At 40.8% G+C, this 124,254-nt stretch overlaps 4 protein-coding genes across 5 annotated transcripts; 2 read left to right on the plus strand and 2 right to left on the minus strand.

Moving 5' to 3' along the window:
- Positions 1-24,332: 24,332 nt before the first annotated feature.
- ACTL7B (actin like 7B) lies at positions 24,333-25,733 on the minus strand. Its single transcript, XM_024753674.1, has one exon. The coding sequence runs from the start codon at positions 25,680-25,682 to the stop codon at positions 24,429-24,431; it is 1,254 nt and encodes a 417-aa protein (XP_024609442.1). The 5' UTR covers positions 25,683-25,733; the 3' UTR covers positions 24,333-24,428.
- A 5,914-nt stretch (positions 25,734-31,647) lies between these two features.
- On the plus strand, positions 31,648-32,964 carry ACTL7A (actin like 7A). Its single transcript, XM_024753687.1, is given in 1 exon segment — positions 31,648-32,964. A coding segment is annotated over 1 exon segment (1,308 nt). The 5' UTR covers positions 31,648-31,656.
- A 17,806-nt stretch (positions 32,965-50,770) lies between these two features.
- On the minus strand, positions 50,771-55,063 carry LOC112405297 (protein Simiate-like). Of its 2 annotated transcripts, XM_024753647.1 has the most exons (5): positions 54,881-55,063; positions 53,704-53,755; positions 52,968-53,097; positions 51,261-51,344; positions 50,771-50,834 (listed from the first exon to the last, which is right to left on the minus strand). In XM_024753647.1, exons 1-4 carry the CDS (start codon positions 54,975-54,977, stop codon positions 51,309-51,311), a joined length of 315 nt encoding a protein of 104 aa, XP_024609415.1. In that variant the 5' UTR covers positions 54,978-55,063; the 3' UTR covers positions 50,771-50,834; positions 51,261-51,308. The 2 variants fall into 2 exon arrangements, with proteins under 2 accessions (XP_024609415.1, XP_024609414.1); XM_024753646.1 differs by lacking the exons at positions 50,771-50,834; positions 51,261-51,344 and having other exon boundaries at positions 51,709-53,097.
- Positions 55,064-55,284: 221 nt separating this feature from the next.
- Positions 55,285-116,498, plus strand: ELP1 (elongator acetyltransferase complex subunit 1). Its single transcript, XM_024753685.1, has 38 exons — positions 55,285-55,516; positions 59,555-59,717; positions 60,506-60,658; positions 62,307-62,388; positions 63,056-63,136; positions 66,432-66,517; positions 68,628-68,724; positions 69,144-69,234; positions 70,418-70,541; positions 71,486-71,579; positions 74,779-75,009; positions 76,199-76,369; positions 77,168-77,267; positions 78,990-79,172; positions 81,370-81,476; positions 82,018-82,121; positions 83,303-83,356; positions 83,449-83,554; positions 84,403-84,518; positions 84,885-84,958; positions 85,707-85,785; positions 85,887-85,966; positions 87,529-87,666; positions 87,776-87,861; positions 88,380-88,528; positions 89,104-89,227; positions 90,151-90,259; positions 90,423-90,549; positions 92,582-92,594; positions 93,294-93,355; positions 103,594-103,656; positions 104,037-104,097; positions 105,671-105,784; positions 106,475-106,586; positions 107,663-107,790; positions 108,171-108,325; positions 111,504-111,579; positions 114,329-116,498. The coding sequence occupies exons 2-38, from the start codon at positions 59,568-59,570 to the stop codon at positions 114,394-114,396; spliced, it is 3,948 nt and encodes a 1,315-aa protein (XP_024609453.1). The 5' UTR covers positions 55,285-55,516; positions 59,555-59,567; the 3' UTR covers positions 114,397-116,498.
- Positions 116,499-124,254: the final 7,756 nt, after the last annotated feature.

Here is a 124,254-nt window from a genome sequence, read left to right on the forward strand (position 1 = left end):
AAAAAAAAAAAAAAAAAAAGTGAAAACAAATGACAAACTGGGAAAAATTATAACTCAACTGATAAGGGATTAATGCCTTTTTATGCAACATTCCTACAGATGAATCAGAAAAAGATTAATTCACAGGAGTTCGCACATAACTATACATGAAAAGCTATTCCACTCATTTATGAAACAAAAATTTAAACAACAGTGAAGGTATCTTTTCCCCCGTTAGAATTGCAAAATAATGAGAATTTAAACCAACATATTTTTCTGTATCTATATTAACTAATACTGAGACCTGAATATTTTTCCATCGTTATGCTAAACAACACTGAGAACAAGCAAAAATAATTCAGCTTTTTGTTCCAGGAAATGCTTTACTCCTGGAAGATTAAAGTGCAAAACAACTAAAATTATTTACTCATCAGGATTAATAATTGCTTATCAACACTTTAAGATCTTTGCTTATCAAGGCTTGCTTCAAGATCTTTGCTTTGTTTCATGCACTGATCCAAACCTATTATGCCATAAACTCTAAACCATCCCAATCAATTACCTTCCTTGCAAGACCTCTTTAAAATCATCTGGCCAAGTTTACTCCTTCCTTGATACTTTCTCTCAGCCTTAGAGGTAGTAGCTGCTCCCTACAGTTTCTATTCTGATATTCCTTAGAGTTCTCTTACTCTTTTTATTTGTTCATCACCTTTTACTAGTTGATAATTCTTTATAATAAATTTGTTCAAATTGCTAGTGTGATTTAAGCTCCTGACTGTACCCTGACTGACATACCTACCAACCATGCATGTGAAGGCCTGTATTCAGTTGTTATGTTGCCCCAACCAATTACCCACAATGTAGTAACAAAACAAAACAAATGTATTATCTTACAGGTTCTGTGAACCAATATCCACCCATTGCCCAAGTGCTGAGAACCATTCCCAGCTTCTAGAGGCTACTACGTTCCCTAACTTGTGGCCCCCTTCCTACATCTTCAAAGCCAGCAATGAAAAACTGAGCCCTTCCCTTTGTTATTTTTTTAATGTCTTTATTGGAGTATAATTGCTTTACAATAGTGTGTTAGTTTCTGCTGTATAACAAAGTGAATCAGCTATACATATACATACATCCCGATATCTCCTCCCTCTTGCATCTCCCTCCCACCCTCCCTATCCCACCCCTCTAGGTGGACACAAAGCACCGAGCTGAACTCCCTGTGCTATGTAGCTGCTTCCCACTAGCTATCTGTTTTACATTTCGTAGTGTATATATGTCCATGCCACTCTCTCACTTCATCCCAGCTTACCCTTTCCCCTCCCCGTGTCCTCAAGTCCATTCCCTATGTCTGAGTCTTTATTCCTGTCCTGCCCCTAGATTCTTCAGAACCCTTTTTTTTTTTTAGATTCCATATATATGTGTTAGCATACAGTATTTCTTTTATTCTTTCTGACTTACTTTACTCTGTATGCCAGACTCTAGGTCCATCCACCTAACTACAAATAACTCAATTTCATTTCTTTTTATGGCTGAGTAATCCATTGTATATATGTGCCACATCTTCTTTATCCATTCATCTGTCAGAGGACACTTAGGTTGCTTCCATGTCCTGACTATTGTAAATAGCACTGCAATGAACATTGTGGTACATGACTGTTTTTGAATTATGGTTTTCTCAGGGTATATGCCCAGGAGTGGGATTGCTGGGTTGTATGGTAGTTCTATTTTTAGTTTTTTGAGGAACCTCTATACTGTTCTCCATAGTGGCTGTATCAATTTACATTCCCACCAACAGTGCAAGAGTGTTCCCTTTTCTCCACAACCTCTCCAGCATTTATTGTTCGTAGATTTTTTGATGATGGCCATTCTGACCAGTGTGAAGTGATACCTCATTGCAGTTTTGATTTGCATTTCTCTAATGATTAGTAATGTTGAGCATCATTTCAGGTATTTGTTGGCAATCTGTATATCTTCTTTGGAGAAATGTCTATTTAGGTCTTCTGCCCATTTTTGGATTGGGTTGTTTGTTTTTTTGATACAAGCTGCATGAGTTGCTTATATATTTTGGAGATTAATCCTTTGTCAGTTGCTTCATTTGCAAATATTTTCTCCCATTCTGAGGGTTTTCTTTTTGTTTGGTTTATGGTTTCCTTTGCTGTGCAAAAGCTTTTAAGTTTCATTAGGTCCCATTTGTTTATTTTTCTTTTTATTTCCATTTCTCTATGAGGTGGGTCAAAAAGGATCTTGCTGTGATTTATGTCATGGAGTGTTCTGCCTATGTTTTCCTCTAAGAGTTTTACAGTGTCTGGCCTTACATTTAGATCTTTAATCCATTTTGAGTTTATTTTTGTGTAGGGTGTTAGGGAGTGTTCTAATTTCCTTCTTTTACATGTCGCTGTCCAGTTTTCCCAGCACCACTCATTGAAGAGGCTGTCTTTTCTCCATTGTATATTCTTGCCTCCTTTATCAAAAATAAGGTGACCATATGTGTGTGGGTTTATCTCTGGGCTTTCTATCCTGTTCCTTTGATCTATATTTCTGTTTTTGTGCCAGTACCGTACTGTCTTGATTACTGTAGCTTTGTAGTATAGTCTGAAGTCCAGGAGCCTGATTCCTCCAGCTCCGTTTTTCTTTCTCAAGATTGTTTTGGCTATTCAGGGTCTTTTGTGTTTCCATACAATTGTGCAATTTTTTGTTCTAGTTCTGTGAAAAATGCCATTGGTAGTTTGATAGGGATTGCATTGAATCTGTAGATTGCTTTGGGTAGTATAGTCACAATGTTGGTTCTTCCAATCCAAGAACATGGCATATCTCTCCATCTATTTGTATCATCTTTAATTTCTTTCATCAGTGTCTTACAGTTTTCTGCATACAGGTCTTTTGTCTCCTTAGGTAGGTTTATTCCTAGATATTTTATTCTTTTTGTTGCAGTGATAAATGGGAGTGTTTCCTTAATTTCTCTTTCAGATTTTTCATCATTAGTGTGTAGGAATGCCAGAGATTTCTGTGCATTAATTTTGTATCCTGCTACTTTACCAAGTTCATTGACTATCTCTAGTAGTTCTCTGGTAGCGTCTTCAGGATTCTCTGTGTATAGTATCATGTCATCTGCCAACAATGACAGTTTTACTTCTTCTTTTCCGATTTGTATTCCTTTTATTTCTTTTTCTTCTCTGATTGCTGTGGCTAAAACTTCCAAAACTATGTTGAATAAGAATGGCGAGTGTGGACAACCTTGTCTTGTTCCTGATCTTAGTGGAAATGCTTTCAGTTTTTCACTGTTGAGAATGATGTTGGCTGTGGGTTTGTCATATATGGCCTTTATTATGTTGAGTTAAGTTCCCTCTATGTCTACTTTCTGGAGGGTTTTTAATCATAAATCGGTGTTGAATTTTGTTGAAAGCTTTTTCTCCATCTATTGAGATGATCATATGGTTTTTCTCCTTCAGTTTGTTAATATGGTTTATCACAATGATTGATTTGCATATGTTGAAGAATCCTTGAATTCCTGGGATAAACCCCATTTTATCATGGGGTATGATCCTTTTAATGTGCTGTTGGATTCTGTTTGCTAGTATTTTGTTGAGGATTTTTGCATCTATGTTTATCAGCGATATTGGCCTCTAGTTTTTTTTTTTTGTGGCATCTTTGTCTGGTTTTGCTATCAGGGGGATTGTTGCCTTGTAGAATGAGTTTGGAAGTGTTCCTCCCTCTGCTATATTTTGGAAGAGTTTGAGAAGGATAGGTGTTAGCTCTTCTCTAAATATTTGATAGAATTCACCTGTGAATCCATGTGATCCTGGAGCCCACTCTTTTCTTTCTTCCTCCATCCTATCTCTCTGACCCAACAGGGAAAGGTTCTCCATTTTAATGACTCTGTGATTAGATAGGGCCCACACAGATAGTCCAGGATAATCTCCCCATGTCTAATCACATATGTAAATCCCTTTTTTGCCATGTAAGATAACATTCACAGATTCCTGGAGTCAGGGTGTGTACATCTTTGGTGCAACATTATTCTGTCTCCCAAAACCTTCAAAAAGACTGCTGTTATTAATCTTTTGAATCACTGACTCATCTCCCTAAAAGACCACTAGGAAAACTTGTTGATCAAGTGAAGTTATTAGACATAGTACAATAAGGGATCAACAGATTGAATGTATTATCACACCCAAAATTGAACACAGCTCCCCATCTCAAAACCAACTTTTCTTTTAGTGTTCCTTACCTTAGCACCAATAAACAGCCATTGCCCAGATCAGAAATCTCTATGTATCCCCATATCCTGCACTCTTTTCTCCTCTCCCACTGCTACTACCCTCATGCAGGTAGTCATCTCTTATATGAATTACTTTGACAGCCTCCTGCTTCCAATGATCTCCCTGTCACCAGACTTCTTTTCCTAGAATTCATTCACATTACAACCAGAGGGTTTGTATTACTTAGCTCAGGCTGCTATAACAAAATATCATAGACTGGGCGGCTGAAACAACAGAAATTTCTCAGAGTTGTCGAGATAGGAAGTAGAAGTTTGAGGGGCCAGCGTGGTCAGTTTCTGGTGAGGCATCTCTTCCTGGCTTATAGAAGGCCACCTTCTTGCTGTGTTCCCACATGACAGGGAGAGAGTGTAAGAACAAGCTCTCTGGTGTCTCTTCTTATAAGGGTACTAATCCTATCATGAAGGCCCACTCTCATTACCTCATCTAAACCTATCTACCTCCCAAAGGACCCGTCTCCAAACTGGGAGTTAGGGCTTTAATATATGAATTTGAGGGAGGGACATAATTTAGTCCACAGTACAGCTTTTTCCCAAAGCAAATATCTTGCTTAAAATCTTTCTATGGTTCCCCTGTGCTTTTAAAATAAAGTCCAATTAGCTTGACTTTCAAGATCCTGCATCATCTGTCTCTATCTACCTCTCCTACCCCATCTTACACGACTCCCTCACATACTCCACTCATACTGAACATCTTTGGTTCTTAGCATGTATTGCATTCTCTCTTGCCTCTGAGCCTCTGTTTTTGTTGTTCCCCTCTATTTTGACTAACTACAACTCTTCTGATCCTCCAGGAAGCCTTCTCTCACCCAGCCTGGGCCCTCCAGGTATAGGGCTGATGCTCCTCCAAGGTCCTCCCATTGCATCCTGTACTTCTACTTACCCCACTCTCTGTTACTTCTCTGTCTTTCCTGTTAAGCTGTAAACTCGAAGAGAGGAAGTATTATGTTTTGTTCAACACTACACCCCAAGTGCCTAGCTCATTACCTGGCATATGATAGCATATAATACATGTTTGTGTGTTTAGATGAATGTTTGGATGAATGGATGGATATATGGATGAATGGACAGACAAATGGACAAACAGATGGATGGATGGATAAATGTGTTTCATTTGTGGTGACTGTTGGGCATCCACGTGAAGCCATTCAGTAAATAGATACGTGGGTATGGAGTTCAGGAGAGAGGTCTGGACTGGAGAAGCCAAGTTCAGCCAAGCACATATCAGCATCTTTCTCCTTGGAAAAGTACACTTTGTAAAGCCCTTGAGTTGTTAAGGATAGTGTGCCAGACCCTAGTTTCAAGTGAATTTATCTGGGGTAAAGTGAATTATCCTCTGGGATAATCTTTCCTACTACATCCTAATCCCAGCCCTCTGGTATTCATGGTCCTGAATGTATTGCTAATCATAAGCTGTTTCCCAGCTACTTTATTGTAACGTTACCCTTGGAAGTAGTTATCCTCATTTTACAGGTGCAGAAATAGAGGCCATGAGGGTTATCCTCCACAGTGATTTGCAAGGATTATAATCAGTGTTATGGATACTATGGGTTGGCTCATTCAGCCTCCCTTCCGCCCTCCTTCTGGAGCTACACTAATCAATACCCTAGCTACTAGCCATATGTGGCGATTCAAAATTAAATAATTAATAAAATTCAAATAAAATTTAAAAATTTAGTCCCTCAGTTGTACTAGCCACATTTCAAGTATTCAGTTGCCACATCTGGGTAGAGACTACTGTACTGGGCCACGCAGAGAGAACATTTCCCTCATCACAGAGAGTTCTAGTGTACAGGGTACATCTAGAGGGCCTTGCTGTATGGCAGAGGTTAGAAAGCTAAAAGTACACCTCCCGCACTCCTCTGCAGGTTCTGGATGCAAATTTTATTTGGATGCAATTAGATATGCTTGTCTGAGTTTGGTGAGGTAAAAATAAGATAAGCATGACCATGAGGATGGCAGACTTTTCTGCAGCAGACGCCAGCATCTGCTCAGCTTCCTGTGTGTCAAAGGTAGGTGTGGCACTGGCACTGGCCTTGCTACAGTGGCCGCAGCTTCATGATTCCCACTTCCTTATCCAAGGTCGAAGCTACAGTGATGGGTTCTTGAACTCAATAGTCTCAGGTGGCCTAAGAGGTGGGTGTTTTCCTAGTGGGTCATTTCTGTAGTGTTCTGCATACCCAGAGGCCCAGAACCAGAGCCAGCTGCCCCAACACTCCTCATCATTTTGGTAAACAAAAGTTGGTAAGATTTCATGCATTAAGATCTCTTCCTGCTAAAAAAGTATATCCAGGATGAATTCTGTCTCCTGAAATAAATTCTGACTGATATGGGACAAAGCAGACTTACCACAGAGCGCTTGTGTTCCCAGATAATTCATTTGCTTTCCAAACTCTAGAAATGCCATCCAGTCTTCTGGCAATTGTACCAAGTAGCTATATATCTGATTGCCCTCTGAAATTGATTCCCCACCTCACTCTGCTTTAAGATACTACCTATAACCTTCCATATGAAGCTTAGTCTGTTTGCAAGAATTAAACGTGTTCAATAAAATAACGTAATTCCCCGGCCTGGTCCAGGTATGTTTGTAGACCACAATAACACTGTAATTAAATACACTAAATAGAAAGCAAATTTTTCTAAGTCTACCATACTGAATGACATAGATTTTCCTAGATAACAATCACTTTAGTGTAAATTTAATCAACCACGTTGCTTTCTTATTTATTCCTACATGAAATGAGCCAGACTAAGGAGTTGGGAGGTTCAGTTGAAATGTAGGGGAAGTGGCAGGTGGAGGCAAAGCAGGCCAGAGCATAGGGCACAATGGGCCTGAGGCATCTGGTCATTGGAGAATCATAATCTCTACCATCACTCTCTTTCCTTGCTCCCTAGACCTAGACCTAGGCTATGAGAGATACAGGTATCTGGGAGCTAGCCTGGGTGTGTGTCACCATGAATCACATTGATTCTATGGAAAAACATGGTCTGGTTTCCATACAACAGGAATGTAAATAAACTGTCAGAGCACTAGTAATTTACAATTTGGGTACTTTTCGAAATTACAGCTTCCTGCCAGCCTCTACCTCTATGAAACAACCAAGCCCTTTCTACTTATGATCTTAAGGCTTTAAAACCACCAAGACATAGTGTGCAACTATATTCAGAAACAGATTCTGGCTTATTGGGAGGGGCAGCATCGCACAGAGCAGAGAGCCTGGACTCTGGAATCGCAAAGACCTGAGTTTATATCGTAGTCCTATCATTTATTAACTGTGTGATCTTAGGGAAATTACCTCCCCATTCTGAGTCTCCGTTTTCTCAACTATAAAATGAAAGAAAACCCTGTTCACAGGATTATTGTAAGGGTCATATGAGAAAGCTGATTTGCTCAATTAGGAAACTGTCAGAAAGGAAAAGGGATGGGGAATAGTTCTACAGAGAAACTCTGTGCCCAATCCAGTAATTTTCCAAAAGGAGTTTTGCTCAAAATATCACTCACTTCCTATTGTGCTCTGTCCATTGAAGTCAACGTAAAGGATAAGCTTCTATATACAAAAGACACCCAAAATATTGTAGATGAAAGGAGATGGAGATTTGTTTTTCTGTCACTAATGGCCCTGAGGTCTAGATTAGTGAGTGGTTTTCCTCCATGTAACCATTGAGGAACCCAATGGTTTCTTCCATCCTATTGCTCTGCCATCATCAAGGGCATTATTCTCGTCTGCATGGTCAAAGCTAGGTCACAGCACATTCATGTTCCAGCTCAAGGAAAGAGGAAAGGGAAAGCTATTCCAGAACATCTTCTTTTAAACTGACGATGACCCAGAAGTTGCACACAGCATTTCCATTCACACCTCATTGGCCTGAATTTAGTCCCATGGCCACACCACACTTAGCTGCAAAGGAGGCTGGTAAATGCAACCTATTATTCTCTTCCATGACCTTCTTCCTGCTGTACCCATCTTCACCAAGAAGGCTTGGCTTGTTCTTGATCTAGCTGTGAGCCTTTGCCATTTGTGGGAAGTGTCTTTAGTGCCATCGCACCTCCTGGTGAGATACAATTGGCCATGTGAGCTCCTTAACACTGATGGAAAAGCTGGGGCCAAAGAGGGTGCCTGGGAACTCAGACCAGAGCACCACCCCACTGTCTTCTGAAGATATGGTTTTGATGTGTGGAGTCTTTTCCCCCAGTATTATGAGAGAAACTGGCTTGGCTATTACTGGAGGTGACTCATTCCTCTCCACAGAGGGAGCATAATCACATTGTTCCTGCAAAGAGCGCACTCCTGCCAGGTCACTTGCACTTGCAGACAAGTCTCTTCTTCCTTAAGTGATTCTTAAAGGATTAAAAAGCAGTGCAAAGGCTTTGGATGTGCCAAGCTGCATGTAGCTGCACCAGAATCTCCAACACTGTAGAAAGAGTGCAGGACCAGATCCTGGGGAATCTCACAATGGTCCCAGCTCCTCCATTCGCCACTTATGTGTCCTTGGCCAAGCTGCTTCCCAACCCAGAGCCTGTTTTTTCATCTAAAAAAAATCTGACCAGATCATTTCTGTTTCAGTTCCCCAGTTGTCCATGACCTTTTCTTATCTATTTCTTGTTTGGAACACTTCAGTAGTAACTACAGGAGAAAGACAAATTTTTCTTTCTCATCTGTTCCTCTTATGTCCATTACCAGATGTGGGAAAATCCAAGGTCCCCAAAGTGACTCACCCCTGTGCACCTCCTGGGGACCAGGACCTTGGGCTGGTACTTTGGGCCGGTCTCAAACAGGTGTCAAATGAATTTTAATACAGTGTTCACTATTGGTCCCCACAATCCAAGTCTGCAGAGAGACTGATGTAGACAGCAGGCACTGAAAGAAATGAAGAATGTGTGCAATGGTTAGAGCAATATATTCTCCTTAAGCTAAGACTCTATGGACACATGCAAGGCATGACACATCCTGAGGCATAAATCTTTGTTCCTAAGGGTGAAAGTAACCAAAACCATAGATCTCCACAAAAGCCACTCCAGGATGACTAAAGAAAGAATGAAATGTAAATGAGAGCAATTTTTCAGGCTCTTACACTATGTTACCAAAATTTCTAGTGTTTTCTCCTTTTCTTAAAAATAAATTTCATTCAAATAGCACTTTTACTTGGAGGAAAAATCAAAAGGCATAAAAGGATATAAATTAAAAAGTAAGTTTTCCTCCCACCATTTCCAGGTCTCTCAGTTCTCATCAGAGCCTGCCTTTCACAGATAGCCCATGTCCACACGTCCATAAATGCAAGTCTGTAACTTTGGGGGACCTCCATGGTTGCCTTGGTTTTTATGAAACTGCCTTAGTGAGTGTAAACTACATTAAATACTAAGAATAGCAATGAGTTCCAAGTAGAACATTGGCAAGGTATAACTTTAGCATTCTTATTCACTTCTCATTCAGTTCTTGGGTGATTTCATTCATGCCCTGGCTTTCCTCACCTCCAATCTGAAGTCTCCCAGGCCTCTACCCCGGCCCTGCTTTCTTTCCTGATTCCAGCCACATTTCTCCACCTGGAGTGGGCACCCCAAACTCAGGTGCCAATGGAATTGGTCACTTTCCCCCAAACCAGCTCCTCTTCACCTCTTGCCAGGCTCCAGCTTTTCCCACTCACCCCTGTTAGGAATGTATGTCACTTCTCTTCCCCTCCACCTTCTGCCTCACTGCTCTGCTCCTCCGGTCAGTTGAGTCCAGTAATGTGACCCTCTGGCAAAACCCTTCCTTTATCCTCAACTTTTCCCTGCCTTAGTTAATTTCATTGTCGCCTCTCACTGGAGCAGATACATAAATAGCGCTTACTCTGTGCCAGGCACTGTCCTAAGTGCCTCACACATATAAAGTCATTTTATCCTCACAACAATCCTACAACAGATATGCTATTATTATCCCCATTTTACAGATGAGGAAACTGAGACCAAAATGATAAATAACACCATTCCCTAAGCTCCCTATACTCTATTGTGCCTCCTTTGACTAGATTTTCTATGGCCTCTACTGCCTTCAAGACCCAACTCAACTGTTACTTATTCCAGGAAATCCTCCCAGAGTACCCACTATTGTCACAATAGTTTCAGACTTTTAGTCTACTTTCCTCCATGTAAAATACTGCCAGATAAAATTGCATGGGACATGTTTATACTGAAAATTACTTCTTATTTATTGAAATTTCAATCTAACAGAGTATCCTTATCATTATTTGCTAAATCTGACAACCCTACATTTACTGTATTGAATTAAAGTTGGGTGCTCAGCGAACGGTGATTGTCTGCCATCTTAGTTTTTACTATGCTTTGCGTGCGGAATGATATGTCCCTTATGTCCCCCCGGTGGAGCAGACACAGTGCTATGTGTGCAATAATTAAATTCAATGCATCTTGAAGCCTCACTTTTCTCATCTATAAAATGAGAATACTGTTCAACACCCACTCCCCCCCCCACTTTCTTCTAGGCTGCTTATAAGGATCAAATGCCACAGGGGAGGTACAATGGTGCTTTGAAACTGAGAAAAGCTGCAGTTTGTGAAAGATGACTCCGATGACCAATATTAGCATTTCTAACTTAATAATAGGGAAATATACAGCCTACATCTAATCTGATTTTTCAATAGTTTTAAATATTGAAAGCTACTAATTGCTTGCTAAGAAACAGCATGGCAAAGGAATTGAGACAGTGAGAAAATCCAGGTGTTCCCTGATAGCTAGGAAGAGGGCAAAAAGAAGAGCAGAGGGGAAGTACCCATTGGAGACAGAAGCAGATACTGTCCTGATAGGTGCCCCACCAGAGACCCCAATGCCCAGTGACCCAGGCCAATGCCAAGAAGATCACCCGAGACTACCAAATGGTTTTCCCATACCATGTTTCTTATTACCATTTCACCAGTTTAGGAAAATAAGACCAAGAATGGTAAAATTCCATGTCCAACTGCTTCAAGTCTTAGATGTCCTCAAGTTAGGACTGAATCCGGCCACTTCCCCCAAGACCTGGGTCAGTAGGAAGGTTGCTTCTTGGTTTCAAAAGGAAAAAAGGAAAAGAAACAAGCTGCAAAATGACTCCTCGTGTCTTTACCTTTCTCTTCCCCCATCTTTTAAAATTCATCCCGTGAGTTGCTGCCAATTCACTAAGTTAAAACTTTAAGCATCTAATTTACTTGGGAATCTACACACATAAACAGAGATCATAGTGAATGGAAAAACATCATTCAGAGGTGGAAAGATGGTGGCTAGCTCGTGCAAAGCTCCAAATTCTTGGAAGATCGTTAGAAAAACGTTGCCAGGTGGCCAGCATTGAGGCCGATCCCTTGTTCCAACTCCATCTGGGTGGTAGAAGACATTGAATTACTTGGTCTCTATTTGCACACACATGGCCGGTCAATAAAGTAATTCTCTTAATCCAAAAAGCATACCAGTGACCAAGATATTTTCAGTTACATATGTGGACTTTTAAACATATAATTGTCTCAGTTCTCTGATTTGGAACTGATCCCTCTGAGACTTTATTTTTACAAATGTTCCAGTAATTAATTTAATTTATAACAGAAGCACATGAAAAGGTGAGAGCTTCTTTCTCTCCTCTACATTGGCACTTATTTTGTGGAAGTCTGATGCCAGCCAGAATCACCTTTTCCATACTTAATGCATTTTTAAATACCTTTGTGATCAAACAAGGGCATTAAGAGGGATTTAACACTTGCTAATGGGACACCACTAGCCCTTCATGCCCCAGGTGGCCTCTCTTCTGGCTTCATGCTGGGAATAAATCATTTGGAAACCAGGTGCTTTCTTATTCTCAATTGTTTTTCTGTTTTCCTCTCTTGCACCTAGCTTCATCTATATTGGCAAATGAAGTGAAGAATTCAGACTATTACTCAGATGATTCAACAAAAATTGCCCTTACAGGAATTTTATTTGTTTGTGTGTCTTAGAAGTGAAAGTAGGGGCTTACCTTTAAACGTAAGTGACTTGATATCCACCGCTGTTAGGCAAACCCATGGCCAGTGAGTGGAGTTTTGCTGGAATATAATCTATTTATACTCCTAACACCAGGGGTGTTAACTATTTATCTCTATGAGCCTCTTGCTCCTCCTCTTTGTAAAATCAGGATCACAATTCCTAATTGCCAGGTTGTTGACGAAATTAAATGAGATAAATATGAAGATTTCTGCATGCAGTAGGTATTCTGTACATATTTAAAAACACACTTGCACATAGATACAACACACATTGTACGTTCATCAGAACATTTATATTGCACTTTACAATTTATAAACCACTCACCTACATTCTCTCTTTGATCTTCAGAAAAGCGCTGGGAACTGTAAGGACAGCTCGTCACCGTTTTTACAAACGAAGAGGCTGAGGTTAAATGAAATTAAATGGCTTTCCCAAGACCACACAGCTGGTGTAAGTTGACCTGTACAAGCCCTGAAGCTCTCCACCACCTCTACACTGATGCCACATGCTCCACACAGGTGTCTAAAAAACTGGCTCTTTAATTTGGACTTCTCTTGTTGTGGAGCACAGGCTCTAGTCATGCGGGCTTCAGTAGTTGCAGCTCGCAGGCTCTAGGGCTCAGGTTCAGTAGTTGTGGCACATGGGCTTAGTTGCTCCGCAGTATGTGGGATCTCCCCGGACCAGGGATCAAATCCGTGTCCCCTGCATTGGCAGGTGGATTCTTAACCACTGTGCCACCAGGGAAGTCCCATCTCTATATTTTTCGTCATTTCAAGAATGTTATTAAAATGGAATCATGCAGTCTGTGACCTTTTGGGATTGGCTTTTTTTACTCAGCATAATTCCCTGGAGATTCATCCAAGTTGCTGGGCGTTTCATTAGTTCCTTCCTTTTCATGGCTGGGTAGTATTTCCTGGCATGGATGTACCAGCTGACTTAACCATTGAAGGACATCTGAGTTGTCTCCAGTTTCTGGTTATTATGAATAAAGCTGTTATGAATATTTGTGTACAGGTTTTTGTGTGAAGAGAACTTTTAGTTTCTCTGGGATAAATGTCTGAGTGCATTTGCTGGGTGATACGGTAGTTACATGTTTAGTTTTGTAAGAAACTACCAAATTGATTTCTAGAGTGACTGTATCATTTTCCCATGAACAATGTGTGAGTGATCTACTTTCTCATCCTCACCAGCTATGGTGTTGTCATCATTTTTTCTTAAAAGCCATTCTGATGTGTGATAGTTCTCATTATGGTTTTAATCTGCATTTATTTCTCTAATGGCTAGTGATGTTGAATATTTTTTCATGTGCTTATCTGCCAACTATATATCCTTTTTTAAAAATTTTTATTGGAGTGTAGTTGATTTACAATACTGTGTTAGTTTCAGGTGTACAGCAAAGTGAATCAGTTATATATATACATATATCCACTCTTTTTTAGATTCTTTTCCCATATAGGCCATTACAGAGTATTGAGTTCCCTGTGCTATACAGTAGGTCCTTATTAGTTATCTATTTTATATATAGTAGTGTGTATATGTCAGTCCCAATCTCCCAGTTTATCCCTTACCCCCCTCCTTACCCCTCAGTAACCATAATTTTGTTTTCTACATCTGTGACTCTATTTCTGTTTTGTAGGTAAGTTCATTTGTACCCCTTTTGTAGATTCCACATAAAAGTGATATCATATGATATTTATCTTTGTCTGACTTACTTCACTCAGTATGACAATCTCTATGTCCATTCATGTTGCTGCAAATGGCATTATTTTGTTCTTTTTTATGGCTGAGTAATATTCCGTTGTATGTATGTACCACATCTTCTTTATCCAATCCTCTGTTGATGGACATTTAAGTTGCTTCCATGTCTTGGCTATTGTAAATAGTGCTTCTTTGAACATTGGGGTATGTGTATCTTTTCGAATTATGGTTTTCTCTGGATATATGCCCAGGAGTGGGATTGTTGGATCATATGGTAGCTCTATTTTTAGTTTTTTAAGGAACCTCCGTACTGTTCTCCATAGTGGCTGTACCAACTTACATTCCCATCAACAGTGTAGGAGGGTTCCTTTTCTCCACATCTCTTTTAGCATTAATTGTTTATAGATTTTTTTGATGATGGCCACTCTGACCAGTGTGGGGTGATACCACATTGTAGTTCTGATTTGCATTTCTCTAATAATTAGTGATGCTGAGCATCTTTTTATGTGCTTTTCAGGCATCTGTATGATTCAGTGCCATCCCTATCAAATTACCAATGGCATTTTTTAACAGAATTAAAACAAAAAATTTTACAGTTTGTATGGAAACACAAAAGACAGTAGTTGATTTACAATACTGTGTTAGTTTCAGGTGTACAGCAAAGTGAATCAGTTATATATATACATATATCCACTCTTTTTTAGATTCTTTTCCCATATAGGCCATTACAGAGTATTGAGTTCCCTGTGCTATACAGTAGGTCCTTATTAGTTATCTATTTTATATATAGTAGTGTGTATATGTCAGTCCCAATCTCCCAGTTTATCCCTTACCCCCCTCCTTACCCCTCGGTAACCATAATTTTGTTTTCTACATCTGTGACTCTATTTCTGTTTTGTAGGTAAGTTCATTTGTACCCCTTTTGTAGATTCCACATAAAAGTGATATCATATGATATTTATCTTTGTCTGACTTACTTCACTCAGTATGACAATCTCTATGTCCATTCATGTTGCTGCAAATGGCATTATTTTGTTCTTTTTTATGGCTGAGTAATATTCCGTTGTATGTATGTACCACATCTTCTTTATCCAATCCTCTGTTGATGGACATTTAAGTTGCTTCCATGTCTTGGCTATTGTAAATAGTGCTTCTTTGAACATTGGGGTATGTGTATCTTTTCGAATTATGGTTTTCTCTGGATATATGCCCAGGAGTGGGATTGTTGGATCATATGGTAGCTCTATTTTTAGTTTTTTAAGGAACCTCCGTACTGTTCTCCATAGTGGCTGTACCAACTTACATTCCCATCAACAGTGTAGGAGGGTTCCTTTTCTCCACATCTCTTTTAGCATTAATTGTTTATAGATTTTTTTGATGATGGCCACTCTGACCAGTGTGGGGTGATACCACATTGTAGTTCTGATTTGCATTTCTCTAATAATTAGTGATGCTGAGCATCTTTTTATGTGCTTTTCAGGCATCTGTATGATTCAGTGCCATCCCTATCAAATTACCAATGGCATTTTTTAACAGAATTAAAACAAAAAATTTTACAGTTTGTATGGAAACACAAAAGACCACGAATAGCCAAAGCAATCTTGAGAAGGAAAAACAGAGCTGGAGGACCCAGGCTCCCTGGCTTCAGACTATACTACAAAGCTACAGTAATCAAAACAGTGTGATACTGGCACAAAAACAGAAATATAGATCAAAAGAACAGGATAGAAAACCCAGAGATAAACCCGTGCGACTTGAGAAGGAAAAACAGAGCTGGAGGACCCAGGCTCCCTGGCTTCAGACTATACTACAAAGCTACAGTAATCAAAACAGTGTGATACTGGCACAAAAACAGAAATATAGATCAAAAGAACAGGATAGAAAACCCAGAGATAAACCCGTGCGCCTGTGGTCACCTAATCTATGACAAAGGAGGCAAGAATATACAATGGAGAAAAGACAGTCTCTTCAATATGTGGTGCTGGGAAAACTGGACAACTCCATGTAAATGAAGGAAATTGGAACACTCCCTAACACCCTACACAAAAATAAACTCAAAATGGATTAAAGACCTAGATATAAGGCCGGATACTATAAAACTCTTAGAGGAAAGCATAGGCAGAACACTCTTTGACGTAAATAGCGGCAAAATCTTTTTCAATCCACCTCCTAATGAAAATAAAAACAAAAATAAACAAATGGAACCTAATTAAACTTTAAAACTTTTGCATAACAAAGGAAACCATATACAAAACAAAAAGACAACCCTCAAAATGGGAGAAAATATTTGCAAATGAAGTAACTGACAACGGATTAATCTCCAAAATTTAAAAACAGCTCATGCAACTTAATATCAAAAAGACAAACAACCCAGTCAAAAAATGGGTGGAAGATCTAAATAGACATTTCTCCAAAGAAGACATATATATCCTTTTTAGTGAAATGTCTGTTTACGTCTTACATCCATTTTTTAATTAGATTGTTTTTAACTGTTAAGTTTTGAGAATTCTTTACATATTCTAAATACTAGTCCTTTGCTGGATATATGGTTTGCAAATATTTTCTCCCAAGCTATAGATTGCCTTTTGTTTGCTTGTTTAAAAGATTTTATTTTTAAACAGTTTTAAATTTAGAGAAATATTGAGCAGATAACATAGAAAGTTTCCATGTACCACCCCCACCCACCCATACACATTTTCACTTGCAGTACTGTGGCACATTTGTAATAATTAATGAACCAATACTGACATATTATTAACCAAAGTCCATAGTTTTTATTCCTGAATAATGTTTCATTGTACAGATGTACCACCATTTATCCATTAACCTATTTAAGGATATCTTCGCTGCTTCCAGTTTTTGGCAACTAGAGTAGAGATGCTACAAACATTCATGTGTAGATTTTTATGTGGACATAAGTTTTCAGTTCAATTGAGTAAATATCTAGGAGTGTGATTGTTAGATCATATGGTAAGAATACATTTAGCTTGGCTTTTAAAAAATTGCCTTTTAGAGTGGATGTACGATTTTGCATCTTTCATATAGGATAAGCATATTTTCATATGTGTATTTGCCATATGTATATCTTCTTTGTTGAAGTGTCTGTTCAGATCTTTTGCCCATTTTTTAATTGGATTGTTCATTTTCTTATTGTTGCATTTTAAGAGTTCTTTGGATACATATCATTTATCAGATGATTTGTTTTGCAAATATTTTCTACCATTCTGTGGCTTGTTTTTTCATTCTCTGAACAATGTCTTTCACAGAGCAGAAGTTTTTCCTGTTAATAGAGTCCAACTTATTAGTTCAATTTTTTCATTCATGGATTGTGCTTTTGGTGTTGCATTGAAATTTCATCACCAATCCCAAGGTCATCTAGATTTTCTATGCTGTCTTCTGGAAGTTTTATAGGTTTGTGTTTAGGTCTATGATCCATTTTGAGTTGATTTTTGTGAAGGGTGTAAAATCTGTGTCTAGGTTTATTTTTTTGCAAAAGGATTTCCAATTGTTCTAACTCTATTTAAAAAATTATCTTTTCTCTATTGAATTGTCTTTACTCCATTTTCAGCAATCAATTGATTATATTTGTGTGGGTCTATCTTGGAGCTCTCTATACTGTTCATTGATCTACTTGTCTATTCTTTCACCAATTCCACACTGTCTTAATTATTGTACCGTAAGTAAGTTTTTAAGTCAGATGTGTCAGTCTTCCAACTTTTTTCTTCTTCCTCAGTGTGGTATTGGCTATTCTGGGTCTTTTTCCTTTCCATATAAACTTTATAATCAGTTTCTCGATATCCACAAATTACTTGCCTCCAAGTGGAGGTGTAAAATCAGCTCCCCACTGGGCCCCCTTGTCACCAGAGAATGAAGAGGAGAGAGGTAAGTGCCAACTAGCCCCACCTCTCATCACCTTTTTCCGCCTCATTGCTGCTGCATGAGGATGGAGGTACAGCAATGCTGGACCCACTGACAATACCCCACTGCATGTTACCCTGTTCCATGCCACAGGAGGATGGAGTGGGAGATCAAGTCCCCATTCAGCCCCACTGAAACCCATTCTGTGTTTTCTTTTCTTTTCTTCTATTTTTTGGCCACACTGCTTGGCATGTGGGATCTTAGTTCCCTGACCAGGGATCGAACCCACACCCCCTACAGTGGAAGCACAACGTCTCAGCCACTGGACAGCCAGGGAAGTCCCAGAGAGAGTTGTTGGCTTTTTTGTTTCTGGCTGCACCATGCGGCATACAAGATCTGAGTTCCTTGACCGGGGTAGAACCCTTGCCCCCTGCACTTGGAACGGGGAGTCTTAACCACTGGACCACCAGGGAAGTCCTAACTGTGCTTTCTTAGATTCTGTGTTTGTCTATTTGGTATCCATTCATCACTGGGCCAATTATATTAAATATATTTTCTTATTTTTTTAATTTGTGATGCTCTGGCATTTGGGGGTCTTATGAAAAATAAGAAAATATAGTTAATATAAGTAATTTCTAAAGATAATAACAACTTGCCTACAAGTACTTCTTTCACTTTTTGGAGTCTTCTTATCTTTATTTGGTGTGTTATATTATCAAAGTTAAACAAAGCCAGACATTAGTTTAAGTGGTAAGAACAGATTTTGAACAGTAAAATACTGTTACAGGAGAGAAAAGAGTTCCGCTTTGATTTATACAAAGGTGACTGCATTTTTTTTTTAAAAAAAGATGCTCCTATTGCTCTTTTTTTTAATATATAAATTTATTTATTTATTTATATTTGGCTGTGTTGGGTTTTGTTACTGTGCGCTGGCTTTCTCTGGTTGCGACGAGCGGGGGCTACTCTTCGTTGCGGTGCGCGGGCTTCTCATTGCAGTGGCTTCTCTTGTTGCAGAGCATGTGCTCTAGGCATGCGGGCTTCAGTAGTTGCAGCACGTGGGCTCAGTAGTTGTGGCTCGAGGGCTCTAGAGCCCAGGCTCGGTCACTGTGGTACATGGGCTTAGTTGCTCTGCGGCATGTGGGATCTTCCCAGACCAGGGCTCGAACCCATGTCCCCTGCTTTGGGAGACGGATTCTTAACCACTGTGCCATCAGGGAAGTCACAAGATGACTGCATTTTAAAGGGAGAATGAAGGCCTAGGGAGGGAGTCAAGCAGGGGCTTAGGAGAGTCAGAGAAGTGAAAAAATACAAAAAAGCAGGAAGTAAGGGTTGGTCTCTGTGAAACCCATCTGGGTTAACCAACTAACACTTACTGAAATTAGGCTCCTACCCTCCCGCAGAGGCTGGGAGACAGGGAGCCTATCTCCTTCGGGTGTTGGCTTGAACAAACAGTAAGTTCTTTGGGCATCCTTGAATTTTCTCAGACAGACATTCTAAGGAGGCATAGGGTCATCCTATGGATGCAGCCTTGAGCTGTTAGAAACTATTTAGTGTTTTTTCCAGTCTTTATAGGCCAAGGTTGAGGCTTAGTTAAGAAAGGGCTCAGGGGACCCTGGCTAGAGTTTGGTCAAGGAGAGAATCTCTGTCAGTGTCCAGGGGCCTTTAGTTGTAAGAGGGAGGACCTGAGAGAATAGGTGACTCCATGAGCCGGAAGTCCTCGGCATCAGGAATTTTGAAAGCTCCTCAAGTGACTCTAATAAGCAACAAAATTTGAGAACCACAAGACCAAGACAAGAACTTTACCCTCCATTTTAATGCCCCCCTTCGCAAAGAAATAAATTCCTCTAAGGAGACTGCATGCTCTGTGTACATGCATGTACATGTACGCATACTGGTTTGTGTATATGCAGGTATGCATGCACACACCAGGGTGAGAAGTAGAGAAAAGGCCTGGTCCTCTCAAGCCACAAGAAGATGAAGAAAGTGCTTTGAGCTATGGAAATGTACCAAGCTACCTTTGTTTTAGTGATGGGGGAGAAAGGGATCCTGGCAGAATTCAACCCCATATCCATCTATTCGGCCATAAAAATGAGGGAGGGGTGCTTCTCAAGGTTGTGGTTGAGGGGTTACATTCATGCTAGGTCTTGCTGATCCAGTTCCCATCCTCACGGTTTTCTCTGCTGGACGCTTCCTGCCTGAAACCACAGAAGTGACTCTCTGCAATTGCTCAAGGGTCATCCATAAAGCACTGCTTTCTGGCCTGACTTTCCCAGAACTCACTAAGCATAGTCCTATTGCTTCTTCTATGACTTATTTAGATCCTAATTATTATTCTACATATTTATGCAAATGCAGGAGCCAGGAGGGGTGAAACTCCTTTCAGAAGCCATGCAGTGGTCTCTGGAATGTTAAAGGCTCAGAAAATTGGCAGATTCTCAGGTTCCATCTCAGGAAAAGAACATTTTTCTAGACCTAGTGCTGCCTGAAAGGTTTGGCATTTCTGCCTGTGAAAATGAAAGACTAGGTGGGGCCTGAGGCTTCCCTAGAGCCGTGGTTCCCACATCAGAATCACTGGCGGCCTGTGAGATCACACTGGTGCTTCCACTCCACCCCACACATTCTGATTTAACTGGGACTGAAGTTGGGCATGGGTCTTTCTTAAAAGCTCCCCAGATGATTCCGACAGGCAGCCAGGTTGAAGGCTGAGAACCCTAGAAATTCTGCAGAGTTCTGGGAGGAAACAGCAAAAAGTCCAGGACAAGCAAATACAAATTAAGGAGCCTCTGAGCAATACATAGAGCATACTTTCCCCGGGGCACCTACCCTGAGCCATGACACAGAAATGGAAAAGACACAGTCTGTCCTCTCTGCTGAGTTGGGCAGGTGATAAAGCCAAGGCTGGTGTGCAAGGCCACAGTGGTGGGAAGGGGCATTGTGCTGGGCCTTGAAGGTGAGTGGAGCTTGGACAGGTGGTAAAAGGCATTCTGACCTTATAGAGCTGCGTCTTCATGAGGAAGCAAAATTATTTTTGAGGCAGGGCAAGAAAAATTTAACGTGAAATTTTTATCTGCCGTTTGAGCCACTACCCCCTCCTCTTTAGTGTGCAATATGCATCTGCATTATACATGAACTAAATCCCCTTGAAAGACACAGGAATGCCTACTCGCAAAAAAAAAAAATACCCCACACTCCCTGTCCCCACTGGTTAAGAACCACTACATTACAAGAAAATGTAGGATTAAAAAAAAACAAAAAAACACTTATCAAATAAGTGTTATATTTGTATTATAATGTATTATATACATTATAATATATTATATTATATATATATTAATATATATAATATATTATATTATATTATTGTATTATAATGAAGCGAACTGCTTAAACCCACCTTATGCAGATAATTCTTAGGACAAATTTGGTAATACACTTTGGGGAGAGAGATCAGGCTGCCCAGACAGGCAGTGAGGATAACAGGCCTCTTGCCATGTCTAACTAGTAGGACTTTACCACATGATGTCACTCTAATACTTGCTTACTTATGTCTCTGGAAGTCTCAAGCAAGTTGTCTCTCCTTTGCTAAAAGACTGGCATTCTTAACTTTTATGCCTTGGGATAATTATGAAATTACATCATATTTGTTGTTTATTACTTGAAAGGAATCTTTTACACATATTCTTTTTCTTGTAAAAGAGACTGAAAATTTGCAGAAAGGAGATAAGGGCAGAGAGGCATTTTGGAATCACAAAACTTTGATTTAGCACAAGACTGTGATTTACCAGGTGAGTAAACTTGGACAAGATTCTTAACTTCTACAAGCTTCAGGGTCCTCACCTGTAAAATGTGGAAAGATACTTGTAACTTCTACCTCACTGACTGGGAGTAAGTCATTTCCATTGGCATGTACTAAACACCCACCCCATGCCATTTCTCTGCACTGGGCCCAGAGAAAACCAGGATGAGGAAGTCCAAGTTCCTGCCCTTAAGAAGCTCAAGTTTAACCTCGGAGACAAATACCTAAACAAGAGAATATAGAACAATGTCCAATTGACACGCTTAGGTTTGCACTCTAAAGTGTGAATGTGTTATCTGACATTCTCTAATACTGTGACAAAAATTCTTCACGTGTAGTAGCTTTTCTGTTGGGAAATAAATGAAATGTTGGTCTTAATATTTTAATTATAAGAGTCACCAGAGATTAAGTGATTCGTGTTTTCATACCATCGGCCACACAGGGATGCTTTTAGAGGAGAGGACCGGGAGATGAGGGCGCTGAAGCTGTGACTGTGGAGACAGGAGGAGTTGCTGAGAATGTGGGGAGTGAGGAAGAAAGGATTGTGGAGGCGGGGAGGTAGACATAGGCATGGTTTTCAGAGATGGTCAAGACGAGCGTGTGGAAGAACGTTCACATACAGCACTAATTTACTGCCTGCGTGATTTGGGGCACATCACTTTCCCCTCTATAAGCCTCCATTTCCCTCTCCATAACTCATCAGGTATTTAGGATAAGTATTAAGCAAACGTTCTTGGGTTGCAAGCAACAGAAAAGAATGCTGGCTAATACAACAAAAGTTATGTTGAAGCAGCAGGTATATGTGAAGACATCAAAGTGGTAGAGACTTTGGCAACACAAGAATATAGGCCCCACTGAAAGAATTCACATTCCAGAAAAAAATTTATACACTGTTCTGGCCAAAAAAAATGTGTCTACTGGCACCATCAGCCTCTAGTCCTCCAGTCTGCAACTCTCTCTACAGGAAAGAGCCCAGGTTCCTGTATAGCACCAAGGCCCTGTCAGCTCCAGAGGAACTCAAACTCCAGGCTAGAAACCCAATTCTAGGCAACAGGGAGGGCTAGATGGCAAGACGTTAGGGGATAAAGACCTTGTCTGGTTCTTTCCCAAAGCTGCAGCTCTCGCACAAGGCCAGGGACAGAGGCAACCTCACAGATTGCCCCCAAATCAGGACTCTTTGTCTAAGGTAAGAGTTGGCTCAAAGATATTTGATAGCCCATCAGATTACACAGCTCACCAATGTCTGATTTCACAGACACCTGCTCATGGGCCCCTGGTCATGGACCCCATCAGGAGGTGGGGGAGGAGAAGAGGCAGGAACCACCCTCTTCTAGGCAGTCAGTCATTCACCAGCTGAAATCTCACAAGACTCGATGGCTTCTCCCTCAGCCCTAAAGCTACTAAGTGGTCACCTCGCCTAGCACTTCCTTCTCCATTTGCAGCTTTCCACTACACCACCTCCTCCTTCCCACCCCCAGGAACACTGAGCTCAGCCACCAACGTGGCTGTCCACTGGATCCCCCACTAGCTGTGTGTAATCCCAAGGGAAGGGCCACATTCTGGCCATTTCTGTCTCCAGCTCTGGGCCTCACCCATAGTAGATGCTTGGTAAGTGCTTAATGGTTGCTAACCATTAAGAACCATTGCTAGAGATGGAATGTTTGCTTCCACCCTCCCAATCCCCCACCCCTCCCTCCAAATTCATATGTTGAAAACCAAACCAAAGTAATGGTATTAGTGGAGACCTTTGGAAGGTGACTTTTGGGGGGCCAGAGCCTTCATGAATGGGATTACTGCCTTTATAGAAGAGGCCCCAGAGATGAGGCCTCATCTCATCCACCAAGTGAGAGCACAGCCAGATGTCAGGAGTTTGTAACCCGGAAGAAGGCCTTCACCAGAACCTGCCCATGCTGGCACCCTGATCTTGGCCTCCAGCCTCCGGAACTGTAAGAAATAGATCTGTGGTTTATAAGCCACCCCATCTGCGGTATTTTGCTATAGCATTCCAAACTAAAGTAACCATGTTTGTCCTTCTAGAAATAATCATGACCTGGGTCAGGAGACCTAGGCTCAACCACTGACATGGCCCCCTCCATCCTGGTCCTCAGTTTCCCCAACTCTACAGGAGGGAGAGAACCACATGATTTCTAAATGGTCTCTGGTTTCTCTAACAGCCTCCGGATTCAGTGGCTTTTTGTGACTCTAAAAATAGCTGCAACTTTGGCAGGTGTCTAAAGGGAGAGGGCCACCGATGGGTAGAAATGGTCCCTCCCACTCAGGAGACGCCCATGGGCTGTTCCTTTGAAGGGGGCAGGCAGTGAGGGCTGGCTAGTGAGGCAGTCAAGCAGTGACAAAGCTACGGGCAGGTGACCATCAGGGGCAGAAACAGGAGATGGAAATCAGACACTTAGTTGTGAGTCTCCCACCCACCACTTAACTATGTGACCCAAGCTAGTCCCTTAATCTGAGCTTTTGTTTCCCTCTTGGTCCATGGGTGAGCAAGCAGTATGAGTGTCTGTTGGATTGGATTTTGAACCTTGAAGAGCTAATAGAACAGGAAGCCACATTCTGGGCTCTATGATGATGTTGCCCTCATGGGGAGAGCAGAGGGGGAGGGGCCAGTGAACCTCCCCCACCCCCCTGCTGCTCCCGACCCAGCAGAGCAGAAGGTGCTGATATGTCTAAACCCAACTCCCCACGACCTTCTGCTATCACACTAGAGCAAGAAATCCAGACCACACAAGAGCCACTGCATCCTAAAATTTTATGTGAAATTCTGTAACTGTGTACAGAGCGGTCTGTGGCTGCCTGCCCACGGGCCTGGACTGTAGAGACACCACTGCTCAGCACTTGCTGTAGATGGCTTCACTGCCCCGCTCCTCGAACTCTTCCTTGCTGACCCAAAGCTGCTGGAAGGCCTGCAGGGAGGCCAGGATGGAGCCGCCGGTCCACACGGAGGTCTTCCTCTCGGGAGCAGCAGCCACTGCGGGGCTGTCCCCGGGGCAGAGGAGGCTGAGCTCCCGCTGGAAGCGCTCTGGGAAGCCTTCCAGCATGGTGCAGCCGCCACACAGCAGCACGTTGGCTGCCATCTCCTCCTTGAAGCCCGCCTCCTGGCAGTGGTTCAGGCAGGCGGCCGTGAGCTCAGGGAGACCAGGCTGGTCGCTGCCCACCAAGGTGGGCTTGAAGAGCATCTCGGCGCACTGAAAGCGCTCTTGGCCGATGGTGATGAGCTTGCCGTCGGGGAGCTCATAGTCTACACGCAGATCCTCCAGGCACCGGCCAAGCTCCTCCTCTGGCTTGAGTGCCGAGTAGCAGCACGTCTTCTTGATGTGCTCGATGATGTGCAGGTGGTCGTCCGTGAACTTGTGGCCGGCGTCGTTGAGCAGCTGCAGCAGGTAGCTGGTGAGGTTGCTGCCGGCATAGTCGGCACGACTTGTCAGGCCTGGTAGCACGTTGCCCTCGGAGATGGGCACCACGTGTGAGACGCCGTGCCCACTCTCCACCACCAGCCCGGAGGTCTTGCCATAGGAGTAGATGGACAGCAATGACTGGGATGTCACGTGCATGGCAGGGATGCCAAAGGTCTCGAACATGAGCTCTGCATACTTCTCGCGGTTGCTGGTGGGGCTGAGTGGGGGGTCGGAGACCAGCACGGCATGCTCCTCGGGGAAGATCTTCATGGCTGTGTGGAAGATGTACTCCCAGATGTTCTGGACGCAGTCCCAGTCCACCACGATGCCATATTTTAGCGGGTTAATCAGCTTCAGAGGCGCCTCCATGTTGAGCAGCTCGTGGCCCACGTAGATCTCCTTGCGGGTGTCACCAGCATCAGCCGCCTCCGAGCAGCGCTTGCCCACAGTGGAGGAGATGAAGTAGGTGGGCCTCGGCTCACCCGCATAGCCACACTTACAGTACTGGGAGCCCAGGTCAATGATGAGTGCCTTGATCTTACGCACCTTCTTGGGCTTCATCTTCAGATGAGTGGATGAACTTGTGTCCCGGATGCCAGCCTCAGGACCTGGCAGCGTGCCTGCCTCTCCAGGGTCCCCCTGAGCCGTGCCCGTGGGCTTGGGGCTAGGGCTGTTCCTCGTCGCCATTTGCCTTCCTTGCTCACCTTTCTCACATCCACATCCTAGAGCTCCATGGGGAGAAATAAGAGGGTCCACCTCCAGCAGTTCCTTGGCAACCCCTCAGGATTGTGATGTCACCACAGGCTGGTCCAGTCCAGCAGCCCAGGGAGGGCTTGGCCTTGGCAGGCCCTTGACCTATCAGCCCCACCCCCATCGGCCTAACGCGACTTTGCTCCCAGACGGAGCAGGTGGCCAGCACAGTTTTAGAAATCCAACCACACTTGGGTCTCAGAGGTTTCTGCTCCCTCCCCTTATATCCTCACTCCTAATCCCCCGTTCACTAGCTGAACACCTCTTCCTCCTCAGCTTCTTGGCCAAGAGAGTGATAAATATTTGAGCCCCTACAGTAAGCCAAACACTGTAGCAGGCACCTCACGTGACACTTCACAACATCTTGGGAGGTAGACAGAGCTAAGGAAATCAAGGCTCAGAACGCAAATGACTTGCCCAAGAGCAAACAGCTCTTGGAGTGTTTGTACTTTAACCCAAGTTCCTCCAAATCCAATGTACCAGGTCACCTTGAAGAGTGTGTAGGCCCTGATGATAGAAACCTGGCCACAAGCAGTGCCCAGTCTAGTTGGGAAGAAGATGAATGGATGCAGAGGAGTTTGCAGGTGGATGTCTATTGGGAGAACAGAGGTGCACAAAGGAGGGAGGGAGTCAGAAGCTTCTCCAGAGAGGTGCTGCCTATGTAGAGTACTGAAAGATAAGTGGATACTTGTCAGGTAGCTAAGAGGAGGGAAAGCCATCCCAAGCAGAGAGCACAGCCTGATCAAACACTCAGAGGGAGGCATGGTGGGGAGCTTGCAGTAGTTAAGGTGTTTGGAAAAATACATCAGGATACGGCAGTCATGGGGGCAACTAGGGAGGACCCCAAATTCTAGAGGTAAGGGCTTAGATTAACCTGACCACAGCTGGGGAGCCAATGAAGCCTTTAAGTGGGGAGTGGTCAGATTTGGTTTCCAGGACAAAATCTTAGAAAGATTCATGTTTAGCTGTAATATGGAGGGACAAGACTCTGAGATCTAAAAGGAGGATGTTGAAGAAATTTTTGCAAGACTTGAAGGTGGCCTAAACTAGGGCTGTGATAGTGTGGAAAAAAGGAAGGGACAGGTTCTAAAGAAATTCAGAAAGTAGAATCTAATCTAATTGGTTGGTTCTCAACTGTTCTCAATTCAATCCAAGCTTCTAGTCTAGCATTTGAGACCCTTTCTCATAGGCTTCTGTGACATCTCTAGCCTCAAGCATTGCATTTACATCAGTAGATTAGATGTGGGGAGGGAGGAAGAGGGAAGGATGAATCCCTTTCCTCTGCCCAAGCAAAGATGGCCTGTCATACAGAACAAACAAATTCATTAGGTTCCCCTAGGGTCCTCTGTGCCAAACTGTCCCCCCTCTAAAACAAAAGACAGATTAGGGCTTTGGTAAAGAAACAGGAGGAAAAGGGGAAGAGAAACAACTGGGGCTAAGGAAGTTTTCTGGGAAACTTAATAAGAGCAGAAGTAGTTGAAGGATTAGGTGACATTGATAAGAAAGAAAAGAGGGCTTTTTAAGACATAAGAAATACTGCTGTGGAACATATAAGAATGTTAATAAAGAACTCATGGGAATTTCTGTTTGCTGAATTGTCTCTTGGAACATGGCACTAGGGAACTGGATTATGTGGGAAACAACATTATAAGGATTTCAGTTATGAGCACCACCAAGTTCCACTGGTGGTATCTCAAAATCACAGAACCTGAGGACTAGACACTTGATCTGGCATGGAGAGCCGTGAGGGACAAACTTTTCCTCACATTGGATTGATATCTGTACCTCTCTGAAGAAACCATTAATTGGTCTTGGGTCTACTTTTGACATTGTGCAAGGCAAGCTAATTCTTCCATGTGACAACACTTAGGCTATTTAAAGGCAATGCACGTGGACCCCCTAAGCCTCCTCTTCTTCCACTCCTTGTGGAAAGACAGTACAGAATAGAAAGAGGAGTAAGGAACTGGACTCAGAAGACCTGAGTTCAAATCTAGCTCCATTATTGTAATCTGTATGAGCTTGGGCAAACTACTCAAAATGTTAGTCGAACCTGATTTTGATAGTGCTATATCCCCTCATCAGATTGATCCCTATCCGCTGCCTCCAGGTTTCAGGCTTGAGCATCTAGGTGGATGGTAGGGCTCCTCATGTATAGACAGAGGATACAGGGGCAAGAGCGGTTATACAGGGGAAGGCAATGAGTTCCATTTGGGGCGTGCTGACTTAGAGATGTCCAGAGGCCACTAGGCTGCGGATTATGGAGCTCGGGAAAGAGAAATGATCTAGATTTAGTCCTCAGTAGAGTATCTCCACCTTCTGAAGACAGCTCCTTTCCCTTCCACCTCAGGGAGACTGGTTAGTCTTAGTATTGGGGTTATCACACTGAGGGCTGAGCTTTGGGAATGAGGCTCATGTCTGTTTAACATGGAATTCTTTTCTTTGCTGGGAGCTTGACTCAGAGATTCCCAAAGGTCAACATATTGAAGAGTTGGATTCCTAGGTCTCAACAGTCTTAGGCTCGAAACATGCAGATTCAGTAAAGTGGGGGTGGGATCTAGGAATCTGCGTTCGTGAAAAGAAACGTACTTTGGCCTTTTCCTTTCTAGATTCTCTTTCTTCCCTCCTTAGCTGCTAAAATTACAGGACCTGGTTCACCTTTCCTCCAAAGATCAAGGGTGGGTGGTGTCCCAAAAAACAAAGCTGGGAGCAAGGATACCACCTCAGGGAGAAATGTGTTTCTTGGTCTAACTTTTTCATGTTTTCTTTTTCCACGTTAGGGGAGAGCCTCAGCATTGCTTTCAAGAAAGATCTCATGGTATTTCTGGTCTTGGGCCAGAGGAGCAAAAGTAGGTGTTATCCCATGAGAAAATACTGCCTAAGAAAGCATGAGCAACATAGAGTGTCTCTACCTAGAGGGACCTCAACAGAGACCCCCAGGAGCCCACATATGCCTTAAATGGCTGGTGACAGGTTTGCAGGGTTGTGGGTGCCAGGCAGTGGAGGTTTTGGGTGCAGTGTGCCAACAGTCTCTATATCCTTCCATCACTGATACCACTGTGTGCTGACCCAGAGAGAAGGGTCACAAAGGGTGACGTGAAAGCTAAGGGGAAAAGGGTTTCCATTAGGAGACAGCATCCAAGTATGCAAAATCCTGAGAGGTGAAGTAGAAGGAGTGAAATGTGACCATTGGCTTTAGCCTGAAGGATGTGGGGATGGACCCTGAGAGTCCCTGTGCCCATGGACGTTACAGGCTAGATGGAGCAATTGACCTTAAGCTAGCACAGCACCTCTCCCACCTATGATAGAAAGCGCCAAGGACAGCAAGCATGGGCAGTGGGGGAGGAGCCTGTGAAACAGAGCATGTCAGGCTCTGAGTGTCTTAGTGAAGTGATATGCACAGGTTGAGTGACAGAGGGTGAATAATGGTCCCCCAAAGATATCCACATCTGAATTCCTGGAACCTGTGAATATGTTACCTTTCATGGTAAAAGGGACTTTGCAGGTGTGAGCTAAGAAGCTTGCAATGGGGAGATTAACAACCCTTGATTATCCAGGTGGGCCCAAAGTAATCAGAAGTCTCTTAAGAAGAGGGAGACAGGAGGGTCAAGTTCAGATAAGGAGATATGACAATGGAAGCAGAAGTCTGAGAGGTCTTTGAAGATGAAGGAAGGGGCCACAAGCCAAGGAAGGTAGGCAGCATCTAAGGGCTGAAAAAGGATTATCCCTTAGAGCCTCCAGAAGGAACGAGGCCCTGCTAAGACCTTGATTTTAGCCCACTAAGACTGACTGTGGGCTTCTAACCTCCAGAATTGCAGGATAATAAATTTGTGTTTTAAGCCATTAAATTTGTGGTAATTTGTTACTGTCTCAATAGGAAACTAATATAGGCTCTTACAGGACTCTAGGGCAGTAAAAATGTACTAAGCAGCTGCATATTTCTCAGAAATCAAGAGGTGGGTTGAGGAGAAAGAAAATGGATGATTCTAAACTAAATACACCTTTGCTTGTCATACAAGTTCTCCTGAAATAAAGTCAGACAATCCAAGTTGGCCATGCAAACCCCTGAAAAGCAGAGGTAAATAAGCTATTTCCCAGGCAGCCAGGCTTAGAGAAAAGTACTTTCTTATTCTTCTTTCAAAATTCAATACCATCTCCTCCTCTACCCATTGAACCAAGAAGGTGCCCCTATCACATAGTCACAAGGCTCATGAAACTGGACTTGGTCCTTTTCTTCTCTCATACCCCAAAAGGAGTAAAGAGCATCCCCAGTAACTTCCTTAAAGGAGAAAGCCCACCACTGTAGTGACTGCCTCTTTAATAAGAGCACGGCGCTGCATAACATAAGGATGGATCCTGGGCACTTTGAGAGCAGCGGGTGTCAGCACCAAAGGGCCCACCTTCAGAGATGGCATGTGATACAGCGGCGAAGCAGCCTCAGAGACACATGTTGGGTCGCATCAAGGGACACCTCTGGGAAGAAGTTGCAGTCAGCAGAACTTGGCACTGCTGGCTGGATATCCTTGGGTGGGCTATGTACCCAAGAGCCTCAGTGTTCTCATCAGTGGGACTGTAGGGTCTAATTTCATTGTCAACCCAATGACCTGGACAAAGGAGGAGTATGTGTGCAAATACGTGTCCAAAAATAATTCCTCTGCAGGTTGCCCCAAGAAATAAGTTGGACAGAAGTGCTTGGCATGGTCACCATAGCAGCCATTGGTCCTGCTAAAATCTAAATCAGATGGTGCCAACTATCTGATCAAAATTCTCTAGTGCTTTCTGACCTCACACAGAGTTAGAGCCAAAGTCCTATTAATGGCCTATGAGGCCTAACCTGAGCTGCTCTCCCTCCCCAACCCCTTCTCCCATCTCTACTTTTCCTTGCTCTCTCCACTGCAGCCACACTGGTCTTCTTGGAATCCTCTGACTTGGGAAGCAGCAAACCTTTTCTGTAAAGGGCCAGATAGTCATTTTCAGCTTTTTAGGCCATACAGTACTTATTGCAATGACTCAACTCTGAGCTTGTAGCATAAAAGCAGATATAGACAATACGTAAATGAATAAGCATGGCTGTGATCCAATAAAACTTTATTTAAAAAACAGGCTGCAGGGCTTCCCTGGTGGCGCAGTGGTTGAGAGTCCGCCTGCCAATGCAGGGGACACGGGTTCGTGCCCAGGTCCAGGAAGATCCCACGTGCCGCAGAGCGGCTGGGCCCGTGAGCCATGGCCGCTGAGCCTGCGCACCCGGAGCCTGTGCTCCGCAATGGGAGAGGCCACAACAGTGAGAGCCCCGCGCACCGCAAAAAAAAAAAAAAAAAACCAGGCTGCAGGCCTGAGTTTGCAGACCCTGCTCTAACCCACAATCGTCTGCACCTGCTGCTCCCCGATATACACGTGGCACTCTCCCTCATCTCCTTCAGGTCCTCACTCAAGTGTCACCGTCTCAGGGAGAAAAATACATGGCACATGAACACAGCCACCCTCCCCCAAGCTTTCCTTGCTTTGCTTTTCTCTTTTGCCATTAACATCTTCTAACATATATTTATTTTGGTTATTGTCTGTCTCTCCCCAATCCCCACTGACTAGAATGTAAACTCTACAAGGGCATAGATTTTTGTCTTTCTTTTTCACGGTTGCCTGCCTTGCACATAGCAAGCACTCAAATATTAATTGATTGGATAAACCACGTTTATTACAAAATTTAGAAAAAAGTAAGTCACTTTAAAAACGCTTTCAAATCTACCCTAACACAGGACAAAGGTTCCCAGTAAGCCTGAAAGACCTGGGACACTGGATTATGTCATAATCAGTGATGTCATCACTGGGGAAATTCTCAAATTGCCCTCTAAGCCTTTCAGGCCTTGAGGCCAGTGGGATTGAGGAAATTTCTGAGAGCAAAATAGCTCTTGAGAGCATGTAGGCTCCACGGGCGGCAATCATAGGGGCTGGGCCTTCCGAGAGAATGGGTGAACAGGCCTCCCTGCAGACACAGGCCCTCCAGACTGCCTCCTTAAAGGACGGCCCGGCGAAGCGGGCAGTGTGGGTTCGCCGTAACCATTCAGAGCCGAAAGAACCTACGAAATCACCTGTGGTCAATAATAAGTCCAAGCTAGAGTTGACCAAAGCAGTGGTCGTGGACCTTGGCACGGGCTACTGTAAATGTGGCTTTGCCGGGCTGCCAAAGCCCACCCACGTGATCTCATCCACAGTGGGCAAACCCTACATGGAGACGGCCAAAACCGGGGACAATCGCAAGGAGACATTCGTGGGGCAGGAGCTTGTCAACCCAGAGGTTCGTCTCAAGCTAATTAATCCTCTGCGACATGGCATCATCGTGGACTGGGATACAGTGCAGGATATCTGGGACTATCTCTTCCATCAAGAGATGAAGATTGCCCCAGAGGAGCACGCGGTCTTGGTTTCAGACCCACCCCTGAGCCCACACACCAACAGAGAGAAGTATGCTGAAATGCTGTTTGAGACCTTCAAAACTCCCGCAATGCATATCGCCTACCAGTCCCGCCTGTCCATGTACTCCTATGGAAGGACCTCCGGCCTGGTTGTGGAGGTCGGCCACGGTGTGTCCTACGTAGTTCCCATCTACGAGGGCTATCCTTTGCCCAGCATCACCGGACGGCTGGACTATGCGGGTTCTGACCTGACAACCTACTTGATGGGCCTGATGAACAATTTGGGGAAACACTTCACTGAGGACCAGCTGGGTATTGTGGAGGACATCAAGAAGAAATGCTGCTTTGTGGCCCTGGACCCCACTGAAGAGAAGAAAGTCCCAGCTACTGAGCATACGATCCAGTACACCCTGCCGGATGGGCAGGAGATATACCTGTGCCAGGAAAGGTTCCTCTGCTCAGAAATGTTCTTCAAGCCTTCTCTGATCAAGTCCATGCAGCTGGGCCTCCACACCCAGACGATGTCCTGCCTTAACAAGTGTGACATCGCCCTCAAACGAGACCTCATGGGGAATCTCCTACTCTGTGGGGGGAGCAGCATGCTCAGAGGTTTCCCTAACCGTCTGCAGAAGGAGCTGAACAGCATGTGTCCTAATGACACCCCCCAGGTAAACGTGCTGCCCGAAAGAGACACTGCAGTGTGGACGGGTGGCTCCATCCTAGCATCGCTTCAGGGCTTCCAACCACTGTGGGTCCACCGCTTTGAGTACGAGGAGCACGGGCCTTTCTTCCTCTACAGAAGGTGCTTCTGAACTCCGATGAAGCACGGTCTCTGTGGTGGCCATGCATTAGCTTTGCTGGGTGAGCACCCATCGCATACAGAGAGAGCTGAGCCAGCCGTTTCACTCCTGCGGTATTAAACAATCCTCACGTTTCCCTCCACAGTGTGTTTCTCTATTTCCTCACGCAATGAGAACTTCATGCATGCAGCATCTGCCTTAAAATGTCCATTTGCCAAAACAACAGCGGCGGGGGAGGGGAGAAGGGGGGAATGATTATGGACCAAAAAGATGTGCTTTATAGGTTGATTGCTTAAGTATTTGGGGGAGAAACTACCTCTAAAATTCTTCTGTCCCTTATTTTGTATATTCCCCACTTTAGGTACTACAGTATTGTTAAACTCTGCTTGGAAGGGGGAGTGGGATAAAGATAGATTAGATAGATAGAGTAAATGCTGTTGTGGCATATAAGAAGATCCCTTTCAATAAACACCAACAGGAAGTATGCTGTAATGGTTCAGTCTCCCACAAAGCAGCAGAGTGCATTTCACAGTTGATCAGTGACTCTGAAGGCTTGGAAAGAGCTGACGAAGATGTCTGATGCCTGCTTTAACTGTACTTTCTTTTAGTTCCAATAGTTATTTATGTCTCAATACCAGTTCTTACCAACCCATCATGGTGACTGGCTGATGAAACCTGGTGTATTATGAGCAAGATATGTGTATCTTAAGGGAAAAACTCTTCAGGGAATGGGTGCTATATAGATTTCCCCCTTTAAAAAACTGGGGGCAGATTTATCTTGGGTTACCAGCCCTAAGGTCATGAGGATGAAACCCACAGCCATTCTCCAGACACTTCAAGCAGCAGATGCTCATCTCCAACCAGACTGGATTCTCCATCAACCTGCAGGGTATACAACTGGAGTCTGGAACGGGCGCAGGATAAAGGTTGCCAGTTCTGCAGTGTGGGTTTGGGGGAAGCTGGTCCATGCCGGTCATTCTAACCCAACTAAGGAACTGAAGGAACGTAAAGATCCTCACGGTCCGGGAAGCCCTTCCAGAGCCCAGCATGTTCTGTGATATTCCTGTGGGGCAGTTTATAATTGGACCTTCAGTTTTTTAGAACAGTCCCCAGTACATTCTCTGCCCTGTCTCCAACACTGGCAGGCAGCATAAAATAGTGGAAAGAACATGGGCTTTAGATTCTGCAATTTGAAACTGTTTTGCTTCCAACTAGCTGTGTGACCTGAGTCTGCTCACCTGTAGAATTGAATGCAAATGCCTACCTCACACAGCTGATGTAAATATCAAAGGTAAACGTCTGCATACCAATGTGTGGCCTCCAGGAGGTGATCACAAGGGTTGTTAGCTACTATTATCTTGTAGAATTCTACCTCTTATAAAGGAGCCCAAATGCCCTACGATGATCCTGAGCCACACATACACCCAAAGACACACACATTCAATCACTCGTAGGAGAGTGATGGTATCTCTACCATTCCCAGGGAGAAGCCCTACAGAACCACTCTCATAGCCTCCAGGTTTGCCTAGACAGCCTTGAAAGACCTAAATGCCCCACCCTGGAGACCTGGTAAGTAGGCACAGCTGGCCGGCACTAGCAAGCTAGAGTAGAGAAGCAGAAATAGCCACAGAAGGGCTTAGTCAGCGAGGACTAAGCCTTACCCTGGAGGATCAGGGAATCAGCTAGGAGTTGGGTACATTGACTTGAGAGAGGTATGCCTTGTTCACCTCAGTTTCTGCCCAAACCACTACTGTCAACACTCTATGAACATTCACTGATGGGCAGGTTGAAGTTTGGTTAATTCTTAACCTTTGGACCTCTTTGGCAGGGTGGTAAAGACTGTGGACCCCTCAGAATAATAGAATATTTTTAACTGCATCAAATAAAATACATAGGATAATATGTATTTTATCCTAATACTCTATCTTAGATCCCTTAAGGGTCTATGAACCCCCAGTCGATTACCCCCTTAAAGGTGAGGGTCTTGATGAAGGGGAGGCATGGGACGTGGTTCTGGAGAATGGGAACTCCCAGGCCATCCTAGGACCAAATGCTATACTGCATTTTAAAATGAGAAATACCAATATAAGGCTAAACAACTGTGTAATCTCATTCAAAGCACTTTTATGAATTCTCTCACTTGAACCATATAATTCACACTTGCAGAAAAAAAGAATCCTCCTCACACATAAAAAAAGATGAATAGTTTTTAGTAAGTATTTGGACGTCATCTTAGCCCAATGGTTCTCAACTGAGGACAATTTTGAACCCCAAGGGACATTTGGCAATGTCTAAAGATATTGGTGATTATCGTAACAGGAGTAGAGGGTACATAGCACTGGCATCAAATGTGTAGAGGCCAGAGATACTGCTATACATCCTATAGGCACAGGACAGCAAAGAATGACGTAACCCAAAATATCAACAGTGCCGAGGCTGAGAAACCCAGGTTAGCCTGGGTGGGCACACAAGGTTGTAGAAAAGCAAGATTCAGTGAGATTCCATGACTTTGTTCAAGGACACTAAGATGAGTGGACCCATGATTTTGTCCTTTCTGTATACCAAGAGGACATCTGTTGGTCTTGAAGTTCCATGGGACTTCAAAGCTAGTAAGAGTAATGGTGGAGCAGCCTAGTGTAAGCATGAGGCATAGGCAAGGGTTTAGGGAACACAGAGAAAATAGGAATCAAGAGCAGGCCTTCAGGGTTGCCAAACATCACCATATTAACTTTGGCTTGTCTACAGATCTCAGACATTTATGGTTACCTAGCTTCTAAGATGTTCATCCACAACTCAGTTGTTACTAAATATGACAGACAAGGAAGGACAGCCAAAGACTCCCAAGGACTTGTCCAGGTGGTGCTTCTACTGAAGCAAAGCAGGTTATGGGCTGGCACGGGAGGAGGAAAAAAAGCTAATTCTGCTTCCCAAAATTGTAGTCACCTTAAATTACTAAGAATCGTCAGTTTTATTTATTTTTAAAAACATCCTCTTCAATTGTGGCTATGAAAAATCCCTCAGATGTGTGCACATGTATGTATATACACACATAAATATATGTGTATATATATGTAGGTATATGTGAAAATAAATTTATTTTAAAATATGCAGCAGTGCTAAGAAATAACACCAAGCTATATTCATAAAGGCATAATAAAAACATTAGCTCCTGCCTCAGTTTTTTAAAAAGTCTAAATGTAAAATACACTTTGATTACAGGAGACAATCCTCTGCAAGTTTCCTCTTGATGTCTGGAGCATCTGAGTGAACAAAGCTGATTCCATGGAACAAACTAAGTAACTGAGGCTTTTAGCTTCCTGCAACATGAATTTGGGAAGATCCCAAATTTGGGGGAAGAGTTATATACTCTTCTCTAGAAGCTGACAGAATCTTTCCCCCAAATTAAGCATTCATCACTCCCAGGAGTTTCTCCTTTGCCTTTACACAGCATTTTCCCCCATAAACTCACCCTTGACTTTGCCTTCAATTTGGAAGGTCTGCTCCCACCTGCTACTTCTCCAAATGAATAAAATTCCATCTTGCTCAGAGGATAGAGTCCCTTTACTATTATCCATAGCAAGAGCACTATAATATATTAAAATGTCATATAAGTAACCATGTTCATTAATCCACACCAAAGAGTAGCACAAAGCACTTGCAGCCTTTCAACGTTGGGCACTTAATTATAGACCTTCTTTTTCTATTATTTTGAGAAAATTTTCAGACACACAGAAAAGTTGAATTATACAGTGAACACACCTAGATTCTATAGTTTACATTTTGCTATATTAGGGAAAACCTTCTTTAGTTACACAATTCTGGGTATACCTATACTCTGACATCCTGTTGGTTTACGTAGAGTAATAAAGGTCTGGTTCTGGTATTAAAAGCATGAAAGAGGTTGATAACCTTACCCAAGAGTCAGCCACAAACTACTGTCAAAATGAACTGAGCTTTTTTCTAGACTCACCAAAGAGATAACATTCTCATTTCTTCCAAAGAAAATAACTAAAAGACAGAGGTCAGTTAAGCACCATAAAGAAAAATAAATGAAATGACCTAGTTACTGACAAAAACATTATGTTAAAAGAAGGAACATTTGGAGAAAAAGGAGTAACTTTCTGCTGCTCATGCCTATGATGCACGCTGCTCACCATCCCAAATGTACGCAACACTGTTTCGGAAATTCTAATCTGTTCCAGCTCTAACGCTGCTAACTCTAGCAGAACATTCACAGGCAATGAAAAAAGTCCACATGGACACTTAGTGATAGGAGGCTCAAACCAGTTATAACTGGAAGCACATGACCTGGCAAGATATTACAAAATAACTGCTGTCAGCCTAGGAAAGCTTAGAATATCAAAGGATAGATTTCACTTTTCATTCTGCTTTAGTTCAAGGTGAAGTCATTTAAATGATTAAATCAGACCTATCGTTGGGAGCACTAATAGCCATTAGTTGTTTATACATAAGGCTTTCCTCAAGGAACATAAAACAATTCGAAAACATTATTTAACTTCTCTTCACACTTTTGAGGTAGCAGCCACGAAACATTCCCAATTAACTGAGGCACAAATCAATCTGTGATTTGTCTACTTACGGTCCCGATATGATTCCGACCTGTAGCTGGGAATGAAACCCAACGTCCTGATTACCATAAATACCAGAAATATGCTCAGTCAGCGCTAATTAGAAGAACAGTAATTTTTACAAAATGATGCTATATGGGTTAAAGCTTAAAGCCTTGCTAACGATTAAGATTGTACGCAAAATAAAATAGAACTGGTGTCTGCTGAGGCCTGCTGCACAGAGCAGCTCTCCGTAATGCTAAGGTAGATGGTCTTACTCTCCCCAGTTCCCAGCAGCCAGGCCTCGAGGAGTGAGGAGTGGAAGGAAAACAGCCTTCTCTGCCAGAGCCCTCCTAACTGGGGTCAGAGTCACTCTAGAAGGCTGTTTCCACTGGGTTCTTTTGTTGATATTTGGTGGTATAAAAAGCTCAGCACCTGAAAGGAAAGAGAAAATGTGACAGACACACTCTTTCATGTTGGTGGGAGCTGAGACAGTAACTCTAAGATAACACTAGGCGACGGGGCTTTGTACCCACAACATGACCATCAGAACCAGAGTTAATGTTTCCGTGACCCTAACAACCTCCCAGTCAGAGCAAACACAGCCTGGAGGCCCTGCCCCTAGAAGAGGAATTCCACTTCAACTTTAGGCATCTGGGAGGGTTGAAGAAAAAAAATGCCCACTGAGTGATTCAAAGTGGAAGAATGTTCTGTATTTCAAATGGGAGGGGGTGGTAGTTGTGGTGGTTACGAGGCCGTATGCATGTATTAAATTTCACCAAACTATGCACAAAAGAGCTGTACATTTCACTGTATGTCAAATTTACCTCAATTATAAGAGTAAAAAAAAGTGCTGGCATGTATTCAGTAAGTAAAGTTAATGGACAGAAAATACTTATAATAAAAATTTCTAAAAACACACTGATCAATAAAAATGTCCCTACTTAAAAAATAAATAAATAACTGGAAGAGGTGGGCGATGGTTGGGGGGAATTTGTCACCATTAGATAAAACTCGCAGGCCCTCTTTCAGTTAGATTTATGGAGTCTCTTAAGTAGAAATCATATACAGGAAGTAGAGACATGAGAAAATATGTATATAGAGAGGCATTCTTTCTCAGTATTATTCAGGGTACACTTATATATATGACCCATACAGACATGAAAAATTATTTTACAAGAATATTTTAAAATGTGAGAAAAATGCTCAAGATAAAATGTTTTAAAAACATGGTTTTCATTATACATATACACATGCATGATACACACGTATCTAGAAATTATTAAATCTTAATATTCTTTTTTATACTTTTTGGTACATCCAGATTTTCTCTACTAATCATAACAGTTTTATAATTTCACATACAATTACTACTCTCTACACCCCCAAACAAAATTCTATTGTATATAGACAAAAAGACCACAAGAGGTTTTGCTTATTTAACAATATTGGAAAAGGTTACTTAAATTCAGGGTCAACAAGCCCCATAATTTCATGTTAAATAGTAAGTAACTTTTCAATGACCCCTTATCTGTTTTTAAAAAAGAAACAAGTTCTGAAAATAGTGTATTTTATTTTTTAAAATTAGGCATAACTACAATTATATTTGATTCTTAGACTTAACTAAATATAAATACCAAGTATTGACTTATTGGCAGGAAAGAAATTATTCTGACAAACTGTATGACAGCAGGACATGACATCTTTCACATTTCCATGTTTGAATTTCACAGCACAGAGTCATTTCACAAAAACATTTTGAGGGCTTTATCAGTTTTTCCAAAGACTTCTCTTAATCCTTTGATAGTCAAATCATACTCATTTGAAGAATTTTGTTATCAACTGTAACAAGTCCAGTTTCGCCGTGATTTAAGCACTACTGTGGTAAAACGTTAATCCATTTTATGAAATGGGTTACATTTTTGCAGACTTGCAATCAACCTGCGTGGTACTACGTTGCATCTTAACATGAAACAATCAGAAAATGCCCCATCAAGTCACTGATCCCCTACTACTACTGTTAGCTGGGAAGGGGCAGGTGAGGAATATTTGAGAGGAACTAATTTTGTGAGTAGCTCATCCGCCTCTTTTTGGGTTATGAGAACTTCTCCTTTCCTAAACAATCTATACTAGTGTTCCTACACAGGGACACGGATAATACATACTCTGATAATGAGGAGCCTCAAAATTTTAAAGTCTTTAAGGCTCAGCTGGGAAATGGAAGTGCTCTTTAATAAAGCCAACTAGACCACCCTAGAGAAAGGTGTGACTGAACTTGACCTGAAGGTCAGCATCAAGCCAGCAGTGAGGAAAATGGGACAGAAATCACAACTGGATTCGACACATTACAAACTAAACAATTACCAAACAGCCTCTGGCCTGAGATGAATTGTAGCATCTCAGAAATAAGTGTACGTTTTGGGACTGATACCAAAGGCAGCTTGCCAGCCTCCAGGAAGAAGGGGATCTAGGGATACAGCAGTCAACTGTCTGCATATATGAGCTTAGCTGGAACGGAAGGTGATTAATTTTTTCCTGGTAGCAACATAAGCCATGAAAGTTAAACTTGACATGGCTCCCACAAAGTCTACTTCAAATGCCATCAAAATGCTACCACAGTGTAGCATTTAAATGAAAAAATTTCAGAATGTTGCCTCTCACATGCCAGAAATGCAAATATCAGCTACAAAAACTGCCACCTTTTCAAAGCTAAAAAGAAGTTGCTATGCTTGACTGATCCACATGAAGGATGAATACTCTGGCACCAAACTGATCTTTCAAAAGTTTTTTAGGGAATTCCCTGGCGGTCCAGTGGTTAGGACTCCACTTTCACTGCCAGGGCCCAGGTTCTTGGTCGGGGGAACTAAGATCCCCTGCGGCCAAAATCAAAAAGAGTTTTAAACCAACTTTCAAAAGAAAGCCTTTAGGGCTTTTAACTTTGTTGAGGAATATGTAACCTAATTGATGAGAATCCTCTCCCCCCAACAAATAAACAAAACATTTTTGGTATAATTCAATAGGAAATGCAGATGAAATGCCAATCTTCTTTGGATTTGTTTTCAAATTATAGTCAATCCTAAGGATGACTAAAAAGTTCCAGCTCTTAAGCAAGGAATATGAAAATGTCCCCAAGACACAATGCAAAACTGCCAATAGTCAAAAATGATTCAGATGAATCCTTAAAATGTACATGCAAATTAGACTGTTTAGACTCAAACTTCAACTGTAATGTACCTGTATGCATGAGTGTATATACCACTGCACTGACAAGTGTGCATATCAGAACAATTTTTAAAAATTATACATTGAATGTCATGTCGGATTTCCCAGACCCCCACCCAGGATCCCAACACCAAAGGCATTAAACTGATTTTAATAAAGATACAGTCTTAGAACTGAGGGAAAATTGTAGTGACTCCCCATTCTCTCCTAATACTACTAACCCTCTCAACACTTACAAAAAGATATTCCTTCTGCTTAGTAATGTAATAATTTAGAGTGAAAAAAAAGTACTAACCAAGAACAGGGACTGAAGTCTTCTCTTGTTGATAAGAGGCCATGATACCATTTGCAGTAGAATTGGGACCTAGAACCTAAGTATTGGGTTGGCCAAAAACTGCCTTCGGTTTTTAAGTAAAAATAAAAGACACATTTTTCATTTTCACCAAGAACTTTATTTAACAATGTATTCACTCTTTTGTTCCACTACCTTCTGCCATTTTTCAGGCAACTTCATAATTCCATCTTCCCAAAACTTTTTATCTTTTTGAGCAAAGAACTGTTCCAGGTGCCTTCTGTAGTCTTCCAGGGAATTGAAAATTTTTCTATTAAGAGAATTTTGTAAAGACCTAAATAAATGGAAATCCGAAGGTGCAATGTCTGGTGAATACAGCGGATGAATCAGGACTTCCCAGCCAAGCTTTTTTGCCTGGTCATCAAAGAAACATGCAGTCTAGCGTTATCCTGATGGAAGATTATGCGTTGACTAATTCTGGATGCTTTTCATCAAGTGCTGCTTTCCGTTGGTCTAACTGGGAGCAGTACTTGTTGGAATTAATCATCTGGTTTTCCGGAAGGAGCTCACAATAGAGGACTCCCTTCCGATCCCACCTTATACACAACATCACCTTCTTTGGATGAAGACAGGCCTTTGCTGTGATTGGTGGTGGTTTATTTCACTTGCCCCACGATCTCTTCCGTTCCACATTATTATACAGTATCCACTTTTCATTGCCCATCACAATTTGTTTTAAAAATGGAACATTTTCACTACGTTTAAGTAGAGAATCACATGCAGAAATATGGTCAAGAAGGGTTTTTTTTGCTTAACTTATGTGGAACCCAAACATCAAAGCGATGAACATAACCAAGCTGGTGCAAATGATTTTCAATGCTTGATTTGGATATTTTGAGTGTGTCGGCTATCTCCCGCGTGGTATAATGTTGATTGTTCTCAATTAATGTCTCATTTGATTCCTATCAACTTCAACTGGTCTACCTGACTGTGGAGCATCATCCAGCGAGAAATCTCCAGCACGAAACTTCGCAAACCACTTTTGACGTGTTCCGTCAGTCACAGCACCTTCTCCTACACTGCACAAATCTTTTTTTTTTTTTGCATTTCAGCTGTGTTTTAACCTTTCTTGAAATAATAAAGCATAATATGATGAAAATGTTGCCTTTTTCCTTCCATCTTCAATGTTAAAATGGCTACACAAAAATTCATCAATTTAATGTCTTTTTTTAAATGCACGTGGATATGACAGCTATCACATACAATCTAACAAAATTGTTTCGAGTGAAGTTAAAGACAACTAAATGCTACTAGAGCCATCTTATGGAAAATAATGAACAAACATTTTGACCAACCCGATAGAAAGCAGACTGAATCAGCAATGATTATCTTATACTTCTGATGACTGCAAATACCCAAATCTCTACCAGCAATAAATTGCCTTTCATTTTCATTGTGGTATCAAACACATATGTGATTTTAATTTGCCAGTTTCTCCAGTCTCAATTCAGATCTCTACATCTCTTGTCCACCAGAAGAACAAGGTAATGATGGGGGGAAAACAGAAGAAGAAAATCTCAGTGATATATGCCTGGTCCTTTCCAAATAAGTGAGCCATACCCTGGGGGGAGGGGATATAATAATAAGAGGTTATAGAATACACAGAGCACCAGACTGTACTCAAAGATTTGTGAGAATTTTTACATTAAAACAATTCTGTGCATATCATGGAGGAGAATGCAAACTCCGCACACGTGTTTAAGGTAAAACAAGAGACTTTGCAGGAATTCCACGCCCGCTCGAGCCTCAGCAGGCACACTCCAGGCCCTCCGCCTCGCCTTCACTCAGGTCTGTGTGTTCTCCCCTGGCGCACTCTCAGCAGTGATGTCATGTGCTCAAAACACTGCCATGTGACCCATGGTATCCTGCACAGATGACATTACCATGCTTTACCAACCAAAGCAAAAACACAATTTTCCTGGTCATTTCCCCTAGAAGACTCGTAAGTTGGTATCTTAGATGTTAACATGATCCGAATAGACGAGGATAAGGGAGGGCATGGGGAAACATTATAAATTGTTAGTTTCAAAACCATTAGTTCTGAAGGTGATCACATTTCTTCTAAGAAATACCTATTACAGTAAATTCAAGTATTTATGGGAGGCTAATTCTCAGTTGTTTTTATTTTTATGGCTTGTAAAATGCTTTTATATCTACCCTCTCTTCTAACCTTCAAAACATTCCAGTGAACTATACAGGAGAGTATTATCCCCATTTATAACTGAGGAAATCGAGACCCAGTAAGCTTATGAGCTGATTTCCAGCCTCTCTCTCAGCTCCAAACCCACCCTTGCTATACACTGCTCGTGATGCTGGGACTGGGGGCCTGAGAAAACACCCCTCCTTGGACAGCCGTTATGCTCCAACAATAACAGACACCAGAGGGACAGGGCAAGGCTGGACGGAGGAAGGAGAGGGAATTTGTTCCCTTGTTCGCTTGCTTTCACTCAACAGTAGCTCTGTACCCTGCAGCAGCTGTTTGTCCCAGTTTCTGTTTATTTCTGTACGCTTAGACCCAGCCTCATCCTGCCCCCTCGGCAATACCAGCACCAGCTGGCTGCCACCCCCTTCTCCAAGGTTCAAGAACCAGCTCTGCAGGGGCCTCACCTCCAAGCATCTAAATTCTAAGAATCCCAGCTCTTCCTTTTGTTCCTTCAGCTTCTCTGTGTTCCCTTTCTGCCTTCTCAGTCCTCTAGTACTTGGTTAACCAGTTCCATATATTAAACTCTCTCTGATAAAATAACAGCTGTAGTTTTTGTTTTTCCTTAATGGACTCTGACTGATAAACCAGCCTTTCTGAATCAAAATCAAAACTCTGAACAATACACCTGAGATGTAAGAGACTGAGCAGATATACACAATAAATAGATGACAATATATTAGAATTCTTGATGGGAACAGATAATGGTAATAGATAACATCTTGTGCCAACTTGGCAAGTCTTGGTAATATGATTGTGGTAAAATCTCAAGCTGGCTTTGTTTTCTACCCACCCTGTCGGTATACCTGTTTTTCCCCAAACAATTTTTCTGTTTTCCCTTAAGACGATGGTTTACCAGCCTCATCTAATTGCTTCTTTCTGAGACTCATCTGTTAGTTTTCACAATATCCAGTTTTGTAGTTTTCCTGGGCAATTTTATAGCTTTTCTTCAGGCTATTGTTTAAGGTTGTCTTAACAATTTATATAATTTCTTTATCATTTATATGCACTTACTCATATTTCTTTATAATTTATATATTTTAGATTTTCTAGTGTATTATAGTTTTAAAATATTTCACACTTACCAGTGCCTTATGGTTTTTAAAGTAGTTTCTGCTTCATAATTCATTTGATCCTTACCACAGGTTATCAGAGAATAAGAATATTTTGTTCACGTCTCATAGCTATTAAGGGGCAGAACTTAATTCTTCTTGGTAGTTGTCAATGTGATATTCCCTAATCTTCTGATGACAGTGGTAGCACAAATATTATTATGATTATTTCATAGACTCAGAATTGAAACTTAACTTACATGCCTCATCAAAAACAACTGAATTCCTGCCAGAGTTGAAATTAGAATAAAAAATGAGAATTTCCTGATTTTTGGTTGGATCTTTTCTCCATATGGAACAAAGGCCTTTTAGTTAAGACATATTATCAGGTCTTATATCTTTAACTTATGAAGCAAAATAAAAAAGTTTAAAAAGGAAAAATAAAACTTAAATATAACTTGTCAGTTCTAAGTTTCTTTATATCATAAAATGAACATATATAATGTTTGCCTGGAATTTTTTGAAGTACATTAAGAAGTAATAGTTAAATATTAAAGTTGTTTTGAGAATACTCAAAATATTTTTAGTCTATTCAATATTACTCTTCAAAAATTGGGTATGTTAATGCATGAAATGCTCTAAAACTTTAGTGTAAAATCAATTTAAGGCAATAATTTTTTCCTACCTCGTTAATAATTCATTTTATTTCAGGAGAGAGAGTCCACTAAAAGCTTCGCAGAATTTAATTCATCAACCAGAGGTAGATTTTATTTCCATTTTATGCTAATACTGTAGCATAAATTTGGTGAGAGCTAGTTTTCTAGATGATTTACTGTAATCGTGTGTTTACCTGTGCACACAACACATGCATACTATAGATAGTGGTAGAAAATTAGAAGACTTGCAGTAGCATTTTTTGGAGCTTTTTGATTATCTTCTTGGAAAAACAAAAACCAAATATTATAGGGATAAAGTAGAATGGGATTTAATAGTCACTAGATGCAATATTAAGTTTTAGGTTTTCCCAAGTAGGTGAAAATATCCTATCAGCAAATGGATTTCTCCTATACTGTCCTGAATGTGAGGAAAGATTTTTGGCTTCTTCATTATTGAATTAGATGAATGATATTGATTAAATGAGATAACACATAAGAAAGCATCTGTCACGGGGCTTAGACCATTATAGCTTCTCAGTACATGTTAGTTTCCTTTTCTTCTTCCATATTCCTGATGATTTAGGGCATTCAGGGAGAGACACATATACTGACACTCACCCTTCTGCCCTGTGTGTCTCATGAAACTCCACATAGGCCTAGCTCTAATTCTCCTCGCTTACCTGGAGGCTTAGCTTGATAAGTGGATTACAGAGTCCTTTCTTAATTCCCTGACTCTCATGGTAGTCTGTTTGCCTCTCTAGAACCGAGGGCATTCTTGCATTTGAAATCTGAAATTTCTGTCACTTTATCAACCTTACGTGTTTTCCTTTGGCATTCCCATGTGCTTTCACCTGAGCCTCTTCAGGGAAGGGGTTTCAGCTTGAGAGGATGATTGTCAACAGAGTCAGCAGAATTATAGAAAATACTTCATTCGGAATTTTCTGTAAAGTTGACTATAAGTGAGTTTTTCCCTTTTTAAAAAGTTGGAATAGAGGCTTCCCTGGTGGCGCAGTGGTTAAGAATCCGCTTGCCAATGCAGGTGGGCTCTAGCCCTGGTCTGGGAGGATCCCACATGCTGCGGAGCAACTAAGCCCATGAGCCACAATTACTGAGCCTGTGCTTTAGAACCCCCAAGCCACAACTACTGACCCCGTGCGCCTAGAGCCTGAGCTCCGCAACAAGAGAAGCCACGGCAATGAGAAGCCCACATTGTTTTCCCTTTTAAAGGATAGGGAAGGATGTGAAGGACAATTTGACCTTGAGATCAGGTTATCCAGTGATAGCAAGGCTGTTGGAAAGAGAATTAAAGTTAACCCTGAAATTATTGCCTCCTTCCTCTTCATATGCTTTATCTAATTTATTACCAAGATCTATTATTCTTCTTCACAAATCACTCTCAAATTTGCCCTGTTCTTTTCATTCTTCCTGCTGCCACCTGAAGCTCAGTCTTCACTTCCCTGGTATCTCTCACTCTAAAAGATTCTGTGTACCATTTAAAAATAATCATCCTGAATATTCTAAAGTATTTTTCAGTATTCTTTCCCATCATCCTCTTCTCCTCACTAAATTGTACAATGTATGGTCAATAGGGAAAAAATAATCCCCTCAAATGGCTTGTTGAAGAATGTGTATAGATGACAAATTCTATCTTGCTGAGCTGGAAGCAGGAATGTTCTAACGCTTTTGACCTCATCTAACCCTTTTGACCCCATGTTCCAAGATTCAACACCCTCTTATATTTGGGGATATTATGAGATGAGTTTCGGATCCATCTAAAAGCCCAGGTATAATTTTTATGGCTAAGTATCAAATGTCTGTGTGATCCTGCACCGTAATTGGAGGTGTCCCAGTGTAGGGGAGCCACTGCAGGGACTGATTCTGCATCAGGTCTGGGAAATCTGCTTCTGAATACTGTTAAACTCTTGTGTTTTCCTGGATACAACAAAAAACATAGAAGTTCCATGACAGACCTTTTATGTTTAGGTTTTATTTTTTAAATTCTGTATGAAAATTATCCATGAGTGTATTTCTTACCAACTATCTAGATGACATACGCCTAATGTAGTGATGTTTTTCCTTTCTACCAGGTTTTTGTTGAAGAGGGTTTGAAGCTTGCTTCAAGTGTGCAAGCTTTCTCAAAAACAGGTAATGCATGTATCCTTTCCTGGTGCTGGTGGTGATGTCATAAATACCCACTTTGAGGGTATATTATTAAGCTATAAAGGTATTTAAGGTTTAAAAGATGGAATTTCAGGGGCTTCGCTGGTGGTGCAGTGGTTGAGAATCTGCCTGCTAATGCAGGGGACGCGGGTTCGAGCCCTGGTCTGGGAAGATCCCACATGCCGCGGAGCAACTAGGCCCGTGAGCCACAACTACTGAGCCTGCGCGTCTGGAGCCTGTGCTCCGCAACGGGAGAGGCCGTGACAGTGAGAGGCCCGCGCACTGCGATGAAGAGTGGCCCCCGCTTGCCACAACTAGAGAAAGCCCTCGCACAGAAACGAAGACCCAACACAGCCAAAAAAATTTTTTTTAAATAAATAAATTAATTAAAAGAAGGCTCAACATTAAAAAAATAAAAATAAAAAATAAAAAAAAAAATAAAAGATGGAATTTCATTGGAGTTGTTATAACTTCCTTATTTACATTTTAGCTGAAAGATGATGATAAGCTTATGCTTCTCCTGGAAATAAACAAGCTTGTTCCTCTGTGCCACCAGCTCCAGGCAGTAACTAACACACCTTTGCAGAATCAAGTGTTTCTAAAGGTAAAAGGAAGGGTGGGACATTCAGGAAAGCGCTTGAGAAACTTTCACACTTCTTTTTTTATTAGGTTAGCTTCCAGCCCCTTTTTCTTCAAATAAAGTGTTAATACCCACAGAAGAACAATTTATTTCCATTTTTCCTGCCTTGACTGCAAGAACTATTTATCATCTGCAGTTATAACTGACCCCAGGAAGTAGTAGGTTCACCAAGTAAATTAGCTTTTTGGACATGATTAATACCATAGCACGGAGCAGCTACCCTTAAATCCCAACATCATCACCTGACTAACTAGGGCACAGACCCCTCAGAGTGAAGGGCTTCTGTTGTTTGTTTTAGGGAGTTTGAGTGCAAAAAAGTAGAGTGCAAAGAAGGGGGTTCACTGCCACTATTTGGTGCCTTTGAGAAGCTCCTAAACCATCTGAAATAGAACAGGTTGATTTTCCATCCATTCTTCCTGGGGTTCCATGAAATTGGCATGAGACTTGGGCAACAATCCCTGCTTCTGTGTTCTGGGACCTCAGGTCATCAAGTCAGCTCAGATGCCTTAATCTGTATACCCTTTGAGATCCCTTAGATTTCTATAACGAAGAAATTTTTACCATTTTCAAACTAAATAAATGCTAAAGTCTTTTGAAGACCTCCTTATAAGAATTTGATTTGCTTGCTTTCTGTCACTATAGGTTGATAAGAGTATTACAAAGACAAGATGCATAATGGCTACTTTGGTCCAACTTCTCTCACTTTGCTATAAACTGCTGAAGAAGGTAAGATAATTTGTGTACCTTAAACTCACATTTAAAAAATTAGTCTAAAGGAAAATGCAAAAGAAAATAGATACTATTTAATTTTGCAATTTTTATTATAAAAGTAAAGCAGAAAAGAATTGTCTTAATTGTTTCCAGCTTCAAATGGAAAACAACAGATGGGTCTCAGTTACAAATAAAGATTCTGTGGATGGTAAAACTTGAGAAGCTTTTGAGGTCAGATCTCTGGAACACCATGTGGCAAAGCTGACATTTTTATAAAGCAAACAATCCTTTATATTTCAGAAATACAACAATTTTGTAAAGAAAACAAACTGAAATCTTGCTTTATTTTCTGATCATGAAACCGATTGTGAAGCTTTCTGAGAACTGTAAATGCCACGGTAGTTGCTATATTTCTAATTGCAGTGTGATTTTAAATGGGACATTGCCATGAATAATGTTTCTTAAAAGTCAAACCAGGGGGCTTCCCTGGTGGCGCAGTGGTTGGGAGTCCGCCTGCCGATGCAGGGGACACGGGTTTGTGCCCCGGTCCGGGAGGATCCCACATGCCGCGGAGCGGCTGGGCCCGTGAGCCATGGCCGCTGAGCCTGCGCATCCGGAGCCTGTGCTCCGCAACGGGAGAGGCCACAACAGTGAGAGGCCAGCGTACCGCAAAAAAAAAAAAAGTCAAACCAAATATCCCTACTGTCTTAATGACAATTTAATCCAAAGAAGCTATTTTGAATATATGCTCACCTTTGGCACATTTTACCCTAATTTCCTATTTTTTAAAATTTAAGCTTATCATCTTAAATGATAATTTAAGTTTATCATCTACTATACCAATTTGCAGCAGAAGAGACAAGTAGTCTGGGTGATGCAGGGTTGTCCTTAAACCTGTGGACTCTTCTTCAATCTCTCCGTCCACTGAGTATGACTGGACCTCCACTGTCCCCTGTCACAGATCATCCATGTCGGGAGCACACGTTTGTTCTCTAGTGAGGGTTTCACAGAGCACAGGAAATCTGTTGTGATGCATGTCCCTCTCCCACCCAAAAGCATGGTCATGGAGCTTACTCCACGGAATCCTGGAGGAACTCACTAGCAGATGGTTTTAGTTCTCGTTGTAGCATAGCTGGCCTGTCTGCCCTGAATATTAGCTGGAATCCTAAGCTTATTTTACTGGCTTAAGAAGCAGTTTTTGTACATCTCAGTAGTAACTGATGGAACAGAAGATAGAACACAGAGAACAATTGAACTAAGCTGTTCAAAATAATTTGAGTAAGTATACATATGTGCCTTTGGAATATTCATTAAATAAATGACTTTAGTCTTTTTAATTTTAGGGTTTAAAGCTTTTGTTTTTGTGGGGTGGGTTTTGATTGAAGGATCTGGTTATAAGTTCTGTCTTTATGATGTAGTATAGTTAACTTTGTTTTTTTGTGCTTGTATCCCGATGCTCTGAAATTTATTTTGAAATCTAACGGGACATGTCAGTTGCCAAATGGCAGTAGTTCTGTAGGCTCCTCTGATGATCGGCATCTGGGTCAGCCATCACAGTCAATGTTCACAAGATCCTGAAGAACCACCAGTTAGCTAGTCAATATTTTATTGAAGGAAACTTGAATTTACTGTAGGCCTTGGAGAGAAAATGGGATGCACTCAGCTTGGTTATGACCCTTATAAAATAGTTCTTTATAAAAATCATCAAACATGATTTTTATGCCCTGAAACCAAAATACTCTTTTAAATTACAATGGAAATAATGGGAAAGTGATGTGAGGTAATGTTATATGTGAAATAGACACATAATTCTTTTACTATCTTTAGTATCTTTGTTTTATGACACCTTTGGGAACCGTTTGTGCTTCCTGAAATGGGAATTTGCTGGTTTGTGCTTACACTTTCAGCTCATAGCACTATCAGAGTAGATGTTTGAAGAGTTACTACCTGTATCATGTCCACTGGGTACACTTAGGGGAGAGTTAGGGTTAAAAGAAGTTTCCTTGTGAGTCAAAAATAATTTTAAAAAATTTATTTACAAAAGAGTTTACATACCTGAAATGAGAATTCTCTTATTTAAATGCAAGTGGTGGTAGAAAGGGATAACATCACTTCAACAGCATGATAGAGAACCAAAAGAATTTACATGTCAATGATAATCGTTTTATTTAAAACCATATAGTTATATGTATGTATGTGTTGACTTCTTTGTTTCTCCAAAATTATGGTTAAAAAGTAACTCACCTAGATATGGTGTATTCTTCTCCATCAGAGCAGTAAATCTTACACAGAGGTGCAAGTTCTGTTAGAAACTGTGCCCCCTGATAATAAAAGGGAAGAAAAAATTGATTGATGTACATTTTCACTTTTCTTTGTGAGGCAGCCCTCACAGTTACAATAGGATATATTCCTGGAATTAGTGTTTTAAATAAAAATGACTTAAGTACAGAAAAACCATTCATTTATTCAAATATTTATATATTAAATGCCTCTATGGGCTAGGCACCATCCTAGGCTCTAGGGGAAAAGCAGACTAAGACAAATGTGATAATAGTTTAGTTACATATTAAGAATATATTTTATCTTAACTTATTATACTTTATATTTAACTGTGCATGAGAAAGCTGCACATAGCCAAGTGTAAAGACTTCAAAAGGGTAGGAAAATCTTACCAATAAGCATAATATAAAATTCAACATTATAGAGAATAATCGTAATATTGTATATAGTTTCATTAAGATTCCTACCTTATTTTTATATCAGAACTTAATAGAGAAAGGAACTTCTTTATTAGGTCAATCACTGAGACTTTCTGGAGAAGGGATATTTTTCTAATTTTAAAAAAAGCAATTTGAGGAAAATTTGGAAAACAGAAATGTTTTAAGTAGCATATAGAGTAACTTACCCATTATCCTATAACCTGCTAGCAAATACTACATTTTGACATATGTCTGTTTGAATGTTGTGGCACGGTTATACTTTCATGTACTCCACTGTATGGATATATCTGGGGAGGTTCTGACAAATATCTATCAAGTCGGCCACAAAGTTCGTTCAGGATTTTCCCTAATATGAAAAACCGGAGCAAACTTTTTGGCCAACCCAGTACAAGGAGGCTCATGGGAAATGGATGCAAGCATGTCTCATGTGTTGCTCTTTTTTCCCAGGAATTTTTACTGTAGTGAACATCTGAGGTCAAGATGCTGTTCTTTATGGCCTCTTTCCCACTCACAACTTTATTAGACAGCATTCAGGTGTTACTGCACGCGCTTCAATCCTCTGCCTGTGGGTACTTCCTTTCAAAACACTAGTCAGTGTGACTCCCCACTTTTGGGAGGAGGGGCTGGGGATTTGTCCCAGATGGTTTGTCTATCACTGGCTCTGTGTCAGGAATAAGTGTTTTAACCCCTTTTGGTCACCTCCCTTGGGAGAATAAATGATGGGCAGTGCTGAGAGGCGATCAAAGCTTATCTGCAGTGGGTTCCATGTGCAGGTCCCTCTGCGTTCCTCAGTAGTAACAACAGTGTTACTAGTTTGGACAAAGACTGATCACAGGAACATCACAAGCACTAACTGTTTTCCTTGTAATTTGTAGACTTTTAAGAATGGTCCATGCTTTTTAAAGTCCACTTGCTTCCTGAGTGAGGAAAAATCAATAATTATAAGGAAGGTTATTAGGGGCCATGAGGCCCACAAAGGGGAGTGTAAACAAGGGTCTTCCAGAACAGTGAGGTAATTAGCAGGAACTCTTAGTATGAACTCAGTAAATGAAGGACCTAAATCATCCACAGAAACTTTCCTTTCCAGGGGGTTTGTCAGGATAGTTTAGTATGGTTTTGAGTTGTCCTTGGTGTGATACCCTCCTTTAACAGTAAAATGTCCATCTTGCCTAGAATTGTAGAGGGCACAGGTGATATTTTCTATAACTAGACACTATGTGGAGGTAGAGGGTGTAGCTAGATGTGTGTTAAATTGCAATGAGTTAGGAATGGCAACTGATACGAAGCAAATACTGTATATTTTCCCAGATTGATTTTTTTTCACTACCTCAGGACTTTATTTTTACTTTTAAGTTCACATGTGAAAATTTATGATAAAGAAGTATTGATCATCTAACTTTTACAGATTTCGAAATACTGGCTTAACGAAACAGGAAGGGACAAAATATCTTGTTATATTGGTATTAGCGTTGTTCTTTCCAAGGCCCACCTTCTCCATCCTTCATCCTGGGGATGATAGGGATGGTGGCCCAGAAGCTAGTATGACAGATAATATACCTTCTGAAATACCTCATTTTTTTTGGCCTGAGGATTTCCTTAGAGCTTAAGTATTCTTAAAATCATCTCTAAGTGCCAGGGAAGTATGCTGAGCATGCAGTACTGGGTTCTAGGACTGGCTGGCTTTACCATTATTATGACAATAGAGGATTTAGGTAGAGAAATACAGGAACATACCCGCTTAAATTTCCCAGAGACTTTGTTCTGAAGTCTGCTACAGTTGGTACTGATTTGATAGGAAATGCTTTTAATTACTTTTCCACTTTGAAGAACTGGATGGGATCCTGCCAGTGTGATGACACATATTCTACGAGGAGCAAAAATTGATCCTGTATTATTGCTTGGTATAATTCTTCCTCCTATAACACAGTATTCCTCCTGGCACAAGAAGAGCTGAGCTGACATTTGTTTAGTCAGCCTATCATTTCCCCCCATTTTCCTCTGGCTACTACTGGAGCTTACCTGAAGAGAAGAATGCAGTAATAAAAATGGGGAAAATGGGACTGAATTTCCTTTCCCAAAAGGGAAGCGTACCACAGGTGTTTAGACAGCACGGAGGAGGAAGACAGAAAAGTAAGGCATGCCGGTATGGACAGGATACCATCTGAGCTTCTACCCTAGCCCTCTCCACGGGCTTGGCCACTTCAGTGGTCAGGCACAGGCTGGTTTCTTGAGGTAGTAGCCGACTCAGGGTGTGGTCCTCCATTTGGATGTTTGGGTAAGCAAGTTTATTTGTTTAGCTTAGGCACTGAAAGACTCATTCTTGTCAACCAAACTCCTACTATAAATAATACCATCTCAGTACAGTGGAAGATAATCATTTAATGAATATTTATTCAATGCAAGACCATACCAGGCTACAATGGCAGAAAAAAGATTTCTTTTGATCATTTAAAATTCCCAATTTGCTTACCGGTTAGAGTGTTGGAGTATACAGTGGTCCTCACAGGGTTTTCCTTTGACATCTAGAAAAAATGAAGGAGTCTGACGGCTGTTGAGTCAATATTTACTACCACTGTGTAGTACTTTCTTTGGTTCATAGACGTAGTTAATTATGAAGGCAGGACACATATATCACTGGTATCCCTTCATTACTCAAAAAGATATACCTAAAGGCTGACCATAAAGTATTTAAAGACATCTGGTCCAGATGGAACCATTCATTCAATGTTAAAATGATGACTAACTCTTTGCTCCACCTTTTTTTATCCTCACTTTAAAATGAGTACAATCATTTCTATTAGAAAAAAAGTGATTAGTAATGTATTCTTTATTTAATTTAGTAGCATGCTTTGTCGGTCAATTTTAGAGAGACAACTCATTCCGGTTCGCTCAGGACTGTCCTGATGTTAGTGCTGAAAGTAATGGATTCCCGAAAACACCTCAATCCAGGGTAAACTGGACAGTTGGTTACACAAAGTCTGGCTAATAAAACGTATGCTATTGTAAAATATTTCAGTGTTGTAAAAGATGAGTACACCTATTATCCCTAAATGAATGGGAGCAAGTTGGGTTAGAGGAGGGTCCCCGACGATGCTCTCATCGCTGATATTTGCTGGGTACACAAAGCTGTACAACAGGATACCTACTTCTAAGTGGCAAATGTGTAATACCAGCGACTTCCTTTAAGTAAAACTGTAGATTCTGCTTTCTAAATGCCTCTATTCTAACCCACCCTCTCCTCTCCATCCCTATGCCTCTACCTTAGTTTAGACCGCTACCATTTAAATCACTTTATGTATCGCCTCTTCTTGGAGGACTGAGCCCCTCAAATCCCTTTAGGCACTCAAGGAGATTGCAATCCAGCTCCTGCCTCCCTCGGGGATCTCACCTTAGTCTACCATCTTCCCGCAAGCGACCCACCCTCGTGAACTCGCACTGCGCTCGCCCTACCCAGGATGCACCCTGCTGTTTTCCACGGCCTTGCAAATGCCATTCCCTTGGCCTACAGAGGAACAGAGAGATCCAGTTCCTTCTGACGTGGGGAGGAAGCGCTGGGGAAGGTGCGTGTGGCTTATGATCTCTCATCATAGTCCCTATACTGTCGGACAAATTGGGCCCAGAAGAGACTGACATCATTCTCCACTTACCCGCTTTGTACCAGCGAGTGAAGTAACGATCCACAAGCGACGGCACCGCGGGCTCCGCAGCTGAGGCTGCCACAGGGGTCTCGGGCTCGGTAGCCATGGCGACCTCGGGTGCTGCAAACCCCGCCTCCTGGGACCTGTACTCTTCCTCCCGCTTGCCACTGAGGAAGGTGTCTTTCCGGCGTGTAGCCGAGACACGCGCGCTACGCGCACGCGCGCTGCTCCCCAGGCTCCGTAGGCTCCACCCTCCGGCCCCAGTTAACTGAGCTTTGGCGTCTGACGTCAAGGCGGGGGTCAAATACAATAGGCTGGGAAGGAGGATGTAGGGATAGGGGGCGGTGGCCAGCGCAGCTCCACATATATCTTTGCCGGGAGACGGAGAAGGCAGGCCGCGCCCCCTCCGGCTCACGACGTCACTGCGTCGCCGCTCGGCGTGTGTCGGGCTCTCTTCGCTTGCGAGTACATGCTTCGCAGGTTGCACCTCCGCCTGGCTTCACCACTACCGGAGGGGCTCGAGCGGCCTGGCGGCCCGGAGACTCAGTGCGCGTCGTGAGAGCTCAGAAGCAGTGTCAGAGAGAGGCCCGTGCGCAGCCCTGGGCGGACGCACCGCTGTTTGCGTTTCCTCAGAGCGCGGCGTAGGTGAGCGTTCGAGCGGCCTAGCTGGGGTGGGGGCATGGAAACGGGCCGTGTCCGCCAGAGGGTGCCCTGATGAAGGGGACCCCCTAGCGCCCAACCGCTGCCTGCTGCTGGTCTGGTAGTGAAGTGCGGCTTGACCGCCTCTGCGCTCCTTGAGTTCTGTTTCTGCAGACTCGCCGCCTGCTGCACCCACGGCCCTCAGAGGGCTCTGCGCGGCGCGGCAGGAGGGGGAATGATATGCTGCTCCCCCAGCTGCACACTTACCCAGTCTGAGGATTCCTTGCAGTTGCCGAACCAAGTAATGCACCAATTAAAGCGCAACAATGCATGATAGAAGCTGACGGTAATAGGAGTTCAGGTGTGCTGCGAGTCCCTTCTCGCATCTGCAACTTTTCCTTGGAGGTGTTGTCCCCGTGCATCTCCATGTAATGTGGTATCTTATGTGGCCCTCTCCCCCGTTAAGCTGTGACCTCTGAGGAGGCAGTAACTGTCAGTCATCTCTTGTCCAGAACTAGCACTTAGCAAGTGCTCAGTCGGTATATGATGTAGGCCACAAACCGGATCGTAGGATTACGGTACTGTGTAAAAGGATTCAAACCGAACATTGACAGGCAGGGCAGTAAGCAGTGAATAGTTTACTGTGAAAGTGTGGGCAAAAGGGAAGCAGACACGGTTTCAGCTTGGAGGACAGAGAAAGTAGGAATGCCGTGTCCCCAGAAGGGAAGCTAGTTTGGTGGAGAATAGCAGGTACTTCATTTAACAGGTTGCATTTGATGTGCTTTTTGAGAAATCCTTGTGGTAACAGCAGGAGGTTGAAAATGTGAGTTGAGTGTTCAGTTTAGGGAGGGTCAGGGCTGGACGTTTAGATCTACTAAGCATATTAGTGATCTGTTTGGTACTTGTGGTCATGGGCATGATGGTGGATGGATGGTGGATGATTGGTCATGGGCCAAGAGGTGGATGGATGAAGGAGCAAGGGAAGAAAATAGAGGAGTTGTCAGAAATTTCAGAGAGGATCCAGAATTGATCTATGGTGTGGAGAGATCTTTAGCACATTTAAGGGCTGAGAAAGGATGAGTCATTTGAGGGCAGGGGAGTTGGAGATTGCAGATGTAAAAGAAAGGGTACCAATAAGCCAAGGTCCTGGGGGAGTTTGGAGGGTTCTCCTTTGCTGGTCTTGAAAAAGAGTAGGATACTTCTGAGAAGGTAAGGGAATAAGGCTGATAGGTGTGAAATTTTAGAGAAGTTCATTTTGAGGCTGGAAGGGTTGGGGAGGAGGGCGATGAATGATGAGCTGCCCTTGTGTCACCAAGCCTAAGCTCGTACTGCTCACCACACTACAGGCCAATAATCGAGAGACGAGGTGTTGGGGCAAGGAATAACGACTTTATTCGGAAAGCCAGCAAACGAAGATGGTGGGCTCATGCCCCCAGAGACCCATCTTGCCTGAGTTAGAATTAAGGCTTCTTTTATACTAAAAGGGGAGGGATAAAGTCAAACATTTCCTGGTTCCCATCAGCCTCCAGAGGGGATGTGTTAATTTCTTCCTCCCTGCAGGCATTCACAGGTGGGCCTGGTCAGGATGTTTCTTGTGAGCTAAATAAAAGTATTTTAGCTTAATGCTCATTACCTGGGAGTCAGGGTTCTGAGAGTTGGGTCATTATGTATAATTTTAGCTTATAGGCTGCATCCCTTTAATGATTAACTTGTAATAGAATACAAAAGGTTCTTCCCTGTGACACTTGGCCGGTGATTTTGAAAGCTCAGTGATTTGAGAACTCAGGTTGTTTGATATGTTTGTCAGTTAGGGTCCAGTCAGGAAAGTAGAAACCACACAGTATTTCAACAGAACTTAATACGAAGAATTTGTTAAATACCTGCTGGAGGAGCAAAAAGCAAAAGGGAGCGTGAAGTAATTAAAAAAGTAAACTGCTGTAAGCAGTTACAACACTCAGCTAGGTCTGAGGATCAAAACAAGGGAAGCCATTGGGGTTATCATGACCTGGGAGGAGGGGCATTGGAAAGCTGGTGTTGATAGCTCTGGAATTCAGAGGAGGAGCTCCATGTTACTAGATTTCAGGCACCTGGAGGGAGTACCTGCCTGGTTAGTGCTGGTACCTCTGGGGTGGTTGTTATCATGCTAGTCATGGGAGTGCCAGAGGGTAGGACTAAGGGCCCCTGGAAGGATGAAGGCCCATTGCTGGGGTGACATTGACTGAAACAGCAAGGTAACAGGAAAAAGGGAGTCTTCCTCAGCTCCTTCTGCCTTTGCCTTCCAAATTCTTATGCTGGGGTTCACGGACCCCAGAGCTCCACGGATTGTTGGTGAATAGAATCCAAGTTCACAGGGAGACATTTTGATGCTCTGATCATGGCAACAATTACAACGGAATTATTATTAGCTAAACCAGGTTGAAATACATCTGGTCCTCTGTCGCCTGTTTTCACCTCTTGCTGCTCTGTCCCATGTTTACTCCCCTCTAGCCAGACATCCTCTCATCTCAAATCCACCCATCCTTTCAGATCTATGTCAGTGGTCGTCTTAATGTTATTTAAAGATGAAAGGTAATGTAATTTTTATATGCTTTCAAAAACCCAAGCTTTCTATATAGAATTAGATCAAAATAAAAAGTCTGTATGGTATAATACAGGTTTGAATAATTTCTAGAAGTTTTTGAATATAACTGTCATGAAAGTGCACAAAACCATTGTTTGCCATGATTCTCTTCCTCACTTCCACCGTGTGGGCTTGCCTTCCTCTTAATCCACATTTTATGTTGTCTCACTCTACTACACTTAACATTTTATCTGCTATGTAGTATAAGGATTAATTCATGTTTATTCTTTCATTGTCATAAGTAGGAAATGCAAGATGAGAGAATTCACCTTGGATTAAGGTGACAAGAAGGCCAGTGTGGTCTGTGTAATTGTCACCCCTAATATAAGTTAGGGACTTCCAATTACGGTATAAACCTTAAAGAGATCTGGATAAAAATATATAGCACATTAACTTTTTTTTCCTCTTAGGTAATGTTATACGTTAAAACAAGTCTGATTTTGTCAGACCAAGGTAGATTTCCTATTGATCGTTCTTTTCTCAGCTTTTCTACTGCTCTGGTGAAAATCAGGCCAGGAAAGTGGAGTAATGTGAAGTAGTTATATCAGGTTATGAAGCTCCTCGAATTGTTGGTCATCGTTTTGAAGTATACTGTTGTAATTTCATAGTGTCTTCTTTTCTCCCTGAGAACAATAAATGCTTTTCTTTTTTAAAAAAATAATATTTATTTATTTGGTTGTGCTGGGTCTTAGTTGTGGCACTTGGGCTCCTTAGTTGCAGCAGGCGGGCTCTTAGTTGCGGCACATGGGCTCCTTAGTTGTGGCATGCAAACTCTTAGTCGCGACATGCATGTGGGATCTAGTTCCCTGACCAGGGATTGAACCCGGGCTCCCTGCATTGGGAGTGCAGAGTCTTAACCACTGTACCGCCAGGGAAGTCCCATAACTGCTTTTCTTTATTTCTATGTTTGATTTCAATTTTAATTTTTTAATGAAGATATAGAGCCAGTTTATAAATAAATGTAGTTGGTGATATTAAAGTAATTTTATTTTCTTCAACTGCCAGTATATATGTGGATTTTTATATTATTTTGTAAGTCTGTCAAGTTATAAAATATCCTCATGTGCAAAATAAAATGTTTTCTCATTCATTGCATTCTTCTCAACTTTCCTTCAGGATAACTGATGTTAAATCTTTTTTGAAGAAAAAACTCTGAAGTTGAGAATCTTGCCTCTTTCAAAGAGAGAACGTAAAATAGATTTCACAGCCTCAATTTGTAGACCATAGATTTACACAGTTGGTTAGATTGCTACCACTCATCTCTGTGTGGGTTCAGATTAGATCTTTTTTTTCTCGGTTATTCTAACTTCTCTGCTCCCTGAATCATTTTGCTTATATTGGAGTGTGATTTATCGCTACTAAGCTGTTTCTATTTCTCAGAGAAATTAAAGTTTCATCAAGAGATATTTGTACTTTTCTTTCAGGAGTCGCTTCATCATGAGAAATCTAAAGTTATTTCGGAGCTTGGAGTTCAGGGATATTCAGGCTCCAGGGAAACCTCAGTGCTTCTCTCTCCGAACTGAACAGGACACAGTGCTCATTGGCTCAGAACATGGACTGATAGAAGTAGACCCTGTCATAAGAGAGGTGAGTTATTGATGGAGGGTGCTAGCACTTGGCATGACTCTTGACTTGTCTTTTTCCAAACTTGCTTCCCCAAATAGTCTTTCCTTTACATCTTTCTGAATTTACGTGCCCCCGAAATGAATGCTCCCTTCGCTTTATACTGATGTCATATTAGACATAACTAGTACCCTGTCTTTTAGTCTGCTTCAGTTTTAATCTAAGCTGGCAAAGCTTTGACATTGTATTTTGTGGGGTGCCCTACTTTTTACCCTTTCTACCATGTAAGTACTATCTATTAACAGTTCTCAAGTGGGAATGCAGGTGAAAATTTCCTGTAGGGCTTTTTAAATTTTTTCAGTCTCCATCTCATACCAACTACATCAGAATCTTCACTTCTGGAGCTTGAGCATATGTATATTGAAAAGCTCTTTAGGTTGATTCTGATACCTTCCCTTAATTATATTCTGCTACCAATGTATTTTAGGTGATTACATTCTTAGTCCCTTTTCCCCATACTGTATACATTTTAGAAAATCATAGTTATTAGCTTCATGTTTTATTGGATATTTTCAAAGATACCGGGCTTTTATGTTTGCTTGGCACAAAGGTCGCATGAACTGTGTTTTGTGTTAAAGATGGTAGTGCTGTGAAATTTCTCAAATGAAAGTTTGGGTTTTAATCTAGGAAAAAAACATTTTTGAAAGCTTTTATATTATAAAAGAAGCATTAAAAAGTATTTCTGGAAGTGTGATGAATTGTTCTTGAAAGTAGATTGGCTTAATTTGCTTATTTGTTTGTTTTGGTGAAAGGTGAAAAATGAAATTCCTCTGGTGGCAGAAGGCTTTCTCCCAGAGGATGGAAGTGGCTGCATTGTTGGTATTCAGGAGTTGCTGGATCACGAGTCTGTGTGTGTGGCCACAGCTTCTGGAGATGTCCTACTTTGCAATCTCAACACACACCAGGTAAGTGGAAGAGATCAGTGAGGAGGAAATCTTAGACATCCTCAAACGCCTTTTTTTGTTTCATGTCACTAGTTTTTCGTAGAAGTTTAAATTGTCAGGAGCCATAATATTTAAGCATTTTGCAAATTAAAGTCTTTGCATTATATAATTCTTTACAGAAAATTGTTGGCATGGCTTTAGCTATATTTCAGGATTCTTCTAAAACTCAGTTTTGTCTACTGCGTTTATTAATTAGAACAATCAGAACATTCCAAATAAGAACTTAACAAAAACCCAAATCTGGCCATTCTTGTATGGTATATCTGATCCTGAGCTGTAACTTTTATTTCTCAATTTATGAAGTCTTTGAAATGTTTATATGGCTTATGTTTTCTTTTATGAATGCTGAATAAGCCTCTCCTTGATGGCTAACTTTGAGTCCCTGAACTACAGGTGCTAAGGTGATATGCTATCATTATGTGCACATCTTATGACTGCCAGAGAAGATAGATTTCAACCATTTGCCTCCTTCTCTACTTAGCATAAGGCTTAGTTTCTGGATTTCTATCCTCACCTTCATGACAGCTTTTTAAACTTTGTTGATTACTCCCTTAGTTGTGATCTCTTTAACATGGATATATCACAAGTCATATTACTAATCATAGGATAATAATAGCAGCTGACATTTATTAAATGTTTACAATGTGCCAGGCACTTTTTCAAGTGTTTTTCATGCAGAATTGTATTTAATCTTCACTACAACCTTATGAGGTAGATTGTTGTTTTTCCGTTCTTCAAAAGAGGAAATTGAGGCACAGAGGGCTTAAATGACTAGGCTAAGGTCAAACAATTATCAGGTGAGATTTAAACCCTGGCAGTCTAAATCTGGCACCTTTGCTTTTAACGGTTCCATTTAGTACAACAATAAATCTTATTCTCAGTTCATGGTGAGAAATAGCAAAGCCATCAAGTATAACTTACTTAGTATTTCTCACATTTAAAAGGTATGCTTTTACTTTCAAAACATTTTGTAGAACGTTTTCCTAATTACTGAGCTTCTCCAATCCATCGGTCTCCACCAGACGGTGCTGATCCTCCACATTTGTGGCATCACAATGTCTGCAAGACACAATCCATATTCCTTATTGTGCCGTATAAGACCTCTCACTGTTCACCAAATTCCTTTTTAGCCTCACCTCCCACCCCCACCATTCCTGTGTATATGTATACCTTAGGCTCTACAGTTGCAGCTCATTTTTAAGTGCTCTTTTTAACTGCACATTTCCCCCCAGTCTCTTCCTCCTGGCCCTATTCCTACCCTTCAAAGAACCTCCTCCGAGAAGCTTTCCTGGACTGTCCTGGGCCACTCGTCAGTCTCTGGCCTGAGCCCCCACTTAATTCCCAGAGACCTCGGTTACATCCCTAACCCTGCTGTAGAGGCAGGCATCTTTTATCTCCTTAACGGGAGGAATGGAGTGGCCGTAGTCACCTCCAGTCCCTATGGTCTGTATCATGCCTGGTCTTTTAATACCTGTTACTGAATAAATGTTCACTGAATAATTTCACCTTTGTGTGTTTTGTTAATTGTTTTGATTAAGGTCATAGTAAATATTTACGGAGATGCTTATATTTTCATATCTCCCTTAACATTTTAAAATGTCTCTCTCAGCTGGAATGTGTCGGGAGCGTAGCCAGTGGTATCTCTGTCATGAGTTGGAGTCCTGACCAAGAGCTGGTGCTTCTTGCCACAGGTAAGCCTGTCACTGGTCCCTAACTCTTGACTTTTATAAAACATGACTCCTAATATCTCACGGGCTTAAGTTTTAGGGTGCTTAGGTTTCAAAAAAAAAAAAAACATTTCTTGGAAAAAGGATACCAACATGATAAATAGGGAATGTGGTGTTTTTGAGTTAAATTTTACTTCTTAGTACATTGTTTTAAAAAGTTGCTGCTGAGGTCCATAGCTATGGTTTAAAATGTCAGCAGTATTTAACCTACTCTAAGAGGAAGAGTTGCTACATAAAATAAACTGATTCTAAGAACTGCTTTCCCAGTCCTATTTTTTTTCCCTTAAGTCTTTTCATTCCAGATGAGTTTCTGCAAACTAGCACCGTGATGAGGTATACATTTGAAGAGATATCTTGCTGACTAAATCATTGAAGTTAGTGGAAGAGGGCTATGTGGACTTTAATGTTAGCCTGACATACATAAATAGCTGAGAATAAGTACTAGGTGACTTACGCAGTCAAAACTTTTTTCTAAAAATGAGAGTCAGAACATTTTGAATAAATTCTGTCTTCCCTGTTTTGACTATAAATTCCTCCAGTCCAGCTCAGTAGCTTCCAATGCTGTAGATACTTACAGAGTGGCAGATATGCTAAATGAGAACAAAATCATTCTTGTTTGTGCTCCTCCAAGGTCAACAGACCCTAATTATGATGACAAAAGAGTTTGAACCAATCATGGAACAGCAAATCCACCAGGATGATTTTGGTGAAAGTAAGTATAGCTTTGTTTGAACCATTTTGTGACTTGTCTTGCACACTGATAGCCACATCATAATAAGCCCAAAGAACTATGAAGCTTAAACCCCAACTTAATTTACTGACAGATAGCCTAATTCCTTTAGTTCATTCCAGATTTTAAAAGGCATACCTCTGGTGCCTCTCCAAGTCTGAGAGCTGGCTTTGTCAATAATTTGGGGAATAGGAATCTGTGCTTAGAATCACCAGGGTAGTTGTTGCCCAAACCCCAGGACAGGCTTAGGGGGTTTAATGAAAAGGACTGTACTAGCTAGAATAAGGAGAGCATTTCTGAGATACAATTTTGGGGAGAAGACAAGAGAGGCAGGATAGAGAGCTGATTTTTGTTCCTACTGATTAGACCTGAATTTTCATGGGACCCGTCATACTGTTTTCTTGCTAAGATCCAGCTGAGGTGATATGGGCATTAGGCTGTGGAAGTATTGAAGAGGAGAAGAGTGGAGATGCTTATTGAGTGTAAGAAGCTCTGGCCAACTTCAGGGCACCAGGTAGCTGGCCTGATTGAGGAGAAGGATGGGGGAGATGGTATTTTAACTTTGGCTGGGGTCTAACTTCATGACTTCTCGTTCTACTAAGAAATCATTTAGAAAAGTGCTACTCATTTATTCATTCAAAAATAATTTGTTCAGAAATAATGTTTGAGTAGGTAGTGTGAACCCAGCGGTGTGTTTGGTGCTGTGGTTAATTCATCTTTTCCCTTAAGGAGTCAGTAATAACAGGATGTGCAGGTATTAGGGTAGCATAAGGAGAGAAAGGGAGTAATGGGGATGGAAGGCTTCCCAGAGGAGGCCGACTTGAGCTGAGTTTTGGCTGACTTGGTGTTAGGTAGATGAGGGTTGAGGGTGGGGGAGTGGTGCAAGCAAGTTAATTAGTTCATTCCAAGGCAGGGATGTTTCATGGAGGCCTTTGACACAGTGTGGCTTATTCAGGCAACTGTGAGTACTTCAGCATTGCCTAGTGACAGGACATGAATGTGGAATGAAATAAAGGGGAGGGATTTTGATTAAGTTTGATAGGGAGTTTGGACATGAAGTTACAGGAGATCAGTCATTAAAGGTTCTGATGATGCAAGATTGATTGGTGGAGAGGGAAGAGACGAGACAGGGTGATCTGGTAGGAGGTTGCTACAGGAATCCACATGAGAGATAAAGAAGGTGGGTGTGGGACTAGAAAAGGGAAAAATGCAGGAAATTTTTGATTCTCAATGAGGATAGGAGTACATTTTTTGGAATTATGAGAAACTTTTTTGGAATATGTGTGCATGGTTCCCCTCCTGCCCTAGCTAGTTTGAGAAATACCAGTTTAGAAAGTGAAATAAATAGGCTTTGGGTATGTGAGGTGAAGAAGAAAGTTTAGTAGGACTCTAGCCAGAAGCTCAGGTGGTGGAAATAAAGATGTCAGTATCTGAGAGGGAAGGTGGGGAAGTGCTGGTCTGTAAGGGGTGGGTGATGAGTTCCTTCTTGGATTTGTTTAAGGGCCATATGGGATCACCAAGTAAAGCAGGTGAGTAGAAGGGGCTGAAACTCAGGAGAAGCCAGAGCCGTGGACTGGGAGTCATTGGCATGTGGGGAATCTTTACAATCTTGGGATTAGATGTGCTTGCTCAGGGAGCAGGTATGGTGCTGGATCTAGGGCCCGGGGTGGGACTCTGGGGCATCCAGCTTTGAGGATAGTCATAGAGGTAGTAACCAACACATCTTTGCATGGGAAAGTGCTCTGGGCCTGGCTCATCCCACCGACTATTTCATAAGAAATCTAATAGAGTAAATCAAAGGAGAGGGAGTCCAAGTCAGGGTCTTAGGTCTTAGAAATGTATTTGTCAGTACAAAAAGTCACTCTGTGGAGCGGTGAATAGATATTTTTCTTCTAACCCAGGTGTCAACAAACTTGTTCTGTAAAGAACTGGATAGTAATTGTTTTCCGCTTTCAGGCCATATGGTCTGTGTTGCAGCTACTCAACTCTGCTGATGTAATGTGAAAGCACTTAAGATAGTACATAAAGAAATGGGTATGGCTGTGTTCCAATACAAGTTTATTTGTAAAAGCAAATGCAGGTTGTAGTTTGCTGATTCCTGCTGTAACTCCACCACTTATCATCTGATCCCACTGGAAAAGTTGTCTTGCTTCGCTCCTTGACCCTTTATCTCTCTGTGGAAACTTTCGGATAGAAGCCCAGGGGTGTGCACCAGGATAGGCACTACTATTTGTATACAGCAGCAAGGTATGCTTTGGGATACTGCAATACTTGGGTGTGCCCAAGCAGAGCAGACAGGAAACGGTCATGCTGACCCATAATTTATAGAAATTATAAACAGCTCTGCTTCGTCAGAATCAGCATCAGTTGTAGGAGGGAAATATTGGGTCCTGGGTCTGGCCGATGCTTTCAGGGGCATCTCTGTAGTACCTCTAATAGGTGGATGCCAGATCCTACCTTCAGGAACAGGAGGCTGCATTATTTCAGCAACTGACTCTATATTTTATGTAAGATCAGCATTATAATTTAGAAAGAAGCCCAGCCTGGAAGGCAGAAGCCCTGTGTTCTGATTTTGGCCTCTGTCACTAGGGTGTGTCAGTCTCTGTGAGGGCTTGAATTCCATAATCATGGTCTCCTCCAACACTAGCAGGGAGGTTGGATACATTTAGTGGATTGAACTTACGATTGGAATTTTATTCCCAGCTCTTGTCTTCTTGAGTTTTATGTTATGTTATCTGTGGACATATTGCATAGATTCTTCATGTTTCATTCCCCTTGTAAAGTGGGGATGGATTGCTGACTGTCATCAAGGGAATTTATATACAATGGCAGTAAAGCTCTTTCCAAGATAAGGGCATTTCAAAGTCTTCAGAATCGCTTCAGTATATAATATGGAACATAGGTTTTTTTTTTTTTTTTTTTTTTTTTTTTTTTTTTGCGGTACGTGGGCCTCTCACTGTTGTGGCCTCTCCCATTGCAGAGCACAGGCTCCGGACGCTCAGGCTCAGCGGCCATGGCTGTCGGGCCCAGCCGCTCCACAGCATGTGGGATCTTCCTGGACCAGGGCACGAACCCATGTCCCCTTCATCGGCAGGTGGACTCTCAACCACTGCGCCACCAGGGAAGCCCCGGAACATAGGTTTTTAAAATATTGACTGCTGGTCCATCTATTGAGAGGTCTCAGAGGACCCAACTTCATGAAGAATAGCTATGAAACTGCTTTTATTTTATTTAGCTTATTGGTTGTCTTGCATATTCTCACTCACTTGTTCTCTAGGCAAGTTCATCACTGTTGGCTGGGGCAGGAAGGAGACGCAGTTCCATGGATCAGAAGGCAGGCAAGCCGCCTTTCAGATGCAAATGGTAAGGTTGGTCTGATGGATAAGGAACCTTCTTTGGAACAAATAGAAGTTCTGCTACCCACCAGGAGCTCTTAGGTATCCACGTGTTACCAAAAGTGGGGTCCGGCTGCTCGCCGCTCTAAAGCCAATAAAGAGGCAAGGTTGGTGGAAAGGAAAGTTTGCTTTATTCCGCTGGATGCCAGCAACTGGGGGGTGGGAGGGTTGGGGGGGGCGATTTTTGTCCAAAGGCCGACTCCCCTCCCTGACAACCAGTGGGCAAGAGCTTTAAAGGCCGAGGGGGCGCTACATGCAGAAACAGTACAGGCAGCTCTGACAGTCATCTTGAAATTGGTCATCGGTGGTCTGACCAGCATCACCTTGATTATTAGGTACAGTTAGTCTTTACTTCCAGGGTCGGTTTGTTCCCATTTCTTGGAGGCCAGTTCTTGGATTTGTGGCAGCTTATGTCATGGCCACAGTCTGGTCATCATGTAGTTAATGTCTTCCACCTGGTGGCCGTTTCAGTATCTATAAGACAGCTCACAGGATATGGCTCAGAATATTATCTGTAGCCCTTGAGGAGGAACTAAAAAGGTCCTTAACTGTGCTTAATGCCTAAACTATTATTATTTAGTCATGTTAGGCTGTTTTCCTTTGTTTCTGCATTTTCTCACTTCTCTGATTAAACTTACTGTTTGGCTAAAGTTTTTCTGCAGACAAAAGGCAGGCTGAGGACATGGGGTTGGGGGGACCATTGGGTCCTGCTCTGTTTCACAGGTAGAGGGCAGTAATGGACAGATCTCTTCTGCTCTAGTAAAACAAGCTGTTTGGAGACCTTAGGGAATGAGTCATCCTAGAAAGATCCTTTTTTCTTTTTTATTGCCAAGTTGTTTTGTTATTTTTTTTCACATAGAGAATAATTATCACCAATATTCATTTAAAAAAAAAACTCACCACAGACAGAAATGAAGCACTCTGTATCCCTTCCTGATACCCTCCCCCTTCCTCCCCAGAAGAAGCTGCTGCCCTGCGTTCACTGTTGATCATTCACATGCATGTTTTTATACTTTTCCTACATATGTATATATTAGTCTTTTTTTTCCTGATTTCTCTTCCTGGATGAAACTATGTTTTCCTTCTTTCTGGATACATTTTGAAGGATAGAGCTACAGGATTTATTGATAATAGATCAGATGTAGGGTAAGAGAGAGAGAGAGGAATTGAGGATAATCCCCAGATGTGGGCCTGAGCAAATGGAAGCACTTTGTCTATATTATATGTGGAGATTTCCCTGTGCTGACCTTCTAGGATAGATGAAATCATACACTGCCTGCCGTTACATTTTCCATCCTTACTTTATTTCTGGCTACATTCCGTGTAACTCATATTGTCTCCTAACCCTTCACTAGAGGAAGTTTGTGTATACCACAGGGCAGTTTCATTGAGAATAAATCTTGTTAGGCTGCTGTGTCTTCCCTACTCTGCAGTTTGTGGCACGAGCACCATTCTGACTTAGCCTGTCACTGGAATGTGATGATGGATGCTCAGGTGGTCATTTGTCCCCAGTCCCACAGAATTGGCTTCTGTCTTCAAGGCTTTCGGGACTGAGATGCAAGTGGCACCAGAAACCTTTCTTCTTTCGGTGCTGCAGAATGCGGAGCTTGTCCATGTTTTCATTACTGCTGCTGGCTTTATCTCTTCTGGCTCTTCCCTGCCCACATTCCTCTCATCTTCTTAACTCTTCTGTGCAGCGTTGTGAAGTTTACTCAGTGAATAAAACTCTACCTTCTTAAATTTAGACAAACATTAATTTCCTTATATAGTTACCTGATAGATTCCTCAGCTCGTTATTTTTAATATCTATAGATCTGTAGCTCTTTTTCCCTGTTGTTATGCTTGGAGGCCACATTTTAATGTCCTGAGAAAGATTTTGTTTGGTTTGGTGTTAAGTTCTTTTCTCTTGATTTTTGGGTCTAAGGGCCCTTCTGGAAGGGTTCCTGAGGATTTTGTGAAACTCGATTTCTAGATAGCTTAAACTTTACATAAAAGATTTAACTTTAATAGCTTGAGGCTTGTTTGATTCTGGGCCATTTAAGGCCACCAGTAACATTTGTGTTTTTTCCTCTCTTTAGCACGAGTCTGCTTTGCCCTGGGATGACCATAGACCACAAGTTACCTGGCGTGGTGATGGACAGTTTTTTGCTGTGAGTGTTGTTTGCCCAGAGACAGGTATGGAAATAAATTTTTCTTACTTTTGCTTTGAGGATTTTCTTTCATTACACCCATGAGGTAACAATGTGCTGCTTTAGGTGTTAAATGAATATAGAGCTAAGAATCAGAAGAGTTCTTTGAGGCTATGTGGCCCAGCCTCCTACCAGTTGGATATGAATTTTTTTTAAAGCATTTAAAAATTTTTTAAAATTTATTATTTATTTATAAATTTATTTTATTTATTTATTTTTGGCTGAAACCACTGTGCCGCCAGGGAAGCCCTGGATATGAATTAACAAGATTCATCTAATTGGCTCTGTGAAATCATGACAGTTTTTATTAATAAGGAGGGTGTTTGGAAGTTCAGACTTGACAACATTTATCACAATGCTTTAAATTTTGCCATTGTTGTCTTTCTCCCTCTCTCTACTACACAGGGGCTCGAAAGGTCAGAGTGTGGAGCCGGGAGTTTGCTTTACAGTCAACCAGTGAGCCTGTGGCAGGACTGGGACCTGCTCTGGCTTGGAAGTGAGTGGCAGAAGAAACCTTGTAACTTCTTGCCAGAGATTTCTTGGTACTAGGGTGGGAGTGGTGGTACCTACTGGATGTAGGTGTTTATAAAACACAAAGAGATAATTACTATTTCTCATTTGGCTGTAAGCCTGTATCTTTCTTTTTTAGTTCCCTGAAGTCTGAATGTGGTTTGAATAGTAGATTCTGAGCTTCACAGACCTCATCATTCCAAGGCCCACACATTTTGTAGGTTATAGGCGGGGCCTACCTGAAGCCGCTGTGTAAAACAGAAAGTGGTGCTTCGAAGGGAAGTTGCAGTCTGTGAATTTCTGTGGGGCAGCAGAGCTTTGGTGAAAACGAGGAAAAGGGCTTCCTTTCTCTGCACAAACTCCCACACTAAGGGGACCTGTTTGCTGAGGAACACGTGGGCTGGATTTGGGCCCGATTCACCTGTTGGCCTAGTACCCTTGTGCAGGTCACAACCTGCTTATGATATATGGCTGTCCTGATTATAGATAGAAGAAATATTTTCTGCCTCAGCAGCATTGTTATAGGCAAAACCTAAGTCTCTAGGTTTTAGACATCTGTTTCCCACCAGTATTTGAGTGGCAATTGGATGACAGAGAAAAGAGAGAAATGTATTTGAATTAAAACTCTAGAGACAAATACAAACAAGATGGGGCGATCAAGGTGTTTTCAGTAGATTTAGAAGTCTTTAAAAATACCTACCTGAGCCTGTAATATTGCTGAAGTCATATAATTGAAAGAGAAATAGTTTATGGTTTCATAGGACATTATACTGGGAATGGTTTAAATGGGAATGGTTTAAATAATTTATTGGTTCTTTTAAATTATTAAAAATAATTTAAATTATTAAATGGTTTATTTATTATTAAATTATTAAAAATGGTTTAAATAATTTATTGGTTCTTTTAAAAAGTCACCCAAGTGCAGTCTCAATCTGTGAGTCTTTGTGGGCAAATAGAGCCCTTGTGCAAATCAGGAAAAGGCACTCTGTCCTCTGGGCAGATAGAGTCCCACACTAGGGTGACTGCTTGCCAGGAAACATGGGATTTAAAACTTCCTTGGATGGAGGCTTTTTGTTTTTGCTGAAAAAAAGTGTTTCTCTGAATTTCATCTTGTTCTTAGCCAGCTGGATGAGCTTTTGGATGCTCTAACACTCTGGGTTTGCTTTAAGGCCCTCAGGCAGTTTGATTGCATCTACGCAAGATAAACCCAATCAGCAGGATGTTGTGTTTTTTGAGAAAAATGGACTTCTCCATGGACATTTTACACTTCCTTTCTTTAAAGATGAGGTTAAGGTAGGTGCCTGAGTTGTTTTACCATCAAATTTAGAGGACTTTGCACAGCTGTAGAGAAGCAGATTTGTATTTGATATGGGTATGTAAATAGAAGCCCCAGAGTAGACAGTAATAAAAATAGTGGCTTCCTATGACTGAATTTTTTTTTTACAAACCAAATTGTTTTTCCTAAGGAGATTTTGTAGAGAAGAAATAGCATTCCTTCCTCACCCTAGATAAAACACAGAAAGGAAATAGAAATGCCAGTTTTTATTGTTTATTTTGACAAAAGCATAATTCTTCCAGTGATAAAGATACTTGCCGTTTTTAACATGTAAACCTTAAGGAGGTTGTGTACCATTTGGATCTTCACTGGAGCGAAAACAAATCATGGTAATTTTTAATTATGTAAAAATTTTAATATATTAAAAGTTGAGAGAAGAGTTTAATGAACTCCTGTGTACCTATTACTTACTTTCAACAGATATGTACCAGCATTTTGCAAAATTATTTTCATCTATTCTTCACTCTCTGCCCCGCCCCCTACACATACACTTTGTAAAAATTTCCTAGGGTTTTAATTTTAAAAATCATATTTTCAATATTCATTTCTCTAACAGTTGAGAACATTTTTCTTAATACAACCACAATTCCATTATGATACCTTACAAAATTAGTAATAATTCCTTAATATTATCTAATATCTAGTCCATAGTCAAATATTCTTGATTGTCTAAAAATGTCACCTTCATTTGGTTAAGTATTTAAACATAATGCATTTTTTTGAAGTCCTCTACATATGATGACAGAGATTTTTTTTTAATAACTCCATAGGTTAGTAATTTACAGCTAGGGATCAACTCAAGTGTGGGATTATTTGACTTGTGAGAGCAGGGAATTCAGCTATCATAAAGATTTTGAGGTAAATACATAAAGGCCAGTGACAGGTCTTTTTTCCCTCCTAGGTTAATGACCTTCTCTGGAATGCAGATTCCACTGTGCTTGCAGTTTGGCTGGAAGACCTTCAGAGGGAAGAAAATTCCACTCTAAAAACCTATGGTAAGACAGCTCTAGTACCTCAGCCTCCTGCCCCATAAAATGTAATTGAAAGTAGTAGGCCATGGAGTTTCCTTTATCCTTTTCACTTAGTCTTGTAATGGAATCAGAGATAACTGAGGGGGGTAGGTAGAGATGAGGGAGTGGTTAGCTTTTGGTGGGATGGATTTCAGTTATGTATCAGGCAGGGTCTCTAGAGAAATAGAATCAGGGTAAGCTGGCTGGTTGGAAATTCAGTGAAGAGTTGATGTTGCAGTCTTGAGTCCAAAATCTGTGGGACAGGCCCACAGTCTGGAAACTCGGGCAAGATTCTCTGTTACAGTCTTGAGGCAAAATTCCGTTTTTCATGGGAGGCCTTAGTTTTTGCTCTTAGGCTCTATGAACTCTTTGGTTGAGATTTATCCACATTATGGAGGATAGTCTGCTGTACTTAAAGTCAGCTGATTATAAAGGTTAATCACATCCGCAGAATACCTTCCCAGCAACGTCTAGACTAGTGTTCGATCAAACAACTAGACACCATAGCCTAGCCAAGTTGACATGTAAATTATCACAAGTCATCAGTGCTTTCTCTTCATGGATGGTACCACTGTAGCAAATAAAAATGCTAGCCAAAGGAATACTGTGGAAGTGAAAGAGAAATGAGATTAGATATAAGTAAGAATCTTCTATAGCTTTTAAATTGCAAATCAAATTGTAAATATGTATTTTTCAGTGTATATTTAATATGTGAAAGCATTAGAAAATAAAGATGCGAAGAAGAATTCTTCCGTAATTCTGTCACTCAGTAATAATCACTATTTAAAGTTTCTTGTCTTCCAGATTTTATGTGTACATCTCAGTAAAGCTATGATCTCATTTTTGTTAAATATGTAGGTATGATACCTGCAGTTTTGTAACTTGCTTTTACAGTGTGTCACAAACTTTCCATTTCAGATATCTATCTGTGTCATTTTAAATTGCTGTATATTCATTTATGCTACAGTTTATTAAATCTTAGTTGTTAGACACTTAAAGTTTTGTAATTTTTCACTGTCATCAATAGCAGTGCACTGAACATTTTTTCATAAATCTTTTCATTTGCTTATTTTCTGAATGGCTTTCAAACTTTTTAATCAATAGAACTTTAACTGAAATGTTATTGAGAAGTTCATTCATTCATTTATTCATTCAACACAATAGTTCTCAACCCTGGCTGCAGCTTTAGGAAAAAAAAAATGCTACCAATGTCTTATTTCAGAGCTGCTCTCAGTGTGTTATAATGGGGACTATACATCAGTATTAAATTAAAAAAAAAAAAGCTTCCAGGTGATTTTTTTGTAAACACTGACATTTATTTACTTATTTATTTTTAATTTTATTTATTTATTTATTTTTGGCTGTGTTGGGTCTTCGTTGCTGTGCGCGGACTGTCTGTAGTTGCGGCGAGTGGGAGCCACTCTACCTTGTGCTGCGTGGGCTTCTCATTGCAGTAGCTTCTCTTGTTGTGGAGCACGGGCTCTAGGTGCACAGGCTTCAGTAGTTGGGGCGCATGGGCTTAGTTGTTCCGCGGCATGTGGGATCTTCCCAGACTAGGGCTCGAACCCATGTCCCCTACTTTGGCAGGCGGATTCTTAACCACTGTGCCACCAGGGAAGTCCCCAGGTGATTTTTTAATGTGTAGCCAGAGTTGAGAACCACTGATTAACCAGGTGTTAACGGCTGGCCCTGTGATACGCTCAGGATAAAAGTGCAGCTGCAAGAACAGCCACAGCGTCTGTCCTCACAGAGCATGAGCATGTAGTCTAACTTAACCCAGAGGTAGGTTGAAGTATTGTGGTAGCCTCCTTTGAGAACTAGGTTGGACTTGCTGTGGTTGCTGGGTTAAGAATTAGTGATGAGGGAGATGTTTAAAGAAAAGAAATTCCTTAATATAATTAAAATCTTCATTTATGTGTGTCATCTGTTTAACAGAGGTTGGCTTTGACATGATTAGGTCTTTTTTTTCCAGCTTTACTGAGATATAATTGACATATAACGTGTACATTCAGGAGCTACAATGTGATGATTTGATGCATGCATGTACTGTGAAATGTTTGCCACAGTAAGGTTGATTAACTCATCCTTCACTTCACATAATTACCATTTTTGTTGTATGGTGAGAACTTTCTTTTGGCTGCGTTGGGTCTTCATTGCTGCGTGCGGGCTTTCTCCAGTTGTGGTGAGCAGGGGCTACTCTTCGGTGCGGTGCGCGGGCTTCTCATTGTGGTGGCTTCTCTTGTCACGGAGCACAGGCTCTAGAGCGGAGGCTCAGTAGTTGTGGCGCATGGGCTTAGTTGCTCCACTTGCCTCCATGCAAGCTTCAGTAGTTGTGGCACACAGGCTCAGTAGTTGTGGCACATGAGCTCAGTAGTTGTGGCTCGTGGGCTCTAGAGCGCAGGCTCAGTAGTTGTGGCGCACGGGCTTAGTTGCTCCGTGGCATGTGGGATCGTCCCAGACCAGGGCTCGAACCTGTGTCCCCTGCATTGGCAGGCGGATTCTTAACCACTGCACCACCAGGGAAGCCCGGTGGGAACATTTTAAATCTACTCTCGTGGCAACTTTCAAGTATACAATACAGTATTGTTAACTGTAGTCACCATGTTATACATTAGATCTCTGGAACGTGTGACTGAAGGGTTTGTACTCTTTGACCAACTTCTTCCTATTTCCTGCGCACTACAGGTTTTGGTCTTGTTCTTTTACGGGTAATTGCATGCTAATCTCTCTTGGACATAACTGCATGCAAAACACCTGGAAGAAAATAATAAGCGTCTTAAGCGTAATACAACATAGTGATGCTAGTCTAGTGCTCTTGGATTGAGTGTTTTAATACTTTTAATCTAATTGCCAAATTTTCTTCTTTCTAAGTCTTTATGAAAAAAAACAACTCACTAAAGCACTGTCCTATGGTAGGAGCCTCCCATCATCATGATCATAAAGTTTGAAGGTAGAGGTAGAAATGAACACATGTGCTTCTGACCTTATTGATGCTTAATATTTTATCCTCATGACAAACTATACTTTAACAATTATTGTTAATATTATTATCTTAATGAAGAGGCTGAGCAGAAAGGGTCATTTGAAAAAGAAAAGGGTGTCCTCATCCCTCTCTAGCAAGCGGTACGAAGTCTGGTCCTCAGACCCCTGCCTCTGATGGCCTCCTTTTCCTTTTCCCCTGCAGTTCAGCTCTGGACTGTTGGAAACTATCACTGGTATCTCAAGCAAAGCCTGCCCTTCAGCACCTGTGGGAAGAGCAAGATTGTGTCTCTGATGTGGGACCCGGTGACCCCATACCGGCTGCATGTTCTCTGTCAAGGCTGGCATTACCTCTGCTATGACTGGCACTGGACGACTGACCGGAGCTCAGGAGAGAATTTAAGTGACATGGCAAATGTGGCTGTTGTTGATGGAAGTAAGGAGCTGGAAAGTGTGTCCTTGGGCCTGCAGGGTGCCTGAGCCAGGAGCCTGCAGATGTGGTAGTTTGACTGAAACAGTGCAGGATTTTTATTTGATTGATTATTCTGGTTGTTTGGTTTGTTTTTACTTGTTTTGGTTTCGATTGAATGGGAATTAGGTGAGGCGTGTACTCCCCTGAGAACCATGGTCTCTCCTCTCCCCCTGCCTCCCTCAACTCCCTTTTCTACTACAACCATGGCCTTTACACATTTACTTGTCTGGGCTTTGAAGACATTGACGTTTCTGACCCTGGGTGGAGAGGAAGACAACAGTAGGCTTCTGGCGTTGGTGTGTCAGCCTTGTCTTTGTGCCCTGACATAGAGTTGCGTTGACCCTCACACCACTCCATTATGTTGCTTTATTTTTTGATATATATTTAATTTATGTATATAATTTGCTTGCTAATTATATACCTTTCCAGTATCTTCAGTTCAAGTTACAGACATTTGCCTAGTACTCGGATTGGATTGGTGTTTTTAATTAGGTTGAGGGGTTTTGTTTAGTGAGGGGAAAGAAACTAGGGAAAGTCAGTCTTTCCTGAATAGACAGTTTTATTTATTGCTGATGACCTAAAGGAAAACTTGCTTCTAAGGTTGTAACGTGAGTTGATGTACTAATTTATGTTCTATGTCGTGATCATAATACTGATTTTACAATCATATGTTCTATATAGAGGACTTAAGCACATATGCCTTATTACCAGATCCATGCACAGGGAAGTGCTTTAAGGATTTTGGTTTATTCTGGCTTGGTTGCAGGCCCAGGTTTAAAGCTAGAACTCTGACCTTTTGGCCTGCTTGCCCTAGTCCCTGAAACTCCAAACCCTGAGATGGACTGCTATAGGCCTGGAGGTGACAATAGCCAGATATAGACAGAGCTCTGACACTTACTTCCCTCCTCTATTTAAGCTTATTCATGATAAAAACACCAACAGTTACGTTTATGAATCGCTGTATATTTTCTACCACCACCATTTTCTACCACCATTATTAATATTTTCCACCATGGAAAATCCCATGGGAAAGATGGAGATGCAGATGGTAGAGCAGAGTGCATTTGCTTACATCTGGTACTGTGCTGTTCAGATGCCTTGTTTTACAAATTGAACATCCATGTGTCTCATCCTCTTTCTCTCTCGCGTGCAGACAGGGTATTGGTGACAGTCTTCCGGCAGAGTGTGGTTCCACCTCCCATGTGCACCTACCGACTGCTGCTCCCACACCCTGTAAATCAAATCATGTTCTCGGCACACCCTAAAAAGAGCAATGACCTCGCTGTCCTCGATGCCAGTAACCAGATTTCTGTTTATAAATGTGGTATGTTCAAAAACTGTTATCAGGATGTTCTGAATCAAATCTCCTACATCAAAGCAAATTACAGTTTGGTGTTGCATTAGCTCTAGGGCTTCCAAAAATTTTGAAGTTTATAATTAATATCATTCTTACTGTGATGTTTAATTGACTTGCAGGGTTTTTTCTGTGTTTGTGGAGGGTGTTCAATCCTACTCTGGCTAATAAGAACAATTCCTTTTGCTTTGTTGAATTTGAAGGGTTAGTTATTTAAGAATAATTCTCAACCCTAGAAAGAATGTAGTATCTCATTATATCCTTAACATTGCCATTGCACATATTTTCAGTTGATCTCACAGCTTTTTAGGAGCTGTGTCAGAGGTGGAGTTTTTCTGTTTTATAGATGAGGGAACAGCATGCTGGAGGGTTTGCAGTCTGCTTGAGCAAGAAAGGACAAGGACCTCTACTTAGGTGTTTTAGCGTGTAATCTAGTTGTCTTTCCACAGTCCCATTGCTGCCAGTTTCTAGTTGCTTTCCTGCTATACTTGAAGAACCTGAAATTTGTGAATTCTATGGTTGTATCGTAGGTTATACTGGCTCATGGCAGTGGTAGCCTTGTTTTCGAATAAGTTTTGAATTCTTAGCCTGAAAGGTAGGCAGAAATTTAATTTAAGAAAGAGGTTGAGATGTGGTTATTTTCTTGATTGCTTTATTTGTAAAGTGGATTACCTTCTAGAGCCCATTAAATGCAGAACCCCATATCCTTTGTATCAGGAAAAATGTTTGTAGTTTACTATGATAGTATTTGTATTTTTTTTTTCCTAGGTGATAGTCCAAGCATAGACTCTACGGTGAAACTGGGAGCTGTAGGTGGAAATGGATTTAAAATTTCTCTTAGAACACCTCATCTGGACAAGAGCTACAAGTAGGTTGTTCTTAGTTGCCTTGGACCTCTGGGCACAGAAGCAGCCAGCATTTAGTCCTAAATTCAGCCAGCTGTTATTATCTTATCCCGTGCCTGTTGCTCAGTGGAACAAGAAGTAGATACAACACCTTGGTCCTGGTTTTACAGCCTGGTTGGAGAAGTCAGTTACCTATATATCTGAATATCATATATGCTGATGGGTGGCAATGGAGCATAAGTCTTAGGCTGACTTAGAACCCATTCCCCCAACATCCCTGGGGGGATTTTCAACAGGGAAAATCCCATGGGAAAGATGGAGATGCAGATGGTAGAGCAGAGTGCATTTGCTTACACAAATGAGGATACGTACATTGTTAATGTGCGGCTGACCTCATGCAGTCTCTAGTTTGTCTCATCCTACAATGCAGAACTTTTGGTTGCTGTGTTTTGAGGCTCTCGTGTTGCAAATCAGAATGCATTTTCCTATTGAAACAGTACTACAAACGGTTGGATGTAATTGAATACCTCAGGTGCACTACAGGCATTGTAAAATGACCCAGAAGCCACATTATTAATTATAAGTCCATCTCTGTGAGAACCCAGAATTTGACTGTGTTCTATTTAATAAGCCCATGTTCTTAACTAACACAGTACTTTGTCTCCTGGGCGCATTTATTTCTAAATTAATGGGAATAATGAGCAAATAACTGAATATCACAAATAAAATGTTTCTTAAATGCCAATATATGCAATGTATTTAATGAATATATTTCCTACCTGTGTATGATTTGGGAGCTGTCTATATAATGCTTAGTAGTTTTTCAAAGAGCATGTACATGGATTATTTCATTTCACAGACTTGAATGTTTAGAGGACAGGTTTAAGGCAAACTAGAAAGCATGGGGAAATTGAGAATATAGTTTCATTTTTTAAAAAATTGTGAGAAGGATAGCTCTAAGTCATTTAGAGAAGATTTCATGAAGGGCATAAATAACTTACCTTGAACCTTGAAAAAGAGATAGGTTTAGGATTGCCAAAGGATTGAGAATGTTAAGTGTGGTGGACAGAAGAGTGTCAGTGAGAACCCGAGGCAGGAATGCTCCTGCGTGGGGCTGAATGCAGTGAAGAGACTGAGTCCAGGGAGCGCTGGTTGAGGAGGAAGATCAGACTAGTGACTCAGCTTCAGTGGGTGCCGAGGATCTGCTGCTTGAGCTGAAAGGCAGGAAGGAGCCATTGTGAGTTCCCACGTGAAGTAGTAAAAACAGGCCCTCCTCCAGTGTCTGAATGCTACAGGAGGAAGGCATTAGCGGCAAAGAAGTCATCTCCCAAACGAATTAGTCATTTTGATACGAGATGCTTAGGATCCGTTCAGCTGAGACCTAAACATCTGCTGAAGCCTGGTTTGAATGCTGGTGAATGGTAACAATGGAAGACTGCTGGGGTTTGTTAGTGTAGGGCCTGGGGCAGTCAGTTTTTCTTGTGTAGTCAGTTTCTTGAAATGTTCTCTTCAAATCTAAAGATCTCAGAGTATAAGATACTTAATTTTAAATACTAGAAAAATGTATTCTTAAGCCAGGCAAGCATTATTTTTGGATTTTCTGGTATTGGGCATTACCTCAGGTTTTGTCCCTCCAAATAATTAGGAGTTGACTATATATAAAATGGTTCATCCTTCATTCAGGAAAATCTCGGTGATGTTAAAGTTTTATTCATGTTTTGAAAATTCTTCGATGTTTAAAACAGAATTCAGTTTGAGAACAGTGAAGATGAAGAAGTAAACCCACTGAAGCTCGGCCTTCTCACCTGGGTTCAGGAAGACGTTTTCCTGGCTGTGAGCCACAGTCAGTCCAGCCCGCAGTCTGTCATTCACCATCTGACTGTGGCCCCTTCTGCGATGGATGACGAGCAGGGACAGCTCAACATTAGGTATTCCAACAATTCGCTGTATTCCATGTGTTAATAAGCAGATAGAGTTAGGCTTCTTTTATGAGCATGGGACTTTTTTTTTTTACTTCCAGTGAGCAGGGTTGAGGGGCAGTGGCTTCCTTTTTAGACATACTTAGCAAGAGGGATAAGTCTAGTTTTTAGTCATGTCAAAATATAGACTAAAATACATCAAGAAGTGGTGAAAAATAGCACAGATGCCAAGAGCTGAGGCAACTCATTTTTAAGGTGTGTTAAAAATTTTCATTCACCTTATATTCCAGCAGAGTAATTTTTAGCCTATGAGAATTAGCCACTCTAATTACCCTTGTTAGTTATTAAAATCGACTATGAGATCTATATATATGCACTTCATTTTGATTTAGTGACTTCAAAATACTTCTTCCAGCCTCCTATACATTTTGTTTGGCACTTGATTGCATTTATTACTAGAAAGCCTCTTCTGTTTTTCTTTGCTAAAATTTCATAGCTCCCTGGCCCTGAGTTTCATTTTGATTCCCGACTGCATCTTTGTCACGTAACAGGTTTCATTAATGAATGTTGTTTTCTGTATCGCAAGCCCTGTCGTGCACCAGATAGCGTTGTGTGGACAGCTCCGAGAAATCCTCAGGTTTCCAAAACTCGGCACCTTCGGCATACATTGATAGTAATCCCCAGATTCACATGTAATTAAAGTTCTGCTGGTTAGGTTTAAATTCTGAAAACCATTGTTGCAAAATTAGGAACCTTTCTTTATTGTATACATGAAGCATATTCCAAATGCAGTCATTAACTAATCTTTGAAGGATACTGCTTCGTATTTTTAAAAAAATATTTATTTATGATTTATTTTGGCTGCGCCAGGTCTTAGTTGTGGCACGCAGGATCTTTTTTAGTTGCGTCATGTGGGATCTAGTTCCCCAACCAGGGATCCAACCCGGGCTCCCTGCATTGGGAGCATGGAGTCTTAACCGCTGGCCCCCCAGGGAAGTCCCAGTAATGCTTCACATTTTTAAAGGTTTTGTGCATATGTCTGGATGCAGAATATGTTCTAGCTGCATGCAGACTTAACAGGGGCTTCCTTTGGAAAACAGAGCAATTTACATTAGAAATGCCTAAATTATGCATGTTTCTACTAATAAAAATTTGAAATTTTTTATCATTATCTTGTAGAAGGTAAATGCGGTCATCTCATTTGCTATAAAGGAAGTGAGAAGTCATTTAAAATATATTTCTGCTGCTTTGACTTTTGTTTCTCAAAAAAGGCTATTTTGTTCATACAAAATGTTAATGTCTTTGACAAATATATAGTCCCCCAATTAGCTTATACCTTACATTTACTATAGCTTGTGCTTTGTAAAAGGTACCCTTTTAAGTGCTTTTCCTATATTAACTCACTTATTTCTCACAACACCTCTCTGAAGTATGTACTGTTGGCGCCCTCATTTAACAGCTGAGACAGCTGAGGCACAGAGCAGTTTAAGTAACTTGCCTGAGATAACGCAGGTGGAGCCAGGATCCAGTCCCAGCCATTGCACCTCCAGAGTCTATTCCTTTAACTTCTCAGATAACTTATCCTCCCCAAATTTGTGGCATCTTGGGGGTTTTTGTAGATTTGTTTAAAACTCTTTGAATAAATGTTAGCATTGGCACCATTTGCTTTTATCATACCTCTTCCACTTCCTTTAAGACATGTCTACTCTTGGTTCCTTGACTCAGGCAAAAATATAATGGCAATAACGGATTCCTCTCTTCCCATTAAGGGAGACCCACAGATTTCTATGAATGAATATAATAGCAATATAGGTATTAAGCGTGCTTACTTTCCCACAGATTCACTGCTTTATTTAATGCAATAAATTGAAATAAGTTGCAATAAGTTATATAAAGTTGCTGCCAGAATAGGAGTGATGACCTCACAATGTAGACACCTACTTACTGACATTGTGGAAAATGTCATGTGACAGGTAATTGCTTTACCTGGGCTTGCGCTTGCAATAGTTTATATATTAGTATGTATATATGTATGTGTGTGCATTTATTATGTTTATGTTATATTGAAATAGGCAGTGCAGCACCAAAGGAAAATTGCTTCTTTTTCTGTTTTGCAAAATCAATGAAATGTCACTACTTTTGAGAAAAACAGTCAGTCTATTCACACCTCCTTCACTTCCTTTGTTTTTTATTTTACTCTTGTCAGTTCATCTGTGACAGTGGATGGGGTCATAATCAGTCTGTGTTGCAACTCCAAGACCAAGTCAGTAGCACTGCAGGTGGCTGGTGGTCAGATACTTAAGTACCTTTGGGGTGAGTATCAAAATGTTAGGAAAGCGGGGGCTTCCCTGGTGGCGCAGTGGTTGAGAGTCCGCCTGCCGATGTAGGGAACACGGGTACGTGCCCTGGTCCGGGAGGATCCCACATGCCGCAGAGCGGCTGGGCCCGTGAGCCATGGCCGCTGAGCCTGCGCGTCCGGAGCCTATGCTCCACGGTGGGAGGGGCCACAGCAGTGAGAGGCCCGCGTACCACAAAAAAAAAAAAGGAAAGCATGTTTATGACTTACGTAGATATTTAATTCTTGAGTACATATACTTGTATCTTATCAGTGTTGCCGTGATTATTAGGTCTTTTAACTACCCTGAAAAACCCTAATCTATAGAGTAGAATTAGCTGGTGTGTTCTCCCTGTATTTTCTCTTGTAATGAACTGGAGTACTTTACTGAGTTTCCAAAACACATTTGGAAAGTGATTTAAATTGCATGTTAAGTATTTTAGCAAGTATTAATGTAACAGTTTTTTTTTTACAAAGAGCGGATCAGCTCTTGGTAAACCTCATCTGCCAATCCTGCAGAATCACCCTCTCTGGCTGTTGAACCATGGAAGAACCCTGGTGGATTTCCTGTTCGATTTCCTTATCCGTGCACACAGACCGAACTGGCCATGGTTGGAGGAGAGGTAAGTAAACACAGGCAGAAAAACTTACCACTTAGAGCAGTGACCCAGGAACTGATAGCATTAAGTAGAAAGAGTGTGTACTTTGGAGGGGGACCTGAGTGTCCAATAAATCTCAAGGCAACAATGAGAAGTTACTCACTCTCAACAATGAGAATTTTCCTGAGCCTCAGCCTCTAAATCTCTGAAATGGGATTAAGAGATTGCATGTAGTAGTTAGTTGATTCCTTTCCTTGGAAGTATAAATTCAAAAATGCAATTGGCAGACGTTTATCCCCATTTGTACAAAACATTCAAAGTTAGTTTATAAGTAACTTTTGGGGACAACAGAAATGTAATCTTGAAACTAGTATTCAGTAGGTTATCCTTCATCAAATATTAGAATGCCTATAATTGTGGCCGGTGGTAGATACAGTGGTTACAAAACCAAACAGCTGACTAGTTCCTGCCCTTCTGGAATTTTTAATCTATCAATACGGGTATGGCTGTCCCTTCTGATAGAATGAAGTAAATGAGCAGGGTGTAATGGTAGAGAATAGAGAAGTGTTTGAGGCTAGTTAGAGGATGGTAGCTGTGAGGATGGGGAGACCAACTTTGGTGGTCTGGGAAAGCCTCTAGGAGGTGGTGGTGTATGTGCTGAGATGTGAAGAAAAAGAAAGCTCTATCTCTAAGAAAGGGAGAGTTCCAGGGAGGAGGAACTATCCATACTGTGAGCTTAGAAGAGCTCAGCTTACTCAAGGAACCTAACGGAAGCAATGGCTAGTCCTTAGTGATAGGCCGTGGGAAAGAGTGTGGCTCTGCTCATTTAACATAGATTGGAAATTGATGATTTTAATCAGGGAGTAGTGTGATGTGCTTCATGGTTTGAAAGGTTATCCTGGCTGCCCAGTAGAGAGTAGGTTGAAAGGGAGGAGAGTGGAAGTGGCTGTGAGTGGAGGCAGTGAGGGGCCAAAAGGTGATACGTTTGAGACATGCATAGGAGATGGAAACGGCGGGGCTTGCTGATGCACTGGATGGCGTCATAGCACACTTTGCACTGGACCAACCACATCTTAGGCATCTTCAGTCCCCGTTACAAGGACCTAGATGTGAAATCATAGGGCAATGGAACCATGTAATAGAAAAGTTTGGTTTAACTAGTTTGGTTAGAATTGTTTGTAATTTCATATTTTATTTCTTTGTAGGAATGTGTCCTCGGTCTGACTGATAGATGTCGCTTTTTCATCAATGACACTGAGGTATCAAGGCTTGTTCTGATACTGGATCTTTTTCAGTCTTGGCTCCAAGTAATATAGCTAACTCTCCCCTTTGCCTCCCTGACCTTTTGTAGGTTGCTTCAAATATCACATCATTTGCAGTATATGATGAGTTTTTATTGTTGACAACTCATTCCCATACTTGCCACTGTTTTTGCCTGAGAGATGCATCATTGAAAAGTAAGTTTTCAGTGTATAAAATAGAAAATAGTCCCTGTTCTAATAAGTTCTTAAGTCTTGATGACTTAAGATTGTTGCATACTTTGGCTTTTTATCATGGAGTCCTAGACTGGAGAAAACTTCTCAAGTTCATTTACTTAGCCCCTGATCGCAACATGATATCTCAGTTGAATCACTCCACATCAGTTAGCAAAGAGAAGGAGGGTCCTTCCTTAAGCAGCACATCCTAAGGTAAAAAAAACAATTTTCAGGAAATTTTTTAATATAACTTAATATTTTACTTTGAATTACCATGTCGGCACCAAACTGGCAATATGCTCAATCTTCTTTGTAATCTTCCTTTTCTCACTGTGGCAACCCTCCATTGTATATCTGAAGGACTCCATCTCATGGCTCGTAGGAAATCGGCTGCATTTTTTTCTGTGCTCCACGTCCCCCCGCCCAGCGTGTATGTGTGCGCACGTACACAATTTTCTTATGAAAAAAAAAAAGCCCACTTATTTTCTTTGCTTCTATTGATAACTTGGAAACGGAATCTTTCACTGGTACAATCGTAGCTTTATCAGTACACTGAGACAGAGAGAAGGTGCCCAGTCCTCCCTGTGTTTTCCATGTCAGTTGAGACGTTGTGTATGGGCATGTGCATGAGGGCTCTGTGAGAGCACAAAATTCTGGGATAAGATTGTTTATCAGAGGGGCTAATGGTCTTGAGGCTGAGTAAGAGAGCAGTACGGCTTAGTTGTTAATGGCTTCCTTCTACTTTGGATAACATGCAGTTTCAGCTGCGGTTAGTGGAGAGTGGCTTGTCCTGACAGTGATTCTTAAGGCTTAGCCTATGGTGTCTTTAGCATTACAGGCAGGTCTGAGCAGCAGCCATGTGTCTAATGGGGAATCTCTGCGGAAGGTGGAGAGGGGTTCACGCATTGTCACTGTTGTGCCCCAGGACACAAAGCTTATATTACAGGTAAGCTGATTTTTCAGGCTATGTTTCTGATAGTCATTTGACAGTAAATACCAAACAGAATTCTTGTGGATTATATTTTAAGCTGTCTTATCATTTTTGTTAAGTTATTATAAGCCTTTCTTTGCTAAGTTCTCTGTTAGCTTTATACAAAGGAGTGTTAATACAGATTCTGCCCCGTAAGGCTAAGAGGGAAACTTCTCTTAAAAATCAAAATAAATTTTGAGCATAACTAAATTTTGCCAAAGATATGCTCATTTTACAGTGTTGTGTTAGTTCTCTAAGAGTTAGGTAAAATTGTATATCCTGGGTATTTAATTTTTTTCTATTTAGTTAAAAATGTTATTGATTTGATTTATTTATTTTAAGATGCCAAGGGGAAACTTAGAAGTTGTTCATCATCGAGCCCTGGTTTTAGCTCAAATTCGGAAGTGGTTGGACAAGTAAGTACCATGTATATGAGTAGTTAGCTTATTGTTATGACTTATGTGTGAAGACAGCAAGTATTTCATTAAGATTTTTAAAACTTAAAAGTCTTTAAATCTTTCATTACATATATCTTCAATCAGGTTCTCAGAGGCTCTCTTTTTTTCACACTTTGATTCTTATATCGTGTGGTGTAATAAACATTCCTAGCAGAAGGGATCATGAGGCTCATTGTACGAAACAGGGCTTCCTAGCCTAAGGGGAACGATACAGGCTTTAGATGGCCTATGAACCCGGGGAATTTTTGCACCATCCTGTGTCTATGTGTATTTCTCTTGGTAGAAGGCCCAAGGCTTTCAGCAGACTTATAAAAAGGCCTGTGACCCAAAAATGCCTGAGCCACTGTTGTGAAGGAAATGATCCATTGTTTGAATCTCTGAATTTGGGGGAAACTTTATATTGGAAAGATGTTTACTAACATTTTGTTAAAAAAGAAAGTAGCTCTAAGTTCCATAATGATTTTCTTGTGTGCGTGTGTGTGGATATAGTCCTCAACCGGCCATGATGACTAAATCACACCTTTTAGGATGGTAGATGAATCTGGTCCCTGATTTTTTTCATTCTATGATTTCAGAGTAGAATTCCAGTAGTAGTTGGGCTATAGTCTTAATTTTAACTGGTTTATATCATTATGAAAATATGCTGAGTCCAGGGAGCTTACTTTTTGTGAAATGCCCTCTCTGTCCATTTTCTGTCTCTTCACAGGCTAATGTTTAAAGAAGCATTTGAATGCATGAGAAAACTGAGAATTAATCTCAATCTGATTCATGATCATAACCCTAAGGTAACATTCTAAATCTGATATTTATCATAGCTTACCATAGACTTGAACTAAGATGATCTGAACTAAAATGTTTTACCTTTTTTTATTCTTTTCTTGGGTAGGTGTTTCTTGAAAATGTGGAAACCTTCATAAGACAGATAGACTCTGTAAATCATATTAATCTGTTTTTCACAGAATTGAAGTAAGTATTTTGAATAATTCATGAGTATCACATGCATAATTTTCTCTCTTCTGGTTAAGGAAATCAGACAGATAAATAGAGGAGAAAAATTACTTTCCAATATAATTTTTTTAATCTCTAATTCTTAGATGCCACATGTACTGGATTTTCAATCTTTTCCCTTTTTAAAACTAAGACTTTAAAAGATGTCATTTAGAATTATTATTTGACTTTAATTTTAGGTGTACATAAAAAATTATTAATTGAAATAAATGGTGTCTTTTTCTGCGATGACTTTTTTCTAACTATTTTTATTTTTTTCTAACCTTTTAATGAAAAATTTTAAACATATAGAAAAGTTGAGAAAATTGTCTAGTGAGCATCCTGTACCAGCACCTAGATTCTATAGTTCATATTTTCCTGTATTTGCTTTATCACTATTTCCCATGTGTCCATCCACCATTCTTTTTTTTTTTTTCCTAATGCACTTTTTAAAAAAATTAATTTATTTTTGCCTGCATTGGGTCTTCGTTGCTGCGTGTGGGCTTTCTCTAGTTGTGGTGAGCGGGGGCTACTCTTCGTTGTGGTGCACAGGCTTCTCATTGTGGTGGCTTCTCTTGTTGGAGAGCACAGGCTCTAGGCACGCAGGCTTCAGTAGTTGTGGCATGTGGGCTCAGTAGTTGTGGCTCACGGGCTAGAGAGCGCAGGCTCAATAGTTGTGGTGCACGGGCTTAGTTGCTCCGTGGCATGTGGGATCTTCCCAGACCAGGGCTCAAACCTGTGTCCCCTGCATTAGCAGGCGGACTCTTAACCACTGCGCCACCAGGGAAGTCCCCACCCTTCATCTTTAGACAAATTTCGAGGTAATTACAGGCATCCGTCCACTTTACCTGTCAGTACTTCACCTTGCATAACATTAACTAGAGCATATTCTTTGTGTATGGGGTCCCCCCGCATGTCAAATTTATATGTAATGAAATGCACAGATTATAAGTGTACCATTCACTGAGTTTTGACAAAGGTATACTTCCATGTAATCTTGACCCCTATCAAGATAGAGAACATTTCCTTCATCTCAGAAAGTTCCCCCAAATCCCTTCTCATTTATTCTTTGTCCTCACCCTCTTGGCAACTGCTTTTTTGAGTTTTTCACTGTAGATCAGTTTTGCCTGTTCAAGAACTTTATATAAATGAATCATATAGTATACTATCTTGAGATTCATCCGTGTTTTTGCATGTATCACTAGTTTATTCCTTTTTATTGCTGAGTGGTATGCCATAGTGTAAACATACTGCAGTTTATTTCTTCAATCTCCTGTGGGTGGACAGCTGGACCGTACCCAGTTTGGGGCTATATGAATGTAACACCTGTAAACATTAACATACGAGTCTTCTGTGGATATGTTTCCATTTTCTCAGCAAGTTTTTCCATTTTTCACCATATATGAATATTTTTAAAATTAAACTCTTCCAAAAGCCATTTTTTATTTATTATCTCATCGGCACTCCAACATATATGTTAGTAGTTTGATAGCTGGGACATATGTTCAGTTAGTGACCTTGTAATACACACTTGTTCTCAGGGAAGAAGATGTTACAAAAACCATGTACCCTCCACCAGTTACCAGCACTGTCCAGCTGTCCAGCGATCCTGATGGGAAAAAAGTAGACCTTATCTGCGATGCTATGAGAGCAGCCATGGAGAACGTAAATCCTCACAAGTACGTGTGCTGTCGTTAGTTGGCATCTTTTGAGTAACAGAAGTGTGTAGTTGTTTCTCTTCAGCTTGCTCATCTTTCTTATTCTGGTGTACTTCACTTATTACTTCAGGTACTGCCTATCAATACTCACCTCTCACGTGAAAAAAACCACCCCAGAACTGGAAATTGTGCTGCAGAAGGTACACGAGCTTCAAGGTAGAGACATGCTGACAGAGTGTGTGTATCGGGGCCTCGACTGACATCGGGTCTTTGGTCTTCTGGAGATCACACTGACCAGGACCAGGGTCACATCACTGATTTGGCGTGTGGCTTTTTCGTCTCCATTTTAAAACCTGGGTCCATTTCTTTGAATGCTGCCCTATAAAGCTTGTACAAGAGTCAGGGCTTCCCTGGTGGTGCAGTGGTTGAGAGTCCACCTGCCGGTGCAGGGGACGCAGGTTCGTGCCCCGGTCTGGGAAGATCCCACATGCCATGGAGTGGCTGGGCCCGTGAGCCATGGCCACTGAGCCTGTGCTCCGCAACGGGAGAGGCCACAACAGTGAGAGGCCCGCGTACCAAAAAAAAAAAAAAAAAAAGAGTCAAAAGAATATATTCATCTGGTGTCCAGTTCTGCCAGAAAAACGCATTACTTTGTCTTTTTGGTTATGTTGCTAGGTGTGTGGGTTTTTTCCCCAAATGGTTTTGTTCTGTTTTGTTTTCTTACACGCTGATAGGAAGTGCTGCACCTGTTCCTGATGCTGTGAGTGCTGAAGAGGCCCTGAAGTATTTGCTGCTTCTTGTAGATGTTAATGAATTATATGATCATTCTCTTGGGACCTATAACTTTGATTTGGTCCTCATGGTAGCTGAGAAGTCACAGAAGGTATGTGGAGTTACTACTTAGACATACTTCTTATTTTTGTTTATGCAAACATGGTAGTATGAAACAGTGCTCCTGACACTGCAGTGTTTGGTCTGATGTTAAGGCTGTGAGGACAGGCCTCGAGGCAGAACTGTTAGTCTCCAGGACCCATACTTCCAAGCTCATTCTCTGTTGCTGTTCTGGGCTTACCAAAGTGTTTTGATTGCTAGGTTGAGCAATCGAAATAAAATTACTGGGTTATTTTTAAGCTTATAGGCATTAAGTGTGAACAAATTCTTCTCTTATAAAGGAAATATAACAAATGATTCATATTCCAGTCGAGTTCTATCATGTAGCTTCTTTTACCAGTGCAAATTGGGAACCTGGACAATATGCCCATATGTTAAGGCATTTTTACCAAAAGTGGTTTTATGTAGTTTGGTTTTATATATAATTAATATATGAATACACTACATATTTTAAAAATGATGTAGCTTTCGTTTCATTGCTATAATTATTATATGCTTATTTTTATAAGTAATATAATCATGAGCAATAAAATTGTCCTTTAAAAAAATTTAAAAAAAAATTTTTAGGATCCCAAAGAATACCTTCCGTTTCTAAATACACTTAAGAAAATGGAAATGAATTATCAGCGGTTCACTATAGACAAATATTTGAAACGGTATGAAAAAGCCATTGGCCACCTCAGCAAATGTGGTAAGTGTGAGGGTTAGTATGTTTATTTCTGCTTCAAATATTCTTTGGAACTAGGGAGGGTATAAATTGCAATCAAATGTTAGACAGACTGATTTCAATTTCCACACCTGAAAATGTTAACAATTACGTACGCGCACCTTATTTTTATCATATGTTTTGAAAAGCTGAGGGTAAAGCAAATGTCTTTGAATGAACGGGAGGAGCTCCATAGCTAAGAAGATAGAGCAGATGCTTCTGAGTCAAGAGTGATCATCCTCGAAATTCACTTCAGTGTCTTAAAATCAAAATTGGTTGATAACTCACTCTTCTCGTGGTGTTTGCAGACACCTGAAGGAAACCCAGCTTGTCTGAGTGGCCATGCCTACTGGCAGTGCCCTGACACAGTTTTGACTGGCAGTGATGTGGAGTCGAAGCAGCACGATGCCGGGTGTTGTGCCTCACCCCATCCCTGACCAGTACTGGAGCCTCACGCTTCAGCAGTTATGACTCTTTCCTAAGGGCTGAGACGGGGACAAGGAAGAGTCACCTGGGGTGCTTGTTAAGCATTCAGCTTCTGGCTTCCTTGGAGGATCTGGTTCAGCTGGGCTGGGACGGGACTCAGGCGTGTGTATGGTTAATAAGCTCCCCAGGTGATTCTTACTAAGGAGGCTGAGCAAACACTGGGCTGGATGGTCATTCATCAGAGGTAGTGTAAAATTCCTTTTAAGTAGAACTCTCATTCCAACTGGTGCCTCTCATACCTCAGAATCTGCAGTGGTGCTCATTAAAGCGCACACTCCTGCATTCCCGTTCTCCAGATACTCTAATTATGCAGGTCTTAAAAAGGTCCCTTGTTGATTTTATGTAGGGACCATTGGTAGAAATGAAATCCATTATGCTTCCCAAGTCTCAAGCTTGTGTGTGTATGCATCTTATTCCTGTAGGACCGGAGTACTTCCCAGAATGCGTAAACTTAATAAAAGATAAAAACTTGTATAACGAAGCTCTGAAGTTATATCCACCAAACTCGCAGCAGTACAAGGTGTGTAGCATGTGAAATGAGGCTCTCCTGATTTTGCTTTGTGCTTTAGTTGGAGAAGGAAGAGGCTCCTGGAGTCCCTGACACTGTCCTTGGTTTCAAGGTTTATCTTCAAACTAATTAGCCTCATCTCGAACTTATCTGGGAGAAAGGCCCTGACCTGTTCCTCTTCTTAAGAACTTGCCCAGGCAAGAAACCTAGGCGTTGTCTCTGGATCCTCCTGGGGAATACCATGGCAGTTTCCATCCTGCCCCTCCTCCAGCCCAAACTCATGATCTTCCTGAGTAGTGCTGATCTTTCCCATGTATTTCTGCATAAAGTTTGGTTCGCTTGTGTGAACAAACATCTGTTTAGCTTTTCTCATATGCAGATACTTTGCGTATCAGCTAAATGTATTATAATTCTTACAACAACCTGGTAGGTGTTGTGCACGATTTTCAAATGAGGAACCACCTTGCCTCAGGACCTGGGACGTGAGGTGGCCGACCTGGGATATGGAGCCCGTGCCATCATCACCACCATTTTCAGTTTGTCCACAAATTGCACACGTCTTTCTGTGATCTGGCCCATGCCTGCTTCTTTATCATCAGCTGCCTCTGGCAGCCCTCTACCTCCACTTCCTTTAGCCCCCTGTCCTTCTAAACTCTCGGGTCTCCTCTGCCAGAAAGCCATTCCTGGCTGAGGTGCCAAACACTGAGCTCCCAGAGCACCTTGTTCTAACCTTGGGGATGGCATTTATCAATCTGCTATTTACTGATTTGTTGCCCCACCAGGCTGTGGGTTTCCTTAAGGGCAGGGACCCCGTGTTATGTCCCCCCGTTTCCCTGCCTCATACCGAGCCTGGGGAATAGAGAATTTGGCCAAAGCCTGCCTCTTTGCTCTCATTTGCCTTATCTGTTCATTCCCTGTGCCCTCTGTGCTTCAGTCATACCAGCCTTTTTGTTATTCTTTCCTGTGCGTTCCATACCCATTCCTGCCCGATGGCCATGGTGCTTTCTGTGCTCTTGGCGTGGAGTACTGTCCTGTAACTCTTCACATGACTTCTAATCCTCACAGCCCTCTGAAACAGCACTTCCATCACTCTATCCCTTTACCACTATCTGCCATTAGCTGTCGACCACAGTGTGTTTATAAGTTCGTACTCTTTCACCACAAGAGCAGGAAGTTGGGAGTGGTTCTTGTTACTGTTTATTTTTTGTTTGTTAGTGTGCCCTGCGAGAATGTAAAGAAGAATTTCCAAGTGGGACTGTTCAAATACAGCCAATAGATCATTGGAAACCATAATAGCAATTTTCAGAAATGAAGCCAAATGTATAAGCAATGTGAAAGCAAAGGCAGTTTAGCTGTGTCAGGATCTAGGGATTGCCTGAACTGGCGGTGAGGTTATTCCACAGTCTGATTTCTTAGACTGGAGTGGCATTCCCAGAGTGCCTGGGAGAAGTGACAGGTGTGGCTCTGGCCCTCTCAGCCATGGTTGAAGTGGGTGAGTGGCTGGTATATTTTCCCCCTACCTTTTCAAGAGTCTTGTAAATACTGTTATGATCTCCCCATAAAAAGCAGTCCTGAAAAAAAATCCAAACTATATCCTGTTAAATGTACGTACATATTCTCTTGAGTAATTTCACATTGTTTTTTTTTCCTTTGGGATTATAAAAATGTGTGAGATTATCACTTTTCTCTTTCTGGCATTTGCTGGTTATTAGATCTGTGGACTCTTTTATAAGCCCTTTCAATTTCCAAGTACTCCTTTTACAAGTACTGAGAAATCCTTATGTGAGTCTTATTAACTATTCATTCTGGCTCCGTTGATACTTCTGGAAACTTGTTATTTGTAGTTTAAATTTTCTAGTTCTGTTCTTGGTGTCTGTTATCTTCTCTTACATTCTTTTCAACTCTTAGCTTGCTGTGTGTCATGCCTTATAATGGAGTGCACCTAGTTCTCCCAGATGCTTAGCAGAAAAAGGTGGAGAAGACAGTGCTCAAAGATTTTTGAGAAATGTTACAAGGTGGAGTCACTTCATGTGTACATTTAACTTAGTTTACACAAGTCACCAAAAGGAAGAAAAGATAGCTTTTGAAACAGTGGAGATGACTTCCTGGTTTTGTCAGTGATAATGTGCCCTGGAGTTAGCATGAAATGGGAGATGTGACTCTGCCAGCCCCTTAGTTAACTCTGGGTTCTGTGTGCCTGTCATAGTGTAATTATCTCAACTGGGCTGAAAATGAGTCTCAGATATGAAGATACTGCAAGACCCCTGACATAAGCCAACTACCCCCATCTAGTGCTCAACCAAAGAAACAGCAGCCTCTTCCTATTAGAGGAAAAACTGGATTAGTGCGAGATGCTAGGTCAGTTTCCCATATGTGTGCCTTTGTAAGCATTTTTCATGACTGATTTTGACTGTATGTGATTTTCACATCCCATGCTAAATTTTGATTGTAACTGCCATTTAAGATAGGACCCCATGGTATTCCTGCCTCTCTCTCTCATAGAAATTCACAAAGTATATAGTTTGATACACAATAAAGACATATTAATGAAGCATTTCAGCAAAAGAACGCTTAACTCTATCTTACCCAGTGCTTCACAAACGTACTTGACCTGAGAATGGTTTCTTGGTCCTGCCTTTTATGATTCTTCGAGCAGTCTTGGGGAACACTTGAAAGATAGGACCCCATGGTATTCCTGCCTCTCTCTCTCATAGAAATTCACAAAGTATATAGTTTGATACACAATAAAGACATATTAATGAAGCATTTCAGCAAAAGAACGCTTAACTCTATCTTACCCAGTGCTTCACAAACGTACTTGACCTGAGAATGGTTTCTTGGTCCTGCCTTTTATGATTCTTCGAGCAGTCTTGGGGAACACTTGAAAATGCTATTTTAAAGCAGTTCACTTTGAATGTATACTCTGTAGAGCTCAGTCTCCAATTTGTAGGAGACCATTTTGATTTAAATAGTACCACCTAAAACCGTTTCAACTTGAGTTTTGGGAATACCGTTCTTAGTAAGCCGACTGTGCTCAGATGCTTATTGTCTTTGCAGGAAAGCTAGCTGAGCAGAGGAAGCACTGCGACGCAGCCACAGTTTTGGAACAGTACGCCCAGGTAAACTCAGTGACTCCCATCCACACCCCCACCCCCAATCAATAAGCAAGGGCTTCCCAGTTGTACCTTAGTAATCATGACAATTAAAGGAACTGTGGGTATTTAGGAAATCCAGAGATAGTATTTCCCCTGAGGGTCTCCCATCTTGCTGGCTTGAAGTAGACACCGTGAGAAGTTCTGGTAGGGCTCCTGGAGGTAAAAACTCACAAAAGTGTAGGAATTTCCGTAAGTATGGACCCCTATAGAGTTTTTAACTCTTGGCCTTGTCTACAGTGAGTGATATTAGCTGGAGAAATTCAGTCTTTCACCCTAAGTGTGATGTTTGCTAGCTTTTTTGGGAGTTTAATAGGTGTGAGAAACTGGGAGGGATGTTGTTGGAGTTGGCAAACTATAGCCTGTGGGCCAAATCTCGTTGGCCACCTGTTTTGTAAATAAAGTTTTATTGGAACATAGCCTCACCATTTGTTTACCCATTGTCTGTGGCTTCTTTTGCACTTAAAACCACAGAGTTGAAGAGTTGTGACAGAGACAGTCTGGATGAAAGTCCCAGAAAGTCTAAAATATTAACTCTCTAGCCTCTTACAGAAAAAATTTGCCAATCCTAGCCCAATTGTGTTGAGGAAATTCCCTTTTATTCCTGGTTCTGAGAGTTTTTATCATGAACAGGTATTGAAGTTTCCTGATTGCCTCTTAAACTAAGATGTTTTCTGTTTTGTTTTTAGACCAGTGATAGGGTGAATTGTATTGACGTATTTTCTTTTTTTAATTGGAGGATAATAGTTTATTTACAATGTGGTGTTAATTTCTGCTATACAGCAAAGTGATTCGGCTGTACATATATATACATTCGTTTTTATATATTATTTTCCATTATGGTTTATCATAGGATACTGAATATATACTTCTCTGTGCTATACAGTAGGACCTTGTTGTTTATCCATTGTATATATAATAGCTTACATCTGCTCACCCCAACCTCCCACTCCATCCCTCCCCCACCCTCTTCCCCCTTGGAAACAAGTCTGTTCTCTATGAGTGAGTCTGTTTCTGTCTCGTACATAGGTTCATTTGTGTCATATTTTAGACTCCACATATGAGTGACGTCATGTGGTATTTGTCTTTCTGACTTTCTTCACTTAGTATGATAATCTCTTGTTGCTGTAAATACCATTGTTCTTTTATATGGCTGAGTAGCATTCCATTGTATATATGTACCACGTCTTCTTTATCCATTCATCAGTTGATGGACATTAAGACTGTTTCACATGTCCTATTGTGAATAGTGCTGCTATGAACATAGGGGTACATGTATCTTTTTGGATTACAGTTTTATCTGGATATATGCCCAGGAGTGGGATTGCTGGCTCATATGGTAATTCTATTTTTAGTTTTCTGAGGAACCTCCATACTGTTTTCCATAGCAGCCACACCAACTTACATTCCCACTAGTGGTGTAGGAGGGTTCCCTTTCCTCCACATCCTCTCCAACATTTGTCATTTTATAGAGTTTTAATGATGGCCATTCTGACCTGTGTGAGGTGGTACCTCATTGTAGTTTTGATTTGTGTTTCTCTAATAATGATGTTGAGCATCTTTCCATGTGCCTATTGGCCATCCTTAGGTATTCTTTAGAGAAATGTCTATTTATGTTTTCTGCCCATCTTTTGATTGGGTTGTTTGTTTTTTTGTTGTTGAGTTAGTATGCGCTGTTTGTATATTTTGGAAATTAAGCCCTTGTCCGTCACATCATTTGCAAATATTTTCTGCCATTCCATAGGTTGTTTTTTTGTTTTGTTTATGGTTTCCTTTGCTGTGCAAAAGCTTTTAAGTTTGACAAGGTCCCATTTTTTTATTTTTGTTTTTATTTCCATTGCCTTGGAAGACTGACCTAAGAAAACATTGGTACGATTTATGTCAGAGAATGTTTTGCCTGTGATCTCTTCTAGGAGTTTTATTATGTCATGTCTTATGTTTAAGTCTTTAAACAATTTTGAGGTTATTTTGTGTAGGGTGTGCTTCAACTTCATCAGTTTACATGTGGCTGTCCAACTTTTCCAACAGCACTTGCTAAAGAGACTGTCTTTTTCACATTATATATTTTTGACTTTTTTATCCAAGATTAATTGACAGTAGTTGTGTGTATTTATTTCTGGGCTATCTATTCTGTTCCATTGATCCATTTGTCTGTTTTTGTGCCAATACCATGCTGGTTTGATTTCTGTAGCTCTGTAGTATGTCTGAAGTCTGGGAAGGTTATGCCTCCTGCTTTGTTCTTTTTCCTCAGGATTGCTTTGGCAATTCTGGGTCTTTTGTGGTTCCATATAAATTTTACAATTATTTGTTCTAGTTCTGTGAAAGATGTCATGGGTCATTTGATAGGGATTGCATTAAATCTGTAGATTGCTTTCAGTAGTATGGCCATTTTAACAATATTAATTCTTTGAATCCAAGAGCATAGGATTTCTTTCTATATCTTTGAGTCATCTTCAGTTATCTTTCTTAATGTTTTATAGTTTTTAGCATATAAGTCTTTCACCTCCTTGGTCAGGTTTATTCCGAAGTATTTTATTTGGAGGGCTGTGATTTTGAAAAGTATTGTTATTTTACATTCCCTTTCTGATATTTTATTGTTAGTATAAAGAAATGTAGCTGATTTCTATATGTTAATCTTGTATCCTGCTACCTTGCTGAATTTGTTTATCAGTTCTAGTAGTTTTTGTGGGGTGTATTTAGGGTTTTCTATGTATAGGATCATGTTATCTGCATATAATGACAATTTTACCTCTTCCCTTCCAATTTGGATACCTTTTATTTCTTTTTGTCTGATTGCTGTGGTTAGGCCTTTCAATACTATGGTGAATAGAAATGGTGTGAGTGGGCTTCCTTGTCTAGTTCCAGATTTTAGCAGGAAGCCTTTCAGCTTTTCACCATTGAGTATTATATTGCTTGTGGGTTTCTCATAAATAGCTTTATTATGTTGAGATATGTTCCCTCTATACCCACTTTGGAAAGGGGTTTTAACATAAATGGATGTTGAATTTTGTCAAATGCTTTTCTGCATCTGTTGAGATGGTCATGTGGTTTTTGTCTTGCCTTTTGTTGATGTGGTATATCACATTGATTGACTTGCGTACGTTGAACCATCCATGGGAACTTGGGATGAATCTCACTTGGTCATGGTGTATGATCTTTTTTATGTGTTGTTGGATTCAGTTTGCTAACACTTTGTTGAGAATTTCTGCCTCTGTATTCATCAAAGATACTGGCCTGAAATTTTCTTTTTTGGTGGTGTCTTTGTCCAGTTTTGGTATCAGGATGATGGCAGCTTCATAGAATGTCTTTGAAGAGTGTTCCCCACTCTTCAGTTTTTTGGAGGAGTTTGAGAAGGATTGGTATAAGTTCTTCTTTTTACGTTTGGTAGAATTCACCTGTGAAGCCATCTGGTCCTGGACTTTTGTTTGTAGGGAGTTTTTTTAATTACAGACTGTATTTCACCTCTAGTGATTGGTTTTTCAAATTATCTGTTTCTTCTTGATTCAATTTTGGTGGGTTCTGTGTTTCTAGAACCTTGTCCATTTCTTCTAGGTTGTCGATTTGTTGGCATATAGTTGTTCATAGTATTCCCTTATGGTTTTTTGTATTTGTGCAGTATCAGTTGTCATGTCTCCTTTTTCATTTCTTATTTTGTTTATTTGGGTTCTCTCTCTCTTCTTCTTGGTGAGTCTTGCCAGAGGCTTGTCAATCTTGTTTACCCTTTAAAAGAACAAGCTCTTTGTTTTATTGATTTTTTTTCTGTTGTTTTTAAAATCTTTATTTCATTTCCTCCCTGATTTTTATTAATTCCTTCCTTCTACTGACTTCATGTAATTCATGAATTACTTCATGAATTACTTTTTATAATTCTTTTATTTGTTCTTTTTGTAATTGTTTTAAGTGGTTGGTTAGGTTGTTTATTTGAGATTTTTCTTGTTTTTTGAATAAGGCCTGTATCACTATGAACTTCCCTCTAAGAAATGGTTTTGCTGCATCCCATAGATTTTGTATGGTTGTGTTTTCATTGTCATTTGTTTCAAGGTATTTTTTAATTTCCTCTTTGATTTCATCATTGACCTGTTGGTTTTTCAGTAGCATGTTGTCTAGTCTTCATGTAGTCATTTTTTTCCTCATTTCTTTTCCTGTGGTTGATTTCTAGTTTCATGGCATTGTGGTCGGAAAAGATCCTTGAGATAACGTCTATACTCTGAAATTTGTTGAGGCTTGTTTTGTGCCCTAGTATGTTGTCCTAGAGAATGTTTAATGTGCACTTGAAAAGAATGTGTAGTATGGGTTTTTTTGGATGTAATGCCCTGAAAATATCAATTAAGTCTAACTGTTCTATTGTATCATTTAGGATCTCTGTTGCCGTATTGATTTTCTGTCTAGAAGATCTGTCCATTGATGTGAGTGGGGTGTTAAAGTCTCCTACTATTATTGTATTCCTGTCAGTTTCTCCCTTTATGTCTGTTAGTATTTGTTTTGTGTATTTGGGTGCTCCTATATTAGGTGAATATATGTTGACAAGTGTAAAATCCTCTTCTTGTGTTGATCCTTTTATTATGTAGTGTCCGTCTTTATCCTTCTTTATGGACTTTGTTTTAAAGTCTGTTTTGTCTGATATGAGTGTTGTGACTCCCACTTTTCTTGTCATTTCCGTTTGCATGAAATATCTTTTTCTATCCCCTCACTTTCAATCTCTGTGTGTTCATTGCCCTAAAGTGGGTCTCTTGCAGGCAGGTATTGTAGGCTCATTTTTTAAATTCAGTCTGCCACTCTGTGCCTTTTGATTTGAGCATTTAGTCCATTGACATTTAAGGTAATTATTGATAGATATGTATTAATTGCCTTTTAACCTTGTTTTCCTGTTGATTTTATATTTTTTTCTTTGTCCCTTTTTCTTTTTATCTTTTGTGGTTCGATGATTTTCTTTTGTGTTATACTTACGTTCTTTTTGGTTTTTTGAATCTACTGTGTGTCTTTGACTTGTGGTTACCCTGTTTTTCCACTATGTTAACCCCATCCTGTATCTGCTTGCCTTAGACTGCTAGCCATATAGGCTCAAACATATTCTAGGAAATGAAAAAAAAAAAATCTACATTTTCTTACTCTCCTCCCCCACACTTTATGATTTTGGTGTCCTCTTTTACATCTTCATGTTCATCCTTTTGCTGTTTATTGTGGTTATCACTTTCACAGAAATTAAAAAAATTTTTTTTTTAATCTCTGTACTGGCTTATTTAGGTGATTTGCTTTCCAATTGTGATTTTCTCTTTCTTATATATTCTTCTTTTCTATTTAGAGAAGACCTTTCAATATTTCCTTTAGGATAGGTTTAGTATTGCTGTATTCTTTTAGTTTCTGCTTGTCTGAGAAATTCTTTATCTTTCCTTCTATTCTAAATGATCTTGCTGGGTAGAGTATCATAGGTTGCAGACTTTTCCCTTTCAGGACTTTGAATATATCTTGCCCCTCCCTTCTGGCCTTGCAATGTTTCTGTAGAGAAATCAGCTGATAGCCTTATGGGGGTCCCCTTGTAATTAACTCTTTGTCTTTCTCTTGCTGCTTTTAGAATCCTCTCTTTATCTTTAACTTTTGCTATTTGTATTATAATATGTCCTGGTGTAGGTCTATTTGGGCTTACCTTGTTTGGGACCCTCTGTGTTTCCTATACCTGGATATGTTTCCTTCTTTATGTTTGGGAAGTTTTCAGCCATAATTTCTTCAAATACATTTTCAATCCCCATTGGCATGCTTTATATTATCCCATAGGTCCCTTATATTGCTTTCATTTTCTTTTTTTTTTTTTAATTTGCCTTTCTGTCTGCTGTCCTGATTGGGTGATTTCCATTATTCTATTGATATCTTCCAGGTCACTTATTCTTGTGCATTGTTTATTCTGCTGTTCATTGCTTTTAGTTTAGTTGTCATCTCAGCAAATGTGTTCTCTAATTTTTCTTGGTTATACTTTATAGTTTCTAGTTCCTTTTTTTTTTTTTAACAGTACTCTGCATTTCTGTCAATAGCCTTCCTTAATTCTTTCAGTATTTTCATTATCTCCTTTTTGAAATTGGTGTCTATTTGACTGAAGAGGTCTGTTTATTTGTTCTTTCAGGGGAATTCTCTTGGTCTTTTAACTGTGAGTGGTTCCTCTGCTTCTTCATTTTACTTATATTTCTCTTATTCTGTGAGTTTAGGAGAAACAGTTAGCTACTCGTCTTGGAGGGCTATTTATATGTGGGCCCGTCCCTGTGTATCTTGTGTGGGTTTAATATTTTTGGTGCGAGGGCTGTTTTTATTATTTATTTATTTGTTTATTTGGCTGCATCAGGTGTTAGTTGTGGCACGTGGGATCTTTGTTGCGGCATGTGGGATCTTTCATTGCGGTGCATGGGCTCCTCTCTAGTTGCGCATGGGCTTCTCTCTAGTTGTGGCACGCGGGCTACAGAGCATGCAGGCTTACTTGTCCTGTGGCATGTGGGATCTTAGTTCCCCAACCAGGGATCGAACCTACATCCCCTGCATTGGAAGCAGATTCTTAACCACTGGACCACCAGTAAAGTCCCACGAGGGCTGTTTTTTTTTTTTACCTGTAGCCCCTTTCCTCAGCATGTGCTGGCCATCATCCCCTTGATAGGGGGTGTGCAGATATGGGAGCTAGTGCCTGGTCTTGGGGTTCTCGGTGGCACTGGCAGATCACGTGCACCCCTAGAGCATGCAAAGGGAGTAGAGGCAGCTCACGACCAATCCTGGAGTCCAGAAGGGCGGTGGTGGCAGCTGGTGATTACTCCTAAAGCCCAGAGGGCAGCTGCTGCTCGTGACCGCTCCTGGAGCTCGTGTAGGTGGTGTTCTGCTGCCTGAGAGCTCCTGCAGGGAAAAAGGCTGTAGTGGCAGGTCCTGCCCCTCCCCTCACGCACCGCCCACACAATGGCACCTGGCCTCTAAAGCAGCCTAGGTTTCCTCCGCGTACACTCTCAGGTGTGGTTGCACCAGACTCTAGCCCCTTCAGGCTGTTTGCGTGCAGCCCACTCCAGTTGTCTACCTGGGTCTGATCTCCGAAGCACAAGTTTACACACCCAGCCCCTGCCCATACCAGAGGACATGTGTCTTAGGCTGGGGAGTACAGGGTGATGGCACTGTCTGTCTCTCCATTCTAGCTGCTGCAAACCAGTTGCTGCATTCTCCTCCCAGGCTCCAAGGCTCCCCCTCTGTCCCAGCTAATCTCCCCACTAGTGAGGGGACTTCCCAGGGTACAGGAACCTTTCCTCTTTCACAGATCCCTCCCAAGGGCCCAGGTCCTGTCCCGATTCCTTTCTCTCTTTTTTTTCTTTTGTCCTACCCAGTTAGAGGGAGATTTTCTTGCTCATTCAGAGTTCTGAGGTCCTTTGCCAGCGTTTGGTAGATATTCTGTGAGAATTGTTCCACATGTATGTGTATTTCTGATACATTTGTGGGAGGGGGTGAGCTTCATGTCCTACTACTCCACCATCTTGATCACTCCTCTGCACTGACTTTTGAATGTTAAACCAATTTTGCATCCCTGAGTTAAACCCAACTTGGTCATAATGTATGACCTATATTGGTGGATTCGAAAGTTTACTTGAGGCTTTTGTGCTTGTTCACAAGGAATATTGGTTTATAGTTTCCTTGTTATGTCCAGAATATGTAAAGAACTCTTACAACTCAAGAACAAAAGGACAAACAACTCATTTTGTTTGAAATGGCCCAAAGACTTGAATAGATATTTCTCCAAAGAAGATATACAGATGGCCATTAACCACATGAAGAGATGTTCAACATCGTTGTTCATTAAGGAAATGTAAATCGAAACCACAGTGGGCTATCACTTCATACCCACTAGAATTGTTTTAATCAAAAGAATGAAAAATAAGTGTTGTCAAAGATGTGGAGAAATAGGAACCCTTGTATATTGCTAGTGGGAAGGTAAAATGGTGCAGCTGCTATGGAAAAGAGTTTGGTGGTTCCTCAAAAAGTTAAGCATAGCATTACCATATGATTCAGCAGTTCCACCCCTAAATATATACTCAAGAGAAATGGAAACATATGTCCACAAAGAAACTTGTATACAAATGTTTATATTTTTAGAGCATCATAATAGCCAAAAGGTGGAAACAACCCAAATGTCCATCAATGACAGATGAACAGATGAATAAATTGTGATGTGCATACATGCACAGATACACACACATACACACACACACACAGGAATATTATTCAGTCATAAAAAAGAATGAAAAATTGATGCATGCTACAACTTAGATGAAACTTGAAAACATTATGCTGAGTGAAATAACTCACATAAAAGGACAAATATTGTATAATTCTACTTACATGAAGTAACTGGAGTAGTCAAATTCATCTGGACAGAGAGTATAATGATGGTTGCTAGAGTCTGGGGGTAGAGGAACATGGGGATTTACTGTTTAATGGATATAGAATTTCAGATTTGCAAGATAAAAAAAAGTTTTGGAGACTGATGGTGGTGATGGTTTCACAACCGTGTGAATTTGCTTAATGCCACCGAACTGCACAGTAAATGGTTAAAAGGGTAAATTTTATATTAAATTTTACTACAATCAAAAAATAATAAATTAAGGGGAAAGAAAGGAACAAAGAACCAGTAGATGGTACAACTTGGATGAATCTTAAAAACATATGCTAGGTGAAATAAATCAGACACAAAAAGTCACCTATTGCGTCGTTCCTTTTTTACAATATATCCAGATTAGGCAAATCCAGAGAGACAGAAAGCAGGTTAGAAGTTACCAGGGGGTGAGAGGAGTGGGAAATAAGGAGGGATTGGTTAATGGATATGGAGTGTTTTTATGTGATGATAAAAAAAATTTGAAAGTAGGGAGAGCTTGTGGTTACCAACATTGTGATACAGTAAACACCATCGAAGTACACACTTTAAAATCATTCAATGTATGTTATGCGAATTTGATCTCAGTAAAACACACACACTCACACATTGCCAGTCAAGCACAACACATCCTACCACGTTCCTCTGGGACACGTGGTACAGGCCTGCAAGGATCCTTTGGGGTCTCGGAAGAAAATGGTTAATTAATCTTTTTAATTAAAAATAACCTATTTAAAGTAGTATATATGTATTATAGATTGTTTAAAGTGCTGAAAGCACATACAAGAAAATAAAAACATCTCATTCCTACCACTCAGAGATTGCTATTATTAGCAACCTCTTTTTTTCTTTCTAGAGTTTTCTCTCTCCTTTCTGTCTCTTCCCCACCCCCTCTCTCCATACACACACACACACACACACACACGTATTTTTAACCAAAATGAAATTATGCTGTTTGTTCTGTTTGTAAATTTGGTGTGTTTGGTTGTGATCTTCATCTCTCCATGTTGACACATTTTAATTCATCTAACAATTACAATTTAAGTTCCCTCAATATTCCAAAATTGTTTACAGTAGATCAATCCAAATTAGATTCCAGTCTAGGGACAAGTATTGCATTTTGTTATGTCCTTTAAATCCCTTTTATCTAATGTATACACCCCCCCTTTTTATGACAGAGATTACTTGAAGAAACCCAGCTAGTTGTCTCATATATTTCATCTTTTAAAAACGTGTTTTGTTTTATATGCTTTTTAAGTACATTAAGTAATTATATATTGGGGTACATGATCAAAAGTTTTTAGTGGTAAGGGTACAAGCATCATAAATGGTTAAAGACTGTAGGGTATGCACGTGTTTATTACACTCATCAGTTTTTTGTAGGTTTGAAGTTCAAAATAAAAAAATAAACATTAAAAAAGAAAAAATGGTTTAGAAGATTACTATTCTAGTCTACCATTTCTCCAGAGTGTGCACTTGTCAATTCAGGAGTCCACCTAAACCTCTGGAATCAGATTTGGAGGCGCAGCTGGGGAAATGGGCATTTCTAAGTCTTTCTTGTGGTTTTGATGCTCAGGGATGTAGAGAGGTGATGCTTACCTTGTGCTTTGTGATCATTTCCAGAATTGACACCCCTCCTTTGTCTCTTGCATCAGTATTTATCGAGCATGTACTCTAGGCCAGTCCCACCAACTGGGACTGTGAGTGATAGGCTGGAAAGGCAGAGGGAGGCAGCTCTGTGGGCAGTTTTGCAGTTTATTACGGTGGCATCTAACACACTTGCTCCATTAGCCTGTTACCTTCCTTGATGTTCCCCTGTCAGGATTATGAAGAAGCTGTGCTCTTGCTGTTAGAAGGAGCTGCCTGGGAAGAAGCTCTGAGACTGGTAAGAGGACTTCAAAACTCCTCCCTGCATGAAGTGCTAAGCGGAGCAAGGGCCTACACAGGGAGACAGTGTCAGCCGCAGTCCCTTGTCTTCCGAGCTACTGAAATTTGTCAGAAATAGTTCAGGTTCCTGGTCTAAGGATAAGCAATGCTTTTTAAACCATTTAAAAAGTTTATTCTTGATGTTTGGAATTAGTCCTCTAAATATGAAATATTACTAATTTTTACTGAAATGAATTGAGTTTTCATTGGCTACCTTATAGGAGGCCTACTCCTCTGGAAAATATCCTGTCACCTCTGAAAGTGATCCATTTCCAAGTATCTTAACTTCCCAGTGATTTGAAGTTTTCCTGCCTAAAATTGTTGTATTTTTTTTTTTAGGTACACAAATATAACAGACCAGATATTATAGAAACCAACGTAAAGCCTTCCATTTTAGAAGGTGAGGGTTACATTTAGATAGAATTCCTGATTTGGAAGTATAGAACTGCTGGGAGAGAGGGAGACGGGAGAGTACTGCCTGTACTATTACATCCTTTAATCATGTCAGTGATGAAAGGACTCATTATATCGAGTCAATCAGAGTTCTCCACTGGGTGTGAAATTTACTTCTGAACATGGTTTTTAAATATGCTAAGTTGCTAAATAGTAGCACATAACTTATTTGAATGTTAAAAACCTGATAAGATACAATTAAGAATCTTTGGGAATAGTTGGTAAACTCAAATATGAACTGTATATTAGATAATATTGTATCAAATGGTTAATTTCCTGCATTTAATAATTGTATTGTGGTTATATAGATGATATCCTGATTCTTAAGAGAGAGATGCTGAAGTACTTAAGAGGGAAGAATCATATCTGCAACTTCCTCTCAGAGGGTTCCACAAAAATGTGTGTGTGTGTGTGTGTGTGTGTGTGTGTGTGTGTGTAGAAACAGAGGAAGCCAAAAATATGGCAAAATGTTAATAATTGATAAATCTAAGTGAAGGGTATATGTATGTACATTGAATTACTGCAACCTTTAAGTAGGTTTGAAACTTTTTCAAAATAAAAATTTTTTAAAAATAAGAAGGGATCCCTGGTGGTCCAGTGGTTTAGACTCTGCACTTCCACTGCAGGGGCCTCGGGTTTGACCCCTGGTTGGGGAACTAAGATCCTGCATGCTGTGTGGCGCGGCCCAAAAAATAATAATAAAAAGAAGAACCTTTGCAGATGGTTCCTCGATAACAGATGAGTGTTATCAGTTCTAGAATACTCTGGTGTTCACTGTATCCCTTAAAAGCAAAGTGTAAAAGAAGGACATCAGTTTGACTTATAAAAGTCTTTAGGAGTAGAGGTTGATTTTAAGCTCTGCACAGTCTACCCTGTAAGTGATGTCTGGCCTTTCTGACATTAACATGTATTTATATTCTTACCCTGCCTGCTCTTTACTACCCTGTCCTACTCAAAACTGGGAGGGTTCTTTGTGTATCATTTACTTTAGGTACTCCTAACTGGATACTGGAAGCATCCTTCCTGGCCCTGTAACAATCCATCTAGCCCACTCTTACTTGGATTTTTCTCCGCTAATTAGAACCTAGAAAAAGTGCTCCTTAAACATATAAGTATTGGGTATTTGTAGATGAAAAACTACAAAGACGTAATACTTATATGTTTAAGAAGCATTTCAGAGACTTTCCTCCTATTTTTGTTAAAAGCTTCCTGTGCACTCCTTTTATTTACTAGTCTTCTCTTGGGTTAGATACCAAGTCTTTTGTTCAGGTGCTTTTGTAAGTTTAGTGGTAGAGAGTATTCTAGGATGATGTTGATGAACTTTAAGATCTGGAATCTCAATCTCTAGTTCTTTCTCCTATAGCAATGTTGGTTACTTCTCATTAAAGAAAAAATTCTTGCTTGAAAAACCTGGTAACTTCTTTTCTTTGTTAAGCTCCAACTCCCTCACTAACCACCCCCACTCTAGTTTTATCTCTTTGTTTAAACGTGCTCAAATTATTTTCCATCTGCACCCTTAGCCCAGAAAAATTATATGGCGTTTCTGGACTCTCAGACAGCCACATTCAGTCGCCATAAAGCACGTCTATTGGTGGTGCGAGAGCTCAAGGAGCAAGCACAGCAGGTGCATCTGGGTGAGTGCCCACCTGAAGACACAGATGCTTGGGGGGTGGTGAGGGGCAGCATCACGCTTTGTCTCAGCTGCTAACTGTCCCTCCCACAGTGTGATTACTGTGCCAAGTGGAAGTCCGAGGCCTCTGAGGGTCTGTGAGGGTCTTTGTTTTGGGTACTGGTGAGCGCTTGGGGGCAGGACCAGGCACCAATGGGCAGAGCTCTGCCAAACATTCTCTCCACACCCCGACCAGAGCAGCAGACTACTGTAATTACACAGTGATCTCATTTCCAGAAGTTCCTTTGCTTTAAAAAAAAAAAAAAAAGACTTGCCTGGTGGTCCAGTGGTTAAGACTCTGCACTCCCAATGCAGGGTGCCCAGGTTTGATCCCTGGTCAGGGAACTAGATGCCACAACGAAGATCTTGCACATGGCCACAAAGATCCCACATGCCACAACTAAGACCCAGCGCAGCTAGCTAGCTAGCTAGATATATAAATAAAACATTTTTATGTAAAAAGAATAAAGACGTTTGGTAAAGTACTAGTTTACAGTAATAAAACTGTATATATTATCTATTTCATTTTGAGAGCGACTTTGTACTAGTTTTCATGTCCTTAGATTTGACCTGGTTAACTGTAGTTCCCTTACCCCACTGAAGGTAAACCCTCATTTGCAGGTAGTTTTCATGCTCTCTGGTTCTTCTCCTCTAGATGATGAGGCACCCCACGGTCAAGAGTCAGATCTCTTCTCTGAAACTAGCAGTGTCATGAGTGGCAGTGACATGAGTGGCAAATATTCCCACAGTAACTCCAGAATATCAGCGTATGTATCATGTTTATTCAGCACGTTGACCATGCCCTGGGTATATGGAGAAAGTACAAGTAAACAGGTCAGTTTTCCAGCAGGACAGTGCAGCAGGAGGGGGAGGACATTCTTCAAGGCCCTGTGGAAGCTGTGCAAGGACCTTCGCAGCATATCTAAGAGATTAGACTCAGCTTTGAAATGTTTTCTGCTGCAACTTCGTGGCCTGTGTTTGCCCATCAACCACATGGCGCTTACACTGGGTACTCAATTTATATATGACATCTGACTTTATTCATTTAAGAAATATTAAGTGACTATAATGTGTAGGCACTGAGAAAAATATAAAGATTATAAAGAAAAAAGATTTCACACTTCTTCAATTCAAAATTCAACTTGTCAGAAGTATAATCGAGCTAGTTGTAGTGGATGTTACCGAAACCTTTTAAGGAGATGTGAGTTATAAGAGCTGTACTCTTCCTTGGGAAACAACAGTGTATAATGCAAGATTATAGATTTAAACCAAATTGTGCTTTAGGAATTCAGAATGGAGACCTGTGAGGTTGTGTGGGGCAATCAGAAACTGCAAGAAAGCCACCTAGAACTGGGCTTTGAGAGCTGGGGTGAGAGTCCCAGACAAAACAAATGGCATAATTAAAGACCTCTGAGGCAGGAGAGAATGTGGGATTCATATATATTTTATGATATTCAAATTCCAATCTGGTATGTCTGTTATCTTACTTCAACTTAATTTTGTTGCCTTTAAACTTACTTGGTTTTTGCTACAAAATTGAAGCTGTTTGTTCTTTTCATTTTTCTGCCTCTTACTATCAGATGAAATCCGATTTTATTCTGTATTTTAATAAAAACTTCAAGGCCAGGCATCACTTTTTAGGGTTTTCCTTATTACTTCCTGCCTTTTCTCTCCCAATTTAATTTTTATGTATCATCTTAACACCTTCACCATTTTCCTGAAAATACAAATACCATCTGTATATACTCTGGTTTCCCAGAAAGTTGGTGGCCAATAGTTACATTCATTTTAATCTGTTCAGCACAAGGAGAGCCCCTTTTAAAACATCTCTAATTTCTAACAGGAGATCATCTAAGAATCGGCGCAAAGCGGAACGGAAGAAGCACAGCCTCAAGGAAGGGAGTCCACTGGAGGATCTGGCCCTTTTGGAGGCATTGAGTGATGTGGTGCAGGGCACTGAAAAATTGAAAGGTATATTCTCAATACTGATGATTCTTGCCCACAAAAAACATAGTAAATTCGTCACTTCAGGGTGCATTCCTGAAACAACTTCTCAGCCAATAGCCTAGATGTCTTCCTCTTTGGCATCCACCTACCTGAGCTGTGAGAGACTATCACTGAAACCAGGATAAAGACAGAGGAGGCACTGCTTTCCTGCTTGGCTCTAGTGGGTTTGTTTTCTTTTTGTAGTAGATATGTTGAATTATTCCAGCTTTTGGGGAGAAAGAAGAAAATGAGGGAGATATTGTAGTATGCTATTAGATATTTTCACTTGGGAAAGAAACTCCTGTTAGGATTCTAGCAGTGGAGCTGGTGATACAACTTACCACTCTCAAATTTCTTCTCTCTAGATGAAATATACCATATTTTAAAGATACTCTTTCTCTTTGAGTTTGACGAGCAAGGAAGGGAATTACAGAAGGCCTTTGAAGATACTCTGCAGCTAATGGAAAGGTCACTTCCAGAAATTTGGACTCTCACCCCCCAGCAGAGTTCAGCTACACCTGTAAGTTTTCCTCAAAGACAGAATGTGCTTCTTTTTTTTTTTAAATCACTTTGACAGGTTATTACTCTCACACAATCTCTTAATAGTGAGAGCAAAAGATTTTCCTGTTCTTAAAACGTACTATACAATAGTTACATTGTCTTAGACTTATGTTTAAGCTGTCAGTAAGAAGATTTTATGTTTGATAGTATAGTTCATAGTACACCTTGGCCTAGGTTAAGTTTGCTTTTTATTTCTCCTTTCTGCATGAAACTGCTGTCATGGAGAAGATGGGAAAGTCAGATGTCAGATGGTTGCCCTGACCTTCAGTGAGATTGGTCAGGGTAGGGGGCAAGCTAGGACCAGAACTGGCCTCTCACCTCTCTTTTCAGACTTATGGATGGGATCTGAGTTCTTTAAAGGAAGCCCAGACAATTGCTTTTTCTCTTGTTTTATGGTAAATTTGACTTGTCACTTCTGTGTTGTTGTAACAAGCTTGCTACTTATGTTAAAGCTGTTTGTGTCCCATCAAGAATTCTAATATATTGTCATCTATTTATTGTGTATATCTATCTGCTCAGTCTCTTACATCTCAGGTCTGTTGTTCAAAGTTTCAGTTTTGATTCAGAAAGGCTGGTTTATCAGTCAGAGTCCATTAAGGAAAAACAAAAACTACAGCTGTTATTTTATCAGAGAGAGTTTAATATATGGAACTGGTTAACCAAGTACTAGAGGACTGAGAAGGCAGAAAGGGAACACAGAGAAGGAACACTGAGATTGAAACCTGACAGCCACTTGTACCCATAACGCTGAAGGAACAAAAGGAAGAGGTGGGATTCTTAGAATTTAGACGCTTGGAGGTGAGGCCCCTGCAGAGCTGGTTCTTGAACCTTGGAGAAGGGGGTGGCAGCCAGCTGGTGCTGGTATTGCCGAGGGGGCAGGATGAGGCTGGGTCTAAGCGTACAGAAATAAACAGAAACTGGGACAAACAGCTGCTGCGGGGTACAGAGCTACTGTTGGGGTACAGAGCTACTGTTGAGTGAAAGCAAGCGAACAAGGGAACAAATTCCCTCTCCTTTCTCCGTCCAGCTGGTGTCTGCTATTGTTGGAGCATAACGGCTGTCCAAGGAGGGGTGTTTTCTCAGGCCCCCAGTCCCAGCATCACGAGCAGTGTATAGGAAGGGTGGGTTTGGAGCTGAGAGGGAGGCTGGAAATCAGCTCATAAGCTTACTGGGTCTCGATTTCCTCAGTTATAAATGGGGATAATACTCCCCTGTATAGTTCACTGGAATGTTTTGAAGGTTAGAATGGAGAAGATGGGAAAGTCAGATGTCAGATGGTTGCCCTGACCTTCAGTGAGATTGGTCAGGGTAGGGGGCAAGCTAGGACCAGAACTGGCCTCTCACCTCTCTTTTCAGACTTATGGATGGGATCTGAGTTCTTTAAAGGAAGCCCAGACAATTGCTTTTTCTCTTGTTTTATGGTAAATTTGACTTGTCACTTCTGTGTTGTTGTAACAAGCTTGCTACTTATGTTAAAGCTGTTTGTGTCCCATCAAGAATTCTAATATATTGTCATCTATTTATTGTGTATATCTATCTGCTCAGTCTCTTACATCTCAGGTCTGTTGTTCAAAGTTTCAGTTTTGATTCAGAAAGGCTGGTTTATCAGTCAGAGTCCATTAAGGAAAAACAAAAACTACAGCTGTTATTTTATCAGAGAGAGTTTAATATATGGAACTGGTTAACCAAGTACTAGAGGACTGAGAAGGCAGAAAGGGAACACAGAGAAGGAACACTGAGATTGAAACCTGACAGCCACTTGTACCCATAACGCTGAAGGAACAAAAGGAAGAGGTGGGATTCTTAGAATTTAGACGCTTGGAGGTGAGGCCCCTGCAGAGCTGGTTCTTGAACCTTGGAGAAGGGGGTGGCAGCCAGCTGGTGCTGGTATTGCCGAGGGGGCAGGATGAGGCTGGGTCTAAGCGTACAGAAATAAACAGAAACTGGGACAAACAGCTGCTGCGGGGTACAGAGCTACTGTTGGGGTACAGAGCTACTGTTGAGTGAAAGCAAGCGAACAAGGGAACAAATTCCCTCTCCTTTCTCCGTCCAGCTGGTGTCTGCTATTGTTGGAGCATAACGGCTGTCCAAGGAGGGGTGTTTTCTCAGGCCCCCAGTCCCAGCATCACGAGCAGTGTATAGCAAGGGTGGGTTTGGAGCTGAGAGAGAGGCTGGAAATCAGCTCATAAGCTTACTGGGTCTCGATTTCCTCAGTTATAAATGGGGATAATACTCCCCTGTATAGTTCACTGGAATGTTTTGAAGGTTAGATGAGAGGGTAGATATAAAAGCATTTTACAAACCATAAAGATAAAAGCAACTGAGAATTAGCCCCTCATAAATACTTGAATTTACTATAAGTATTTCCTAGAAGAAATGTGATCACCTTCAGAACTAGTGCTTTCGAGGCTAAAAATTTATAATGCTTCCCAATGCTCTCCCTTATCCTCATCTATTCAGATCATGTTAACATCTAAGATACCAACTTACGAGTCTTCTAGGGGAAATGACCAGGAAAATTGTGTTTTTGCTTTGGTTGGTAAAGCATGGTAATGTCATCTGTGCAGGATACCATGGGTCACATGGCAGTGTTTTGAGCACATGACATCACTGCTGAGAGTGCGCCAGGGGAGAACACACAGACCTGAGTGAAGGCGAGGCGGAGGGCCTGGAGTGTGCCTGCTGAGGCTCGAGCGGGCGTGGAATTCCTGCAAAGTCTCTTGTTTTACCTTAAACACGTGTGCGGAGTTTGCATTCTCCTCCATGATATGCACAGAATTGTTTTAATGTAAAAATTCTCACAAATCTTTGAGTACAGTCTGGTGCTCTGTGTATTCTATAACCTCTTATTATTATATCCCCTCCCCCCAGGGTATGGCTCACTTATTTGGAAAGGACCAGGCATATATCACTGAGATTTTCTTCTTCTGTTTTCCCCCCATCATTACCTTGTTCTTCTGGTGGACAGGAGATGTAGAGGTCTGAATTGAGACTGGAGAAACTGGCAAATTAAAATCACATATGTGTTTGATACCATAATGAAAATGAAAGGCTATTTATTGCTGGTAGAGATTTGGTATTTGCAGTCAGCAGAAGTATAAGATAATCTTTGCTGATTCAGTCTACTTTCTACTTAGGTTCTAGGTCCCAATTCTACTGCAAATAGTATCATGGCCTCTTATCAACAAGAAAAGACTTCAGTTCCTGTTCTTGGTTAGTATTTTTTTCTCTCTAAATTATTATAGTACTAAGCAGAAGGAGTATCTTTTTCTAAGTGTTGAGATGGTTAGTAGTATAAGGAGAGATTGGGGAATCACTACTATTTTCCCTCGGTTCTAAGAGTTTGTCTTTAGTAAAATTAGTTTAACGCCTTTAGTGTTGGGATCCTGGGTTGGCGGGTAAGAAATCCAATGTGACATTAAATGTATAATTAAAAAAATTGTTCTGACATGCACACTTATTAATGCAATGGCATACACTAGTCCATACAGACACATCACAGTTGAAGAAGTGTGACTCCTAAAGTCTAATTTGCACATACATTTTAAGGATTCATCTGAATCATCCTTTTTGGCTATTGGCAGTTTTGCATTGTGTCTTGGGGACATTTTCATATTCCTGCTTAAGAGCTGGACCATTTTAGTCATACTTAGGATTAACAGTATAATTTGAAAACAAATCCAAAGAAGATTAGCATTTCATCTGCATTTTCTGTTGAATTCCTAAAATGTTCTGTTTCTTTGTGGTGGGGGGGAGAGGATTCTCATCAGTTAGGTTACATATTCCTCAAAGTTAAAAGCCCTAAAGGCTTTCTTTTGAAAGTTGGTTAAAAACCTTTTGACAGATCAATTTGGTGCCAGAGTATTCATCCTTCATGTGGATCAGTCAAGCATAGCAACTTCTTTTTAGCTTTGAAACGGTGGCAGTTTTTACGGCTGCTATTTGCATTTCTGGCATGTGAGAGGCAATGTTCTGCAATTTTTTCATCTAAATGCTCTACTGTGGTAGCATTTTGATAACATTTGAAGTAGCATTTGTGGGAGCCATGTCAAGTTTAACTTTCATGGCTTATATTGCTACCAGGAATAAATTAACTCCCTTCCATTCCAGCTAAGCTCATATATGCAGACAGTTGACTGCTGTATCCCTAGATCCCCTTCTTCCTGGAGGCTGGCAAGCTGCCTTTGGTATCAGTCCCAAAACGTACACTTATTTCTGAGATGCTACAATTCATCTCAGGCCAGAGGCTGTTCGGTAATTGTTTAGTTCGTAATGTGTCGAATCCAGTTGTGATTTCTGTCCCGTTTTCCTCACTGCTGGCTTGATGCTGCCCTTCAGGTCAAGTTCAGTCACACCTTTCTCTAGGGTGGTCTAGTTGGCTTTATTAAAGAGCACTTCCATTTCCCAGCTGAGCCTTAAAGACTTTAAAATTTTGAGGCTCCTCATTATCAGAGTATGTATTATCCGTGTCCCTGTGTGGGAACACTAGTATAGATTGTTTAGGAAAGGAGAAGTTCTCATAACCCAAAAAGAGGCGGATGAGCTACTCACAAAATTAGTTCCTCTCAAATATTCCTCACCTGCCCCTTCCCAGCTAACAGTAGTAGTAGGGGATCAGTGACTTGATGGGGCATTTTCTGATGGTTTCATGTTAAGATGCAACGTAGTACCACGCAGGTTGATTGCAAGTCTGCAAAAATGTAACCCATTTCATAAAATGGATTAACGTTTTACCACAGTAGTGCTTAAATCACGGCGAAACTGGACTTGTTACAGTTGATAACAAAATTCTTCAAATGAGTATGATTTGACTATCAAAGGATTAAGAGAAGTCCTTGGAAAAACTGATAAAGCCCTCAAATTATTTTTGTGAAATGACTCTGTGCTGTGAAATTCAAACGTGGAAATGTGAAAGATGTCATGTCCTGCTGTCATACAGTTTGTCAGAATAATTTCTTTCCTGCCAATAAGTCAATACTTGGTATTTATATTTAGTTAAGTCTAAGAATCAAATATAATTGTAGTTATGCCTAATTTTAAAAAATAAAATACACTATTTTCAGAACTTGTTTCTTTTTTAAAAAATGATGGAGTCTCATTCAAAGTTTACCCACTATTTAACATAAAATTATGGAGCTTGTTGACAATGAATTTAAGTAGGCTTTTCCAATATTATAAATAAGCGAAACTTCTTGTGGTCTTTCTGTCTATATAGATTTTTGTTTGGGGGTGTAGAGAATAGTAATTGTATGTGAAATTATAAAACTGTTATGATTAGTAGAGAAAATCTGGATGTACCGAAAAGTATAGCAAAGAAAATTAAGATTTAATAATTTCTAGTCATACATGTGTACAATGCATGTATATATGTAAAATGAAAACCATGTTTTTAAAACATTTTATCTTGAGCATTTTCCACACATTTCAAAATATTCATGTAAATAATTTTTCATGTCTGTATGGGTCATATATACAGATGTACTGAGAAAGACCATGTTTTTATATGCATGTTTTCTCATGTCTCTACTTCCTGTATATGATTCCTACTTAGATAAGAGACTCCATAAATCTAACTGAAAGAGGGCCTGCAAGTTTTATCTAACGGTGACAAATTTCCCCCAACCATCACCCACCGCCTCCATTTATTTATTTTTTTAAAATATGGACATTTTTAATCAGTGTGTTTGCAGAAATTTTTATCATAAAGCATTTTCTGTCCATTAACTTTACATACTGAATACACGCCACTACTTTTTTTTACTCTTATAATTGATGTAAATTTTACATACAGTAAAATGTACAGATCTTAGGTGTATAGTTTGATGGAACATTAACTCTGGTTCTGATGGTCGTCTTGTAGGTGCAAAGCCCAGTTGCCTAATTTTAGCTTAGAGTTACTTGCCTCAGCTCCCACCAAGAAAAAATAGTGTGTCTATCACAATTTCCCTCTCCTTTCTTTCAGATGCTGAGCTTTTTATACCACCAAAGATCAACAGAAGAACCCAGTGGAAACTGAGCCTTCTAGAGTGACTCTGACCCCAGTTAGGAGGGCTCTGGCAGAGAAGGCTGTTTTCCTTCCACTCCTCACTCCTCGAGGCCTGGCTGCTGGGAACTGGGGAGAGTAAGACCATCTACCTTAGCATTACGGAGAGCTGCTCTGTGCAGCAGGCCTCAGCAGACACCAGTTCTATTTTATTTTGCGTACAATCTTAATCGTTAGCAAGGCTTTAAGCTTTAACCCATATAGCATCATTTTGTAAAAATTACTGTTCTTCTACTTAGCGCTGACTGGGCATATTTCTGGTATTTATGGTAATCAGGACATTGGGTTTCATTCCCAGCTACAGGTCGGAATCATATCGGGACCGTAAGTAGACAAATCACAGATTGATTTGTGCCTCAGTTAATTGGGAATGTTTCGTGGCTGCTACCTCAAAAGTGTGAAGAGAAGTTAAATAATGTTTTCGAATTGTTTTATGTTCCTTGAGGAAAGCCTTATGTATAAACAACTAATGGCTATTAGTGCTCCCAACGATAGGTCTGATTTAATCATTTAAATGACTTCACCTTGAACTAAAGCAGAATGAAAAGTGAAATCTATCCTTTGATATTCTAAGCTTTCCTAGGCTGACAGCAGTTATTTTGTAATATCTTGCCAGGTCATGTGCTTCCAGTTATAACTGGTTTGAGCCTCCTATCACTACGTGTCCATGTGGACTTTTTTCATTGCCTGTGAATGTTCTGCTAGAGTTAGCAGCGTTAGAGCTGGAACAGATTAGAATTTCCGAAACAGTGTTGCGTACATTTGGGATGGTGAGCAGCGTGCATCATAGGCATGAGCAGCAGAAAGTTACTCCTTTTTCTCCAAATGTTCCTTCTTTTAACATAATGTTTTTGTCAGTATCTAGGCCATTTCATTTATTTTTCTTTACGGTGCTTAACTGACCTCTGTCTTTTAGTTATTTTCTTTGGAAGAAATGAGAATGTTATCTCTTTGGTGAGTCTAGAAAAAAGCTCAGTTCGTTTTGACAATAGTTTGTGGCTGACTCTTGGGTAAGGTTAACAACCTCTTTCATGCTTTTAATACCAGAACCAGACCTTTATTACTCTACGTAAACCAACAGGATGTCAGAGTATAGGTATACCCAGAATTGTGTAACTAAAGAAGCCTTTGCCTAGTATAGCAAAATGTAAACTTTAGAATCTAGGTGTGTTCACTGTATAATTCAACTTTTCTGTGTGTCTGAAAATTTTCACAAAATAATAGAAAAAGTAGAAGAAGAATATCTATAATTAAGTGCCCAACGTTGAAAGGCTGCAAGTGCTTTGTGACTACTCTTTGGTGTGGATTAACGAACATGGTAACTTACATGTCATTTTAATATATTATAGTGCTCTTGCTATGGATAATAGTAAAGGGACCCATGCTGATGGGTGGGAAATAGAAGTAAATGTGTCTGTTGATAATGGTGTGACTTTGCATGGATGTTCACTTTCCTTGAAATAATATATTGAAGCAGCAAAAAGGAATTTGTGTGAATACAGATTACTATCAATTACTCTCTCTCTGAGCAAGATGGAATTTTATTCATTTGGAGTAGAAGCAGGTGAGAGCAGACCTTCCAAATTGAAGGCCAAGTCAAGGGTGAATTCGTGGGGAAAAGTGCTGTGTATGGGCAAAGGAGAAACTCCTTGGAGTTGTGAATGCTTACTTTGTGGGAAAGATTTTGTCAAGTTCTAGAGAAGAGTATATAATTCTTCCCCCAAATTTGGCCTCTTCCCAAAGCAAATTCATGCAAGAAGCTAAAAGCCTCAGTTATTTAGTTTGTTCCATGGAATCAGCTTTGTTCAGATGCTCCAGACATCAAGAGGAAACTTGCAGAGGACTTTCTCCAATAAATGCACATTTTAAATTTAGACTTCTTTAAAAAAACAGAGGCAGGGGCTAATGTTTTTATTATGTCTTTATGAGTATAGCTTGGTGTAATTTCTTAGCATTGCCACGTATTTTAAAATAAATTTATTTTCCATATGTATCTACATATATACACACTGCACACATCTGAGGGATTTTTCATAGTCATAATTGAAGAGGATTTCTTAAAAATAAACTTGAAGGCATTTTGAGTTTATTTTTGTGCATGGTGCAAAAGGTATGTTTTCACTTCATTGATTTACATGCAGCTGTCCAACTTTCCCAGTATCACTTGCTTAAGAGACTGTCTTTTTCCCATTTAATATTCTTGCCTCCTTTAAGGTTTAATTGACCATAGGTGTGTGGGTTTATTTCTGAGTTCTGTTTTGTTCCATTGATCCATGTGTCTGTTTTTGTGCATATATCACAGTTTTGATTACTGTAGCTTGGTAGTACTGTCTGAAGTCTGGAAGGTTTACGCCTCCTGCTTTGTTCTTTTCCTCAGGATTACTTTGGCAATCCTGGGTCTTCTATGGTTACATGTAAATTTTAGGATTATTCTAGTTATGTGAAAAAATGTCATAGGTAAGTTGATAGGGATTGCATTAAATATGTAGATTGCTTTCAGTAGTACGGCCATTTTAATAATATCAATTTTTCCATTTCAGGAGCATGGGATATCTTTCCATTTCTTTGAATCATCTTTAATTTCCTTTATTAATGTTTTATACTTCTCAGCATATAAGTCTTGTTTACTTCTAAGTATTTTTATTTTGGGGCTGTGATGTTAAAAGGTATTTTTTTTTTTACATTCCCTTTCTGATATTTCATTGTTAGTGTAAAGAAATGCAACCAGTTTCTGTATGTTGTATCCTGGTACTTACTGAATTCATTTATCAGTTCTAGTAGTTTTTGTGTGGAGTGCTTAGGATTTTCTATATACAGGATCATGTCATCTGCAGATAACGAAAACTTTACCTCTTCCCTCCCAATTTGGATACCTTTTATTTCTTTTTCTTATCTGACTGCTGTGGTTAGGACTTCCAGTTCTATGTTCAGTAGAAGTGGTGAAAGTGAGCATCCTTGTCTTGTTCCAGATTTTAGCAGGAGGGCTTTCAGCTTTTCACCATTGAGTATTATATTGGCTGTGGGTTTGTCATAAATAGGTTTTATTATGTTGAGATATGTTGCCTCTCTACCCACTTTGGAAAGAGTTTTTATTATGAATGGACACTGAATTTTGTCAAAAGCTTTTTCTGCATCTATTAAGATGATCATGTGGTTTTTGTCTTTTGATGTGGTGTATCACATTGATTTGCATATGTTGAACCATCCTTGTGAAGTTGGGATGAATCCCACTTGGTGTATGATTTTTTATTTATGGTTGTGTTGGGTCTTTGTTGATGCTCATGGGCTTTCTCTAGTTGCGGAGAGTGGGGGCTACTCCTCATTGCAGTGTGTGGGCTTCTCACTGCAGTGGCTTCTCTTGTGGAGCGCAGGCTTCAGTAGTTGTGGCGCACAGGCTTAGCTGCTCCATGGCATGTGGGATATTCCTGGACCAGGGATTGAACCCGTGTACCCTGCATTAGCAGGCGGATTCTTAACCACTGCACCACCAGGGAAGTCCCATGTATGATCTTCTTCATGTGTTGTTGGATTCAATTTGCTAATATTTTGTTGAGAATTTCTGCATTTGTATTCATGAAAGGTATTGGCTTGTACTTTTCTTTTTAGGTGATACCTTTGTCCAGTTTTGGTATCAGGGTGATGGTGGCTTCATAGAATGTCTTTGGTAGTGTTCCCTCCTCTTCAGTGTGAGAAGGATTGGTATAGGTTCTTCTTTGTATGTTTGGTACACTTCATCTGTGAAGCCATCCAGTCCTGGACTTTGTAGGGAGTTTTTCAAATTGTCTATTTCTTCTTGATTCAATTTTGGTGGGCTCTGTGTTTCTAGAAACTTAGTCTATTACATCTAGGTTTTCAAATCTGTTGGTATGTAATTGTTTATAGTATTCCCTTATAGTTTTTTGTATTTCTGTGTAACTGGTTGATTTTTCATTTCTTATTTTGCTTATTTAGGTTCTCTTGTCTTTTTGTGCCTGGAGAGTTTTGTCAATTTTGTCTACCCTTTCAAAGAAGCAGCTCTTGCTTTTATTGGTTTTTGTCCTTTTTTTTTTTTTACTCTCTATTGCTTCCTCTCTGATCTTTATTCTTTCCTTTCTTCTGACTTTGTTTTGTTTGTAATTCTTTTAAGTGGTTGGTTAGGTTGAGATTTTTCTTGTTTTGTAAGGAAGGCCTGTATTGTGGTAAACTTCCCCCTAGAACTGGTTTTGCTGCATCCCCTAGATTTTGTATGGCTGTATTTTCACTGTCATTTGTCACAAGGTAATTTTTCATTTCCTCATCGTTAGTAGCATGGTGTTTAGTTGCATGTAATCATTTTTCGCATTTCTTTCTTTTCAAGTTTCATGGCATTGTGGTCTGAGAAGATGCTACAAATAATTCCTACACTCTTAAATTTGTTGAGGTTTGTTTTGTGCCCTGGTATGTGGTCAGCCCTAGAGGATGTTCCGTGTGCACTTGGAAAGAATGTGAATTCTGGTTTTTTGGATGTAATGTCCTGGAAACATCAATTAACTCTAACTGTTCTATTGTTTGTATCATTATATGTTCTATTGTATCTCTAGAAGAGATCATAGGCAAAACATTGATATAAATCGTACCAATGTTTTCTTAGTTAGTCTTCTAAGGCAATGGAAATAAAAATAAATGGGACCTTTCAAACTTAAAAGCTTTTGCACAGCAAAGGAAACCATAAACAAAACGAAAAGACAACCTACAGAATGGCAGAAAATATTTCTAAATGATGCTATGGACAAGGGCATAAATTCCAAAATATACAAACAGTTCATACAACTCAACAAACAACCAAATCGAAAAATGGGCATAAGACCAACATACACATTTCTCCCAATAACATACAGATGGCCAAGAGGCACATGGAAAGATGTACACAGCGCCAATTATTAGAGAAATGCAAATCAAAACTACAATGAGGTACCACCTCACACAGGTCAGAATGGCCATCATTAGAACTCTATAAGATAACAAATGTTAGAGAGGATGTGGAGGAAAGGGAACCCTCCTACACCACTGGTGGGAATGTAAGTTGGTGTGGCTGCTATGGAAAACAGTATGGAGGTTCCTCAGAAAACTAAAAATAGAATTACCATATGAGCCAGCAATCCCACTCCTGGACATATATCCAGACAAAACTGTAATCCAAAAAGATACATGTACCCCTGTGTTCATAGCAGCACTATTCACAATAGCCAGGACATGGAAACAGTCTTAATGTCCATCAACTGATGAATGGATAAAGAAGACGTGGTACATATATACAATGGAATGCTACTCAGCCATATAAAAGAACAATGGTATTTGCAGCAACAAGAGATTATCATACTAAGTGAAGAAAGTCAGAAAGACAAATACCACATGATGTCACTTATATGTGGAGTCTAAAATATGACACAAATGAACCTGTGTACGAGACAGAAACAGACTCACTCATAGAGAACAGACTTGTTTCCAAGGGGGAAGAGGGTGGGGGAGGGATGGAGTGGGAGGTTGGGGTGAGCAGATGTAAGCTATTATATATACAATGGATAAACAACAAGGTCCTACTGTATAGCACAGAGAAGTATATATTCAGTATCCTATGATAAACCATAATGGAAAATAATATATAAAAACGAATGTATATATATGTACAGCCGAATCACTTTGCTGTATAGCAGAAATTAACACCACATTGTAAATAAACTATTATCCTTCAATTAAAAAAAATACGTCAATACAATGCACCCTATCACTGGTCTAAAAACAAAACAGAAAACATCTTAGTTTAAGAGGCAATCAGGAAACTTCAATACCTGTTCATGATAAAAACTCTCAGAACCAGGAATAAAAGGGAATTTCCTCAACACAAGTGGGCTAGGATTGGCAAATTTTTTCTGTAAAAGGCTAGAGAGTTAATATTTTAGGCTTTCTGGGACTTTCATCCAGACTGTCTCTGTCACAACTCTTCAACTCTGTGGTTTTAAGTGCAAAAGAAGCCACAGACAATGGGTAAACAAATGGTGAGGCTATGTTCCAATAAAACTTTATTTACAAAACAGGTGGCCAATGAGATTTGGCCCTCCCAGTTTCTCACACCTATTAAACTCCCAAAAAAGCTAGCAAACATCACACTTAGGGTGAAAGACTGAATTTCTCCAGCTAATATCACTCACTGTAGACAAGGCCAAGAGTTAAAAACTCTATAGGGGTCCATACTTAGAGATTCCTACACTTTTGTGAGTTTTTACCTCCAGGAACCCTACCAGAACTTTTCAGGGTGACTATGTACTTCTAGCAGGGGGAAGGGAAAAGCAGACATTTGAAAATACTGATCTTAACAAGACCTGCACTCAAATGATTTTGGCAGAGCCTAATCGAAGTGGGTTTTACCAGGGCCTAACCAATGTGGAGGCAGGGAAATACCCAACTCCAGCCCCCTCTAACCTTCCTGTCCTACCTAAGGAGTGAAAAAAAACTGAGAAGCACTGGTGAAGTTCACAGATGAGGTACATCCTCACTTAAAGACTGCCAGCTAACCACAGGACTACAGAACACTTCTCCTACCCAACCCCCAGCCTCATCACCATATCATTAAAGACCTATTTATCAGATTTGCTTTAACCCAGTGTATCACACACATTAGGCTTTTGACAGAAAATTACAAGGCATACAAAAGGGATTAAAACACAGTCTGAAGAGTCAAAGCAAGCATCAGAACAGGACTCTGATAGGGCAGGGATGTTGAGATTGTGAGGCTGGGAACTTAAGATCAGTACAGTAAATACGATAACACCTCTAATGGAAAAAACAACGTGCAAGAACAGATCGGTCACGTAAGCAGAGAGTTGGAAATTCTAAGAAAGTCAAAAAGAAATGTTAGAAATCAAAAGCAGGCATCTTATCCATTTAATTAACCATCTTAGGTGGGATATATCGTCATGTTTTCAGCTCAATCACCCAACATATTTTCTTTCCAGGATCTAATGATATCACAGTTACCTTGTTTCACTCACTCTTATTACATGAAAGACAATGAAGTATTTTAAAAGCACAATTTTGTTATGCAGATGTGCCCACTAGTGACAACTGTAACACTTTCTCATCAAAGGCCAAAACCCTAGAGGCAGGAATCCCTGGTATTAATTGTGTACCTGTGTCCTGTTAAGTCTGTGACAGTGCATAGGCTTTATTATTTTCATAATAAATCCCAGAATTCTATCAAAAGCTGGTGTACGTACTTATCTTTATAACCTGGTGGGAAATTGGAACCCATCAAGCTGCCCGAGGTAAAAGAGACATTTCCAACAGAAAGAACGGGAGTGAAAGCCAGAAAAGGGTGTAAGGCTCCATCCCTTTGGTTGAGAATGGTCTTTTCTCATTGTTTCTACTTTGGCAAGTTAATATAAAAGGTATAATTCCCTTCAGATTTAATTTATACTTTCTACCAAGGTCAAGCCACTAGTGCATATTATAATAGAGTTCTTTGTCACAGCAAGTGTAATTACTTAGAGATATCCTGAATTTAGATTACCAAGTCAAGCCAGCCAAGATGGGAGACCCTCAGGGGAAATACTATCTCTGGATTTCCTAAATACCCACAGTTCCTTTAATTTTCATGATCACTAAGGTACTTGCTTGTTGATTGGGTGTGGGGGAGGGGGTGTGGATGGGAGCCACTGAGTTTACCTGGGCGTACTGTTCCAAAACTGTGGCTTCGTCGCCATGCTTCCTTCTGCTCAGCTAGCTTTCCTGCAAAGACAATAAGCATCTGAGCACAGTCGGCTTACTAAGAACGGTATTCCCAAAACTCAAGTTGAAACGGTTTTAGGTGGTACTATTTAAATCAAAATGGTCTCCTACAAATTGGAGACTGAGCTCTACAGAGTATACATTCAAAGTGAACTGCTTTAAAATAGCATTTCCAAAAGTGTTCCCCAAGACTGTTCAAAGGATCATAAAAGGCAGGATCAAGAAACCATTCTCAGGTCAAGTACATTTGTGAAGCACTGGGTAAGATAGAGTTAAGCGTTCTTTTGCTGAAATGCTTCATTAATATGTCTTTATTGTGTATCAAACTATATACTTTGTGAATTTCTATGAGAGAGGCAAGAATACCATGCGGTCCTTTCTTAAATGGCAGTTACAATCAAAATTTAGCATGGGATGTGAAAAACACATATAGTCAAAATCAGTCATGAAAAATACAAAGGCACACATACAGGAAACTGACCTAGCATCTCGCACTAATCCAGTTCTTCCTCTAATAGGAAGAGGCTGCTGTTTCTTTGGTTGAGCACTAGATGGGGGTAGTTGGCTTATGTCAGGGGTCTTGCAGTATCTTCATATCTGAGACTCATTTTCAGCCCAGTTGAGATAATTACACTATGACAGGCACACAGAACCCAGAGTTAACTAAGGGGCTGGCAGAGTCACATCTCCCATTTCATGCTAACTCCAGGGCATATTATCGCTGACAAAACCAGGAATAGTCACCTCCACTGTTTAAATAGCTATCTTTTCTTTCTTTCGGTGACTTGTGTAAACTGCCTAAGTTAAATGTACACATGAAGTGACTCCACCTTGTAACATTTCTCAAAAATCTTTGAGCATTGTCTTCTCCACCTTTTTCTGCTAAGCATGTGGGATAACTAGGTGCATTCCATTATAAGGCATGACACACAGCAAGCTAAAAGTTGAAAAGGATGTAAGAGAAGATAACAGACACCAAGAACAGAACTAGAAATTTTCAACTACAAATAACAGCCCTCTCCACCATGTGAGAACACAGCAAGGCAGTCGTCTGCACGCCAACAAGAGAGCTTTTATCAGAAACCAACCCCGATGCCCGTTGGTTTGGGACTTGTAGATTGCACAACTGATCCCTTCCAAGAGGCCACAGTACAGCACATCATCCTGTCTTCTTGGGTTTCTCTTGCCTGTGACAGTTTCTCAGGCTTTCCTTGTTTTTCAAGACTTTGACACTTTGGAGGAGGACTGGTCAGCCGTGTGGATGAAAGGCTCTTGGTGCTGCAACCAGGAGTCAGTGCTGTGCCTCTGAGGTGGGAGAGCCAACTTCAGGACACTGGTCCACAAGAGACCTCCCAGCTCCACATAATATCAAACAGAGAAAATCTCCCAGAGATCTCCATCTCAACACCAGCACCCAACTTCACTCAACGACCAGCAAGCTACAGTGCTGGACACCTATGCCAAACAACTAGCAAGACAGGAACACAACCCCACCCATTAGCAGAGAGGCTGCCTAAAATCATGATAAGTCCACAGACACCCCAAAACACACCACCAGACGTGGACCTACCCACCAGAAAGACAAGATCCAGCCTCATCCACCAGAACACAGGCACTAGTCCCCTCCACCAGGAAGCCTACACAACCCACTGAACCAACTTTAGCCACTGGGGACAGACACCAAAAACAACGGGAACTACGAACCTGCAGCCTGTAAAACGGAGACCCCAAACACAGTAAGCTAAGCAAAATGAGAAGACAGAAGAACACACAGCAGATGAAGGAGCAAGATAAAAACCCACCAGACCTAACAAATGAAGAGGAAATAGGCAGTCTACCTGAAAAAGAATTCAGAATAATGATAGTAAAGATGATCCAAAATCTTGGAAATAGACAAAATGCAAGAAACATTTAACAAGGACCTGGAAGAACTAAAGAGGAAACAAGTAACAATGAACACAATAAATGAAATTAAAAATACTCTATATGGGATCAATGACAGAATAACTGAGGCAGAAGAACGGATAAGTGACCTGGAAGATAAAATAGTGGAAATAACTACTGCAGAGCAGAATAAAGAAAAAAGAATGAAAAGAACTGAG

This window comes from Neophocaena asiaeorientalis, unplaced genomic scaffold (assembly GCF_003031525.2).
Source record: "Neophocaena asiaeorientalis asiaeorientalis breed wild unplaced genomic scaffold, Neophocaena_asiaeorientalis_V1.1 scaffold342, whole genome shotgun sequence".
Taxonomy (NCBI): domain Eukaryota; kingdom Metazoa; phylum Chordata; class Mammalia; order Artiodactyla; family Phocoenidae; genus Neophocaena; species Neophocaena asiaeorientalis.

Coding starts and splice junctions, on each gene's coding strand:
- LOC112405297 (XM_024753646.1), bottom strand. CDS start 54,977: ATGGCTACCGAGCCCGAGACCCCTGTGGCAGCCTCAGCTGCGGAGCCC. Junction 53,756..54,880: donor CACTCGCTGGTACAAAGCGG/GTAAGTGGAGAA, acceptor CATTTTTTCTAG/ATGTCAAAGGAAAACCCTGT. Junction 53,098..53,703: donor ATACTCCAACACTCTAACCG/GTAAGCAAATTG, acceptor TGCTCCTCGTAG/AATATGTGTCATCACACTGG.
- ACTL7B (XM_024753674.1), bottom strand. CDS start 25,682: ATGGCGACGAGGAACAGCCCTAGCCCCAAGCCCACGGGCACGGCTCAG.
- ELP1 (XM_024753685.1), top strand. CDS start 59,568: ATGAGAAATCTAAAGTTATTTCGGAGCTTGGAGTTCAGGGATATTCAG. Junction 63,137..66,431: donor CCAGGATGATTTTGGTGAAA/GTAAGTATAGCT, acceptor CTTGTTCTCTAG/GCAAGTTCATCACTGTTGGC. Junction 79,173..81,369: donor CAGGGACAGCTCAACATTAG/GTATTCCAACAA, acceptor TACTCTTGTCAG/TTCATCTGTGACAGTGGATG.